The following is a 144,179-nucleotide window of genomic DNA, read 5'->3' on the forward strand; positions in this document are numbered from 1 at the left end:
TAGGGCTGCTCTGCATTTGCACAGGCTGGCTGCATCCACTCTGCAGGTTGCACTCACCTGGGCAGAGCCTCTGTGCTGGGTGAGCAGGTCACACACAATAGGTGGGGCCTCTATGCTGGGGATGGATCACTCTCATGTGGGCAGGGCTGCTGCACTCAGCAGGGGACCAGCTGAGCTGCTGCGCTAGGTGGGAGGGGTGCTTATGTGGAAGCTGAGCTGCCACTTGGTTGTCCTGTGGGCTGTTGTCCTCTGCTGGCAGGGTGACTTTTCGCCTCACTGCGCTTGGCAGGTGGGTACCTTTGTGGGGGCCATACCACCATCACTCAGTGTAGAGCATTCCCAGCGACAGGGCCACCAGCACACAGTGTGTGCTCTCACAGGCCAGGCTACAACTCCCAAAGTATTCGTATGAGTTGGCCTACCCCTGCCTCCTCTTACAGTCGTGTCAGCCACTGTGTGAGAATCCTTGACCTGGCTCACTGCTGATGGGGAGGGAGAAGAGTGTGCTCATCTAGTTCTACTGCCTCCTGGGGATCCAGTGCACCCACTTTCAGATGCACGGCTGTGTGGACCTCTCAGATGCTCTGTCATGCTGTGCATGGAATCCTCTGCTGGTTAATGAATGTCCATTTAGTTGTAACTTAGAGGGGAGGCACAAAGGGAAGTACTGACTCTGCCATGATGCTGACATCACTCTCTCATCTCAATTTATATTTCAATAAATTTAGTTATGAAATCTGACATGTGATTGACTGTTGAAGTATTTCTCACCTTATTACAAACTATATTCATTAAATTAAAACTTTTTTTAGCTTCAGCACTACATGGGCTGTTTGTCAATGATGTGATGAAACTGCGGGCCAATTTTCTTTAACTGTACTCAGTTAGTTGTCTGTTTGCAAAAGGAGTTAGATAACACATTACCAAAAACCACTTGACAAATCACATCTCTGACACTTGGGTCACCATGGTAACGAGTGCTTGAGTTTTTCAGGAACTACGGGTTGACTCCTTGCCCAGTTCAGGCGGTTAAGACCCTCAACTCATCAGCTGGGCTTGTGCCGATGACAAATAGGTGACCCTTTGACATTAAGGAGCTGAAAACTCCACCCTCAGATCACGGTAACACCACCATTTGTGTACATGTGTCCTGTGAAGAGCCAGGAAGCTTGACCACACTTGCCCAGATCATCAATTACCTCACTTCTCCTTACCTCCAAGCATCTATTCCCACACTTCCAACTGCCCTGCCCCTTTATCCAATAAACACCCCTAATCCCCATTTATCAGGGAGGCAGATTTGAGATTTATTTTCCCATCTCCTCATTTGGCTGCCTTGTGAGTAAACCCTTTCTCTGCTGCAAACTCGTCATCTCAGTGATTGGCATAATCATGAAGCAGGCAAAGCAAACCCTATTGGGCAGCAGTGAGAGAGCTCTTTGCTGAATCAGATAATTTCAAATACTGAAAGAACATTTCCTCAATTTTTTGTGCTATTCCCAACGTAATGGCTACTGACACTACACACTTTTAAGTTTATTCTGCATTACTAACATTTTCTCTACTACTTTCTTAAGCCTAATTAACTGACGAAACAATAAATGAGCCCTGATTTGTATATAGAGCTACCTGCTTTGTAGGAGAAATTCATTAAGTCTATCTTTACTTTCTAATTGATACGGAATATCTATGACCCTAGTGGCTTTGCAGCTTTCTTTGGATATGTAGCCCAGCCTTATCCACAGCATTATCAGCTGCTGAAATCCTTCTTTTGCATTATCACTCACTGTCTCTAAAGAAAATTTTTGAGTTAGTGCTACTTGAATAGCACTTCAAGGGAAGACAAGATATACACATTAAAACCTGGGGGGAAAAGTAAAACCCACTGAAAGTGAGAGTGTAGGAATAGATTGGGAATGCAGAGAAGAGAAAGCTCACTGCTGTCTGGCATAGTCACACTTGAACTGGAACCTAAAGGCAGCCTGGCCCTTGGCCTGATGGCAGGACGAGAATGGCGGTGTGGAGGGAAGGAAAGAAGCATCAACGTGGGAGGGACAGTGGAAAGTAAAGTTGGCTGAATAAGGTGAATGTTTAAAAAGACCAGATTGGGAAGTTTGAATTTGATCCAATAAACAAACAAAGCCATTTTAGATCTGCGTGCGAATGAGCAACAGAGGAATGATGCTGAAGCAGAAGTCTGGTAGCATCCTCAGGACAGGAATTTTGGAAGCTAATGCAGTGGCCCAGGTGTAAAAAGCAAGAAGCAACAAATCATCAGTTCCCCAGTGATCAGTGGTGAGTCACGTTGACGCCACATATCCCCAGATATGAATATGATGAGGACGCACCTCACCTCTGTGACATTCTCCCTAAAAATCCATAACCTCGGTCTAACAATGAGAAAACATCAGACAAACCCAACCTGAGGGACGGTATACAAAAACCAGTACTCTTCAAAAGTGTCAAGGTCATGAAAGACAAAAAAAAAAAAGACCGAGAAATTGCTACAGATTAGAGGAGGCTAAAGATACACGACAAGCAGATGCAGGGTGGTACCTGGATTGGATTCTGGAACAGAAAAAGCATATTGGTGGTATAACTGGTGAAATCCAAACAAAACCAGTAGTATAGTTAATAGTCCCAATTCAATGTAGATTTTTTAGCTTTGATGGTTACATACGCTGTTAACATTAGGGGAAGGTGGGTGAGGGGTACGCCGGAAGTCTCTGTACTACCTTTCAACTCTTCTGTAACTCTAAAATTACTTTAAGTTAAAAAAAGAAAACTACCAGTTTCTCTACCTGCTTCTAGCAGGGTGCTGAAAGGTGGGCAGGACAAAATCTGGCAGGGTAAGGATTAGAGGGTGTTCCAGAGGAACAGGTCTTGTATGACCCCAGGCTCTGCTGCTCCCAATCTGTACGGACTTTCCTGGACAAATGATTTACACTCTCTATGATGGTTAATTTTATGTGTCAATTTGACCAGCCCACAGGATGCCTAGATAACTGGTTGAGCAGCATTTCTCAGTGGATTTGTGAGGTTGTGAGGGCATTTCTGGAAGAGATTAGCATTTGAATTGGTGGACTGAGGAAAGCAGATGGCCCTTCCCAATGTGGGTGGCCATCATCCAATCCACTGAGGGCCTGAACAGAATAAAAAGGCAGAGGAAGGTTGAACTCGCTCTCTGCCTGACTGCTGAGCTGTAACATCGATCTTTTCCTGTCCTCAGTGTTCCTCGTTCTCAGGCCATCAGACGCAAACTGGAATCTGTGCCATTGGCTCTCTGACTCTTAGGACTTCCAACGACACTAGCAGATTTCCTGGATCTCCAGTTTGCAGATGGCAGATCGTGGGACTTCTTCGCGTCTATAGTCACAGGAGACTATACCTCATGGTAAATCTCTTACATGCGTATATCTGATATTGGTTCTATTTCTCTGGAGAATCCTGATTAGTACCCAATTTAAGCCTTAAAGCACACATCTTTAAAACAGGGCTAGCAAGGACAGTCTTTTCTACAATTAGTGCTGGGAAAACTGGATATCCACATGCAAAAGAATGACTTTGCACTTTTATTTTACACCATATACAAAAACTAACTCCAAATGGATCAAAGACCTAAACCTAAGAGCTAAAACTCAGAAAAAATATAAAAGAAAGGATACCTGATATTGGATTTGGCAGTGATTTCTCAGATACGACACTAAAAGCACAGGCAACAAAAGAAAAAATAGTTACATCAAATTTCATCAAAATATAAAACTTTGTGCATCAAAGGGCACTATCAACAGAATGAAAACGTAACCCGTGGAATGGGAGAAAATATTTGCAAATCATATTTCTATAAGGGATTAATATCTAGACTATATAAAGGCTCCTACAACTCAAAAACAACAAAATAATCCTACTAAAATATGGGCAAAGGACTTGAATGGACATTTCTCTAAGTAAGATATATAAATAGCCAATAAGCACATGAAAAGATGCTCAACATCACTAATCATGAGGGAAATGTAAATTAAACCACAATGAGAAACCACTTCAAACCTCTTAGGATGGTTTTTATCAAAAAAAGAGAAAATAAGTACTGGTTAGGATGTGGAGAAATTGAACCCTTTGTGCATTGCCAGTGGGAATGGAAAACGGCTCAGCCATTATAGAGGAAAGTATGGCAGTTCCTCAAAAAATTAAACATGGAACCACCATACGATCCTGCAATTCCACTTCTGAGTATAGACGCAAAACAACTGAAAGCAGGGACTTGAACAGATATTTGTACACCGTGTTCATAGCAGCATTATTCACAACAGCCAAAAGGTGGAAACAGCCCGTGTCCATCAACGGATGAATGGATAAACAAGATGTGGTATATACATACAATGGAATATTATTCAGCCTTAAAAAGGAAGGAAATTCTGACACATGCTACTACACAGATGAACCTTGAGGATGACAAATAAAAATGGCAAGTAATAGGCTATATTGGAGTATATGAGGAAGCCATTTGGTGTAAACCTAATTCGGCCTGACCTTGTCTTTCCAAAAGGGCCTGACCGAGGCCGTTGAGCATGCATTGTATATCTGCTTTAGAGATTCCCTATGGCATGAGCAAAGGTCCTTGAGATAAAGGTGCAACTTCTCTCCCCCTCCCAACGTTGGCATCTCCTTAAAGATTAAGTATCTTTCTTTAGGCTGGGAACCGATTGCAGCGCTCATCTGTGACCGCCCAGCCCGAGGCAACACACCTGCCACCCCACGGCGTTCACTGAGACAGCAGACCTATCTGCTGTTTCCATCAATCGCTGTGCTGACAGAGCAGCCTCGTGACTATTGTAAAAGGGACATTTCAATCATATGTGAAACATCCTCTTTGAGGGTATATAACCACCCTGTGTACCCCCGCTTCTTTGGAGTGCTCTGTTCCTTTGTGGAAAGACTCGCCCGGGTTATAATCCTCAGATTTAAGTTCAGAATAAACTCACCCAAACTTTCATTTATAGATTGGTTATGGATTATTTTTTGTCGACAAGGACATTATATAAGTGAAATAAATCAGTCACAAAAGGACAAATATTGTATGATTCCACTTTTATGAGCCGCCTTGTGTCATCAGGTTCATCGAGACAGAGAGCAGAACGGTGGTTGCTGAGGACTGAGGGCAGCTGCTGCTTTATGGTACAGAGTTTCAGTTTGGGAAGATGAGAAAGTTCTGGAGGCGGTTGGCGGTGATGAGAACATACTTAATGCACTAAACTGTCCACTTCAAAATGGTTAAGTGGTAAGTTTTGTTATGTATATTTCATCCCAAAAAGCTTAAAAAAATAAAAAGTAACCGGACTGACGATGCATTTTGGAGAAGTGTGAGGACTACGTGTGCTGTTCTGGAAAGCACAAATCATGGGACACCTGATAGGGACTCCAAACTAATCGCTTCTCCTTCCCTTCCCAAACCTGCTGGATGACCGACAGCACTCGGGAATCACTCCGTTACACAGAGGGAAAGCCTGCAGCAATTTCACATTCGATTATAACGATGATTCGTTTATTGTACTCCACATTTCTGTTATTGCCTTCCCTGCCACAAGCTTTGCCTCAAAACACACCCACCCCCCAAAACACACAAAGACCCCATCCTTCAAACGCTAAAACCTCAAAAATAGGACAGAGAGAAAAAATGCCTAGAAAAGCAACAGAAGGCATCATCACGTTCTCATAGCTGCTGATTTTACTCCGCAGGGTCCGTTTGAGTTTCCATGAGCAACAACAGCACCGCTGCTGTTTTATCGCTAAGGTTTTAATCGTGAGTAAATGCAGGACTGGCTTCGAACGATTTCTTAGCTTCTGAGGTTCTGCATCGAAACAACGTATACTTGGTGCGTTCTCAAACTGGAAAGACAGCAGTCGGCCACATCTCAAAGGCGTCTTCGGCTCCACAGCCCAAAGAGCAGAGTGCGCCTCTCTCTATTCCTGTCTCCCTCTCATCTCGCCCATCTTTCTTTCCACCTCCTCTCTTTTCCCTCTCTCTCTTTCAAGTGATGAGCTCGCGCAACCACAAGCCCAACAGAAATCACGCATTCTTCTTGGGAAAGATTAGTGCCTCCAAAGAGGCGAGAAGCAGCGAGGCCCCACCCACGGGGTGGACCCTTCGACTCCTCCCTCGCGCCAAGAAACAGCAGCCCCCGGCCGTGGGGTCGCGGGCGCCCAGGCTCCGCGCTCGGGCTGGAATCGTGGCCGGTGGCCGCTTCCCGCTGGGAACAACCTCCGCACTGTTCTTGCAGGGAGCGGGCGCCAGCCGTCTGCCGCCAGCCGCCAGCCGCGCCGCAGCGCCCGGGGTGCCAGGGTCAGATCGGGTGACCGCGCAGGCATGCGCCTGGCCGTGGAGCCGGCCTCCGGACAAAAGGAGGGCGCGTCCCGGTCCCGGCTCCGCCCCGCCCCGCCCGCCGGCCAGGGCGCGTATCTCGGGCGTCCGCCGCGCGAGCGTACCCGCCACCACTCGCCGCCACTCGCCCGGCCCGCCTGCAGTTGCGCCCGCTCCACGCGGCGCAGCCATGTGTCCCCGAGCCGCCCGAGCGCCAGCACTGCGGCTCCTGGCGCTGGGCGCGCTGCTGTGGCCGGCGGCCGGCGCCTGGGAGCTCACCATCCTGCACACCAACGACGTGCACAGCCGGCTGGAGCAGACCAGCGAGGACTCGAGCAAGTGTGTCAACGCCAGCCGCTGCGTGGGCGGCGTGGCGCGCCTCTTCACCAAGGTGCAGGAGATCCGCCGAGCCGAGCCCCACGTGCTGCTGCTCGACGCGGGCGACCAGTACCAGGGCACCCTCTGGTTCACCGTGTACAAGGGCGCCGAGGTGGTGCACTTCATGAACGCCCTGCGCTACGATGCCATGGTAAGAGGGCGGCTGCCGGGAGGCGCGGGAGCCCCGGTGGGAGGAGTCCCCGAACCGAGAGAGAACCGGGGTGAAGGAGCAGTCAATGGCATGGCACGGGGTGGCAAGCCTAGGACCCGGGCGCACAGTGATGTGGGGAGAAAGCCAGACTCTGGCCAGTGTGCCAGGTGGATGCAGACACAGAAGTCCCTTGGGTGATTTGTCCTAAACAGACTGATGTCGTGGGGCCCCTACTGTGAGATGGGGTATTTAGAAGAGCGGGACCCAGCCCTGCCTACTAGGGGGTTCAACTGGGATGCGTGGGAGCGTTGGCAATTATCCAGTGCCAGGGACCGAAGTAGACCTGTCGGGCATCTCTCTCGTTCACTGCTCTGTCTTTAGAAGAATGCTTTATCTCTATCTTATCGGAAAAGAAAGTCTGGGTCAAAGAGGATCAGTACATTATCCAGGTCATCAGCTCCCAAAGATAAGAATGGACGCCAGATCCCTTTGACCCCAGAGCTGGTGCATGCTTAATCAGCTCACAGCGTTGGGGTAGACTGGCGGGGTTCAACCACCTTCTGTGTGTGGGTTACTTCCTCTGTCTCTGCCTTACTTCCAGCCCCTATCAAATGGGAACAGTAATTATGTCTACCCTCAGAGGGTTGTCTGACACACAGTTTGGACTCTGTAAGTGTGAGTTCTTCTTATTACCAGACACTACTGTATAGGTTTAAAAAATGAAAGCAGGTTCCAGAGAGGACCAGAATGTAGAAAGAGTGGGGTTTGAAAGGATTTCAATAAAATCAGTTTGGCAGCAGAGATTTAGGAAGAGAGTCCAACTTAAGAGATGAGAGGCTCTTAAAACATGTGCAAGAGTTTAAGTTCAAGCTTCCAATTGCTCTGATAAAGGCGATGCCTTTTTGTTCAACTAAATTCTAGAAAAGGAGCAGAGAAGGGTTACAGAGTAATAAATAAGTGTGACCAAAACATATATATGGTTTGTTTGCTTTTTTAAATCAAACCACCACCCAAGTTTAATCCTGTGTAAAAGCCTAAAGTAAAGGGATTTTGTAGAGAAACCGGGGACAAAAAATCCTAGGAGCTTCGGAGGAGGAAGAACAGAGCAGGAGTCCAGGGAAATCTGAGAGATCCACGTGTGTGGAAGGAAGATGCGTGGTCCTGGCCAGGATACGAAGGGTTGACGAGGCCCTTGGTGTGGGAAGAGAGTAGAGGTCAGCAAAGCGCAATGCTGCATTTTTTCCGCTGGAAACTTGGAGGGAGGAGGACAGGAAATGGTAAAAGAGTAGAGCTGTTTGGTATTTTCCCCCGACAAGAAAGCTCATTTTAGAGAGATGAGAGAGGGGCAGAGAGCTCCTCTCCCTTCCGATTGTGGGTTTTAAGGGTATCAGGGCTGCTGAAAGCAGCAGCGATTCAAACAGATCCCTAAGCCCCAGAGTTCATCTGCAGGGCTCGCTGGTGGCCGGCCTCTGCTGGCGGAGTACCTATTAATTGAATTGTTACTAGCCTACCTACGTTTCCGTTTCTTCCCAGAAGAGTAGAATAAACCTTCCATGTTTGTTTCGACTTCAATACACCACAACTTTGTAAACTTTTCTTTTTGCGACATCCTTTTCTCCACGGTTATATAAACTCCTTTTGGTAGGAAAAAAAAAATGGAGAATTCTTAGTTTTTCCTAATAATGATATTTTCCTCTTGAAGTCCAATTGAGCTCATGGCGTTAATCATCGCATCAGGTGTTTCTGACAGTACTCCCGGGGAGGCTGATCAGCTACAAGTTACAGCCCATCACCCCCAGGAATGTTAACTATACTTTTTGTTGGATGGAATTACTTTCTTTTAAATTTTGCTCAAAATAATTGGCCTGAGACCCGAGGAAAAAATAGGCTAATTATATATAGCTGGCAGAAGGTAAAGAGAGGGCGGAGAGCCAGTGGTGAGGCTGATGGCCATGCTCCTGATAGCATCTCTGTAGTTCTGGGGTTTGACAAACATGACTTGACCTGCATGAAATCATCGTGCTTGTAATACTTTAGCGTGTGCTAGCGCTCTGCCCTCTTGTTGTACGGAGATTGTTCACTTTTTGCTTATGTTAGCCCCCTCTCCTGGAATTCACTGCTGTTCTGCTATAAAGCTTCCCCCACCACACCCATCCACCCGCCACGTCTTGAATCGCAGGAAGCTGGAGAGTCACATCACAGTGGAAAACAGCTGTGGAGGGGCATCTCCAGTTCTCCAGAAACTAGACATCGTTAGAGGAGCCACATCTAAGGACTCGAGGGTGTAGAGGGCAAAGAGGAAACTCCTAGAATCTAGCTTAACTCCAGGAGCACTAGCCTCTGAGGAGGTCCAGGCTTTCTAGCCCTGCATGTCCCAAGGATTGCTGTGGGGTCCTTCTGAGAGGCAAGCCTGGAGACCCCCAGACCCAGCTCCTGGAGGGAGGATGTCGAAAGTGCTAGTTGGGCAGCCAGCCCCGTGGCCAAGTGGTTAAGTTTGCACTCTCCACTTTGGTGGCCCAGGGTTTTGCTGGTGGGACCCTGACATGGCACTGCTCATCAGGCCATGCTGAGGCGGCGTCCCACATACCACAACCAGAGGCACTCACAACTAGAAGATACAACTATGTACCCGGGGGCTTTGGGGAGAAGAAGAAAAAACAAAAAAAAGATTGGCAACAGATGTTAGCTCAGGTGTCAATCTTTAAAGAAAAAAAAAGTACTGGTTGGTATAGCTGTCTAGATGGACTGGTGTCGTGTCCCCTGAGGCACCAGGAGGACAGCCTGGATGCCCTCACAGCATGAGCTTGGCCAGCTTGCTTTCTCTGAGCCTCGTGTTCCTGAACTGTACAATAGGGGGGATCACGCCCAGCCCACCGTGTAGGATTTTTGTGAGCCATACATGCGATGCGTGTAAAATTCCCAAGCACCCTGCCGGCTCGTAGTAAGTGGTCAGTGAAGCTTCGCCCTGAGCGCCCTGCCAAAAAAAAAGGTTGTGAGGAAGGGAAGGCCTGGTTTTGCGGCCGTCAGTTTATCTAACTCTTACTGGTCAGCCACGCTGCCTAAACTGTTCTTAGTGTTTACTCACTGAGTGGACGTATGAAATCCCCCAAAGCACAGAGTCCAAGGGGATTCATTCCCAGAGAGGGGATGCTTGCCATCGACGTGGGCTGTGAGGAAGACAGCTTCAGTACAGAAGGGCGGCCTGTTTCCGGCAGGCCCTGCATCTGAGGCCCTGCGCCTGAGGCCCTGGGCCCTGAACCCACTTTCTGTCCAAAAGCCTGCAGCCTTATTGACCTCAGCATATTGCTCCCAGCGGCCTGAGCCAGGGGCCAGCCCGGCGTAGACCATGGCCCTGCCTTGAACTCCCCCAGGGACCATTAGTCAGATCTCCTTTGTCACATTCCCCTCCTTCCACGCCGGCAACCACGCTAATGTGCGTGATGTTGATGTTTTGTTTCTGTGTGTACTGCAGAAACTTTATTATTGTTTTAGGTGCTTTTTTTTTCTTAGGAGGATTAGCCTTGAGCTAATATCTGCCGCCAATCCTCCTCTTTTTGCTGAGGAAGATTGGCCCTGAGCTAACATCCCTGCCTATCTTCCTCTGTTTTATGTGTGGGATGCCTGCCACATCATGGCTTGATAAGTGGTGCAGAGTTTGGCACCTGGAATCCAAACCGGCGAACCCAGGGCCGCCGAAGCAGAACGTGCGAACTTAACTGCTGCGCCACTGGGCCCACCCAGTGCTTGTATTTTTAAATTATGTAACACGTCGTGTTACTCAGCTCATTCTGTTTCTTACTTTTGTCCCAAACTGGTGTTTTTACAATTTCTCCATGCTGCTCTGTGTCTACCATGTGCGTGTACTGTGCATCGTGCCCCCTGTAGGTCCCACATGTGAGGATGTCTTTGGGACTCATCCCCAAGGGCAGAATTGCTGGTCACAGGGATGGGGCACGCACTTGGATGAAGGACTGCCCGATTGCTTTCCCAGAGCCTCTGCGCTCCCGCTCACACCCACACAGTGTGAACCCTCCATGTCCTCCCCCATACCTTCAGTATTATCCAGCTTTGCGGTAGGTGCAAAATAACATCTTCTTATTTGGTCTTGTATTTTTCTAATAACTAGTGAGTTTGAGATGTTTGTTAACTTTTTGGGTTTCCTCTTCCCAAATTGCATGTTCATATTCTTTGCTCTTTTTTTTTAAACTTCTTTTGCTCTGTTTTTCTTAATTTTCAGGAGTTCCAGGCATTGGTCTGTGATCAATTTTAGACAATGCAGATAGATTCTGATTATGTTATGTCTATTAACTTTGTCCATAGTGTCTTTCGTTGAACAGAAATCCTTCATTTGGTATAATCAAATTAATCTTTTTTATTTTTTGCCTTGTGGTTTGTGCTTTTGAAGGTGTACATAAGAGTTTATTACTTTGAAGCTTATCCTCCCCAGCACTCATCACCAGAAGTTCAGAAATTGGCATTGTTCTCTCTGCCTTCTGAGAGAGAATTAGTCTGTAATCTGAGGCCGTGACATTCACCTCTCTGGGTCACTGGTTCCTCGTCTATAAAACAGGAGATTTGAACCAGCTCATCTCTCAGCTTCCTCACGTCTCTAAACAAATGGCATCCTAAGAAGGGTTTTCATTCCATTTCAACTCAGTGAAACGTTTCAATTCAGGGAAGGGCCAAGAGGACGGAGCAAAGGTGCAGAGGCAGGAATCTGCAAGATGGCCCAACCTGGACCAGAGCCAGGTGGCAGGAATCATGGGAGATGAGGTTGTGTACTGCTTAAAGGCCGCCATGAAAAGTTTGGGCTCTCCCCTGTTGTCATGGGGAGCCACAGAGGTTTCTGAGTAGAGGGCAAGTGTGGTGTAATAAAAAATAAATATTTCATCTTTGTCCCCAGTTCCTGGCAAACAGCTCCCCAGACCCTTGGAATCTCCCCAGTGATAAGTGTCTTTTGTATACTAATGAGATAATTGACCTTAATAAAATCCCTTCCTGAGTTCTGTGAGTCGTTCTAGCGAATTATCAAACCTGTGGAGGGGATGGTGGGAACCCCCAAGTTATGGCTGATCGGTCAGAAGTGAAGGTCGCCCAGGACTTGCAACTGGTGTCTGAAGTAGGGGGCAGCCTTGTGGCACTGTCGATGAAAATAATCCATAACCAACCTATAAATGAAAATTTGGGAGAGTTTATTCTGAGCTAGAATGTGAGGACCATGGCCTGAGAGAGTCCTTCCACAAAGGAATGGAGCACTCCAAAGACGCGGGGGTATACAGGGTGGTTATATACCCTCAAAGAGGATGTTTCACATATGATTCAAATGTCCCTCCCACAATAGTCACAAGATTGCCCTGTCAGCACAGCGTTTGATGGACACAGCAGGTAGTGGATCTGTTATCTCGGCGGGCATAGCAGGAAGCAAGTCTGTCGTCTTGAGCTGGGTGGTCACAGGTGAGCGCAGCAGTCGGTTCCTAGCCTAAGGAAAGATGCTTAATCAAGGAATTGCCAACATTGGGAGGGGAAGGGAAGTTGCACCTTTATCTCAAGGGCCTTTGTTCTTGCCATAGGAAATGTCTAAAGCAGATATACAATGCATGCTCAACGGCCATGGTCAGGCCCTTTTGGAAAGACAAGGTCAGGCCGAATTAGGTTTACACCAAATGGCTTCTTCATATACTCACATATATCCTATTGCTTGCCATTTCTATTTGTCAGCACCGAGCCCTTCACTTGTGAGATCTGATGCTCACTCCGGATAGACAGTGTCAGAATTGAATTGAATTGTTGGACACCCAGTTGGTAACCACAGAGAACTGGAGAACTGGTTGACGTGAGGAAAATCCTCTCAGCATCATAGGAAAATCACGGTTTTGGAAGATGAGCAGAAATGGATGGGAAGGGGAAGAGGTTGGGAGAAGAGGCTGGGTAGTGGTGTGGGCGTGAGAGGCCAATGACTGAACTGTGATAAGGGGGATAGAAAGGCTGACTCCACAGGACCCAGTTTCAGTGGGCAGGCAGTATGGCGTAGGGCTAAGAGGGTGAACTCGGGCATGACTCTGTGTGGGGTCAAGTCCCCTCTGTGACAATTAGAATCTGTGGACTGTGTGAGCAGGTTGTTTAATCTCGTCAAGCCTCCATTCCCACATGTGAAGGTGGGTGTAATGGTAGTCTTCTTCCCATGGGGTTTAAAGGAGATGACAACACCTATAAAGTGCTTAGCACAGTGCCGGCCTGTCGTAAGGGGTCAGTCAGTGTGGGCTGTGCTCACCTTCTGCCGGCAGGGGTGGCTCGGGAGAGGGTGTGATCAAAGATGACTAAGGGTTCAATCTGGGGGCACGTGGAGAGTCAGCAGGATTTGACACCACTACACAGGAGAGCGAATTCTCCTGCTTAAGCTTACCTGCTGACAGCTGAAGCCTGCTATTGGAGCACAGAGATGCAATCAAAAGGCTTTTCCTGGGCTTACTGGACGTAGTTGGACCCTGGGGGGCCATGGCAGATGGGGCAGTGGAAAGAGATTCGTATGGGACGTCGGGACAGCCGGGTTTTGCTGCTTGCCTCTTTCAACTCATTAGCTACGTGAGTTTGGGCAGCACATTCCTGTCTAGAAGATGGGAGAGTTGGAGAGGGCCATCTGTGCGTGTCACTTCTCAGCATCTCAGTCCCCGCCCAGCCCTCTGTCTTGCCTCTAATCTGCCAATATAACTTGATTTGTCCCGGGACTTAATTTTACACGTAAGTCTGTTGGCCTGACAGCTCTGTTATTTCCTCCTCACAGTTCCTTTCATGCCAGCTATTTCTTTGTGAAGAGATGACTTGGGTCTTCTCCCAGGTCCCCTCTAGTCAGCCACTGTTTCCAAACCAAGAGGTGCCCAGGATTTTGGATGGAGAGCTCCTCTCTTAGTAACAGAATGATGGCCTAAGGAATGGGAGGGTGATGAGCCCGGTTTCAAGCCTGTTCAAGTCTTTGAGGCTCATTTATTCATTCAGTCCTCAAACATTCAGCAAGCCCTACCATGTGCCAGGTCTGGTCTAAGTGCTGCAGACAGTGAACCAGACCTGCCAGGGTGAAACTTACTGTGCAGTAGATAGAGGGGCGATGCTCATTTGAGCCCTTCCTAATCACATAGAGAGGCTGGGTAAGACCCATGAAGGAGGGAGCATAAGCAAAGCAAAAATGACTGAAATTCCAACACCTGTGCGTGAGGATTCTAGAGCTAAAGATCTGGGCTGCAGGAGACACAACTTCAGGTCCCCACATGTACTGTATATGCCCAAATTGACAGTGAGCGTGTTTCCTCTCCACTCCAAAAAGAATCCCTATACAAAGAGAAGTCACCTTGTATGCAAGTGCTTGCAAAGTCTCTCATATCAAGGAAACTCTCAGAATTACTTTTTCTTCGATAACAAAGCCATGTTCAAGGAAGACAGGTTAGCAGTGCTACTTTGGGAAGCTTGAGATAGCCTGATGGCAGTGATATTTTGTAAAAGACAAAGAATGTTGGTAGTTATTCCAGAGCTCAGGCCTCGGAAGCTGCGAGGGTCTGGGAAGTTGGATCCCCAAGCTTCAGGGATGTGGACAGCACCTACCCCATCCTGGCTGTGGCCACCACCCTCCTGCTTCCTGTTTTCCGGGCTGAGGTCCACACCAGAGCTGGGCTGGGTGAGACTGGCCTCAGGCACAGAGGCAGGAAACAAAGGCAGCTTCTTAGCTTGTCTTGTCCTTGTCCTAGCATCTGGTTTTCTTCACTGAAAATTGGAAAGAACCAAACAAATTGGCATCTTTCCCGACTTCATTTAAGGGTACGTCTGAATGTTCTGTAAATTCCCTCCGTGTCTATTTTCTTCAACCACATTACTAGAATTAAAAAATTCTCTTGACACCTCCTTTTCTCACTTGAATAATTGGTTCTCTATACAATCCAGACATTAGCTGGAGCCCTCTAGCCTCTCAGAGATGTAGTTAAACCCACCTGAACCCTAATTAGTTGAGCAGGTAATTCTAAATGTAACATGGATATGTGTATTTTGCATGTATGGAGAGTTTGTAGATGTTTTCATCTGCCATGGAAAATATGAAATGCTGTCTGTTCAGTACTCATTCATTCAATCATTCAACAGATATTGAAGTGCAAGTGAGCTGGGTTGGACACCCAGGATCTTTTCTGTCATTCAATCAGACACCACATTCACCTGCCAGGGCCAACATGCCTTGGCCCAGGACTGGGAAGGTGGAGCACAGCCCGTCACCAGAAATGGTCCACAACTCCAGAAATGTATCAGCCAAACCAAATGTAATTTATAATCCTCCCTGTTAAGGTTGTTGTTGAGTCTCCCTGAGTGATTGGCATTTGAGTCCCATTGTATAATAGACCAGGCTCTCCCCTAATCCGTAGATTATAGGGTGCACTGTGACTTCCCATCCTTAACAGAATGAGCTAGTGTGTAAATGACTAGCTAAATACATGTGTTGCAGATTTCTGACAAATGGTTTTTTGATGTTATTATAATTGATTTCTGTGGACTAAAAAGAAATTCTCTTCTTCTGTATCATGTGTACTACATTGCTCTTAAATCAATTCTTCTTTCCTTTGTTTTTCTTTTAATATCATGTTTAAGCCTCCTGTCTTCATTTGGGACATTTTCGACTGCCTCAGCCCTCATGTTTTCATCCCCTAATCTGTTTATACAATTGATGTTATTTCCCTCTGAGTTTCTCCTCACCAGCACCATGGTGGTGAAGCTTGCTCTCTGAGCCCCTTCAATCCTTAATGAGCAGGGTGTGCCTGCATCTTTGCCGGGCTGTCTCACACACATCCCTCTCTGTGGTTCCCACATGTTTTATGGATGGATGGAGGGATGGATGGACAGATGGATGGATGTGCTTAGGTCTTGCTCTCTCCCTGTATGCTCTGTCAGCTTCTTGAGGAGGACCAGGGCCTTGTTACTTGGTACTCTAGAACCCTGTGAGAAAACTAGTGAGTTGTTGAATGATACCCATCTCTACCAGGTGTTTACATCAGCAGCAGTTTGGCAGGGTGGTTAAGGCCCTGGATGCTGAAGCCTCACTACGATTGTTTAAACCCCAGCTCTGGTACTTGCTAGTGCCTCAGATTTCTTGTCTATGAAAAGAACAGATAAAGGCAACCAACCTCATAGCATTCTAAGGATTAAATGAGTTAATATGTGGACAGGGCCTGGCCATGTAGCATAAAGTCTTAACTATTAATATTTCTTTTTGTCATGTTTTTTGTTCTTTAAAAAAATCTTCCTTTTCTTGAAATTCCTTTATGTCAAATTCACTGGTAATTTTACAGTCCTCTGCAAACAAAGCTGAGGCTATGAAATCCCCCCTTTCTAATTCAGTTATAGCTATCGTTTGACAGACCAAAGAGTTAATCTCCTTAGCAGATTTGCAATAAAAAGAGACTTCAAAAAGTTCCACTGTCGACCAATGACATCAGTATCATGGCAGAGTGAGTTGTTCCCTTTTTCTCTCCCCTCTAAGTTACAACTAAATGGGATGCTCATTAACCAGCAGAAGATTCCCTGCACAGCACAACAGAACATCTGAGAGATCCATACAGCCGTGCCTCTGAAGGTGGGTAGACTGGATCCCTAGGATGCAGTAGAACCTAGGTGAGCACACTCCTCTCGCTTCCCGGTGGCAGTGAGCTAGGTCATGGATCTTCACACAGTGGCAGGCACTTCTGTAGGAGGAGTTTGGGGCAGCCTGGCCTGTGTGACTTCTCTGGCAGCTGTAGCCTGGCCTGTGTGACTTCTCTGGCATCTGTAGCCTGGCCTGTGAGAGCATCCACCATGCTGCAGTGGCCGCACCAATGGCAATGCTCTACACCGAGTGGTGGTGGCTCAGCCCTGGTGAAGGCGCCTGTCCACTGATCGCAGTGCAGGTGAGAAGGCACCCCACCTGCTCAGAAGGTGCCCTGCCCACGGAGCACAGCAGCTCGAAAAACTGACGGAGTGGTGGCTCAGCCCCAGCAAAGGCACCTGCCCACCAGTACAGCGCAGGTAGGAAGGTGCCTCGCCGGCTCGAAGGCACTCCACCTGTGGAGCACAGCAGATTGCAGGAGACAATGTGGCTCAGTCTCTGCACAAGTGCCCCACCCACCTAGTGCAGTAGCTCAGCCTGTCCCCTGCCAAGAGCAGGGGCCCCACTTGCACGAGAGTGACCCATCCACTGAGCACAGAGGCCCAGCCTATGGGGCACAACCTGCCTGCCCAGTGCAGAGGCCCTGCCCTTGTGAGCACAACCTGCAGAATGGCTGCAGCCAGCCTGTACAAACACAAAGCAGCCGTACCTACACAACTACCAGCATAGGGAATGGGATCAGAAAACACAGCTCCTGCTTCCCTCTAGTAGTGGCAGTTGGAATCTGAACATGATACTACCGCAAATGTGCCAGCAAAGGATTGATTCATCAAACACCATGAAGAACTACAGCAACACTTCAGAACAGAAGGATAATGACAAGTCTCCAGAAACCAATCCTGAAGTCTCAGAAATTTACAATCCAAATGACAGAGAATTCAAAATACTTGTCATAAAGAAACTCAGTGAGTTACAAGAAAACTCAGAAAGACAGTTCAGTGAGCTCAGGAATAAAGTTAGTGAGCAGAAGGAATAGTTCTCCAGAGAGATCGAAACCCCCTCAAAAAAAGCCAAACAGAAATTCTGGATATGAAGAACACAATTAATTAGATAAAAATCTAGAACCCACAAAAAATAGAGCTGATATTATGGAGGACAAAATTAGTGCATTGGAGGATAGAAATATAGAATTGCTTCAGGTGGAGGAGGAAATAAAACTAAAATGGTAAAAAATTAAGAAATGCTTTGAGAAATATCTGATTTAATTAGCAAAAGCAATATAAGGATTATAGGTATTCAACAGGGAGGTGGGAGGGAGAAAAGAGCAAAGAGCTTGTTCACAGAAATAATAGCTGAAAAATTCCCAAACCTGGGGAAGAAACTAGAGTTACAAGTACATGAAGTCAATAGAATTCCTAATTATTTCAATGCAAAAAAACCTTCTCCAAGGCATATAATATTAAAACTGGCAAAAGTCAGTGACGAAGAGAAAATATTAAGGGCTAGAAGGCAGAAGAAAATAACCTACAAAGGAACTCATATCAGGCTTTCAGCAGAGTTCTCAGCAGGAATCTTACCAGCTAGGAGAGAATGGAATGATAGATTCAAAATACTGAAAGACAAAAACTTTCAGCCAAGAATACTCTATCCAGTGAAACTATCCTTCGGATATGATGGAGAAATAAAGGCTTTCCCAGATAAACAAAAGGTGAGGGAGATCATCACCACTAGACCTCACTTACAAGAAACAATGAAGGAAGCCCTCCAACCTGTAACAAAAAGGCAAAGGTTTACAAAGCTTTGAGCAAGGAGATAAATAGACAGACAAAATCAGAAAACCGCAGCCCTGTATCAGAACAGGTTAGCAAACAATTATAAAAGGTAAAGGAAAGAAAGCATCAAAAACAACTATAAATGCTTTGATTTAGTTACAAACTCACAAGACAAAACAGAATAGTGACAACAGTAACTCAGAAGGGGAAGAGAAAAGGATGGAACCTGCTTAGGGTAATGGACATAAGAGACTATCAGAAAATGGACTGTCTCATCTTATAGTAACCACTAAACAAAAAATCAGAGCAGAGCCACGATTGATAAATAAAGAGAAAACTGAGAAAACCATCACAGAAAACCACCAAATTGAAATGGCAGTCTGAAAAAGAAGGGAAAAGAAACAATGGAAATATAGAACAGCCAGGAAAAAAAGATAAAATGGCAGTATTAAGCCCTCATATATCAATAATCACTCTAAATATAAATGGATTGAATTCTCCAATCAAAAGACAGAGAGTGGCAGGATGGATTAAGAAACAAGACCCAACAATATGCTGTCTCCAGGAAGTGCATCTCAGCTCTAAAGATAAGCACAAGTTCAGAGTGAACAGATGGAAGATGATACTCCAAGTAAATGCCAAACAAAAGAAAGTAGGGGTTGCCATACTTATATCAGACAAAGTAGACTTCAAGATAAAAAAAAAAGACAATGAGAGGGGCTGGCCCCATGGCCGAGTGGTTAAGTTCACGTGCTCCACTGCAGGCAGCCTAGTGTTTCGTTGGTTCGAATCCTGGGCACCGACATGGCACTGCTTATCAAACCACGCTGAGGCAGCGTCCCACATACCACAGCTAGAAGCACCAAAGTATATAAAGCAACTACTAACAGACCTAAAGGGAGAAATTGACAGTAACACAATAACAGTAGGGGACCTCAACACTCCACTTACATCAATGGAAAGATAATCCAGACAGAAGGTCAACAAGGAAATAGTGGCCTTAAATGAAACACTAGACCAGGTGGACTTAATAGCTATAGGTAGAACATTCTGTACAAAAACAGCAGAATATACATTCTTATTAAGTACGCATGGAACATTCTCAAAGATAAATCATATGTTGGGAAACAAGGCAAGCCTCAATAAATTTAAGAAGATTGAAATCATACCAAGCAACTTTTCTGAACACAATGCTATGAAATTAGAAATCATCTACAAGAAAAAGGCTGGGAAAGGCACAAATATGTGGAGATTAAACAACATGCTACTGAACAACCATTGGATCCATGAAGAAGTCAAAGGAGAAGTAAAAAAATACCTGGAGACAAATGAAAATGAAAAGACAACATACCAACTCTTATGGAATGCAGCAAAAGTGGTGCAAAGAGGGAAATTTATAGCAACACAGGCCTACCTCAATGAACAAGAAAAAATTTAAATTAATAATCATAAACTACACCTAACAGAAGTAGAAAAAGAAAAACAAACAAAGCCCAAAGTCAGCAGAAGGAGGGAAATAATAAGAAATAGACCAGAAATAAGTGAAATAGAGACTAAGACAATAGAAAGGATCAAGACAACTAAGAGCTCGTTCTTTGAGAAGACAAACAAAATTGACAAACCCTTAGCCAGACTCACTAAGAAAAGAAGAGAGAAGGTGCAAATAAATAAAATTAAAAATTAAAGAGGAGGGGCCCAGTCCAGTGGCCTTGTGGTTAAGTTTGGTGTGCTCCGCTTTGACAGCCCCAGTTCAGTTCGAGGATGTGAACCTACATGACTTGTCAGCAGCCATGCTGTGGTGGTGACCCACATACAAAATAGAGGAAGATTTGCAGAGATGTTAGTTCAGGGCGAATCTTCCTCAAGCAAAAAGAGGAAGATTGGCAATAGATGTTGGCTCAGGATGAATCTTCCTCAGCAAAAGAAAAAAGGAGAAATTACAGCAGGTACCACAAAAATACAAAGGATTATAAGAGAATACTCTGAAAAACTATATGCCAACAAATTGGATAACCTAGAAGAAATGGATACATTCTTAGACTATACAAGCTCCCAAAACTGAATCAAGAAGAAATAGAGAGTCTGAATGGATCAATCACAAGTAGAGAGAGAGAAACAGCAATCAAAAACTTACCCCCCTAAAAAAAAGTTCAGGACCAGATGGCTTCTCTGGAGAATTCTACCAAACATTCAAAGAAGATTTACTACCTATCCTTCTCAAACTATTCCGAAAAATTGAAGAAGATAGAATACTTCCTGACTCATTCTATGAGGCCAAAATTACCCCGATACCAAAACCAGACAAGGACAACACAAAGAAGGAAAATTACAGGCCAATTTTGCTGATGAACATAGATGAAAAAATCCTCAACAAAATATTGGCAAATCAAATACAGCAATACATTAAAAGGATCATACACCATGACCAAGTGGGATTTATACCAGGAATTCAGGGATGGTTCAACATCCGCAAATCAATCAATGTGATACACCACATTAACAAAATAAGGAATAAAAAGCACATGATCACCTCAATAGATGCAGAGAAATCATTTGACAAGATCCAACATCCATTTGTGATAAAAAAGAAAACCTAAAAAAAATGGGCATAGAAGAAAGCACCTCAACATAATAAGGGCCATATATGACAAACCCATAGCCAACATCATACCTAATGGGGAAAAACTGAAAGCCATCCCTCTGAGAACAGGAACAAGACAAGGGTGCCCACTCTCACCACTCCTATTCAACATAGTACTGGAAGTTTTGGCCAGAGCAATTAGGCAAGAGAAAGAAATAAAAGGTATCCAAATAGGACAGGAAGAAGTAAAACTCTTGGTGTTTGACGATGACATGATTCTGTATATAAAGAAAACCATATAGAATCCACTAGAAAACTATTAGAAATAATAATAAAAAAAAAAACAGCAAAGTTGCAGGGTACAAAATCAACTTACAAAAATCACTTATGATGAACTAGCAGAAAGAGAAGTCAAGAGTACAATCCCATTTACAGTTGCAACACAAAGAATAAAATACCTAGGAATAAACATAACCAAGGAGGTGAAAGACCTCTACACAGAAAACTATAAGACATTATTGAAAGAAATTGAAGAAGACATAAAGAAATGGGGAGATATTCCATGCTCATGGGTTGGAAGAAGAAACATAGTAGAAGTGTCCATTACTGAAAGCAATCTACAGATTCTATGCAATCCCAATGAGAATCCCGAAGACATTCTTCATGGAAATAGAACAGCGAATCCTAGAGTTTATATGGAACAACAAAAGACAGTGAATAGCCAAAGCAATCCTGAGAAAAAAGAACAAAGCTGGATACCTCACAATCCCTGAATTCAAAGTATACTACAAAGCTAGAGTAATCAAAACTGCATGGTAGTGGCAGGAAAACAGACACACAAATCAATGGAACAGAATTGAAAACCCAGAAATAAAACCACACATGTATGGACAGCTAATCTTTGATAAAGAGGCCAAAAACATGCAATCAAGAAAGGAAAGTCTCTTCAATAAATGGTGTTGGGAAAACTGGACAGCTACATGCAAAAGAATGAAAGTAGACCATTATCTTAAACCATACACAAGAATTAACTCAAAATGGATTAAAGACTTGAATGTAAGACCTGAAACCATTAAAGTCCTAGAAGAAAATACAGGCAGTACACTCTGACATTCTTCTTAGCAGCATCTTTTTGAATACCATGTCTAGTCAGGCAAGGGAAACAAAAGAAAAACTCAACAAATGGGACTACCTGAGACTAAAAAGCTTCTGCAAGGCAAAGGAAACCATGAATGAAATGAAAAGACAGCCCACCAACTGGCAGAAAATGTTTGCAAGCCATGTATCCGACAAGGGGGTTAATTTCCAAAATATATACATTTCAACAACAAAAACAAACAATCCAAGCAAAAAATGGGCAGAGGATATGGACAAACATTTTTCCAAAGAAGATCCACAGATGGGCAACAGGCACATGAAAAGATGGTCAACATCACTAATTATTAGGGAAATGCAAGTCAAAACTACAGTGAGATATCACCTCACACCCATCAGAATGGCTATAATTAGCAAGACAAAAATGACAAATGTTGGAGAGGACGTGGAGAAAAGGGAACACTCATACACTGCTGGTGGGAGTGCAAACTGGTACAGCCACTATGGAAAACAGTATGGAGATTTCTCAAAAAATTAAAAATAGAAATATCATAGAATCTAGCTATTCCACTGCTGGGTGTTTATCCAAGGAACGTGAAATCAAAATACAGAGACTTATGCACCCCTGTGTTCATTGCAGCATTAATTGCAATAGCCAAGATGTGGAAGCAACCCAAATGCCCCTCAAGTGATGATGGATAAAGAAGATGTGATGTATAGATACACAATGGATAAAGAAGATGTGGTATATAAATACACAATGAAATACTACTCAGCTGTAATAAAAGACAAACCCATCCAATTTGCAACAACTTGGATAAAACTTGAGGGTATGATCTTAAGCAAAATAAGCCAGACAGAGAAAGACAAATACTGCATGGTTTCACTCATATGTGGAAGATAAACAAACACATGGATAAAGAGAATAGATTAGTGGTTCCCAGAGGGGATGGGAGGTGGGAGGTGGGCAAAAGAGGTAAAGTGGCACATATATATGGTGACAGATAAAAACTAGACTATTGATGGTGAGCACGATGCAGTCTATACAGAAACTGATAACATAATAATGTACACCGGAAATTACACAATGTTATAAACCATTATGACTTCAATAAAATAGCTAAAAGAAAGAAAAAGTGGAAACAACCTGTCCTTAAGGGAGTGGATCAAAAAAACGTATGGTTTATTCTTACAATGGACTGCTACACGGCAGTTAAAATAAATGAGTTATATTTACCAATATAGTGAGTAAACATTGCAATTTTAAAAGTTCCATTTTCTCCCTAATTGCCATCATGAAATCTCATAATGTTCATGCACAAGACACACAGAACAGTTCAACAAAGTTTTAAAAGACAATCTGTTCCACTCACAAAGTGGCAATAAGATCTTAGTAGAAATATAAATAACACAGGAAATGAAAACCAGGGACCCAGGCAGATGGCCCTGAGAGGGGCTGCCACCGGTGTGCGGGGGATGGTTATGCGGTTGGCTAAGGTTTTCACCGGCTTCCAAGCCGCTGAGTTTTTCTCATTTTACAAGTAAGACATTATTTACCGTTTGTTTTTATTTCCTGCTTCTGAAAAGTTCTAATGACTCACATAACAAATCATAGAGTAAAATGGGGCAGGAGGACTGGGTGGTTTTATTATTCATTCAGTAAACGTCTCCGGAGCAGTGGTGCCAGGCGCTCGTCTGGCGTCACCGAAGGTACAGGGACAGGGGACGCCCTGTGAGAACAATGTGTGACCGACCCCTACAGCAGGACAGGCGCTGTCCGAGACGTGCGTGAGAGGCAGGACAGACGCACAAGCCGGGGGGCTGTCGCCACGTCTTCTCAAGGAAGCGACACTCGAGCTGCATGTCGGGCAGCTCGTTACGTGTGGGCGGCTTAGTGTTCCTGGAACAGAGGGCACTTGAAGTTTGGCAGGAAAAATGAGGCCCCTGAGGGGAGATGGAGGAGGGTCACCCGATTGCGGCGGGAGGCGGGAGCCCTGGAGAGGCGGAAAGCTGGAGCTCGCAGTGGGCAGGTGGGGTTCGCGCACGCGCCGTGGGACGGCTGCTGTGACTAGGTAGGAGGTGTGAGCCTGGCGGCCAGGACACCCCCTGGAAAACTCCGGCGAGGTTTGGCTCAGAAGAGAGGAGCAGAGCGGGCAGTGGGCTGCGGTGGAGGAGGAGGCCGCTGGAGGGGCTGGTGCAGGAGCAGAGCCGCGGGCCTCCCCGGCGAGGTGGCCGGGAGCAGAGGGCTGCCCGGTGGCGCCCTGCCACCTGTTTCTCCGTCGGGGTGGAGGCCCTTTCCCGACCCTGGGACCACACGCATCCTCACTAGTGTCTCGTTCACTAGTTACTGGGGGGTCACTGTCTTTCCCTGCTCGGCTGAGAACTTGGCAGGGGGACTCGCTGGCCAGCAGCTGGGGAGTCTGGGGGAGGAAGGGCGGTGACCCCCAGATGGCTCGCAGACGGCTCCATGTATTGTCTCCGGAAGCGAGAAACCGGACTGTGGCCTGGGCTTCTGCCCAGCAGCCGCATCCCTGCCGGTGCATTGTCACAGTGGCTATAACCCACTTTGCTGCTTTCCTGCCGGGCAGGCCTAAAAGGGAGAGAGGGAGGGGTCGTTTCAAAGCTTGGAAAAAATCTAAATTTTCTGGTAGCACTTGGAATAAAAATTCAGCTGCAAGTCGAGGCCAACGAACCGAGGACGCTGCATCAGGAGCTGGCAGAGCCGGGCCGCCCTGACCTCCCCCTGGCTTTGTTTATCTGGGGACACATTTCCTGGTGGCGAACGCAGCCTCTCTCCTCGGTGAGGACAGGTTCTTGGCCTTTGGGGCTTTCCAGCTTTCAGGACTTTGCAGCTTGCTTGCCTTTTGTGGGCCAGTGTCCTGCTAAAATTATCACTCTGTGGCTGCTGTGTCCATCATCTGAGGCCTCTGAAACAGAACTCTTCACCAGTTTGGTACCCGAGGCCAGAGAGACTGTGTCTTGTAACCCTTTTTCCCCTTACAGTGTACGTAGATGCGATGACCCTGATTCAGAATTCTAGGTTGCAACCAGCCCCAGGGCTCAGGCCCAGTAACTCCAGCCTTGGGAACTGATTCTCTGTCTCTTTTTTTTTCCTCCCCTGCACCAATTATTTATTTACTTGTTCACTTATTTAGTAAATATTTACCAAGTATTTCTCCTGTGTTAGGTACCTTGTAAATGGATTATGGGGGCTTGGGTGAGAAAAGCATGGAAGTTGGCACGTGGCCGCCGAGGACAGTGCAATCAGGCAGCTGACTGTCGGTGTGACTCCTGGGTTCAGTTGCAGACCCCATCCGCGCTGTTCATGGAACAAACATGGTGAAGAGAGAGCAGTCAGGAAGGATTCCTTATTTGAAAGTATTGCCTCTAGCATTTGTTACTGACGATGTACTTTACTGTTGTTAGAAGCTGATAAATAGATTCCACACTTATAGTTATTATGATAGTACAGGCATGAAAGACAAATTTCATCTCAAATATCAATCTATAGCTGATGGACGGTAACTCCCCGCAGAACCAGGATAAGAAGGATTCTCAGGTTCAGTCCAAACTCAGTGGGAGAGACTGACAATCAATTAATTGGCATCTGCCATGGGCGAGGAATGGGCAGGGGACAGTGGCACTATGACATCATGCTTTTGTTTGCATTTCAACTTGGGTGGATACTAGGGACCTTCTATTTAATTTGATATGCAAGAGATGATAATTGAACGTTAAACTCTTTTTAGCTTACAGTGCATTGGAAATAAGTGAATAAAGATGTGATCACCTTGTAATCTCCTGAAAATGTGTCTTAAGTAAAGAAATAGCTTCTCCCCAAAGGGGAAGTAGACTTTAGCCTGCAGTCAGAACTCATGAGAATTATAAACCCAAAGTTTAGACACGACTGTAGGGTTACGCCTAACTGCAGGATATTTTTAATAATCAAAACAAGAAACTTGGAGTCAGAAGTCTTAGAGTATCATCATTCTCTTGTTGATGATTCATATGACCTGAAACGCCTTATGAGCCTTCAACTTAGTCAACAGAGAGTTTCCCCAAAGCCACTGGATTTTCACTAACTATCCACATCTAATGTAAATATTAACAGATACCTGCAGAAGGTGTTAAAAAATATCAGACTGTGTTCCTCAGAGTTCATTTAACAACCACAAGAGGATTTTGAGTCACAGAAGAATCAAATCTCGTCCTGTCCTTACATTTTCATTTGTTTTTAGCTTTCAACAGCAGGCAACATTTCAGGCGTTTGCGTGGCCAAAAATGCTGAGCTGGGCTGGAAGGAGAGTGTGGAAAGTTTCTTTCATATGAGATCCTCGGAGTTTTGGGGTTTTTGTTTGTTGTTTTTTGTAGTGTTTAGGTTTTCTCGTGCATGAAGAAAGCCGTGTGCGTGAGGAGCTGGGAAAGATCAGAATGCTCACGTTATATTTCTGTGATTCTGGGGTTGGACATACTGCAGGTCGTTTGCTAGGCTCAGCTCTCTTAAGTTACAGAAAAGTGCATTCGGTGAAATTTAGTGTTCGTAGTAAAACTATACAAGGTTTTCATAGGGCTAGAGTTAGTGAATGAATAGTTTGTGAATGAATGAGCCCAATATTAGAAATGAAATGTTTGGAAAGCAAAAAAACAAAAGAGAGAGACGGCGAGAGTGTAAGAATGTGATTCAGGGTTGGGAAATCGCTTGCCTGGCGTGAGGCTCGTAGCACCAAGTGCGGGGATCAGTTCAGCTCAGATCAGGATTAGGTGTTAAGGGCATGAGGAAGGCTGTGGGCAGAGCAGCAAAAAATTGACCGGCACACAGAGGGAAAGGTGGATGGGGATTTCCAGAGGGGACCAAAAAAGCAGAGAAATACCGCAACCTAAATTTTTTAATTCCTTGGATTTGTGCTACAAATGCCGTCTAAGATGTGAAGGAATGTGGGAAGGTGATCACTCTGTTCCGTTGTGCCTTTTATTGCTCTAAGTTCTTCTCTTAGGCAGACTCTTCCTGAGGTATTAGGTTATTAATAAAACTAATAGAAGTGAGTAAATAATTTACTTAACACGTTTCTTGAGCGCCTGCTGTATGCCAGCAGTGCTGTGGGAGCACGGTGTGCCCCATGAGTCGCGTGCTCCTCCTTCTGAGAGCTCATGAGCAATGACGTTCTACTAAATGCAGTGGAAAAGAAACGGGTAGGAGAAAGGCAAGGTGGGGAAAAGAAATTGTGAGTTTCTAAAGAAAGTAAGTATTTACAAAGGAATTTTCCTTCATTAATTTTTGTAGGAAAAGTTAGCTGTGTATGGAAGAAAAAGATGTGGTTAGAGATTCTTCTGCTCATTCATGTCTTCATTCCGTGGTGCCTCCCTGCTCTGCTCCGGGGACTGTGCTGGGCCTTAGCGGGCTCGGTGGGCAGGTGTGGGGTCTGCTAGGTGCAGAGAGGTGGCCGTCGGAGCAGAGGGAAAACAGCTAACTCAGACGGGGAGCGCAATGAAGCGTTCTTAGGAAGTCTCTCTTCTAAAAGGATCGTCAGACTTCAGGAGCTAAAGCCATTAGATGAGTAAGATAGTAAAGGCATGGCATAAAAAAGTAGTAGTCTATTCTATCTACCTACCTATGTATTGATCTATCAATCATCATTTATCTGTTATATACAAAGAGGCAAAGATAAGTGAGAGCATGGAAAACTGCAAGTAGTTAGGATTTTATTTGAGTGCTCACTATGTACTCGGCTTCATACAAAGCCCTTTACATCCAAGCATAGAGGTTAAGAAGGCTCAGGTCACAAGAAAGTGGTTCTAGTCCCAGCTCCATCACATCCTAATTGAGTGGCCTTGAACAATTCATTCAGTGTCTCTAGACTTGAGTTTCTTTCATCTGTCCAGTGAGGATATTAATAATCCCAACCTCACAGCACGAAACCTCCCTGAGGAGGGGGCTTTGAGAGCAGTAAGCTTGGGGTGCCTGTGAGATGTTGGGGGAAATATCCACGTGGCAGTTGGATGGTGTCTAGTGGTTAAGATTCGATGCTCTCACTGCCATGGGGCCGATCCATTTCTCAGTCAGAGAACCACACCACCCGTCTGTCAGTTGTCACACTGTGGTGGCTGTGTGTTGCTGGGATGCTGGAAGCTCTGCCACCGGTATTTCAAATACCAGCAGGGTCACCCATGGTGGACAGGTTTCAGTGGAGCTTACAGACTAGGACAGACTAGGAAGAAGGACCTGGCCACCCACTTCTGAAAAAACTGGCCCTAGAAACCCTATGAATAGCAGCAGGGCACGGTCTGCTACAGCGCTGGAAGGTGAGAGGGTGGCACAAAACGACAGGGCAGGGCTCCGCTCTGCTGTGCACAGTGAGGAGTCGGCATTGACTCCACTGCACTAACAACAAGAAAATTAGGTAAGAGGAAGAATAAAAATGAGTAGATATTCAGAGATTGAGGGGAAAGGCAAATTCAGAAATGCTGAGTTTAACTGGTGAGGCAGATATGTGGGAATTTGAAGACGTTGTGTTGCTTTCTCTGTATAAACACACATGTTAGGACATAACATACACAAGCCTTTGAGCCGCAGATGCTCGGGAGTGCCTGCGTGGCAGGTGAGGGCCTACAGTGCCAGGAAGGGCGGAGGTGGCAGGACACAGTGGCTCAGGGAGCACTCACTCTGGCCAGGCCCCCACGAACATGCCGTTAGAGTGAGGAATCTGTCAGGAAGGAAGAGAGTGGGGGCTATGAGAGAAGAGGCCCTAATTAGACTGAGAGGTCACCAGCCAGCACTTCCAGGCCTGTTCCCAGATGACCCACAAAGTGAAGCAAAATCGGGGGTGGTGTTCAAAAGGTTTGAGACTCACTGGTTTAAGTACTAAGTTAGCAAGACCGCCTTTGCAGCCAGAGCGGGTGGGTAGGTGCGTCTTGGAGATGGGCTCATTCCAGGAGCCGGTGGAGAAAGGAGTGGAAAGTTTCTCAGAGGAGGTGGCTGGCATGTTGTGTTTTGTCAATGTTACTCCAGGGGAAGCTGCCAGATGTGAAAGTGGTTGCTGTGCACTCAGAACAGTGAGGAATGGAGAACGCAGGGCACGGGGGAGGGCAGCATTGCGTGAAAGCATGGCAGCGCCTGGAAGAGCCCTGTGCCCAGAGCGGTCCAGCATGCCCTGAGGGCCGTGTGATCCATCATTTCACCATCCTGTTCTTCCTCAGACATGAAACTGCTGGGAATGAAAGTCAGGGTGGCCCAGAGCTGCCAAGGAAGAAACCGGTGCCTGCTCTGCAATGCCGAGTGCTATCCCCTGCCTGCCTCTGGGAGAAGGATTAGACCACGGAGTCCTCTTGGGAAAAAACAGTTGTGGGAACATAAGGGAAGAATGCCCGAGGAGATGCGATGAGGAAGAGAGGCCTCTGGGGTCTCTCCCTACAATACCTTTCCAGTCACCTTTTGTTAAAGTCCTTTTGATTTTAACGGTTCCGCCTGGCAGAGGGTGGTTGGAATAATTGGGTTGGCAGATTGAAGTGTGGGCTTATGACAGAAAAGGGAACATGAAAGGCTGGGTGGAGCCTAATAAATGCAGACTCTCAGACCTTCCCAGACCTGGGGATGGCAGGACGATGGACATCTCGCCAGCCGTCCAGGCGAGTCTCATGCACATTGATGCCACCTTCAGTAGGGGATGCGGGACGTGGGGAGCAATTCTTAAACAGCCCGATTATGTGAGTGTCCCTGGGCCCAACCCCAGGGGCACCGAGTCAGATCTCGGGGGGTGAGGAGGACAGAGGACATTCAGTCGGTCCCCTAGAGCCCTGCCGGGCCTGGGAGCCGCTGGTCTAATGGAACATTCCTTAAAGTATGCTTTTATTAGAAGTTCCGGCGTGCCTAATTCTTTTTCTCTTTTCCCTTTCCACCAGGCACTGGGAAATCATGAATTTGATAACGGTGTAGAAGGACTGATTGATCCGCTCCTCAAAAAGGCCAACTTTCCAATTCTGAGTGCAAATATTAAAGCAAAGGGGCCGCTAGCGTCCCAAATATCCGGACTTTATTTGCCGTATAAAATTCTTTCTGTTGGTGCCGAACTTGTGGGGATTGTTGGATACACTTCAAAAGAAACCCCTTTTCTCTCAAATCCAGGTATTTTCTACTTTTATAGCATTCGATACTTGAAAATAGATGCTTTAAATCAGAACTTGGCATTATCTTTATGGACCGTGGGTAAAAGGAGGAACAACGTGTGGTGTTGGACAGATGGCAAACTTAGGATGACATTGATGAAACCCAACGGGTGGCTTCCATGTTGTTCTAAGCTGCTTCTTAAAGACATTCTCCGACATTCTCCTTCTGCTCAATGAACTGCTTTGTTGACATAAACAGTGCAGTAATTCAATGCATTCAAAATTGGACGAGAGGGTGATTTTTATCCAGTGCTAAACAGTGCAGAGTCATTCACTGGAACATGGAGCCACATAATTCACTGCCCTTCTGCCTGCGGAGCCCGGGGGCCTGGAGCTAAGGTTTTCCCTCAACTTACCTTGTCTTTCCCTTTCTAGTATGATTTTTATATGGCTAGTTAACTCTCCATTCTCCCTTTTCATTATTTATCTCTTGTAGTTTTAATGACTTTGTTGTATCTGGCTTTCTGGGAAACATGTATATTCTTGAATGGTCTTATGGTATATATCTTAATATATTTCTGCTATATCTGTATATAGATATGTACACACATAGATACATATATAATCTTGAGACCATTGAAGAAGCATTTTTGAACCACTTTTATGGAAACTCTTTCACTGAAACACTTTGACAATGAGAATAAAAATGACATTTTCTCTAAATTATCCAAATTAATTTTTTTCCATATTTGAAGAAAAGAGGGAAAGTAGGAGCTAGCATTATCTAGAAACAAAGGTTTTCGTGAAGAATTAACTAATAAAGGACATATAATTTTTGACAGTTAGAAAAATAATATATTTATTGTTGTTGTTATTCAAGTAGGTCCAGACCATTAGAAACAACAGCAGGAAGGTCTGTGGTTCTTGGCCCTGAGCAGCCCGGCTCTGCGCCTGAGCGGGGAGGGCCCTGCAGCCGCGTGAAGGCGAGGGGCATGAGGCTGTCTCCACTGGTGGGGGAGATGACATTGTCAGGCACTCCAGGTGGTACATAGACGTCTGTCCCACAGGGGACCAGACCTTTGCTCACCACATGACACTCGCTCAATGGCTATTGCTGAGGTCCTTGTGGAACCACAGGGCAGTTATGGACGTGACAAGTCACTGGCTTTTGAATTATTTTGGAGGTGCCTTCTGAGCAAGAGGGACATGGTTGTGCCAGAGGGAGCCCACTGACAGCCTCAGCTGTTCTCCACCCCACCAGCCTGCCCGCGGACCCCCCTCCCCCTGCAGACCGCACTGCACGGCTGACCAGACCTTCCCTGGGCCTCGGGGACGCTGCTGGTTTTGGGGCCTCCTAGGGCTTTGCTGCAAAGAGGAGAAGGTGGAGACCACAGAGTGAACCAGGCTGCCTAACTTCTAACAAACCAGTTGCCAGTGTGGATAGGGCTGGGGTGAGTGGCCCAGCCGCTTCCCCCATGACAGCCCATCCAGATGGGGTTGGACGCTCCTGCTCTGGGTCCCCAACACCTCAGAAAACACCTCCGCCTGAGCACCTCCCCTTGTTGCATTCGTCCCTTCCTGTTAGCTTCCTGCGCTAGCCTAAGCAGCCTGAGGACCGAGCCTGGGTGTCCTCTCAGTGAACATCTAGAACATAGTATAGAGGCCAGCTTAGGGTCTCTGGATAAAGATGTGGACTTGTTGAATAATTGAAGAATTGTGTGTCTCCATAGGTTGTATTCCATCCACTGGTTTTTGTGTTCATTTAGGATAGAATGTAATTAAATGCCATAAGAGAGTCAAAAACAAAGTCAGGGAAGGGGGAAGGGCTGGGCGAGGTGAGTGAAAGGAGTGGTGGCCAACTTGGGGTCAGACAGACCTGGGGAAGAAGCTCCCAGGCCCCCGGAGGGCCGTGTGAAGCACGTGGGGCAAAGGGCATTCCAGAAGTGAGGTCGGACACAAGCTCCGTGAGCACAGGGACCCTGTCTGCCTCAGCCACTGCTCCGTGTGCCGCATGGTGCCCGGTGGACGGGAAGTTCTCAGCACATGCTGCTGGAATGAACACAGGAGAGCAGGGAAGTGTAGGGCCACAGTTACAAAAGAGCAGATAGTTCAGTTTCCTGGAACAGGGGTTCTGAGGAGGGGAAGCTAGGAAGTTGGGTGAGGACTGGGTGAGTTGTAGGGCCTCCCGAACGCCAGCCTGAGGAGTTCTGGCGTGATTTGGAGGACAGCGTTATCCCTTGTTTCTTTCTTTTTTTTTTTTTAAAGATTTTATTTATTTATTTTTTCCTTTTTCCCACCAAAGCCCCCCAGGACGTAGTTGTATATTCTTCATTGTGGGTCCTTCTAGTTGTGGCATGTGGGACGCTGCCTCAGCGTGGCTTGATGAGCAGTGCCATGTCCGCACCCAGGATTCGAACCAGCGAAACACTGGGCTGCCTGCAGCGGAGCGCGCGAACTTAACCACTCGGCCACGAGGCCAGCCCTTCCCTTCTTTCATAGTCACCAATGAGACGGGGGGTGTTCATGGAGAGCCGTGGGGCTCCAGAAATCCGACCGGCCTTGCTGGGACTCTGACGGCACCCATTTTAGTCCTTTATCAGGCTGTACAAAGGAAGAGGATCTGCAGGGGCGGGGCTCTTCCCAGCAGCTCCAGGAGAGAAAGGCTGGCTTGTGTGGGGACTCGTGCAGGAGCTGGGGTATGGAGCAGTGTTTCTGGAGACGCTTGGTTCTTCCAAAACCACTGGCCCAGCAGCCAGTGTGGGCTCTTCCTACAGATCTCTGGCCCCTAATCCAGCCCCATTCCTCCAGTCCCGGTGGCCTGGGCACCCACAGGTACAATTTGTGTTTCTAGCACATTTAGTTTACTTTAGCTGGATAATGAAATTCCTATACCTCTATCCCAGGCTTTCTGCATGTGTGGTGACTGGACCCCACGAGCTTCCCGATGTGTTAGGAGAGCACATGCCTTTGTGCTCAGAGGCATTTCTCTGAACTTTTTGTTCCTTCCTGCCAGCCAAACTGAAGCACAAGGTGGTAGCATTCTCTGAAAGTCTCAATAGTCATTCGTTTGTTCATTCATTCCCTGGAGTGCCTGTCTATGTACCAGGGACACTGACCAAAACAACCCCTGCCCACTGGAGCTTACGTGTTTAGTGGGAGAATAAATGAGTAAAACGTTTGCTGGTTGGAAGGTGGTAAGTGCTGGGGAGAAAAACTGAGCAGGAGGCAGAAGGGTCAAGTGTGGCATGGGGGAGGGGGCAGTTTAAAGGGAGGCTCGGGGAGAGGCCCACGAAGGTGACATAGCACTCAGGGGTGACCAGGAGTCCTGGGTTTCTTGAGGTGACTGGCAAGGGGCAGACTATTTCTGACCTTCTCAAGGCAGACAGTGGTGGCAAAGCTCTTGCAACTCCTGATTTCTAAATGCTGCCTGTGAGTTCCTGGCAACACTGCTGGTCAAACCCGCATGCATCCGTATGCTGCTGAGTCTCAGGCACCTAGTCCGGGGCCTCCCTGGCTCTGCCTGCAGCCGTGCTGTTTATCTTCCCTGCTCATTTGCTCGTGTTGAGTTGACTAATGTTGAGATCCCCCCTGGAGCACAGAGACTCCTAAACATCTCAGCATCACAGGGATGTGTTCAGCAGTCTTGTCACTCTTTGGAGAGGTGAATCCTTCTCAGACTGGAGATGGAAGACTCCTGGGTTCTGAACGTTCCTTTTGAGATGTTATTCATGTTTTGACATTTTCATTTTAGTGATGGTTCTTAGAAATTTAGCCTAAAGGAGTCTGGATCATCTGGAGGGCTCCCTTGTCACAGAGTACTGGACGTGACTTCAGGGCAGCATCTGTGTTTGCTGTCTCCTCTCTGCCAGTGAAAGCCATGAGACATCAGGCTTGCTGAGGTTTGGCTGCAGAGACAGGGAGAGACCGAGGTCTTGCCGTGCTGGGTAGCACGTGCTTGCAGCTCACGGAGCGGCCACTGTGCAGTCGACCTGAGCCGGCAGGCGATCGGCTGGTACCGCTGTGGGGAGTGAGCAGCCAGGGCAGAATGTGCACGTGCCAGTGCCCACGATACTTGGGTGAGGCCCTGGCTAGTGCAGAGCTCGGGGGTGCCCCAATGCTGACCTCATCAAGTGAACAAGACGGGGTTGTCACCTGACATGTTAAGATTGGTGTCCAAGGACTACTGACTGACAGTTTTAAGTTTGAAGATTGATTATCCTGAACTTGCAAAAAAAGCCTTAGAGTTACTAAATTTTTTTGAGCTATAGCTGACATACAGCACTGTGTAAGTTTAAGGTGTATGGCGTGACGAGTGGACAAGCACGTAGCTCATCATTCTTATGTACTCAGGCATTTTCTGCGTTGACACCATGGAAGTATAAATATAAAAATAGATTTTAAAAAACAGATAGGCTTTCCAATCTAACACCTCCCCATAGTTTGAGATGGAATTTAAGCGACATGCTATCATCCACAACCTTAAATTAGTGCGGCCTTCAGTGAATGTAACTGAGGATCTTGATGTGAGTTTTTATTGGCTTTGTAGGGGTTTTATGTTTAATTTATAAATATGTTTTGGTCGTAGTGATTTAAGAGTTTTAGTAGATTAAGGTATTTTTACTTGACATGTATGTATAATGAGCAATATAATATAATAAAAATTACTATTACTAAATATCTATTTTACTTATTTTGTTCCCTAGGAACGAATTTAGTATTTGAAGATGAAATCACTGCGTTGCAGCCTGAAGTAGATAAGCTGAAAACTCTAAATGTGAGCAAAATTATTGCACTGGGACACTCTGGTTTTGAAATGGATAAACTCATCGCTCAGAAAGTGAAGGGCGTGGACGTCGTGGTGGGAGGACACTCCAACACGTTTCTCTATACAGGTGATTGTTTCCAAATATGGCCGGGGTGTCTGCATAACACTCTTTCCTCCATCAACCCCCCTTGGTGTGAATTAGTTTTAGATAGAAAACCCATTTTTTTCTATTTTGAACCTTTAATGTCCCCAAATTTTTGAGTCTGGCTCAATGAGTCTGTCCCCCCACGCCCACCACCTCTTCTGCATGGAACTGTGAGGTGTCTTCAGGGAAAGGAGGAAGAGGAGGGGCCTGGCTGGGGAGGCTTTGGCAGGAACAGCCCTTCCGCTGAAGCGGTTGCTGCTTCGCCTGTCTCTGTATGGGCTATCTAAGGCGAGGCTATTTTCATAAAAGCAAAAATAAACAATACCCCAAACAATAAGAAATACCCAAATACGTTAAAAGGGATTATCACTAAGAAGGGCGTATGGGTAATTTTTACTTTCTTCTTGGCACTTTAGAGTACTTTCAAATAAGGAATTCATGTTGTTTTTGCAATCAGAAAAAGAGACACAGATTATAAAAAGAAAAGAAAGAAATGCAATATTGGGTCAGAAGTCCTCCTTCCTGATTCACCTGAAAGACCTTGAGCGGGTCATTCCCCCTCTCTGAAGCTGTTAGCTTCGCTCCATGAGGGGGATGGTAATGCTCAACGTGCCACATTGTGAAAGTTAGGTCAGATGGTGTGTGTGGAAACACTTCATAACTGCCCATTGCTGTGCCGTGGTGTGGAGGTTGCCCACCAGTAGACACAGGCCGATCAAATGGTGACACTGGTGAACTCTCACAAAGCAGAGCTGGCCTTCACTTGAGAAAATGAGTGGTTCAATTCCTTACTAATTCATTTCCTTCACAAGTAGTTTTACCTCTTGGTAGACAGAGGCTAGAGAATTATTTCAAACTGGATTATACCCATTAGTGGTTGTGAAATCAATGCAGTGGGTTAAAAAACCAGTAGGGTTTTGTTTTTACAGACTAGACTAAAACAGATGAGGCACTTACTCATACGAAGGATGTGTGTTGTTTCATGGGAAAGGACATATGTGAAGCAATAAGAACAGCTTCAGGCCCACATCAGGCGATACGCAAGTGATGAGGGCGATGATGGGCATTGGCAGTGATGGGAGCTTTCTCTGTGTGGGAAATGTTGCAATCGAACATCTGAGAGCCACTGCAGTAACTCTGGGAGAGTTAGATGGACTGAGAGCGCCAAGCCCAGGACGGATCCCCTTGGAGCAGGTCATCAGGCAGCGCTGGGTAGAGATCAAGAGTCTGGCGTCCGATGGGCTGTTCCACTAACTAGTGGTGAGATCTTGCCTCTGCCTGATCGCCCTCATCTGTGGAATGAGGGCAGTGACAACAGCACCTGTTAGAAAGGGTCGTGTGACTCCCTGTAGGGAAGGAATGGAGGCGGGTGAAGCGCCTCAGAACAGGGCCCAGTATTGCACCATCTTGTTTCAGTTGTGTCCCGGCTTTGTGGGTAAGATTGTGCAAAACCCTTCCCTGGACCCTTTTCTGAGCTTCTGCCTGAGGCAAAGTCAGAACCCAGGACACACAGCGGGAACCGGACATCTGCGTCCACCCTCTCGTCCCTGAGAGTAACAGGTTCAAACTTTTTTGACTGTGATCCCTAATAAGAAAGGCGTTGCACAGGAGGACCCACACACACTGTCAAACACACACACACACAAACCAAAAGAAAACTTTCACAAAGCACCTGCTGTTTTCTGTTCTGCTGTTGATTTTAAGTGCCAGTTACTACCTGGTAAATAGTTTCCTTGTATTGTAGCTAGCCCATGTTTTGAAAACTCGGGCCTGACCAAAACAGTGCGTGAACAATCCAAGGTATCGAAACCCTCCGTTCAGGTGCTCGAGTCCCCGTGTTCCTCCTGACTCGCTTACACACCGTCCTGATCCACGCAGGCTTAGGGAGCCGGTCGGTCCTCCACAGCAGCCATCAAAATGTGCCCGTCAGTCATTGTGCCCTGATGGGCCTGAAAAGGTTTGGTGACTGTGCCTGGCTTCCCATTAATTCTGCAGCCAGAACTGTCCCTTTGCTCCTGTCACTTTGTTTCAGTCAACAATGACCTGCAAAACAGGATGTGTCTTTTGTAAGCAGATGAATTTTTAGTTAATGATGAATGACTAGATGAAAGAAAGATTTAGAGATAAAAATTATAATTTGCTTATCCATAAGTCTTGAGGTAGAGAATTATAGTCTCTGAAAAAACTGCTTCTAGAGTCTTAGTCATTGATTTCATGATTGCTTGCGAAGATTAAACTTGTTCTCGTGAAAATATTTAATTCTGATTCTTATCATTTTGAGTTTAAAAAAAGTCATTCCAGGACACAATAGAGGATAAGCCTCATTTCCTTGTTTAAATAAATGTTCCCAGCCTTAAAAAACAAGAAAAACTCCACTGAGGGGCCAGCCTGGTGGCATAGTGATTAAGTTTGCACATTCCGCTTTGGTGGCCCAGGGTTTGCAGGTTCAGACTTTGGGTGCAGACCTACACATCACTCCTCAAGCCATGCTGTGGCAAGCGTCCCACGTATAAAATTGAGGAAGATTGGCACAGATGTTAGTTCAGGGCCAATCTTCCTCAGGAAAAAGAGGAGGATTGGCAACAGATGTTAGCTCAGGGCTAATCTTCCTCACCAAAAAAAAAAAACCTCCACTGAATTGTTTGAATTGAATTAGCATAAAATTAATTTAAAGTTAAATATTATTAGTTAATAAAAATATAGTTAAAAATAATGCATCCCTTGGAATTTTAAATCTTGCTGAGAATCATTTCAGCACACACACAGGACCCACCATGTACACACATACACATATACACACCTGAAAGAAAATTTCAAAGGCATCTGGATTGGACCTGATATTTTCTCTCCTGTTATTTAATTTCTCTTAATACTGGTTACCACCTATTAATTTCATTGTATTGTAGCTGGCCCATATTTTTTAAAACGTGGCTTTTAATAAGGCATAACCAAAACAGTAACGCAACTGCTCCTCTCCAGATGTTGGACATCATTCCAGGTTCTTTTTGGTTATAGTGTGCATGTGCAGATGACCTCACAGGGTCTGACCACTCTCACATCGGACTGAAGAGTCTGAGAGCACTTCCCCCTGACCAGGCTTCCAGAATGACACAGCTGCTAGTTTGCAAATGACTTCTCTAGAGAAATTAAATCCTAGAGTCCTGAACTGGTCCATGCTGTTGCCTTTGGAGAAAAAAGTAAAACAGTGAGGGCAAGTGGAAAGCTGTAGCAGGTACGAGGGAACTCTATCCTCTGTGCGACCCTTGAAGGCAGGCAGACTCCTAAGATGCTGTCTCTCTGTTGGCCTCCCACTATTTTAACTGAATTTTGGATTGAGCAAGTCAGTCTGGCCAGCTGTGGCCTTGAGTGACTATAGACATGAGTTTCTATATCTGCAGAGGAATGGGGTTAGAAGTGTTGTCTCTGATCCCCTCTATTCTAACATCTTGCTCCCTAGAGCCATCCACACAAAGAGCCTGATTGCTTACTTCCCAAAATTTGGGCAAATAAACGTGGTCTTCACAGAATACCTTATAACTTCCTTAGGTTACTGCAGTGAATTTAATTATACTCTGACTTCTTTGAGGCTCATACCTGCTGGCTATCCCACTCTGTCCCCCTCTGTATCACTGTCATCTAATGGCCCCCAGGCCACTCCCCAACATTGCCGAGAATTTAGCACCCCACTTCCCGTCTTCCTCTCCTCTCCGGCTCCTGCCTTCATCCTGGCTAAGTGTCTACATGGATGGCTCATCCCTTACCCAAAGTTCAGAGTCCCTTGATCTTCTCAACTCATGACTGTCACCTCCACTCCATTTCAACAACTTCACTTCTGGGGCCACAGGCTGAGACCGGGTCATCATCCAGAATTAGTCCATCTCCAAAGCCCCACTGTCCCCCTCCCTTGTCACAGCCTCTCAGCCTTAAAGCCTTCTCACCCCTCACTCCTTTGAGATCTGGCCTTCAGCCTATTGAACCTGCAACCTCGGGAGCTCCTTCCCTCCCAGTCCTTCTCTCTCCCCTTAGCCTGGAAGCATCCACTAGGGACCCTTGACGGAGTCTATGGCCGACACATGGAAGGCAGGTGTCCAGAATTGTTGAATGAATGTTAACAGGTGCAGCTCCTTTAAGATTTATTTGATCAGTTTTTAAAATACCTAATTTTCATTGTCTCTGGATTTAGGCACGCATTTATTGGACTATGAAATTCAACCTCTTTCATTTATTAGAGAACATAAATGATTTTAATGGCCACAGAATTTCATTCTCAAAACAAATGGAGTTCACAGCGTCATTATAGACAAGACAGATGGTAAAAGCTAAGGCTAATTCTTCCCACTGCAGCCCATGGCGAGGTGCACATGTGAGGGGTAGACCCATGCCCACTTTACTACTGGGGGAGGGAGGCCGAAAGACTCTGTCATTGTTTGCAATCTTTCACCTCTCCATTAATTTCCACTCCTGTAGTTTAGATAATCTTGCCTTTTAGAACAAGAAAATTGTCTTACTATGCCACATCCACAGGACAGGGAGACAGTCTCCAACAAAGAGCCATCTCCTCTGGGCATCAATAAGAACAGCTCGTGTCTTTGGTTCATTAAGTGAGGAGAGAATCAGCCAAATGGCAAAGGTGTGGCCAGAAGCTTCAAAGATGCTGTGCTTGGTGGCACAGGCACTAACTTGTCCAGTGGTCGCTTGCTGGGGACCTCTCAGTCAACTTTTAGCCACACCCCAGCCTCAACACCAGCTTCCTTCATGTAGCAAAGCCAGAGCCTTCTGGTTCTCCATCTTTGCAGCCACTTAACACTGATCAGTTTTAGCCACATCTCATGAAAACTGCTTTCCAAGATGAAGTGGGGCTATCCAAACCCCAATTCTAAACAGGACAAGCATAAAGCATGGTCAAGGTCATCTGGCAGGTTGAGTTGATGATGGCCCACATTGTGAAGTCATGAACCCACTCCCATGACAAAGTGACATCTCTTCCTGGGGCTACAGTTCATGTTGCCTTAATTTTCCTTCTTGATGGTCTTCTGAGAAGGATCTCATCTCTCCCACTCTCACTGGGAGAGTGTGGGGTTGTGGAAAGTGCTTTGGACTCTGACAGATCCAGTTTCCTGCTGGAGTTGGTCACTATTGGCTGTCTGACCTGAGACAAGTTACATAACCTCTCAGGCTTCAGCTTTTTATTTTTATTTTTTTTATTTTTTGGTGTGTGAGGAAGATTGGCTCTGAGCTAACATCTGTTGCCAATCTTCTTTCTGCTTGAGGAAGATTGTCACTGAGTTAACATCTGTGCCAATCTTCCTCTGTTTTATATGGGACACTGCCACAGCTTGGCTTGATGAACAGTGCTGGGTCTGCGCCTGGGATCCAAACCTGTGAACCCCAGGCTGCTGAAGCAGAGCATGTGAACTTAGTGAGCTTAACCACTAAGCCACCGGGCTCGGCCTTTCAGCTTTTTCTTTTTAAAAATGTTTACAGGCATATACTACCTCAGAGACTGTCATAGGGATTTTAAAAATTAGGTAATATATAAGCAGACCTAGGCCTTAGAGCAAGTAGGTCCAGGACAAATATGTCAATTCTCTAATATTCTGCAACATGGGAAAATGTATGTAATATAGTATTAAATGAAAAAGAGGAGTATACAAAAGTATTTCTTTTACAGCTGTAAAAAACCCAGCTCTTAAAGGACCCATGCACAAATTCACCTGTCTCAGAAAGCAACCTAAAGTCACCAGAAAGAAAGCTGTACAGACCTTTGATGAAAAGAGACTCACCTGGTAGGCTCTGGGTGCATCTCAGTGAGAGGTGAGACATCACCAGAGAATGAGACATTGGTGGTGACCATTGTAACCTAGTACAGGTATGCTGACACAGATGCTGGCAGACACCATTGACATTCTTTCCCTAGCCTGTCATCCCAGGGGTCTGCCACACCCACTAGAGGGCAGATTTAATCCAGTTCAGCCAGGGCAGGCAGCCCACCCTGTGGACCAGCCCCACCCAACAGCAAGCCCTCAGCCTACTTGCTTGCCTGCATAGACTGGTTGCCTTGATTTCTACAGGCAGGCAAGGGTTTCTGCCTCTGCGGGGCAGAGTCTGTGTGAGGAGCAGGTGAACTGTTGGGGGCGTTGGTGGAGAGGTGAGGGCCTCTGCAGTGGGGTGACTGGGTACACTCCAGGGTGTTGGGAAGTGTGCATAGGCCAGGACTGTGTTGATGGTGTGTGTGGACCTATTTGGGATGGGGCTTATCAGTGGCAGAAGACCTGTGCTTCACAATCAGCCACAAAGAGGATCAGCCCCCCTTCCAAAGCCTGAAACAATTGTGTGCTCCTGTTCCTAGGGCCAGCCCCACTCAGCTGCAATCCTGAGAGAGATGACAAGAGGCTTGCAGGCCTGAGGCCTATAGCAATTGTAAGCCCCTGAGCCTAGAACCCAGCTACACTGGGTGCCTACCCATTTAACAGGAAAACTGCAACAGGAGTGTGCTATTAGCCCTTGTAGCCAATGATTCTGGGGCTCCCCAAACCAGATTTACAAATAGCCAGCCAGGGAGGGAAAGCCTAGATTCCCTGAGTACCTGCAGTAAGAGCAACCCTGCTGCAACAAGACACAAGTAGCCCACAACAGGGGTCACTCCTGGAACATTTGGACTGGTGATGAGAGGGAAGCTCACTGCTGGGCCTCATAAGGCATCTCTTACATAAGGCCACTTCTCCAAGATCAGGAGACATGGCTGACTCACCTAATACATAGATATAAGCACAGAGAAAGAAACATAGTGAGGGAGCAAAGGAATACATTCAAAGCAAGGGAACAAGACAAAACCCCAGAAAAAGAACTAAATGAAACAGAAATAAGTGATCTACCTGACAAAGAGTTCAAGCAAAAACTCATAAGGATGCTCACTGATATTGGGAGAGGACTGGGTGAACACAGTGAGAACGTCAACAAAGAATTGGGAAATATAAAAAAGAACCAATCAGAAGTGAAGAATACCATACTGGAAATGAAAAATTCATTAGAAGGCATCAAATAGCAGAGTAGAGGATACAGAAGAATGGATCAGTGAGCTAGATGAAACACTGGAGGAAATCACTCAAGCTAAACAGATGAAAGGAAAAAGAAGTAAACAGAATGAGAACAGTCTAAGGGAACTCTGGGACAATATCAAGTGTGCTAACATTCATATTATAGGTGTCCCAGAAGGAGAAGAGAGAGACAAAGGGGCAGAGAATCTATTTGAAGAAATAATAGCTGAAAACTTTCCTAACCTAAGGAAGGAAACAGACATCCAAGTACAGGAAGCACAGAGAGCACCTATAAGACAAACCCAAAGAGACTCACACCAAGGCCCATTATAATTAAAATGTCAAGAATTAAAGATAAAGAGAGAATCCTAAAAGCAGCAAGAGAAAGGCAACAAGTGCCAGATAAAGAAAAACCCATAGGCTATTATCGGACTTCTCAGATGAAATCCTACAGGCTGGAAGAGAGTGTCATGACTTATTTAAAGTAATGAAAGGGAAAAAACCTACAGCCAAGAATACTCTATCCAGCAAGGTTATCATTCAGAATGGAAGGGGAAATAAAGAGCTTCCCAGACAAGCAAAAATTAAAGGAGTTCATCACCAAGGAATCAGTTATACAGGAGATGCTCAAGGGACTTATTTAAGTGGGAAAGAGAGGGCCATCAATAGGGATGAGAAAATTATCAAAAAAAACCCAGGAAGTAAAATCACTGGTAAGGGCAAAAATACAGTAAAGGTAGCAGATCAACCACCTATGAGATAATATGAAGGTTAAAAGACAAAAGTACTAAAATTACCTATTTCAATGATAAGAGAGTAGTGGATAGACACACAAAATAAGAGATTAAATAAGATTTCAAAAACATAAAATGTGGGAGCAGAGGAGTAAAAGAGTAGAGCTTTTAGAAAGATCAAGCTAAAGAGATTATCAACTCAATATAGATTGCTATATGCATAGAATATTATATAGGAACCTCATGGTAATCACAAACCAGAAATCTATAATAAATAAACAATGAGTAAGTGGAAAGAAATCAAACATACTAAAGAAAGCCATCAAACCACAAGGGAAGAGAGTAAGAGAAGAAGAAAGAAACAGAGAACAACTACACTCAGAAAAAAATAAGGAATAAAATGGCAATAAATACATATTTACCAATAGCTACTTTAAATGTCAGTGGACTAAATGCTCCAATTAAATGCCATAGGGTGGCCAATTGGATAAAAAAAACAAGACCCATATATATGCTGCATACAAGAGACACACTTCAGACCTAAAGACACTCACAAACTGAAAGTGCAAGGATGGAAAAAGATATTCCATGCAAATGGCAAAGAAAAGAAAGCAGAGGTAGCAATATTTATATCAGACAAAATAGACTTTAAGACAAAAACTGTAACAAGAGACAAAGAAGGGCACTACATAATGATAAAGGGAACAATCCAACAAGAGGATATAACACTTGTAAAAATCTATGCACCAACATAGGAGCACCTAAATATATAAAGTAATTATTAACAGACATAGAAGGAGAAATAGACAGTAACACAATAATAGTAGGGGACTTTAACACGCCGCTTACACCAATGGATCATCCAAACAAAAGATCAATATGGAAACATTGGCCTTAAGTGACACATTAGACCAGATGGACTTAGCAGATATATATATATAGAACATTCCATCCCCAAACTGCATAATACACATTCTTTTCAAATGCTCATGGAACATGCTCCAGGACTGATCACATATTATGCCACAAAACAAGTTTCAATAAATTTAAGAAGTTCAAAATAATATCAAGCATCTTTTCTGACCACAAAATTATGAAACTAGAAATCAGCTACAGGAAGAAAATCAGAAAAGCCACAAAAATGTGGAGACTAAACAAAATGCTACTGAATAATTATTGGGTCAATGTAGAAATCAAAGGAGAAATCAAAAAATACCTGGAGACAAATGAAAATGAAAATACGACATGCCAAAATTTATGGGATACAGCAAAAGTGGCTCTAAGAGGGAAATTTATAGCAATACAGGCTACCTCAACAAACAAGGAAAATGCCAAATAAACAATCTAACAGTGCACCTAAAGGAACTGGAAAAAGAAGAACAAAGCCCCAAATCAGCAGAAGACAGGAAATAATAAAAATCAGAACAGAAATAAATGAAATAGAGACTAAAAAAAGATAGAAAAAATTAAGGAAACAAAGAACTGGTTCTTTGAAAAGATAAGCAAAATTGACAAACCCTTAGCTAGACTCACCAAGAAAAAAAGAGGATTCAAATAAATTAAATCAGAAATGAAAGAGGAGAAATTACAACAGACACCACAGAAATACAAAAGATTATAAGAGAATACTATGAAAAGCTACATGCCAACAAATTGGATAATCTAGAAGAAATGGATAAATTCTTAGAATGATACAACCTTCCAAAACTGAATCAAGAAGCAGAGAATTTGAATAGTAAGGAGATCAGCCATAAGTAAGGAGATAAAACAGTAATCAAAAACCTCCCAAAAAATAAAAGTCCAGGACCGGACAGCTTCCCTGGTGAATTCTACCAAACATTCAAAGAAGACTTAATACCTGTCCTTCTCAAACTCTTCCAAAATATTGAAGAGGAGGGGAGGCTTCTAAGTCATTCTACAAGCCAACATTATCCTGATACCAAAACCAGACAAGGACAACACAAAAAAAGAAAATTACGGGCCACTGTCACGGATGAACATCTATGCAAAAATCCTCAACACAATACTAGCAAATCGAATACAACAACACATTAAAAAGATCATAAATCATGCTCAAGTGAGTTTTATTCCAGAGATGCAGGGGTGATTCAACATCCACAAATCAATCAATGTGATAGACCACATTAACAAAATGAAGAATAAAAATCACATGATCATCTCAATAGATGCAGAGAAAGCATTTGGCAAGGTACAGCATCTATTTATGATAAAAATTCTAAATAAAATGGGTATAGAAGGAAAATACCTCAGCATAATAAAGGCCATATATGACAAAACCACAGCTAACATCTTCTCAATGGAGAAAACCTGAACGCTATCCCTCTAAGAACAGGAACCAGAGAAGGATGCCCACTTTCACCACTCTTATTTAACATAGTATTGGAAGTCTTGGCCAGAGCAATCAGGCAAGAAAGAGAAATAAAAGGGATTGAAATTGGAAACGTGAAACTGTCACTCTTTGCAGGCAACATGATTTTATATATAGAAAACCCTAAAGAATCCACTAAAAAACTTTTAGAAATGATAAATGAATACAGTCAAGTTGCAGGATACAAATCAACATACAAAAATGAGTTGCGTTTCTATACACTAACAAGGAAGTGGCAGAAAGAGAAATTAAGAATACAGTCCTGGGGCTGGCCCCGTGGCCGAGTGGTTAAGTTCGCGCGCTCCGCTGCAGGCGGCTCAGTGTTTCGTCGGTTCGAATCCTGGGCGCGGACATGGCACTGCTCGTCAGACCACGCTGAGGCGGCGTCCCACATACCACAACTGGAGGAACCCACAACGAAGAATACACAACTATGTACCGGGGGGCTTTGGGGAGAAAAAGGAAAAAATAAAATCTTTAAAAAAAAAAAAAAAGAATACAGTCCTATTTACAATTGCAACAAAAAGAATAAAATACCTAGGAATAAACTTAACCAAAGAAGTGAAAGATCTATACACTGAAAACTATAAAACATTGTTCAAAGAAATTGAAGAAGACACAAAGAAATGGAAAGATAATCTCTGCTCTTGGATTGGCAGAATTAGCATAGTTAAAATGTCCATATTCCTAAAGCAATCTATAGATTCAATGCAATCCCTATCAAAGTTCCAACAACATTTTTCACAGAACTAGAACAAGGAATCCTAAAATTTATATGGAACAATGAAAGACCTTGAATAGCCAAAGGAATCCTGAGGAAAAAGAACAAAGCTGGCAGTATCACACTCCCTGATTTTGAAATGTACTACAAAGGTATAGTAACCAAAACAGCATGGTACTGGCACAAAAACAGACACACAGATCAATGGAACAAAATCAAGAGCCCAGAAATAAACCCACACATTTATGGACAGCTAATATTCAACAAGGGAGCCAAGAGCATACAATGGAGAAGGGAGAGTCTCTTCAATAAGCTGTGTTGGGAAAACTGGACAGCCACATGCAAAAGAATGAAAGTAGACCATTATCTTGAACCATGCACAAAAATCAACTCAAAATGGATTAAAGACTTGAATGTAAGACCTGAAACCATGAAACTTCTAGAAGAAAACATAGGCAGTATGCTCTTTGACATCGGTCTTAGCAGCATTTTTTTCAAATACCATGTCTGACCGGGCAAGGGAAACAAAAGAAAAAATTAACAAATGGGACTACATCAAACTAAAAAGCTTCTGCACAGCAAAGGAAACCCACCAACAAAACGAAAAGACAACCTAACGCTTGGGAGAAGATATTTGCAAACCACATATCAGATAAGGGGTTAATATCCAAAATATACAAAGAACTCATATGTCTTCAACAACAAAAAAACCAACAACCCAGTTAAAAAATGAGCAAAAGATCTGAACAGAGATTTCTCCAGAGAAAATATATGGGTGGCCAATAGGCACATCCAAAGATGTTCAACATCATTAACCATCAGGGAAATGCAAATCAAAACTACAATGAGGTATCACCTCACTCTGGTCAGAATGGCTATAATTAACAAGACAGGAAACAAGTGTCGGAGAGAACGTGGAGAGAAAGGAACCCTCCACACTGCTGGTGGGAGTGCAAACTGGTACAGCCACTATGGAAAACAGTATGGAGTTTCCTCAGAAAGTTAAGAATAGATTTACCATATGATCCAGCTATCCCACTGTTGGGTATTTATCTAAAGAACTTGAAAACACAAATACATAAAGATACATGCACCCCTATGTTCATTGCAGTATCATTCACAATAGCCAAGACTTGGACGCAATGGAGGTGCCCATAAAGGGATGAATGGATAAAGAAGACATGGTATATATACACAATGGAATACTACCCAGCCATAAAAAACAATGAAATCCAGCCATTTGTGACAACATGGATGGACCTTGCGGGTATTGTGCTAAGTGAAATAAGTCAGAGGGAGAAAGTAAAATACCATATGATCTCACTCATAAGTAGAAGATAAAAACAATGACAAACAAACACATATCAATGGAGATTGGATTGGTGGTTACCAGAGGGGAAGGGAGGAGCGGGGGGAAGAAGGGGGTGATGAGGCACATGTATGTGGTGAGGGACCGTAATTAGTCTTTGGGTGGTGAACATGATGTAATCTACACAGAAAGCAAAATCTATTACAATGTTTACCTGAAAGTTATATAATGTTATAGTCCAATGTTACTGCAATAAATATAAATAAATTAAAAAATTTTTTTAAAAACCAGGAAATTGGCAGAAAAGGCAGTTAGCAATGCAAATACAAAGACGTGGCTGCTCTCTAAGATTCTCCTTCTCCCCCTAAGAAAATAAAGTGAACAGACATGACCCAAACAAACAAAAAATGTAGCAGCGACAAGGAAACTACAAACGTCTGGAGTCATTTCTGGTAGTTTGTTTTTTCTGGGTTAGGATTCTACACAGCCACGGTAGCCGGTATAGCACTTGCTTTATGACTGAGAATTGACTTTCCTGAATGATTATTACCAAGAGCCCCTGGGACCAGCCAGCTAACATGTATGCCTAATATAGCAGAAATAATGACGGGCCCGTTACAAACAGCCCCTGGAAAGTTTTCAAGTTTTCATTCACAGAGCAAATCAAGCTTCCTAATTAGCTACAACACACTAGAAAGCGCAGCTCCTGGCCTTCGAGCCCTTGCTCTCTGCTTCCTCGCGTGACCTTCGTCTCTGTTACAGGAACCCCTTAGCTGCTTTCTTTAGTTCACTTGTGTTCAAAGAACTTGTGGCAGGCAGTGGCAACCGTGGCAGCGAAGGCCACAAATTCCTAGAAGTCACGTTTGCCATCTCCATCATTGTCCAGTGTTTGAATGACTGTGTCATCAATCTCCTGCTCTTTGATTTCCTGAGAGAGAAGAGAAGTTGCCCAGCTTATTTTCAAAGGAAATTTCAGGCCATCAAAACAATTAAAAGTTGGATGGCTTTAATAATTTGTATCAGAAATAACCTAAGATGTAAAATGGAAAATGCTAGAAAAGATTTCTCTTGTGACGAGGGACTCTGGGCCCGGCAGAGCGCTCTGGGGGTCTGTGCCTTCTCTTCTACCTTACTTTACGTCCAGTGGACCTGGGCCTTTGAAAAGATTGTGTGGAACAACCAAGATCTGAAAAACTGCAGGTTGTTATCACTGTACTTAAGACACCTGGAAAAGAATACGGCCTAGATCAACATGAGCATATTATAAGCAAATGTCTTGAAAGAAAAAACAAACTTTTGGCTCCCCTAAGGTTTTCCTTGCTGCTGTGTGTGGAAGTCCCCGTAGTGAAGGCTTCTAGGGGATTTTCATGTTTTAAAATTGTTTTTTGGCTCTTGGGAACATGTACTAAATTTGTTAAGTCCTTGTGTTCTTTTTGCCACTTGAGTTACTTTCTAGTTCATGGAACTTTTCCTGACACTTCTCCCACCCAACACTAAAGCCAAGAGAATGGTGTTGCACAGTCTCAGCCGAGCACACCCGGTGCAGGACTACACATGTGGTGGGAGGAATGTGGCACTGAGCACTGAAGAACATCCTGCAGATGCAGATGGCTCAGCATAACCGGTCCCTAGGGCAGGAGTTCCTGGCCCAGAGAAGTCAAGTGAAATGTACAACGGCTGCCTTGAATATAAAACGTGAAAGATCGAGATTCGGGGGGGGTTGGGGTGCGCCCTATAAACCATCTGCTAAAAGATGGATGGGAGCAGTGCATTAATTTCAGTACATTCTGGATTGGCCTCCAAACTGAAATTACATTGATTAAACAAGGCCAACCAATGTTAAAAAAAAAAATTAAAAAATAACCAAATGTATCTTCTTGCCTGTAAAAGATAAGAAACCAGCAATGCAGTGCTTCCTCCCCAGCAGGCTGGCTGTGTCTCCCTCAGTTGTCTTGTCCTCAGTTTACAAATTTCCCCCAGGCCTAGAGAGACAGACGGCCGTGAATTTGTGACGGCTCGGGTGTGATTTGGAAGCAGAGCTCTCTCTTCTGTGCCAGGTGGTCTCCGGGGTCTCCTAGACAGGGAGCTTACTTGAATTGTGTACCGCATGTCCACTGCTCACCAGTGTGATTGAAACGAAGGATCTGTGGGAATCAGCTAAGACCCCTCCCTGAATACAACACGCGGCATTTCCCAGTGCACGTAACCACTCTGGGAATGCCTTCTCCACCTAAATGCTGATTTTCCTTAAAAATAAATCAGGTTTACATCTGTTTATGGTCATGTGTACCTCCTTTTTAATCTCAAGAAATACAGTTCTTCCTTCTGAAAGGAGCACTGTTAGTAAGTGGGACCACAGCACGTAAAGCTGAGAGTCGGTCCCCCTCTCTATCCTCTTCCTCTGGACTCTGTGTTGTAACAGGTCGTAGTGATAGAACCTGAGGACAGCTGTGTGGTCATGACGTTTTTCTCATTTGTTATATAAACCCTGTTCTGTAACATAAAAAGTGAATGAGAAGTCTGGTATCTGGAAGGGTACTAAGCCATGGGGATGGCCAGATCCTGTGTAAAGAGAAGAGAGTGACGGACAGCTGGGGGTATCACTCCTTCCCCTGTTCTGTCTCCGTTGAGCAGCCTGTCCCGGCCTCATAAGGATGAAGCAAGGACCTGAGGCCTGGCCCCACCGGGCAGTGGAGATCCAGAACACTAGGCACTTGTTGGAGCTCAAATGTTTGTTGAGTGACTGAATGAATGTGTGTGAGCCTTCCCACCCTGCAAGGCTCCCTTATTTGCCCAGCCTGTCAGGACTGGGTAGAGGCAGACAGCCTGGATTGGATCTCATGAGGGTTTTGTGCCCACTCTGGGAACTACCTGAAGATGCGTAATATCTTTTGGACCCCCGAGCCGTCACTAAATGTTTAAGAACAAGAATTTGAGCAGTAAATTGAAGCATATGCAAAACAGAGGGACACACTCTGGATATGGTGCGTATCCCTTTGAGTCCCCTGAAGCAGACATGACAGCTGGGTACAGAGGTGGCTGAGGAGACGGTGACTCACCCCTTGGGTCATGGGCCACCTCTTGACCGCGCTGTGAAGACAAGAGAGAGCTCTCCATGCGGGACGTCTGGAGCTGCTTCTGTACCAGCGGCAGGGCACACGGCGGCTGGCCTGGCCGCCTGGGCACGGAGGGCATCTCGGCCAGTGCTCTCCACTCGGCCCAGACAAGCCCTCGTGGCAGGGAGCCTAACTCTGGACTCGGCCGCCCCCCCCCCCCCAATCTCCACTTGCACTGCCCGAGCCGCCTGCTCTATGCTCACATCACCCCAAGCTGTCCTGCGAGCAAAAGAGGCTCATTGCTTAAAAAAAAGGTTAAACCTCTTCTAGTTTAAACCACTAATCGAATCTCTTGTTTTACAAATTTAGAAAACAAATTTAGGCGCCAGGAGCTAAAGGTCTCTCTCCCCAAGGTCAGGAAACCAGATTGAAACTGAGCTGGCCCCCACACCCCGTCTCCTGACCCTCAGCTCCGCTTCCGCTCTGTGAGCCCCACCCAGCTCCCGGGTTGGGGAAACTGAACTGAGGGGAGTTGGGGGCAGGTGGGCACGTGGGCACTGCTTCCCGCTGCATATGGATTCCACCGCAGGGAAAGCACAAAAACCTGGTCTGATCTAGGGGAGAGTGTTGGCTAAACTGCCTGAGCTGAGTCATTCAACAGACATTTGTCGAGTGCCTTCTGTGTGCTGGGCAGAGCCCGCAGACGCAGCAGCCCCTGGCCTCAGGAGACTTAGTGTCTTGAAAGGGATACTGATTTTTCTAAGTATGCAAGTCAGTCAGTCATATTATATATCATTACAAAGCCCACTGTGAAGGGAGGAGCAGAGATGCTGTGAGAGCACAGAGACGAGGACCTGGCCCAGCCTGGGGCATCGTCACCAGAGAGGCCTCAGGAGGAAGTGCCTTTGGGCTGAGATCAGACAGACGTCCAGCAGTGAACCTGGTGAACAATGATGGCTGATCTTCCTTGAGCATTTCCCTGGGTCAGCCTTCCTTATCTGCACTAACTTCTTTAACCCTCCCAAGAAGCCTGTAAGGCAGGTATTGTTATTGTCTGATTGTCTCCCTTTCACAGATGGATAAACTGAAGCAAAAAGATGTAACTGATTCACATTCACATGTAGGCCTCTGGCCCCAGGTCTTACTCCACGTTGCAGGGCTCTGGAGGTGGCCGAGGTCCAGGGAGGGGAGAGGCCATGGCTGCCGAGCTGCAGGGCAGATGGTCTAGATGAAGCTGCTGAGAGAAGAAAGCGCCACGTCGTGCAGGTCTGGTAGGTTGTGAGAGTCGTGTCAAAACTTGTCGTGTTTTTCCTAAGGCCAGTAGGAAATATTTTAAACTAGAGAGTGCACGATCATATCTATGTACTAGAAAGATCACTCGGGCTGCTGTGTGGAGACTGGGTTAGAAATCACTTTTATCCAGTCCTTTTGTAGGAAGTTGGGAACTTCTTAAACCGGTTCCCGTACACATTAGAATCATAGCATGGACTGCCTTAGAACGTTCTATAATTCATTCAGCCAATTGAAAACCGGGTCAAGGCCTGCTCCCTGGCACCTCTGTCACCACGTGATCCACCCTCTCGGCCCCTGCTGGCCACTGGAGGCGGTTGCCCCGTCCCATTCCTGCGGGGCTGCCCCTGAGGCTGCCTGGGCACCGGCGCTGTGGGGAGGCGCCCCGCTCCCCGCCTCTCCAGGTCAGCCCGCAGCTCCCCGCTCCCAGACTGTGTACTAGAAGGCTGGGATAGAGTTCGGGTGGATCATTTCTCTCCCAGTAAGATGCCATGTGGGTTTCTAAAGACAGACGCGCGGCTCCGCGTGGAGGCGATATTTGGGCACGAGCACCGGAAGCCGTGAAGCCCTGGATCGCTTTCTCTGCCCACGGTCCTGGGGTTGCCGAGCTGAGGGGAGCAGAGAGGGCTCGGCAGCGGAGAGGCAGAGATTGCTCAACCAGACCAGCTACTGCCTCAGCCCCGCGGGAAGCGTCTTCCTCGTTCCTCGTTAAGTCCGTTTAAGACGCAGATGACACGTCTTTTGTTCTAACAGAAGGAACAGCAAGGCTTTTCAGAACCGGTGTCCCTGTCACGGGAGCTGGTGGTTGGTGGCTGCTGTTTGTAGAGTGCGAGCTGATCTGATGAGGCATTTGACCGGATCGTCGGATTCCTAAGTTTTACATTCTGTTTAAGTTTGGACATGTCTATGGAAGGCAGAAAAATAAAGGCTAAAAAAAGTCAGCCTCGCCCTGCCCCTGGGTTTCCGGGACGCTGCCGCACTCCGCCTTTTCTGGAACGGAGTACGTGCCTTTTCCTCCTGGACGGGCGCGCTGCGCCACCTTGTGCACGTATTGGGAACTGCACGTCCCCAGCTTCTCCGGGCTCCGAGGAGGAACAAGCTTCCCAAAGTTTCCCCAGATGAGGAGGAGAGAGAGGCTGCCACACCCCCTCGTTCCCCGAAGTAAAGACCAGGCTCCAGACTGGCCCAAAGGAGGACCAGCACAGAAGGGAATGAGGATGTTAACCTTCCCTGCTACTCTGCAGTCCATAGGATCATGTGCAACTGTCACAGCCAACACCTGCCCGTGGCCCATGAGGCTGTGCGCTGCAAATGGAGACGGGACAAGGCCTGCGCTGGATCTCACGTCAGTGCTTTCGTGAAAATGAAGTTCCAAGACTTTGTCCCTTTTTTTCCCGGAGGGAGCAAGAAATGAGAGATTAAAGTGGCAATAGCTGTTTCCTGCTTGTGAAGCGCTGGAATTTGCACACTTTTGCTCTGTGGTCATGGAGCTGGTAGGGGCTGCTCTTGGCAGAGGAGCCAGGCAGGAGGGGGTTTTTCAGAACATCCACCCCAGCTTGTCTTAGGTGAAGAGAGAAGCCCAGAAACAGCGTGTGGCACAAAGGCGCAGCCCCTGGGCTTGCGTTTGATTTGGTAGGTGGCCTTTGGCAACCAGCTCTTGCAGCTTTAGAATAGCACATCGTGGGTGGTGGGGAGGTGGAGAGGACGTATGCTCCAGTGTCTCACATCCCTGCTTTTCACTCCGCTCTCCTGCACATTCAAGCTGTGTGACCTTGGGCACATAACCTGTGACAGTTTTCTCATCTGTAAAGTGGGGATGATAATAGGACCTGCCTCATGGGATGCTTGGCGGATTAATGAGATGTCGCCCAGGGCATGGCTCTTGGCCCACTCTCATAATGCTTCATGTGAGTAGCCAGCACGTGCCGAGTCCCTGGGCCCTCTGTAAACGTCTGATAGGAACGACTGGTCCTGGGTGTGGTGAGGGAGGTGACAGAAACAGTAGTGGGTCCAGGGTAGCTGCTCTAAAGTCCCTGATTCAGAACAGCCCACACTAGGTCACTGTCTCTGTGCAAGTAAGACAGGACCTGCAGTGCCCCTGAAGGAGGGGTGGAGGTGCAGAACTGAAACATGCCAGGTGGTGAGAGGCGGGGGCCCACACTGTGTGTGGCCAGGCCCCCCACTCTCCTGCAGGCAGGTGTCCAGGAGGCAGTGGTGGGGTGGACCTGTCAGCCTCTGGGTGACGAGTGGCTCCCAAGCTCTCCCCCGGGCTCTCCTCCGAGATGAAATCAGCAGGGACTTGGCGGGTGTGAGGTCTGGGTGGGGTGGGTGGTTTGTGTGCTGGTCGGTCACCAGGGTGCATGTGGCTCTTCGGAAAGGCACCTGAGGGGACGCAGAATTTAGCAGTAAAACCTGAGGACAGCCTTTGTCATTTCTGCTCATCTTCCATCAAAGATTCTAAGCTCTGGAGTGTGTGTAGAGTTTCTAGTGGTTACCATCACCTCATATGGGAAAGAAAAATCCATTTACTGAGTATCTACTATGCGCCAGGCACTGTGCTAGGGAGTTTAGACATTTAATCCTCTCAACAGCCCTGTCAGTTAGGAATTGTTATTTCGCCCATTTTACAGGTGAGGAAACTGACGTCTAGTGAAGCAGCTTGGCTGTCCCGCCCAGCTAGTGAGGGTGGAGCCAGGCTCAGGGTGGAGGCAGGAGAATCTTCGCAGTCCTGCATCTGTGTGTCCCCCAGCACCAGGCACAGTGCCCTGGATTTAGGAAGAGCTAGCAAATGCCACTGAGTTGAGAATGGAAGGAGTCATGTGCCAAAAGGGCACTCGGAAATGGGCACATGCCCAAGCGGGGCTCTGAAAGACCAGCTATGGAGACACCAGCTGGCCAGTCATCAATTCAAAACTCACTGTCATCTGGCCAGTGGCCTGCTGGACTGCAGCCAGCTGTATACAAGGGCTGACTTGATCAGCTTTGGCTCTTTTATTTTAGGCAAACCACCTTCCAAAGAGGTGCCGGCTGGGAATTACCCATTCATAGTCACCTCTGATGATGGACGGAAGGTTCCTGTGGTCCAGGCCTATGCTTTTGGCAAATACCTAGGCTATTTGAAGGTTGAGTTTGATGAAAAAGGATATGTCACTTCACATGGAAATCCCATTCTTCTCAACAGCAGCATTCCTGAAGGTACGTGAAATTCAGGGCAATGTTCCACCAGTCCAAAAGTTAGATGGCTAGATTTTTTTCTCCCCCTCAACCCCTCCCACCCCCTTTTTTTTGTTTTGGTTAATGTTTCAGGACAAGTCTCTAATACTTTTGAAGAATCGAGCTTCTCTGTTAAGTTTACTCTTTTCATTAATACGGACATTTAAAACACACCCAGGGCCGGCTCCGTGGCCGAGTGGTTAAGTTCACGTGCTCCCCTGTGGCGGCCCAGAGTTCGGATCCTGGGCACGGACATGGCACCACTCGTCAGGCCACGTTGATGCGGCGTCCCACATCCCACAACTAGAAGGACCTGCAACTAAGATATACAACTGTGTACAGGGGGATTTGGAGAGATAAAGCAGAAAAGAAAAAAAAAAGATTGGCAACAGTTGTTAGCCCAGGTGCCAATTCTTAAAAAAAAAAAAAAAAAAAGATTGGCAACAGTTGTTAGCCCAGGTGCCAATCTGTTAAAAAAAAAAAAAAAAAAACGAAAAAAATTTTTAAAAAAATAAGTAAATAAAACACACCCAAAAGCCATTTGCTTCTCCGCATCCCATCAGCGTCCCGCAGTGTGCCCCTGCTCCTTGTGCCCTTTCAAGCTTTACCCTGCCACGGGAAAGCCACTGTCAGCGAGGGTCCAGAGGAGAGCTGGTTATTGAAGCAGAGCGGCTCAAACTGGGCGGAGCGGGGCTCCAACCCTGGCCCTGCCACCAGGAGCATATGCCTGGGGCAAGTTGCCCAGTCTCAATGGGCCTAAGTTTCTTTATGTATTAAATGGGGGAGTGTGTTTCTTACATGGTTGTCTGGGACTCAGAGTAAAAATACATTTCTGTCATGGACTTTCATATAGTATGAACATGAACAGGCTCCCGTGCTTCTCTCTCACCTGCCCTTTACTGCTCACCATGATCAGATCAGGGAAGGACGGGCGGTGAGGTCCACAGTGCCCTGGAGAACCTGTGGTCGCAGCAGGCAGAGGGAGGGGCGGGGACCACACAGGCAGCACAACCTCAGCTGGCCGGTTATGCCCACCCTTGGGCCTTTCCTCTCCTCCCCACCACCACTAATGCTATCCCAGGTGGGCCAATAGGTATTCACACAGATGTGATGACGTTAGGATACTCAGCACGCCTTAAGATCCATTCGGAGTCTTATTACCAAGAAACAGAATGGAGGTTCCTAACGAAATTTCACAGTCAAAACCAAAATGTACAGAAATACGTTAAAGAAACATATACTCACAACAGGTAAGCTAAATGATGTTTGATTTCTTCTCCAAAATTTAGGCCAATGTGAGATCTGCCTTAAATGCAGGCTAATTTTTGTTATCATTGTTGTTTTCTAGATCCTGGCATAAAAGCAGAGATTAACGAATGGCGTAAAAAATTATATAATTATTCTACCCAGGAAGTGGGGAGAACACTTGTCTATCTGGATGGCACCACTCAATCATGCCGCTTTAAAGAATGCAACATGGGCAACCTGATTTGTGATGCTATGGTGAGTGGTCCTCAGGCATGCAGGCCTATGCCCAGGGAGGGAGGAAGGAGAGGTGGAGGATGCAAGGACGGACAACTCGATAGTTACAGAGTTGAGCATTTTAAAAGGTCAGTGCCCGGGGAAGAGCTTGGTGTGGATTCATACTGAGCGCCTTGGGCAGGAGCCTGAACCAGACCAGCTGATCATCACTTTATTGCTTAACAAGCACTGAAGCCTTTAGTTTAAGGTGTTCATCTTGGATGTCTGAATTTCGGGTGTTGCGTTCCTTTTGTAAGATGATCTGATTACACAAACTCTCCTACTCTGAAGACGTAGACATAGTCGATGAAACACGTCTGCTTGGGCCTAACCGGGCCAGACTGTTTCACCCGTCTGCCCTCTTGGCTCCAGAGACCTGGGCCTGTGTGACTGGAACCTCCTTCACAAGCAGAGAGTGACAACAGGCAGTTATCGTGATAATAGTAAGTCCTGTGGCTGAGCAGGCTCACCCATGGAAAGCACTCCTCTGACCACCTGTCTGTGGGCAGACTGGCAGTGGCCGCCCCTGGGGGCCGTGCTGAGTCAAGGTCTCTCAGGTCAGACTCACACTCCCACAAGATCACAGCCCACACCCAGGGGGGCTGTTTCTTTGTGCTCGGCACAGTGCCTCGTGCCCGGTGGCTCGGATATAGCCACGCTCAATAAATGTCTGCCAAGTAAATGACAACATGCACGCTTTCCAAGGTGAGACCAACGCTGGCTGCTCAGCATCATGCAGTCAGTGCGAGAGACATAGCTAGAGAAGCCAGTGTGTGAATGTCTAGAAAAAGGTCTGGAAGGAAACACCCCAGGCTGTTAGCAGTGCTTACCTCTGTTAAGAGGCTAGGGCAAGTGTAAGAAAACTCTTGTTTTTGCACTATTTTTTTTTTCAAGTAAGAATGTATTATTCATTTTATTTCTTCTAACTAAATAGATATCTTGTAAAAGAAAAGTAAGACTGAAACTGATCCTCCCCAGTTTCAGGAGGCTGTCTCTGTGCCTCCCGAATTGCCAACCTGGGAATTGGCTGGGGACCTAGAGTGGAGGCCAGGGCTCCTGTTGGCCGGAGGTCTGGAGTTGACAGGCCTTCGGGTCCCGCCCTGGAGGCAGCCAGTCTGCACGGGGGCCCTGTCCTGCCACCACAGCAGCCGGCTGTGCTAATGCCCAGCGGCCTGAGAGTGCAGCGGTCTCAGGAGAGGGGGCTCAGAGCCACTTGCTTCTGAGAGTCTGACATGGGACTGGTCACAATATCTTATTTCTGCTTCTCAGAGCATAAAACTAGTTCTGACTAGTTATACTTGGGAAATCTCAGGGAACACAGCAGAGGGGGAAGCAGCTTGATTTCCTCAGTAGAGCTAACCAAATTCCTGGAACTGACCCTCAGGAAGAAGGCCCAGAATAACTAATGTAAATTCCTGCTACTGTTGCAGATCAACAACAACCTTAGACACTCGGATGCAGTGTCCTGGAACCACGTGTCCATGTGCATTTTAAATGGAGGTGGCATTCGGTCGCCCATTGACGAGCAGAACAACGGTATGCTCCCCAGGCCGAGGGCCCTCGGCTCAGCGTGCTCTCTCTCTGACATGCCCCCGGGCAGCCTCAGCTCCCCTCTGCTGCCAGCCACGTAGCACCGTGTCAGCCCCTTCAGTTTGGGCTAACTGCCATTCAAGTCAGTGCCTCACCCGAAGGGCACACACACGCTTGTGTGTTCTCGTGTGTCTTCACACACACAGGCAACGGCAGGGTTAGTGGAACTCAAGCTGGATCTAAACTTCTGAGTCACAAAGCTAAACTGTTGCTGATTTATGCAAAATACTGACAGCCTCCACCTTGATAGCTAGAAAGAGAAAGACAAAACTGCCAGTCTCCTGTGCTGGAAAAAAACATACCGCTGGATTCAATTCTTTTAGCACGTTTAAAGATATCCAGGATTATATCATTTGGTAAAACAACCCAACTAGACTGATACTCAAGACATTATCATTCTCCCCTGATACACTGCCAAAACCAGTCAGTCTCAGGGTATGCTCCAAAGTCGTTTCATCGTCAAACAGGGACAGGTGGCAGGGACACACTGCCTGTCTGGAGGAACTGAGCAATGCCTAACACCCACTGAGATCCAGCCTCAAGCCAGGAAATCCAGGGCAGAGCACAGGTGACTCTTGAGCCACCGCCATTTAGAAGCTCCCGCCATCTCGCCCAGTGGTGGAGGGCACAGCCAGAGGGCTCTTGAACGCATTCCCTCCCTAAGTGTCAGGAGCCACTTCGACACTGCTGATGCTGTCCCAGTAGGGCCCCGAGGCCCTGTGTCTCTTCACCTCCTCCACCAGTCCTACGGGAACCTGGGCTTGGGGTAAGCATGTCCTCGAGCTGTTTTCCTCTGCCTCATCTGTGACTACCCTCAGGCACCATTACCTTGGAGAGCCTGACGGCTGTGTTGCCCTTTGGAGGCACCTTTGACCTGGTCCAACTAAAAGGCTCCACCCTGAAGAAGGCTTTTGAGCACAGTGTGCACCGGTACGGCCTGTCCACTGGAGAGTTCCTGCAGGTGGGCGGTAAGTCCCCCTCCAAGATGAAGTGGGATTTCCTGCTGGTTGGCTTAGCTCCCCTCACCAGGACCTCCATGACCAGGCTTGTTTGGGTTTTCCCCCACCCAACACCAATGCATAGTCTTTCGGTGGTCGTGGACTCCCAGACCACTTAGACTAGGTCAGGGTCAAAGCCCCAAGGCCCCGGCACTGAGCACTGTTTGCCAACTCTGATTTGGACATTAGATGGACTCTCTGCAGGAGCTGGCCCGGCAAACTCTAAGCAGGTCAACTGCCTTGAGGCCTAGTTTCTATTAAAATCTTAGTTGTTTAAACATTCAATATTCTTTGTAAAAAAAAAAATCCCTTCTCTGTTCTATTCACAATTGCCTGGAACCATGCCGAGGTGCAAAGGAGTGCAGTGACCAATTAGTATTAACAGAGATGACTTCTGGGAGGGGCAGTGTGCTGCGTAAACACATGGGAACACCTGGGTCTGGTTCCACTGTGAGCTGGGGCAAGTCTTCAACCTCTCTGAGCACGGTGAGAAAACTGCCATGCTCATCTCACAGATTACAGTGAAAATTGAATGAGAATAAATGCTTCACAAGTTGCCAAGGACTTCTGAAATGCTTTTGTTGATAATTCATTCCACAGTCCCATGAATTAATCTCTAAATTAACATTAATAATCTTATTTGACTCTGACACCATATTTTGGCCCCATTTTTTGACTGTAGCTATTGGCCACCCTTCCCCCCTTGATGGGTGTGATTGCTTTGTCTAGCCTTCCCTCCGTAGGATGCCACACTGTTGGCATTGAGGGGCTGCAGAAGGCGGTGGGCCGCTGGCCTGCTGCCTGTACGGTAACGCAAACATCCTCCATTTTTCCAGGAGAGACGGAGGGAACAGCAGTGAACTGATGCTCTAGCCCAGTGTTGGGTAGCTGTATGTTTTGTGAAAGTCACCCAAACTCAAATTATTACCATTTTGTAGTCTTCAAAATTCTAACCAATGTGCTGCACCTCTCATCTAGTTCTCATTTTCCAAGCCACTGAACAAAGTCGCTGGGCCAGCTGGTTCAGGATTTTAAGAAGATGTGGTTTCTCCCTGCAGTCACCCCTTGCCCAGCCTGGGCCAGAGCCAGTGCTCCTGCCCGTGGCTCAGACCTCCCAGAAGGATTCAAAGACGGACCTAACCAAGAAAGGGTAGCTTCAGTGTCACCTCAACTCTCTTGTTGAAATTTCACTCAAGCTCAAACTACATGAAAACCAAGCCCAGTGCCCTAATTCCAGATTTGGGGCAAAATCCCTTTCTTAGAACACAGAAATTTCCCTTTGGATCCAGTGAAAACAAAGACTCCTTTCTTTTCTAGGAATTCACGTGGTATATGATCTTTCCCGAAAACCTGGGGACAGAGTGGTCAAATTAGATGTTCTTTGCACCCAGTGTCGCGTGCCCCATTACGAGCCTCTCAGAATGGATAAAGTGTATAAGCTGATCCTCCCGAACTTCCTTGCCAATGGTGGAGATGGATTCCAGATGATAAAGGACGAGGTATTAAAACATGACTCCGGTAAGCACAAGCGTCTCTTCCTCTCCCTGTCCCAGTGGTATTTAAGAACAGCAGGACTGGTCTGAAGAGGGGAGCTACTCATGATGCCAGCAGGGCAAAGCCAAAACCAGATCCTACCCCTATGTTGCCAGCTCCCTCCTGCTTTGTTTGAAAACAGCCACACAGTACAGGGAGTATGTGCCCAGCCCCTCCCTAGCACACACACCCCTCCATCCAAGCCCAGGACAAAAACATTTGTCAATCAAAAATGTCTTAAAACTCTAGGTACACCTAAACAGCTATTTAAATTGTGAAATATAAATGAGTTTTGCACTTACAGAAAAACCACCTCTAGACCTTTAGGTTGGACATGGAAAAGCATCATATTAAATCATCTAATCTTTCTCAAAGAAGCTTTTAGCATGAAGAGGTCAGGCAGGAGTGGATGGGATATGCACCCCCCTTTCAGCACAGTGGGTTGGTGGAATCAGTGATGGGAACCATCACACTTGACCCCAGTCAACATTTTCTGCAGCATTGGAGGTCATTCTACCCTAGCCTCACTTTTAAAAATGCAATTGAGAACCATCTCATGTGCATAAAGTCCACTGACAGAATACACTACCCCTTCCTCTTCTCCAGAGCAGAAACCAGGGTGCTTACAAGACACATGCACAGCTTCTCCGCATCTCCAGGAAGGAGCTGAGCCAGGTTCCTCCTCAGCCTTACCAGAGTGGACCTGCCATTTTACTGCTTATTCCAAGGAGGGTGAAGGACAGAGCCAGGGCAAAGGAGGGCAGCCCTTCTGGGGAAGAAAGTGCTGGCTACTTCTGTCCATTCCATGACAGAAGATGGAAGAGCAGGCCTAAAAAGGTGTCCTCTTGAGCCCCACATGAGACAAAGAGGCTGATGGCTGTTGGACAGAAGGAGCTCACACAGAAGGCTGAGGAAGCCTTAGCCTTAGGCTCAGCCTGGCTACACAGTAGAGTCACTTGGGGAGCATTTTAAATTACGTACCAATACCTTGGCCCCAACTTTTAAGAGAGTCTAATTTAATTGGGTTGGGGCAAAAGCCTCTTCCAGTGATTCTAATGTACACCCAGGGGTGAGAACCACTGCAGAGAAGGGTTCTTTTTTAAGTATTAGAGTGATATATGTTTTTATTGAGGTATAATTGACATATAATATTATGTTAGTTTAAGGTATACAACAGAATGACTCAATATTTGTATATGTTGTGAAATAATCACCTCTAATTCTGGTTAACAGGTCACCATAGTTACAAAAAAATAGTTACAAAAAATAATTATATAAAAAATTTTTTCTTGTGATGAGAACTTTTAAGATCTACTCTCATAATTTCAAATATGCAATACAGTATTATTAACTATAGTCACCATGCTGTACATTATATCCCCAGGACTTACTTGTTTTATAACTAGAGGTTTGTACCTTTTGACCCCTTCACTCAATCTGCCCACCTCCCACCTACCACCTCTTGTGAACACCAATCTGTCCTCTGTATCTGTCAGCTTGGTTTTTGTTGTTGCTGTTTTTTAGATTCTCACAGAAGTGAGATCATACGGTATTTGTCTTTCTCTGTCTGACTTATTTCACTTAGCATAATGCCCTCAAGGTCCATCCATGTTATTGCAAATGCAAATGGCAAGATTTTATTTTTTTTAAGGCTGAATAGATTCCATTGCATATATATATGCCCTGTCTTTTTCTTAATTACTTTATTGAGGTCACTTTGGTTTATCACATTGTGTAAATTTCAGGTGGACATCATTATATTTCAGCTTCTGTACAGACTGCATCATGTTCACCACCAAAGGTCTAGTTTCCATCCATCACCATACGTATGTGCCCCTTTACCCTTTACCCTTCCCCTCTGGTAACCACTAATCTATTATCCTTATAGATATGTTTATCTTCCACATATTAGTGAAATCATATGGTATTTGTCTTTCTCTGTCTGACATTTTGCTTAGCATAATAACCTCAAGGTCCATCTATGTTGTTGCAAATGGCATGATTGCGTCTTTTTAAAGGCCGAGTAGTCTTCCACTGTGTGTATATATACCAGATCTTCTTTATCCATTCCTCCATCGATGGACACATTGTTTCCATATCTTGGCTATTGTAAATAATGCTGCAGTGAACATGGCCATGCATACATATTTTTGAATTAGTGTTTTTGTCTTCTTTGGATAAATATGCAGATGTGGAATTGCTGGATCATATGGTAGTTCTTTCAATTCTTTGAGGAACCTCCATACTGTTTTCCATAGTGGCTGCATCGGTTTACATTCCCACCAACAGTGCACAAAGGGTTCCCTTTTCTCCACACTCTCATCAACACTTGTTATTATCTTTTCAATAATAGTCATTCTAACAGGTGTGAGGCGATATCTCACTGTGACTTAATTTGCATTTCCCTGCTAACTAGTGACACTGAGCATCTTTTCATATGCCTGTTGGCCATCTGTCTGTCTGTCTTTGGAAAAAATGTTCAGATCCTCTGCCCATTTTTTTTTTTTTTTAAAGATTGGCACCTGAGCTAACAACTGTTGCCAATCTTACTGATTTGGGTTTTTTTTTTTGCCTTTTCTCCCCAAATCCCCCCAGTACACAGTTGTATATTTTAGTTGTGGGTCCTTCTAGTAGTGGCATATGGGACGCCACCTCATCATGGCCTGATGAGTGGTGCCATGCCCGTGCCCAGGATCCGAAACGTCGAAACCCTGGGCCACCAAAGCAGAGCATGCGAACTTAACCACTCAGCCACGGGACCAGCCCCATCTGCTCATTTTTTATTTGGATCGTTAGGGGTTTTTTGCTGTTGAGTTGTATGAGTTCTTTATATATTTTACATATCAACCCCTTATCATATATATGATTTGCAGAATGGTATTTTTAAAATAAAATTCTGTTGGGTCCCTATGATTTTGATGTAGTCATAGGCAATTAGTATTTCTCGATCAGCTCTCCTTGCTTTTGGAAATGAAGCCTCGATTGTCTCACCATCAATCATGTGAAAATGATTCTTGAGCAGGCAAGCAAAAGGAAGCCGCTTTTATGTCTCAACTAATTGCTCTTGACCCGGTCCCCTAACACCCTTGTTCTGGAGTGGGTCAAAGGCAATGATGTCAACAATCTCTCCTGAGACACCCCAGAGGGAGACAACTCTGTTCCCCCCAATTATCCAATATTGAACAATCTGGAACATGAAAAAGCAATCAAATTCTTTGCCCTTATGATCATCACTGTTCTTGTGTTCTATGACATTTTGTCCCTGCTTATGAAAGGAATATCTTCCCTGTTATAAATACATAGGACTTTACAGAAATACATTGGTTTTCTTCCTCTCTGTTAATTGATAATTACTTTTTCTGTAGTTAAAATTATGTTTGTATTTTTCTAGGTGACCAAGATATCGACGTGGTGTCTGGATACATCTCAAAAATGAAAGTAATCTATCCAGCAGTTGAAGGTCGGATCAAGTTTTCTGCAGGAAGTCACTGCCATGGAAGCTTTTCTCTAATATTTCTTTCATTTTGGGCAGTGATCATTGTGTTATACCAATAGCCAAAAACTCTCCTTGCCATTAAGGCGTGGAACTACATTTTTCCTCAAGTGAGATTCAGGTCTGCCTTTTAGGAACTGGCTTTGTGATGGCTCAGACCATCCTCACAGGCTCCTACAAGCTGAGCTTAGAGGGTCGTAAATGAAGACACTCCATCATCACTCAGGATCAGCAACTTAGTGAACACCCAGGAAAAGAAATGAAAATGGGCCCTAAGAGGCCCTAAACCATTAGTTTACATGTACAAATTTTAGTAACATTCTTTCACAATTTTAAACCATAGAAATCATTTTTCTCCTTTATATCCATTCTAATCCACCAAGCAACTTATGTGTACATAGAACTTCATCATTTACAAGGGAGTTTTAAGCACATTATCTTATTGGATGTCCACACCTCTCTTTGGTGGGCAAGACTGGTATTGTTTTTCCCATTTGACAGAAGAGGAAACTAAAGCCCAGAAAGAGTTGACTTGTTCCAGGCCACACAGCTAAAAGTGACAGATCCAAGACCTGCACCTAGGCCTTCTGATTTCAAGTCCAGCACTCTCTCAGCGATATCCAGTTGCTATTCAGAATGATACTCGGTGGTCTTCACTCTTCCCAACTGTCGACAGCCCCAAGTTCATGGACGACAAGTCTGCTTTATTTTTGGTCTCTAATTTTTTCCTTTGTAGCTCCGGTTGTTATAACGAGTTTGATGGACTCACAAACACAGGGGAGCATCCTCTCTTGTACCCATGTGCCTTTGATGAGTCAGGGAACAAACGGTGCAGCAGATAATGGGAAAGGCCAGAGGCTGCAAAAGGCAATCAAGGGGTAGGGAGGAAGGGAAGGGAAGAAAAGGACACCCACGACCGATTTACATTACAAAAGAGAACGAGCTGAAGGGCATTTAGATGTGTTAAACAGATTTTTGCTAAGGAGCAGCAACATAGAGCCTGACACATGGTATTAGCTGTTAATTTTATGAAATTCCATCAGTTCTGCCTCTATGCTCTTCCTCCGTTCTTCCTAGCGTGAAGGCGTCATGAGAAGAGAACCTTCTAAGACAAGGTAATTCTAAACCTGCACCTGTCCCTCCCCAGCAAGATGCCAGCATTGTACTTATTCTAGTCACATCACCCATACACACACACACACTCTCCCTTCCGTGCCACTCTCCCCTCCTCCCCTCCCCAGAGGGGAGACCAGGGTTGATCTATTAAAAGTGGCATACATAAGAAGTTTGAAATCAGCTCTGCCTCCAGATCTGAACAATCACTCAAAGTCCGTCTCAAGTATAGATATGAGAACTCCTGCCTGGGAGTGGGCCCCTTGGAGTGGGTGCTCAGGAAATACCCAGACTAATGAGATGATTTATGCCCAAAGATCGAATTCTTGCTTAAGGTGGCAGTGAGACCATGTGAGCCTGTCAGCACTGCATAAACAATTCGACAAGAAATGGGAGTCTTCACCTTAACAGTGAGCAAACAGCAGCTACAAGTTTGGAGAAGGAATATGTTTGTTTCTTAATGTTTACAAATATTAAGTACTCAATACAAAATATACTTTTAAATTTCATAGCCTCTTTATAAAGGTTGTTGCAGTATAATAATGCCCTTGGTTCTATGCCTATACAGATTAGCTATAAATAAACAAATGTCAGTAAGATTGTAAGAGGAAAATTAGAGAAAGATGCATTTGGGGTATACTTTTTATGCTTTGTCAGTAAAATAAATCCTATTGCAGCACAAATTTTTAAAAAACATTTTTCTAAGTTTTCTAAATCTGGGTGCATGTATTTTGCAGTGGTTTAAGAAATAACCTCAAAACACTTTGCAACTGTTGATTCCAAACAATTAAAGATATGCTCCTTAAATTTTGTGGTGATTTCTTCTCTCAAGCAAACACCTATAACCAAGACAGTGTGACTGAAGGGAAACTCGACAGTTTATCACTGGTATCATTTCCTTTGACCACGTGCCCCTTGCCATGTGATAACCCTCCCTATCTCCCTTCTCATCCAAAAAATGCATGCAATTTCTAGGTAGAACAGTAAATAAAGGGTATTTTAAGCAAGACAACTACATTTTCTGGCTTTCATGTACAAAATCTAATGCAGAAACTGTTTTGAGGCATATAGTGGTTTCCTAAAAATAACAATGTCCACACTCGATAGTGTCGGGGATTTTAACGGACTGTCTGAACTGGCTGTGCATCTGAGAATCTTCCTCAAGCATACTGATGACACAACAGGCCAGCTGTTAGATCTTCATCAACCTCACACCTTGAGTCCATTGGTGGCAGAGCTGCCTTCAGCAGTTTGCAACAAAGAGTAAGCTGGGTTTCTCAGAAGAAAGTTTAGGTGGCTAATAGTTGTCCATTAGAAAAAGCTGCTCCCTGAGGGAGAATGTGGTCCCCTGATTAGTTTCCTGGAGCTGCTGTAACAAAGTGCCACAAACTGGATGGCTTACACATCAGAAATTCACCTACCGTCTGTCTGTTCCGGAGCCTAGCAGTCCGAGATCAAGTTGGCAGGGTCGGTTCCTTCTGAGTGCTGTGAGGGAGAATCTGTTCCAGGCCTCTCCTACCTTCTGGTAGCCTCAGGCATTCCTTGCCTTATAAATGGTATTCTCTTCCTGTTTTACATCCTTTTCCCTCTCTACATGTCTGTTTCTGTGTACGAATTTCCCCTTTTTATAAGGATCCAGTTATATTGGATTAGGCCCACTCTAATGACTTCTCGTCATCTGCAAAAACCCTACTTCCAAGTAAGGCCCTGAGGGTTAGGACTGAAGTCCTGCCACAGGCCCTCAGCATCTTTTAGAGGGAAACAATTCAACCGATAACAGTCCCCTGGCATAATCTACATAATCAGCTGGGGCAGCCCTGAAGCAACTAGCAGCTTCTGCGTCCTTTATATTCTGTAAATGAAAGGTTATAATTACTATTATTTTTGTACTGGTAAAATCATACACATTTTAGAAGGTGATTTGGCTCAACTACAGCAAATCAAAAGGAATCAGTTTTCCTATCTAATGCAGTCAAAAAGAGGAGCTATAAACTTTTATAACAAATTGGGAGATCTCAAATCTCTAGTGAGTAGTACTGAGGCCTCTAAGAACCTGAATGAAATGCTTCATGAAAACATTCAGTTAACAGGGGCCAGCCTGGTGGCATAGACATTAAGTTCACATACTCCACTTTGAAGGCCTGGGGTTCACAGGTTTGGATCCCAGGCGCAGACCTACACTGCTCCTTAAGCCATACTGTGGCAGCATCCCACATACAAAATAGAGGAAGAATGACACAGATGTTAGCTCAGCAACAATCTTCCTCAAGCAAAAAGAGGAAGATTGGCAACAGATGTTAGCTCAGGGCCAATCTTCGACACCAAAAACCAAACCAAAACAAACAAAACATTCAGTTAACAAATAAGCTAGTTAGGGTAGGAAAACAGTTTAACTCTGATCCATGACAAGGATGGCTGGCATATTACAAGCAAGGATGGAAATTTATAGACTCATTATTCATGAGGATTCTTGGTTGCAAAAAAACAAGAAAATGTCTGTAACCAGAGACATATCAGAAGGATATTAGCTAGCTCCCAGAATCATCAAGAAGCATGGAGAGTGAGGCCTAGAAACTGGAGAGCAAGCAAGGAAAGTGAGGCACTGCCACAGGAGCAGTCTTCGTGGCCCACTGCACTGGTGCTACCGGGTTCACCTCCACCACAGCTCCACCCACAAGGGCCTTTCACTGTCCTTGTGCCTCCATTCAGATGGAGCATCTAACGAGCTGAGCCTGGTTCAGGACCAAAGTGACTTTCATGAAAATAGCAGGCTGACTGAGGATTTTACTCCACCTTTTGGCTTCCATAAGAAAAACCGATACCCTCTCCCCCAATTACCTCGGAATTCCCCCAAATAAAGATGTTCCAATTCTGGACAATCAAAAATGAGAAATGGCCCCAATGAATACTGAGGATTTTCAAGTACAACAAATATGGATAAAATGATATGTTAAAAACAAAAACACTAGCTTCTGAGTTTGTCTTGAAAACTACACTGAGTTCTTAACCTTCTCTCCAACAACGTACAGTCACATGTGTGATATCCAGATTTTTAAGAAAGCCAAAAACGCCATGAAAGTAAACAACACTGCAACCTTTTTTTTGTAAGACAATCACTAAATAATTTGTAAGCATATTAGTAATGAAATTAGCCCCTAAGATATGTTGATATTATTTTATAAGGAAAAATAAATATGGCTAGTCAAATTTCTAAATAACCTTGAAGTTTGTAATTAGATGGGTTTTTTTTTCAGACCTATACTCTACAGGTGAAGCAAAAGAAATCTATACATTTAAAGAATAAACGTAAGTTTTATTTTATTGGTAAAATCATAATGTATTGACTTTATATATCAACATTAACACAGTGTTCTGAAAACTGCACTAACTTCTCATGATGTGAAACTGATTTTGTGATAACTTTTGTGTCATAACTGAGAAATGCTTATAGCATGATTCCTGCTCATCCACAACACACATATATTATTACTCTGCTCAGGTTTTCCTCATGTAGCCTTGCCTTATTCCTTACTGAATATCTATCTTTGAGTAAAAGTGAAAAGAAAAGATGAGACTATAAAATCAGAGATCCTAGACACTACAGTAGAATAAGTCTTAATGAACAGACTAGTAACGTAACCTCTGTAATTACTTTCTCTAGAACTACACCCCAGATAGGTAGGCTTCTGGCTCCTTGAATATCTGATAGCTGCTTAACTCTACCCCTCCCCATCCCAGCCAGGAAAGCCCACCACAATGCAAGTGAATGAGAGCAGCATTACAGGGCTAACACGGACGCCAATATAATTCACACTTAAAATAGAAATAGAAAACAAATCACACGGGAACTTCAGTACTTAAATTTTATTCATTGTAATAAACTACTAGCCACCCACTTCAAAACTAATCAAGAGACACAGTGGGCTGAACACCAGGGCTGAGACGATGCTAATCTCCACTAGCCAGCAGCCATAAGCTGAATGCCAGAGGCACCTCACAGAGGGAGAAGAATGTGCAGCTATTAGAAATATTAATAAATTGTAAAAACACAAATCCACGTCATTTAAAGATCATTAATCTATTTATTACAAGACAAGAATATCTTAGAACTTTTCGTCAATGTAGAAAATTAAAACAGAATGACTGAGCGCGGGGTGCAGTTCAACAGGCTGCAGTGCTTTTGCAGGGCCGTTCTCCGTCCCCAGAGCTCAGCGCACTGCCATGCTCAACTTACTCGAATCCGTCAGTGCCCACACAGCTGTATCTCCTATACACTTAACTTCCTTGAATTATCCAATATTTTGGCCACATTCAGTATAACTTTTGTTTTTGTAGTTATTTGAAAAAAAAGAAGAATCAGCCTCAGTGTGCTCCCTCGTAACTTCTCAGCAGTTACACCCGTCCTACAGCCCCTTCCCTTCCTCTCCAACATCCCTCTCTGCTTCCTCCTTCTCTGGGAACACCTCTGTACTTACCTGATGCAGAAATCTGGGAGTCTGAGCCTGAGTCCAGTACCCTAAGGTGGGCCGACATGCTCACTGGACCTGCAGCACTGGTTCAGGATTATGTGTAGAGGCACGTGCCCTGGTCTCTTCGACACTCCTTTCACTAGGCAACAGTCACATAAAAAGGTGAGGGACCTAGATCACAGCCACACTCCTGCCTCTTAACCCCCTCCATGTACATTCCACCTCAACACCCCCCAAACCAGTCTTTTTGTATCGATCACCTTCCTGGTGCCAAGTGCTGCTGGGCTGGGACAGGTGATGGAGGGATGAGGAAGACACATCCCTGCAATTAGACTGTTCACAGCTGAGTGGGAGAGAGAGAACTAACATCTAAGAACAGAAATGCAGGCTTGTATTTGTCTATCCAGCCTCTCTTCCTACTCCTGGAAAGAGCCCCCACACACTGGGAGACACTGCATCTCTCCTATTCCAGGTGGTTCTGGTAAGACAGCTAACTACAGTCTCCTAGCCCAAGTGGAAGCAGGAAGCATATGACCCAGGCCTCACAATTATGGTGTCTGACTGTCTTGGTCTGAGTTATTGGCACAGGGATAGGCATGTGACGGAAGCCAAGACAATAAGAATCCTTCCACAAGCTTTTATATGTGTACGGATGGCGAGAGAGACAAGCTCCCTTTTTTGCCCCTCTGTATCATCATGTGATTCCATAGTTGCTTATAACTGTCCTCCCTGACACGAAGGCATGTGCAAGAACGACAGGGAACAAGACAGAAGCTGAGGCAAGCAATGGACGTGTCCACAGAGTCCTGATACTATTTAAGTGCTGGTTAAGTCCTACTGAGGACAATTTTATTATTGCCTGTCCACAGACGGTTTACATGAACCAACACATTATTTCTCTCTTCTTTTTTCAAAGCAAAGTTGAGTTGACTTCTGTCACAATCAAAAGCTTAAACTAGCCCAAACTAGGAGAAAATGTCAAAAAGCTTCCCTGAACACCTGTGTGTGTGCAAGTGAGAAGGGAAGGGAGTTAAATAGGAAAAACAGTGCAGACGTTAAGTAAACAGGGCTAAAATCCCTCAGGTAAAATTATGCAGTTTTCATTCTTGTACCACTAAAATGGATCTGAAAAACTTTAGAAAACTATCTAAAACACATTCCTTACGAATAAATTCAATGTCACCTATTTTTCCAAGACTTTTGAGCTACTTTTTAAAAATTAAATCTCCAAATAAAATAACTTGGCAGCCCGCTCCCTACTTATGGGAGTTCCTGGGAGTTGCTTACATGTCCCAGTTACTGCATACTGCTCTACGCTGCTCAAGGCTTCTGCAAAATTCCTTTAAGCCACCTCATTTTCACCTCCCCGTGCTGTACCAGTTTTCTCTACTCGCATTGTCCCAGAATATGGATATAGTACTACCGTCACTCCCAAGAGCAGACAGCATGAAGCTGTAGTGTAAAAACAAAGTTTCACTAAGTGGGCATAACTGGAGGGCCTTCCAATGATACAGAAAACTTATAACTCCATGTGCAATAGCCATTCTCCTAAAAAGCATCAGCTAAAGCCATCACATGAAGTCCCTTTTGGGGGCCCTCCTCAGCACCCTTCCTGGTAAGCACTAGAGAGCCCAGGGCACAGTCCTTGGACTGCCTCTCTTTTCTATTTACACCTAATCTCTTGATGGTCTCATCCAGTTTCATTACTTTGCATCTGGATGCTGGTGACTCCCAAATTCCTATCTCCAGGCTGGATCTCTCCCCTGAACTCCACACTCACAACTACAACTGCCTCTTGGGGATCCCTAGTTGGGATGGTTAATAGGCATCACAAACTTTAAATGTCCAAAAGTGAATTCCTGAACTTTCCCTCAAAACGTGTGCCATTCACAATCTCCCTCATCTCATTTAATGGACCCTTCATCCTTCCTATTGCTTAGGCCGAACCCTGAGATTATCCTGGGCTGCTCCCTTTTTCTCCAACTCACAACCTGTCCATTCGTAAATCCTGTTGCCTAACTCAAAAAAAAAAAAAAAAGACATCAACTTTTTGACAACTCCACAAGTATTACCCTGATTCAAATAACTGTCATTTCACCTGAATTACTTCAACAGCTTCCTAAACGAGCTCCTTGTCTCTACTTTTGCTCCACTTTAGTCCGTTCTCAACATTCCCAATATAGTAACCAATGTGATCCTGTTACATTAGAAGCAAGAGTGTGTTGCTCACCTGCTCAAAATCTTTCCAACACACTTCAAGCAAAAGTGACAGTTATCACAATAGCCCGCAATGATCTGGTTTCCCATGACTTCTCTGACATTATCTCCCCTCACTCCCCATGATGTAGCCACAATGACCTCCTTGCTGTTCTTCCCATAAAACAGGCACATTCCCACTCAAACCTTTGCGCTTGCTATTTCTCTGCTGGGACATGGGCCCCCAAATACATGCGCAGCCTGATTTTTCTCCTCCTTCAGGTCTTTTCTTCAACGTCCCAGACCACATTATTTAAAATCGCAACCCTGCACTCATAACACTCTATTTCCCCTCAGTTCATTTTTCTTCTGAGCACTTATCACTTTCTGACATACTGCATTATTTCCTTTTTATTTTGTTTATTGTCTATCTCCCTCAGCTTGAACGTAGGCTTATAAATGCACAAATATATCCCTAGCATCTAAAACTTCCCGGCACACGGTGAGTGTTCAATACACACTTGTCAAATAAACTGAATAAATCACCAGCATCCAGATGCAAACTGAAGGATCCAGATGCATCCTTCTCTTGTACCTCTCTGCCAATTAGACTTCTATTTATATTTCTGTTGTAAAATCTAATGGTTCTTAGTAAGTCAATAAATGATCATTTAAGTCCTTACTTTCAACCATTTCTCAGAATCTTCTGATATCTTTAACTAAATGATTATACTTATAACACAATCTTATAATGCCCTTGATAAATTTCAAAGTGTCTTCCCAACTATTTCATTTTATCCCCACAACTAAAAACAGTGATAGTTTTTTCTATAAACACATTTCAAAATGTGAAGCTCATGCATTGGAGGACATAAAGATGGACTGGAAGGAGTGTGCAAAGTAAAATATTTGAAATACACCAGGGGACGTCCTTCTGAAAGGGATCCAGACAGTGACCACTTTTGGAAATAAAAGCTCCTTCCGTGAGGAAACACTGACAAGAACATGAAGACTAGAGACAGATCTAAGTTTGAATTCTAACTTCACCACTCTCTCTGGCTTCTATATCTTCACCTACAAAATAGGAATAATACCATGTCACAGTTATTGTGATGGCTGATGAAATGTTAGAATGTATATAAAATGCCTGGTCAATAGAGAGCACATCTAGTTCCTTTCCTTTTTATAATGTAAATGATTACTTCTGTATGTGTAGCTTTTTATACATCACATTTTTTTTAAATAGAGCTCACCCATTGCTATGGATTGAATTATGTCCTCTTAAAATTCACATGTTGAAACCCTAAACCCCAACGTGACTATATTTGGAGATGGGGTCTTTAGGAGGTAACTAAAGTTAAATGAGGTCATAAGAGTGGCCTCTAATCCAAAGAGATTGGTGGCCTAACAAGAAGAAGGAGAGAGAGAGACAGAGAGACAGAAAGTGAGACAGACAGAGAGTGAGAGAGAGAGAGAGAGAGAGAGAAAGGCAGGGAGTGCTTTTTCTCTCTCTCTTCCCATACATTTGTGCAAAGAGGTCACGTGAGCACACAGTGAGAAGATAGCTGTCTGCAAGCCAAGGGAAGAGGCCTCAGAATGAAACCTGCCTTGTCAGCACCCTGATCTTGGACGTCCCAGCCTCCAGAACTGAGAGAAAGAACAAATTTCTGTTGTTTAAACCACCCGGTCCATGGTATTTTGTTATGGCAACCCAAGCAGACTGATACACTCAAAACAACCTTTTTCTCATCTAAATAAACAGAATATCACAATTCATAGAAGAATAGGTGAAGATGGCATAAAAAGGCCTGTAAAATATTTTATTTTTCAAGTTCACCCTGACACTTCAAATAAGGATGTTCAAAATGCTATGGATTTTAATGTGAAGAGTTAGCCTGGCTAATATTCCACCCGTCCCTGAGAAATTAGTAAATGTTTAAGGCTTAGTTTTAAAGCACCGATTCACAGAATCTCATACATATTCTAGAATTTTCAAGCAATTAAAAATATAACGGAACTACTAACAGAAGTTTTTTAAAAAATTGACAACATCTAATGACCATTTTTTAAGACCTTGGAAAAAAACAGTGAATATCATTAAATGAGTTAGTTTTCCAAATTATATTTTAGGATTCTCACATTACCCAGTTTATTGCCTAATACATGGTTGAAACTCAATAAATATATTCCAAATGAATGCTACAACCAATAACAAACACAAAATGCTCAATCTTTAAAGGCAAATTTGTTTTAAGGAGAAAAGAATGATAGAATGGGAAGAAATTATAAGTAGAATTCTAAACACTAAATCTTTAAAAATAATCATTTAAATTAACTTTCCTCAAGGAATAAAGTTAATTCCATATTTTTCTTTTGGAGAGGCAACAAACAACATAAACCAAAATCTACTTGACTAAATTGTTTACACAAGCTTTTGGAATATAGTTACACAGATTCAGTGAAATGTACTTGCACCCACACAATCACAAATATCTGTATGTACTCAGTTTTCACACCCAAAAGGGCTATAACCTTTCAATCATCCAGCAAGAGTAAGGAGAAGGCCCATGTTTGCTACGAAAAACTCATAAAAAATGTCTTCTTTCTAGACACACAGTTAACCATGTAGAAAATTTTTAAAAAGGGAGAATAAACCTACTAAAATGTACTAACTCTAAACGAGACAGCAAATCAGATCTTATTCCTGTTTCTACACACTAAACATAATTATTTTCAAAGTGATACAGTACAAAGGTTATTGGTCTTATCTGTTTGTTCTAAGGGGATTATGAATTATCTCTTTGAAAAACAGCAATAACAAGTGATGTATGTTCCAATAAAATTTGGATAACAGGTGTAAAATGAAAGACTATGAAACCCAATCACTTCTAATCATTATTAAGTTTGTGCTAGTCTTTATTAAAACAAAAAAGACTATGAAACCCAATCACTTCTAATCATTATTAAGTTTGTGCTAGTCTTTATTAAAACAAAAAAAAGCAATTTCAGACACTAAATTACATGATATATACAAGAATATACAAAAATAAACAGAAAAAAGTACTTCTCTACCAAACTAGCACAGCAGAAATTTCAACTGGTTATTCTGTCCCAAATCCAAATGTTTACATCCACGACGTCACAGAGGTAACCTCCTTTTGCACCTAAAGTAAAAATAAATCTATTTAATACAACACAATAAACTAAGATTCATTTGTGACTTGCCTAACAGTTCCAGTGTATTAAAATTCTAACCTAAGATATATATATAACCAAAAGAAATTAGCTGGCATATGCCACAGATATTTATGTTTTACAGAGGACAAAAATGGCAAGGTATAGAGACAGATGTGATCAAGTCCCCAACAGAGAGCCAAAGGTGTCCTGGTACTGATTCCCAAGACAATGGAACATAAAATGTCCATCACTGCCCCATTGTTTTAATATACATGTAATGTAACTATCACTTGAAAGCTCATAATTAATAGGTAAATAGTCCAAATCTGATTATCTCTACTCTACGAAACTAACATTTCATTGCTATACCACAACCTTATAGAGTAGTTATTTCATCTGACCAAAAGGATTAGTCAAAAAATAAAAAGAGCAAAACATGACTTAAATCTTTGCCCAAAACTCAAAATCCTCAAGATTCAATATAATAATAATATTACCATCCTCCAATTCCAATTCCTTTTGTGCTCTTGGGTTCACATAAGCTCAACTGCTTCCAAACGACTCCAGCCTGACTTACAGGGCACTCAGCGCTGCAGATGCCAGCCGGAAGAGCATGGCCCGTTCTAGAGCTGGGACTCAGACTCACACCTTTCTCTGCACAGGCTGCAGGGTATAACATCCCTGCCTGCTGGTAATTAGGAAAGGGTGAAGTCAAAGCAGAGGCTATTCAGTTCCTTTCTCTCAAAATCCACTCTATGTTTGAGCACGTTGAATAAAGAAAATATAAAGAGCCATTTGTTAAGGTTGTTCATTTTTAAAGGGGTCACAGTCAAAAGGGTTTCCTTAATTTTTGTGTCCCTAATTAAAACAAATGTCAGCATACAATTAAAAATATAAAGAATAATATTGCTGCTTTTCAGTTACCTTATTGAGCTCTGGAAACAGCTCTTGTATTACAATATCCAATAAAACATAAGTCAGCTAAAACACCAAAAAGAAATTTTTTTTAGGATATTAGACAAAAAACCCATAAAAATGATAAACACAAAATTCAGGACTGTATTTACCTCTAAATGGGAAGGCAGCAAATAGAACTGACAATATAAAATAAGCACAACAGTAGCTCCATTACTATTAATAATGTTCTATTCTTAAGATGAGGGTTAGATACATGTATTCACATGGAAACATTCTATTATACCTCATAATTCACTTTATATTAAACATTTTATTTGTAACAAAAAATTTAAACAAATAAGCAAGATACAAAATTGTAACTGTATAAGATCTCAACAGAATATGTAAAGACCATAAAAATAAAAATGTTAACTATGGTTATTCTACGTAATCTGAATGATGGAATTCTTGATTTTTAAATTTTTACTTTATTTCATGAGTTTTCTGTATACTCCAAATTTTCTACAATGAATATATGTTTATTTTAAATAAAAACAATTCATGTTATAAAGAAAAAAAGGCAATTGGCAAAAAAGTAGCAAATGAAACACACTTTTTTCTATCTGAATGCTTGAATTAGACTGATTGCCCTGCTTTAGTATCGTGTCACTTCACAGTTAATAATACACAGACACTCCACTGTGTCATTCCCCAGCCAACACTAGTCAACCTACTTTAATGAACTGTACCTGCTTGTTGAGAACGGGCTGCTGTAAGCCATCAAACAGAAGCCTGACGCTTTCATACTTGGCTTCTTCACCAATACACTTGACTATCAGATCTAAACAGGAAAGCCACAGGTGGAACAATTTTATATTATAAAGTGACTCATCATTAACTTGACCATAATGCAAAATCCCCATCCTGTTTTCCAGATATTATGCAAAAATGGTAAATCAGCATTTCCTAAACCAATGTTTTTATAAGAGGCTCGTGGAAAAAAGAGAAATGCAGTATCATGTACCCTCCTTTTGGAGATTCACGATGCACAAAGTATTCTGTAAGCTCCGAGGAATGCCGCAGTAAAGAAATCTGCTTATACTGTGAAGTGATAAAAGACAGCCGGGAAATAATATACACTGTATTATCCCATTTAGATAAAACAAATGAAACAAAACCCTAAAATTATGTATGTACATTTGTTCATACGTGTATAGAAATGCATAGAAATATGTCTGTGAGGATTAACACCACACCGGATCATGCGGCTATTTTCGCACAGTGGGGAGAGGCCGGCTTCTACTTCTTACTCTCTACATTTTCATAATGTCTGAGTATCTTAACATCGGGGAAAAAAAGGTTCATTAATTTTTTAATATAGACTTTCCTCGATGAATATGACTTTAATTTATTTCTGTACTTTCTGCATAATTACTATTAACCATCTGACAGAACAATACTTTTGGGAAATGTTTCAACGTTAGTTTAGAGTCCAAAAAGTTCCGATTCATGTTTGACTGCCCAGCTGTCACGTATCACTCTTGTTACCAAAAAGAATCAGTCCTTATTAAAATCTCTGCTGAATGTTTTCCCCCAAGCAGGGAAAAAAAAAATTACTCTTAAGTAAACAAGGTGTTCAAATATTTGTCCTTTCTCTGAATCATAATGAAACTCTTAGCTGTTCATGGAAAGTTCTCACTTTACATTTGCTTCTCTGAGGTATACCTAACCCTAAGAGGTAAACACCAAATTCAGTTTACAAAAAGTGTAGTAGATCCTTGATATTTTAAAGATTATGTGGCTCAATATGGATCTTTGTGAATCTTCTAATTCACCAATACTACATATGATTTCCCAATTAACGTGTGAAGCATAATGGACAAAAATAAGTGATCCTTTCAGATCCTTCAGAAGTCACTAAGTAAGAAATGAGGAGTAGAGGACAACAACAGAAAGGCATGCTAAGCTTACTCACTAGCTAAATTACTCCTCCCCAAATGGAAGTCCTGATGTAGATGGGATTCAAATTCATGCCTCAGCAAAATAAGAAATTATTACATTCACTGGCTTTCCATGTTGTTCTGAATATCAAAACTAAGACTGTTAAAAACATGAATGCTTAGGCCACTATATACAAAACAGGTAAGAAATCATTTCATCATTTTCGTACAGAACTCACTCAAAAATAGTTTCTGTTCACTTTCACATCATAGATTTAGCTTAATTGTCTTCACATAGAGGAGCAGAACTATTCTGAGACTAATTTTCCAACAATGAGAATTCCCTAAGGCACAGTCCTAAGCCCTTTTCCACTCTTACTCTGTATTTTCTCCCTGGGCATTATCATCCACTCACACAGGACTCCCATATCTCTGTTCTGCACCACTGTTCCTTCCACTTCCAAACCTGGGTATCTAACGGCAAACTAGACATCTCCTCCTGAATAATGTATAGGCATTTCACACTCAAAATGTCTTAAACTAAGTATCCTCTGCTTTGATCCCTTGACACTTTTTGCTTCTATTTCTCATCTCAATAAGAGGTCAGTAACATTCATTTATTTGGTGGCCCAAGGCTACCTCCTGTACAGGAGAGGTGGTCATCCTCCTCCTCCTCTGGGATATGTGTAACTTGAACATGTCCCTATGATCACATGTGTGTTTTGTCCGTATGTGTGTCTTCCTGCTAGACGGAGCTACTCAAGCACACTTTTTATATCCCTTGCACTTCACACAGTGCCTGGCACATGGAAGGTGCTCGATAAATTTGTAATGAATAAATGAGTTCTGGTCTTTTAGTCATACACACTAGTGAAGCTCTTCTCATAGTACAGTGAGCAGCTGCACTCTAGCTGTCCCACAAATACAGTCTGATTCTAAGTTATCACTGAAAGAATGGAGCTACTCTGTGAGTAGAAACAGCCTGTCTTGCAGTTCTTAGTGCTAACATAATAAAAAAAAAATTTTATTTAACTAATGAGCTAATTTTAATTGGTCCTTATAGCTATTTCTAAAATGAAAATTCACAGTAAAAGTTAGCCTGAATTATTATTATACATTATGACCTCAAAGGAGTGCTAATCTATATTAAACTACTTCTTAAATACTACACCTGGAATGTAATTCATCATTTCTTCAAAAGTCTGTTTTGCTCGTTTTTGCTTATCCTGGAGAGAGCGAGGTTCAGTGTTCTCACAGAATACAGCATCTAAAAAGAGATAAAAAGAAATATTTTCTGGAATTTTCACCTATTATACACAAAGTGTTTCCTCATAGTAGAAATACTAATAAACCAAAGAAAAACAAAAATTCTCACTCCTTTATATCTGATTAAAATCATTAAGAATACACAAAACATGAAACAAAAACACGAGAAAATACAAACCTCTGAGAAGTGTTATGAGTGAGACCAAACGGTGCTCCTGAAAGAGCTGTTCTAGCTTACAGTGAAGATAGTAGTCAGTGTACATTTCCAGGGTGTTTTTAAAGAGGATTCGAGTTCCCATTAACAGATGATGCAGCCAGTCAGGAACCTGGAAAACCACGCGTCCTGAGGAGGATCACATGGAATACTTCACTGTTCAGATAAACAGCCATTTGAACATTTTCCAATATAAAAAACACAAATGGTCAATATTTTATTTGTAAACACCAGTAGCTTTAATATATTCAAGACCAATTGTACTCAATTCTTATAAAAGAAGTATCCTCAATTTTAAAAAAAGTTACAATGCGGCAGTGTTCAAGAGTATTAATTTGCATCACAGAAGAAATATTATACATGAATGAAAAACAGGTTTTAACGGTGACCATGTCGATCTTACCTACGTACATCAGGTAATCATAGACTCCTTCTACAGTCATCATCTCCATAAAATAATTCTGATTTTGCTTTCTTTCTGTATTCTCAGCACGGTTTGCATTATTCTTAAACAGATCATTGAAAAGCTAAAGTAAAAGTTGAAATAATAAAGAGATACATAATTTATTCTACCTACTGATGATAATCACTAAGGCAAAAGTGACACAGAGCAAAAGCATTTAAACTTTTTCCAATCAAAACAGAATATCAAATAGTTTAAGACTGCCTCCAAAATTCCACATTTATACCCAAAATTGAATACAAAAAAATACATGTTCTCCCAAAATATTATATAACAGTCTGCGTCCATTTTACACCTAACAGATAATTCATTATCCATAAAGAACCCCTTTGTTTTTTTACAACAAAAAGAGTAAATGAACATATAAAGATGTATAAATATATTAACGATAGCTAACTTGAAAACTAACATGATTTAAAGGGTGTTTAGAGGGAACTTTAGCTTTAAGCAAAGTTTATTTGGACAATATCCAACAAAAAGCCTAATCAATGTGAAAAAAAACAAGATGTGAAGAACTACTTACAGTAAAAATGACGAAATGCAACTAAATCTAAGCCTTACCCCCAAAATATGCAAAAATAGTCAATTATCAATAATAATAATCGAATAGCAGAAATTAAGGAACTAAAAAAAGTCTGATACAAAAGATCAACTAAGCCAAAAGATAAAATGGACAAAACCTTTGGCAAGATAGATTAAAAAAGAAAAGAAAATGAAGCTACAATGTCAGGAATAAAAGGGGATATAACTACAGATGTCAGAGAAAATGAAAAGAAAAGAGGGTATTACTGACTTCAGATAAAAAATTTTCAAATTTAGACAAAATGGAAAATTTGCTGAAAATATAATCTATCAAAAAATGACTCATGAAATAATAAACTCGAAGAATATTATAATCATTAAATAAATTAAATTGGTTGGAAAAAAAAAAAACTTCCTACAAACCAAACTCGAGGCCTTGATGACTTTACGAACAAATTCCACTGATTATTTAAAGAATAATTCTAACTGTAACTTTACCAGCAAATAGAAAAAGGTTAATATAACCTTGATAACAAAACCTGATAAGGACAGAATGAGAAAGAAAAATTATAGGCAAAGTCCACCCATAAACATGGATGTAAACTTCCTTAACCTCATAAAGGCTATCTATGAAAAAAGCTACACTATACTATCAATGATGAAACACTGAAATCATTCCCTTTGCATAGGAGTCCCAGCCATGAATGAAACAAAATTGCCATCATTTGCAGATAAGCGTATAAATCTAAAAGAATTAATAGATACATTACTCAAATTAATACAAATCTAGTAAGATTATTTCTGTCTACCAACAAAGTTATAAAGTGAAAAAAATATTAAAAATACCTTTTAAAGTAATAACAAAAATGAAGGTTCTTTGGGGGGAGAAGGGGGCTGTCCGTTGAGCTCACACAGCTCCCCACGCTGGGCACTACACTGAGCTTGTCGCAGACAGGGAACGTATCTTTACATTCCCAGTGCCTAGCACTTAACGGTAAGCACACAGTAAGATACTTGTTTAATGAAGGGATGAAATACTTTATAAGCCATTAAAATTAGGTAATACCATCAAATAAACATAATATATTATAGCAATTAATTCCTTGATTATTGGAAGTTGGTGATTTACAGACTAAGAAAACCACTTTTAGAAATCCCCCAATTACAGTAATGGTAGAAGTTTACAAACCAATATCTAAAGAAACATTTACCCCAATAAAGCAAAGAACCTAGCAACTACATACAATATCCTCCTTACACTGCACTACTGCTTTCCATATAAAGGAAACAGAGAATCCCATCCATTTCATTAACACAGGATTCTCCCTATAATAGAAAAGTCATCTCGAGTAGGACAAGTTCAAATTTAAAGGCTCTTTAAGCAGATGCTCAGTACCTTCTTGTTGTTCTCTGAAGTAGGGCTGAGAATGGTCAGTTCCGGTTTACTTGGCTTAGGTTTTGGAGATTCACAAGAATTAATGAAATTCATGATGAAAGGTTCCAAATGTTGACCTTTCTGTGGTGACATATCATCAGATGAAAATTGGAAATCAAGATTACGATTTTTACTATCATATAACCCATTAAAATTCATTGATACTTAAATATACTCACAACTATCATATTATAGAATACACATAAGTCAGTTATTCACCTCTTTCATTAGTTTTCCAGGAACAGACTTTATAATTTTCCCTGCAATTAAAAGTACAATATTAATTTTATGAAGGTGTAACATACCTCATAATTGCTCATATGAATACTTTACTAGGTAATTTTAAATACTAAACAGTCAAGCAAAAAGTAGAATAAAAAATATTTATAATTGACCATTTCACACATAAGAGAAATTTATAATAAATATGGTATTCTTAATTATTTATAGACACAACATTTGGGATGTACTTTAAAACAGTCCAGCAGGGTGGGGGGGGGGGGGGCGGTGATGAAAGAAGCCAAGTGCTGGTAACTGCTAAAATAGAATGAGGAGTTCATTACTCAAACCTCTCTACTTTTGTGTATATTTGAAATTATCCATAAGAAATGTTTTCAAAAGATTTCAAACAATGGTGAAAATATAAAGATATCTAAAAGTATGCAAAATTTAGCCAAAAGAAAAAAGTTTTAAGAATTGCTACAAGATTTAAGTTGGCCACAACATTTTAGTTTACATTCTGAATTTTAGATTCAGAATATATATTCTATTTGCCAAAATTTCTTCTCGATCTTATCTCCAGATTCCTTTATTATAACATACCAAACATCTTGAGATTTTCTCAAGCATTTAGAAATGACTGTAAAAATTAGTCAAAATTGATAAATACAACTTAACTTTCTTTCAGTTCAACTTAGAAAAAAGTAGACATAGCAATAGTAAGAGACATAAAAATAAATAAAAATAGACATTGTTTTATTACATGCAAACCACCCAACCCTTCTGCCACGCTATTTCTCTTTTGGTACCCCCATAAACTATGCCTCCCTCCTTTGAATTTCCCAGGTTCCTTAGATTACAGAGTTCCATCCTGTGCTTTTGTCTCTTCTACATGCTCTTCCTGAGCCAAATCATTTGCTCAACCCAATTTCAAATAACACTCAGATCTCTACTTCTTGCCTGTCTCCTGGCCTCTCCCTCCTTGTAAAACTTCTTCAAGTGGATTCTATAAACTCAACAAGTTCAGAACTGCTCTAATTTATTCCCTTATCTCAGCAAATAAGAGCATTCATCCAGTTGTTTAAATAGAAACCTGGGTCATCTTTGATCACTTCTTCTTCTTCAGTCAATCCTATTCAGAAACCAAGTTTACCCAATTCTATCTCCTAAACACCATATAAACTGAATATAAAATGCCCTCACACTTTCCCCTGATAAGACCTCCCCACACACCCCAAATGTTTTGGCTCAACTAAATGTATTAATTTGGAGAGTTACAGATGAAAGCCAAATGCCCAACTGTAATATTTAATTAATTCATTCAGCTCTATACTTAGAATTACATTATAGAAAATATATTTAGAAATACTGCTTTTCTTCCATTATTATCTTTAACAATTTTTTCGAACTCTTCCAGCTTAGCTTAGCTTAGTCTGTATTAAACTTTTTATAAAAGGAATCATGCTATATATATTCTTTTGCCTTGCTTCTTTCATTTAACATCATGTTTTTAAGATTATCAACATTCTTGCAAGTAGCTATATGCTATAGGTATTAATTACTATTGGTATTCATTTTACGAACCTACACCAATTTATCTATCGATTCTACTGCTGATGACTATCTGTATTATTTCCAGTTTTGTCTATTATAAACAATGCTGCTATGAACATTCTTAAATATGAATACAGGATTCTCTAGAGCATATATCTCAGAGAGGAACTGTTGGGTCATTCAGTTTTATACCAAATTGTTTCTCCAAGTGGTGTTCCAATTTGTATTCCTACTAACAGTGTATAAGAAGTCCTTTTGAGTTTGACACATGGCTTCACTATATAAGTTATTCTTCTAAATTAATCTGAATATTCTGATTCTTTTCTTTTCAGTTTATCCTCTTATATGTGATTCTTTAAGTTAACTTACCAAGATTTACATCTGGTAGTATCTTATCAAGAAATTGTGTTTCCCCACCATTGGGAGAGAGAAAATCTGCCAGAAGTTGACTATTACTCAGTTCTGGATGCTGTAGAAGTTTCTTGAATGAACAAAAAAAGAAAAAAGGAAAAAAACAGTTTAAAACTCTAGAAGGGTGATAAAAACTGTATTAAAATGATTTTTTTTAATCCAACAAATAATTTTAAATCCTCAAAAGCTATTTCATATTCAGAATAATAACAAAACTACATTTACAGAAAGAACAGTATCGCACAGCAGATAAGGCAGCACCCTCTACATCAGACATAAATAGGTTTGAATTCTGGCTCTTCCATTTGCCAGCTAGGTGTCCTTAGAAAAGTTCCTAAACTGTCTAAGAGTCAGTTTCCTGAAATGTAAAATGAAGATAGCACTATCTACTTTATAGTGCTGTTATATAAAAGCATTTAGCAGAGTACCTGATAAACAGGAAGGAAAATTAAACATTAGCTAATATTATTTCTCAGTTTCTGAACTATAAAACAAGTATTATAATATACAATTTTCTTAATAATTATAAAAAGCTGGCATAAAGGGTTTTGCAGAAAACAATGTGGAAATGTGAAGTAACTTGGAAAATCTATTGTCTGTTCTTCTTGCAACACTATTTTCTTATGAGATAAACTGACTTTTTAAAGCCAAAATTAACTGGCTTACCTAATATTCAGTTTTGTAACTATGAATCAGTTACAAAACTTTATGAGCAGAAATCTGTATAAATGAAATACCAGTGCTGCAACCTCTAACTCCATATTACCAGAAACTATTTCTTCTAGAATGAGGTACTCTAGTTTTCAGAAAGAATTAGTCAATTCAAATCATGGGTTAACGGCATCCACAAAGACACAGGTTAACATTAGTATATGCTATGTTCAAATATCCTTGCAGTAGTTAATAGTTATTTCACATTTCAATTTTCACACCACCAAAAAATTATATAAAAAATACTGAGTTGAAGTATTCAACAGTTCAAATACAGGAGATAAAATGTAAATGCTCCTTTATGCTATTGAATATCTTTAATTTAAAAAGTACTTATTTTTGGTTAGGAGGCATCCAAATTTAGATGAATTAACACTTAAGAAAAACTACAAAATTCCATGCCCAAATAAGAGATTTTTCTTTTAAATAAAAGTATCCAATCTTTGGTCTTATGCACTTAAGAAAGATGATCATTAATTTTAGAGAAGTCTCAAATAAGTAACTTTTAAGCTCATTGTACCAACGATGGAAATATACCAATTACATTGTTTACAGTGCACACACACAGAAAAATGGAATTCAATTCCATGTGGTGAGTAGTAGAGAGTCAGGAGATCCCAAGAAACTGGAAAAACATCTAAAAATTGCAAAAGAAAAAGAACTGAGGAATAAAACAGGAGGGAACATTCCAAAACTCACAAAGTGCTAAACACAAAATCAAACAAAAAACAACACAAAAATAACAAAAACTACCTAGTATTCTTAGAATGCATTTAATCTTTTACATCAAAAGCTTTTCTTTCTTTCTTTAACTTCCCACACCAAAAGTCAGGCCTAGCTTAGCCCAACACAAGACTGTTTTTCCTCTAAGAAAATATCTGGTATTTCATTGGTTATCAATTTAGGGAAAAAACAAGTATACTCTTGACAATAATTAATTTCCACAAGAAAAAATTATTAAATAACATAATTTTAGAAATCCACATTGACAAGTATTTGTAAAGCAAAGCATATACACTGTATATGAGAAAAAGACAAATTAGAGAATGCTATGATCAGCATTGTTTTTAAATTAAGTTGGTGCTATACCTGTAGATATTCCTGAAACTCTTCTCTCTTCGACTTTAAGAATTCATAATTTTTGGGGCCAATGATCCTTTTAGAAGGAAGCTGGGCATCAGGAAATGTGCCTGAAATTAAAACATATGAGACTTATTACTACATTCTGCTACTATTTTAAAAACCTAATTTATAAATTTACTATGGCAAATTCAGATTCACAATGCTGCCCTATAGAGATGTGACATTATCCTTTAAATAATCTCGAGAAAATCAAAGAGCTTCAAGTCAGAAGTCCAGACCAAAGAACCTGAGTCTAGTAATATCCAAAATAACACCACTTTTCACTGACACAGATTGATTTAGCCCTCTGTACTGGTAAAAAAACAAAAAAAAAAAGCCTAAAAAATTTCTCATGAGATTATTTTGGAATAGATTCGATTCTTTTAGATAAACTCTTACTAAAGAAATACTACTCTCTCCTGGGAAAAAAGGCAGCACTTTGCCAGTACTATATAAGCTTAAAAACAAAATTTAAAAATCACAGACATGCTTTTTCAGAGAGGGTTGACTTTGGAAATTTTAGCACCAAAAAGGAAAAATGCTGGGAATCCAACCAACTTTGGTTGATCCAGGATTTTCAAGTACGGAGATAAATGATGTTCTTTCAACTCGAAACTGAAAGGAAAAGTTCTCAGAGAAAGAACAAGACAAGGACGGCACTGCACCACACTGGCAGAGACAAAGAGAAAACCATTTAAAGATAATTACAAACTCAGAATTTAGGCAAAAAGTATGGAGTGAGACCCTGTATTTTTTATCTTCCTATACTCTCCTTATCATGGTCTTTGCTCTTCTGGGCAGAGTAAAGAAGGCTCCCTGCCCTTTTCAATTCAGAAACCACCTGAATTTGGATTAGGGGACACTCCACACAGCTTTTCTAAAATAAAAAGATTCAGAATACACAAATCAAACTCACCAATCTACGTACAAAATGACTGGAAATACTTCATAACTATAGCCCTGATATTAACTAAAGTAAATGGACAGATAAGGGAGATTGAGAGAAAGAACTATAAGGAAAAGTGCTCTCCTTTTCTGATTCAGCTACCCTCAAAAGAAATACTCAACTACAAATTTTGTTTCCATATCTAAATCAAAGAGCTAAATCAAAACATTTGCCATGATACATCGCAAACATATTTACCAAGAAGATGATAGTAAAAGAACACAACAACTCTGAAATGCCTGGTTTAAATTTTCCGCCTCATCAAAATAAACAAAAATTAAACTGGAAAGAGAAGCTTTTCTAAAATATAGTTAAAGAAAAGCTAGCTTCTAAATTTTAATATTATTTAAAAAGCAATAAATGTGTACTGTAAAAACTTAAAAAATATAAATAAGCAGAACTAAGATAAAAACAATACATTCCTATTATCAATAGCAGGGTACACAAGTGTCACTGTTACATTTCCTTGGTACAATTACTTTAAATCAAAAAAGTAATCTAGTTCAACAGCTTTCAAGAAGGCTAATGCTACAGGGCTGGCCCAGTGGCACAGCGGTTAAGTTCATGCATTCTGCTTTGGTGGCCCAGGGTTCGCGGGTTTGAATCCCAGGCAGAAAGAGGAGGATTGGTGGCGGATGTTAGCTCAGGGCTAATCTTCCTCAAAAAAACACAAAGGCTAAGTCAGAGAAAGACGAACTCTATATGACTCCACTCATAGGTGGAAGTTAGTATATTGATAAGGAGATCTGATCGGTGGTTACCAGGGAAAAGGGGGGGTGGGGGGAGGGCACAAAGGGGGAAGTAGTGTACCCACAACATGACTAACAAAAATGTACAACTGAAATCTCACAAGGTTGTAATCTATCCTAACGTTAATAAAAAAAAAAAAAAAACACAAAGGCTAATGCTGAAATGTAATTTCTTATACAAAAAGGACAACATACCGTGAAATTCTGTTAGTTTTGATTCAAGTACATAGAATTCAAGATATCTTCTATAGACAGACCAATGTTCAGGCTCATGCCCAACTATAAATTAAATGAATACACAGTGAGTAACAAATAACTTTACAAACTTCTACTAAAAGGATGCAGTATTGAAAACATTAATATACAAAACTGGAAATTATTCTAGTCTTAATAATTTATTACTTCTTGGCATCATATTATTAACATATTTTATCCCATATTTTAATTTTAAAATACTTAGATTGATAAACTTCAGCTATTTATGAAGTTCTCTCAATAACATATACATTCTTCTACAACAGAATCATAGAGCTGACAGAAACTTCAAAAATTAGGTAATTATGGTTATTTCTTAAATGTCACAAAAATGATGTATATCATACAAATTTGTAATCAATTTTGGGTCTCTCAAATACTTACCAATTGTCCTGATCTAATACAGTATAGAATAGCGCTATTCAATAGAAATTTCTGCAATTCTGAAAATGTTCTATATTATCTGCACTAATATGGTAGCTATTAGCTACATATTGTTACTGATCACTTGAAACATGGCTAGTGTTTAGTAAAGAACTGAAATTTTAATATAACTTAATTTTAATTGCCACACGTGGCTAGTGGCTACCAAAATCGACAGCACAAAGTAATGGTCTAAAGAATGAGTCAGGTAGGACTACCTATTCCAGTCCCAGTTCCCACATTACTAACCATGTGAACTTGAACAAATAACTTAAGCGCATTGTGCCTTAGTTTGCTCAGAATTAAAATAATTGTACCTACTACACAAAATAATCCACCTAAAGCACTTTTGTACAATGCATAGCACAGAGTAAGCACCACAGAAATGTTAACTGCTATTATTAGCATCTCATTCTAGGACAGATTTAGAAATGCAATGGATTAAGTCAATTAAAACCAAAACAACTCCTGTATTCAGGAAAAAGAACCTGATATAGTCACAACCTATAAAGCAAATTCTATTTTTCTTCTTCAACATTGGTCTTAAAAGATCTATATTATATTTAGTTTTGGTTTTTAAAATCCTGAAATTGCTATTTTGCTACATATATAAAATCAATGTAGTATTTAAATGATACACTTTCTCCCCTCATAGACTACGGCTTTCTAAGAGCATACTACATTGACAGTAAAAGTCTGCAGCACTACGGACATTCTCTCCTTAGAACACAAGTTTTAAGGTTTTCTGGTTTTAATTTTATGGCTAAATTATTAGGCCAAACTTTTTAAAATAAAGCACAAAAATTAAAGATGGTCGTCCAAAAGGCAAAAACAAAAGTATATTCTCAAAATATTTTAAAAGTATATCATACATAAATCTTTCAAAAGAAGATAAAAGTTACTACATGCTGACATAAATTTATTTATCTTGATAAGGATTTATATCTGAATAGTCAAAAGTTTTAAATAATTTCCTGAGAGAGAAGTACGGTGAGGGAAGAGCCAGATTTTAGGTGCGAGGCACAGGAAGGAGCTGCAAGCAGAAGCTAACTAGGAGCTTTCTTTTCAATTCTTTCCAACACTTAAAATTCCAATCGGTAGAAACAGCAGACAAAAGATGCAAACAAAACTATGTTTGAAACTGAAATCACACTATATATCGATGACAGTAGTTTATCTGTACACCTATTAGAATGCTGAGACAGAACAGCAACTAGCAAGACTGATCAGCAAGCACAGCAAAAATCAACTGGCACTGACTCAGAACTGGATAGAGCAAGACCCTGCCCGGCACTTGGCTACAGCTGGAAAATCACAGCTGGCTACTGTGAGCATTCTTCCTTCCCCCTTCCTATGCTGTATGTTCTTGAAATAGGACCAGCTCTGAGAAAAATTGGAAAACCTAATGCTTTTTGAAAAATAAATACGGGGAATTATTAGCACTGCCCTTCACACCATCACTTAGCCATCCCTCTCTTGAAACCAGTTCCTAACACTGCCACTGTTTTTCCCTCTTTCCTCACAGATAGTTCCTTCTTCATGAGCTCAACTTTATTTTTCTGCTCATCATTTCCAAAATGTGCACAATTCTGATGTGCTTTTGCTTACACCAACTGCCCAACTCTTGGACAAACCCCAGGGTGGTGACTGTTTAGCTCACTATGGATACCATTTACCCCCGTCTTTATTACAGTCCTCACCTGAAACAACCAAGAGAAAAAAAATAGCAAAGCATGAAGAAAATTTGCAAAGTTGTGTTTGATCATATTTTTATCAATTCTAATTAGCCCACAACAATGGGAGAGGAGAAATGTCTTAATTAGTCTTAATCAAGTTGGTATAATACCTGATACAGTGCTATATGCATTAATAACAGTCAAGTATAACGGCTAATGATGATGGCAGCAAAACCACTACAAGAAGATTATATAAAGTGCCTTGCTGGTTTGTCAGGTGTCTGGCAGGCAACTACTCAATAAGTGCTGGTTGAACAAATTAATTAGTTAACTGGCAACAGAGATAACCTAGAAAATCCTAAGCTTTCATTCAATTTTCTATTCTGGACACATCTTTTGGATGCAGTCATATTCAACAGTTAGAAATGGCAAAATGTTTATCATTCCTGACAAATCCAGACTAACGGGCACCTGTTAAGAAAGGGATACATAAAGCTTCCTACCTGCTCTTCTATCATTTCTTTCAACATCAATACAAAACACAGGTATTCTCTCCTTTTTCTCCTTCCTTTCAGAGGAGGCATCTTCAAAAAAGTCTACATATGGAATGCTAATTTTCCATGCAGCAAGGTTCCGGGGAGTATTAGGTGTGCTCACTGCTTCCACTGGTGAATCATCCTCCATTACAACAATACCTTCTTCAATCTGAAAAAAAATCATCAGGGAAAATTTAATATTTCCAGGACCTTTAGACCTGTAGGATATGAGATACAATTATAAAGTAATATGTCCATATAAATTCTATAATTCGTTAATAATTTTCAAATTAGGTGATATCAAATTTTCTACCGAAAAAGTAAAGATAAAACATTAAAACTAACAAGCATGCTCCACTTTAGTGGCCCGGATTCTGTTCCCAGGCACAGACCTATACCACTCTGTTGGCAGCCATGCTGTGCTGGCAAGCCCATAGAGTAAAAAACAGAGGAAGATTGGCACACATGTTAGCCCTGGGAGAATCTCCCTAAGCAAAAAAAAAAGAAAAACTAACAAGCTACTAGCATCAACTCCAGGTCTTGTTATATCACCTATACATGAAAATTCAATAGAAACTAGCAAATAGACACTTCAGAGATTGCTAAAAAAGATATTAAAAATACACAAATATAGAAAAATATTTAACTTTGGTAATAAGTTAAAATTAATGTATTAGTTTTCATTTAGGAATGTAAAATTTTATAAATCATACAGCCATTGATGGAGACTGCACAGATAAACTGGAACTGTGCTATACCGCTGGTTACAAAATATATTGGCACAACTCTTCTGGAAGCGTTTTGGCAATATGTATTTATAAAGAGCCATAAAACAGCTTCAATCAAGTAATTCCATTTCTGGGAATTCATTCTAACGAAAGTATTTATTCCAAATAAGTTTTTTAAAACTGTGAAAAAGGCACAAGTATAAATATATTCACTGCAGCATTAAATCATACAAAACTGGAAAAAACAGACCAACCTCTATAGAATTAAGATTGTTTTTTCATCTCCTGACTTTTAAAATTTTAATAATATAAATGTTTAAAATAAAAAATATTTTTAAAAATATTACTTGAAGAACAATTATTTTTAAAAAGAAGTTTAAACATGCTCTAAAAATATACACAGAGAAAGAAGGAAAACACTGTCTCTACCTCATTAAATTGGAAGAGAACCTCTGAAGTGGCACATTAAAACACCTGGTCACCTAGACATCTCTGATTCATGTTAAAGGGGGTAAAGTATTACAGATAACACACATTCATCTTGTACATACATTTTTCAGGCAATGAGTCCAAGTCTGTAGGACATAAGAAGTTTCTGAAAAGCCTAGTCAGAGCAAACCAGGAGGGGAGAGCAATTTCCTTCCAGAATGCTGGCACCCAACCTGCACTCTCAGTTCTACTCTCTTCCCACAGCTGGTAGCCATCTTTCTTCTAAAGTGAATTCTTTTCCTTCCACACAAAGTCCCTTTGCAATGACCTCTTTTCCTGTTCTTGTCCTAAAATGGCTTTCCATAATCCCTAGTAAAACTGTTAGTGATCTTAGGAGGACTTCTTAATGTTCTACTGAAAATAAGAGAGTGGGGCCAGCCTGTTTGCAAAGCGGTTAAGTGTGCACGCTCTGCTTTGGCGGCCCGGGGTTCAGAGGCTCGGATCCTGGGCATGGACTTACGCACCACTTATCAGGCCATGCTGTGGCATCATCCCATATATAAAATGGAGGAAGATGGGCACAGATGTTAGCTTAGGGCCAATCTCCCTCAGCAACAAGACGAGGATGGGCAGCAGATATTAGCTCAGGGCTAATCTTCCTCAAAAAATAAATACATAAATAAATTTTTAAAAAATAATAAAAAAGTCCTCAAGGCCTAAAAACATGAAACTAAAAAACTATAAAATAATAGGCGTTGGTTTTTGCTTTTGGGGGACAAGGCTATCTCCTTATAAACCTGGAAGAAGAGCAGAGAGAAGCACGTATGAGGGAAACACACACTCCACTGTTTGGAATCTGAGGTACAGAGTAGCATTTTCCATGGTTATTACAACTGTATTTTTGTTAATGGATTTGGCTTCTGAAAAGAGAGGGCAAAATGGATCATTAAATGATAAGGGATTTTGTTTAACAAGCTGACTAAAAGTCAAAAAATGGGACATTCTTAAATAAAAAGAATCCACAAAATCAATCTAACAAAAGGGGGAGAACAAAATTCTTAGCAACATAAAAATATCAAGGAAAGACAAAGGACAAAGCTTTATAATTTATTACTGTTACCATTTAAATGATGTTTATATCAAAAGAATCTAACGAAAAATCTCTAAGGCAATATTTCTCTAAGAATTTTCAGGGCTTCTTTTAATGTTATTTGAAAGTAAGTAAATATTATAAACCAAAATTTAATAAAAAGGAAAACCAAGTACTTTTTCATTTTCAAACAGATGTTCCCTCTACAAAGAGGATGGGGAATAAGAGAGGCAGAGGATAAAAGGCAAGGAGACGTTCCCCTGTTTCCTGGAGAAATACTAACGTTCCTCATTATTATCTTTCCCTATATGGAGATAACTGCCAACATACTAATGGGCATATTATGCTTCAGAAGTTTATTTGTAAATCAGTTCTGAACTTGGACAGAAATGTATTTTCAGATAGACCCAATCTTACATAGTGGACTTTGGTTTCCAGGCCATCATACAAATGCCAATTTATCCATAATCCACATTCATATAGTTATGAGAATTGATGCTATTATAATACTGTATGGTGCATACTGGTGCTTACTTTGTGCTAGGCACTGATCTAAGTGCTTCATATATATTATCTTTTTTAATCCTCACAACACCCCTCTAAAAGCTAGATACTACTATCCCCATTTTACATGTGAGAAAATGAAATCACAATAAAATTAAGCAATTTACCCAAGGTCACATAGGAAGGAGGCACTGCCACCAAATGATCACATCAAAGTTTCTAAAAGAAGATGTCTTCCAGGTCCCACTTTTGGACCACAAACCACTTTAGCCCTGACAGTGACACTGGCAATTTCCCTTTCCCCTACTTCCCTTGCCCCTAAACTTTCCAAAGACGACAAAGAGGATTCCCCGAGGTCCCACAGCTTAGAACTAGCACAGTGCCTCTAAGTCCTGAGTGGCACCATCTCAGTTGGGGTCAAAGCCCTACCAGCCCCACCTTTTCTTTTCAGAGCATTAGAGATTAGTTTGCCCTCTTCTCCTGCTTTCGATTATTGTTATCTTTGCTTCCAAGCAAGAACTTCCTTCTTCCTTGGGCCACTACAAAACAGAACAAATTCTCTCAGCTTTTTAAAAATATCCTCTTATTCCTGAAGCAAAAATATACCTTGCATTTCAAGTAATTGGGAAGAACAAAAAATAAAAAGTACATCTTCCTCCACAAAAATTATGTTTTGAAAACTTCAAAATAACATGGGTAAATGCTTTTGTTATAATGCTAAGCGGGGAGAGAGTGGGATAGCAAACTATATATATAATATAGCCTATTCTATGGGGGTGGGAAGGGAAAGGTTTTTTGAAACAGAAAGTCACCAAAATGTTAGTAGAAGTGGTTATTAGGTGGTAGGAATATTGGTGGTATTTTAATTGCTTTTGCACTCTCCTATATTATTAAAAAATTGAGACTATAATATGCTTAAAATTAAAAAACATAAGTAAACACTATTTTGAAAAAAGACTCCCTCCTCTGGTCTACTGTTTTTCTTCTACTCGTGCTTTTCAGGACAAACAAAGGCATAAAGAAAAAAAAACGCTGTATTTGGATTATCTAAAAAGGAAAAAATAAATAAGATTTTCTTTCATTTAAATTGTTTTGAAGAAGCAGTGAATCTCCTTAACAATTCATCAATGCAGTGGAACAGAGGTCAAAAGAAGGGGTAAGGAGGAAAACTGGGTTTATTTATTCCTCTCTCCTAACTTTCCTCCTCCTTGGTCACTGCCAAGCTAACCACTACCATTCATCCCTTTTATACCCAGGTTAGCAAATTTCTTAAGGGCAAAGTCTATGTCTTAAATCACCTTTTAATCCCCAGTGTTCAGAGTCATTAAAAAGCAAAATAAGAATCCAGGGTCTCTGTTCAATAAAAATGTGTTAAATCAAAAGTACAAATGAGACAATATCTGTCTTTATGGAACTCACTAATTGGTAGGGAAGGCAATCATAAGCATATAATTTCAAATACAATATGGTAGGTGCTTGAACATATGATCTAACGGGCACAAAGGAGGGAATGTTCAATTCTATTTGGGGACTCAGGTAAGGGTTTATGAGGAACAGCTGGATTTTGAAAGACAAGTATGAATTTTCCAGGTAAATAAAGGAAAGGCATTTCAAGCAGGACAGCATGTACAAAGATACAGAGAAATAAAATAGTTTGGTGGGTGTAATGTGCATATAAATCAAGTGGGGAACTTATTAACATGCATATTAGGATTCAATGGGTCTAGGATGAAGCCTGAGTGTGTATTTATAAAAAGCTCCCAGGTGGTATTGATGCTGTTGATCTGCAGACGACAGTGAGCAGCAAAAGGTCAGAACATCTATTAACAATTCCATAGGCCTGGACTATACGATTGGAAAGAGATAATATCAGAATATGAAGTAAAAACCTAACCAAAAGACGGTAAATTTTTTGACTATTAGTAGTATCTCAGCTTAACAGAAACCATTCTGGCCTTAGTAAGCAGTAACTTAGTGCTCAGGAACTTTAAAAATTAGATTAGCACCATGAAACTATAATAACTAATGAAAGAATGGAGAATATAAAGGAAGTCCGAAGTACGAAGATAAAGGAGAGGGAAAATAAGAAGTCGGCACAGAAAATTTTTTATGCCTTTGTAAGTCTAAGCTATATATACATCAAATTGAAGAATTTTTACTTACAAAGTCATCTTCACCTTCAGCTACACCATAATTAGGCAACATAGCTCCCTCCATTGTGGTGCTCTTGAACACTCCTTTAATTTTGCTACCTATTCTGCTGATTCCAAATGATTCTCCTCTTTTCTGTGTGCTTCTAAATATTAAACAAAAATGTATCAAGTACATAGCAAATTATCACGATAGTCTACTGTAAACGATAATAAGGAAGAATAGTTGTGAAAAGGGTAAACTGAATGTATAATATAACTTTTTGGAGTTCTCAGTCACAGATTAAGTCTCAACATTTCAGAGACCAAAAGAGACAGAATATTTAAAGTTTAAATTTAGAGGGATGAATAAATAGGATAATATTTATTAACATTTGAAATTTACCTATTTAACTTTAAAATATTAACTGAACTAAAATGTTTAAAAGACGAGAGCCCCCTAGTGGTACACAGTTCTTATTGCCATACCTATTTTGAAATAGGTAAAAAAATGTGGTAAAATCAACGTTCAAAACAAAATATCCATTTAGAATTGCCCTGCTAAAATAACACAGTGTAACAGAAAAACATATAAAACTATGACCTTCTCAGTACTTCATTTTTAGATGCAATTTTTAAAAATTCTGTCCTTTACGACATTTTTAACAAAATTCAACTTTATAATCATATAAATACTCAAAAGAGGAATGAAGTATAAAACACATCTTACTTAACTGCAAAGTAATAAAAAGAAAATATAAAATGCCAAAGGGAAGGGCTAGCAATGAGCATAGGGATAAAAGCAAATGCAGCCTAAGGAGCAGCCTGCTCTGCCATATACAGGAAATGCTGGTTTTGTAATTTTTTTCAAAAGTAAATTTCTAAAAGCAGAAATAGCTGGAAAGCAAGAAAAACAACAACAAAAGCCAAGAAGCAGCAAAAATTTCTTCCATTATAGCTACTGCCCCATGTTTCAAATAAAAACATAACTTTTATCCAATTTAAAACTCATGCTCACTATGTAATACTGCCTTTACAACAGATATTCAAATAAAAATGACTATTTTAAAATCCAAGACAGTCTGTTCTGAATGCTTAACTTAATGCATAGCTATTATTCCTACAAGCAAATTCATTTACTGAAATAATGCAACAATTAGAGAAATAAAAGTAAACTGACCAAGTTTCAAATACACCAAGTATATTAGTGACGTGCATTTTATACATGTCGAAGGAGCAAATCAAAGTTATTTTAAAACTGGAAAAATCCTAATAATAAGTAGTAAGTAGTAAAAAGGGTACTTAAACTAGAAGATTATTTTATTTAAATAAGCATGCAATGAGCGTTTTTAAAAATCCATGGGGCTGGCCCAGTGGCATAGAGGTTAAGTTTGCACGCTCCACTTCTGCAGCCCGGGGTTCACAGGTTCAGATTCCAGGCGCAGACCTACACACCGCTCATCAAGCCATGTTGTGGCAGTGTCCCACCCACAAAATAGAGGAAGACTGGCACAGGCATTAGCTCAGGGACAATCTTCCTCAAGCAAAAAGAGGAACATTGGGAACAGACGTCAACTCAGGACACATCTTTCTCACCAAAAAAAAAATCCAGAATTGTAAACACAATTCTCTCTGACAGAAGAAATGTTTCCAAAAACAAATATGAAAGTGTTGACAAAATATTATTATAATTTCTAGAATCTAGACAGATTATAAAACAATTGAACTTTTTGAAATACGACATTTTAAAACAATATTTCACTTGGGATTATACTCAGAAATACAGAAACATTGTACTTCTTGCTTTAAAGAAAGTTCTTTATACACAAATAATTCCAAAAGTAATTTAGCAAAATCAGTAACAACAAAAGAATGAATCAATAGTCCTTGAAAAGCTAGATACTGGCTTTTTATTTTTATACTGAAATTTTTTTTATGACAACATACACCATGCTATTTCAAAAGAAGATACCTAGAAGAGGTTAATTTTAAAGGGATATCCCAAATAGGTGATATAAAGGCAGTAATAGCACAGTGTTTTACTTTTTCCCTTTTTAGTTGTAGTTAGGTTGTTTTGGGTGTACTTTTTTGACATAAACAGATAATTTATACAGAAAAGAATCACATGCTGTCTCAAGACTTACCGAAAATCATCCAAACTTAGGCTACCTCTGCAATAACAGATATGTGAAATTATATAAGAAAAGGAGAGAGAGAAAGCCCAGATATTAAACAAATTTCACTTTAGAACACAAAGAAAAATTTAAAAGTTTTAAAGTTACACAGGCAGATAGCATTCATCTTTTTAAAGGGAAGGAATTCTTACGAATAACACAACAGAGGAAAGAGAAACAAAGCACAACGGATAACCATTTTTTGGGGTTTTAGAGTATGAATTCCAGATCACTGAAAAAAGTTCTTAAAAACTCAGTATGTCAGGAAATAATTCTGTATTTTTTGCCCTCGTTTAGGCATCCCATTTTTTTGATTCAGTGGAAAGTATGCAGAGACTAAGCCACCAAAAACTTGGCACAGGGAACAAACTCGTATTTTCCAACATGGAATTCATGTCCATATTAGACATAATTATGCATGCTTCACACATTTTTAGCTTGAGTATTTCAAAAAGTAACTTTTAAGCTAAGAAAGTCAGGTCAATATAAAGAAAAACACACTTTAAAAGACCATAATCAGTACCCAGAATAAAAAGAACCCATATTTTTTAGTTTAAAGCCAGCAAAATTAGTGCCTTAATATGTTGAAGACAACTAGGCATTCTCAAAGTGGCAAAGAAAGCTTTGCATCTCTGAAGCAATGACTCTGACTTCGATTTAGCTATGCAGCAGGCTTATAAAATCAAAGAACTGCTTACCCTTAAATGGTCCTATACAGGAGTTTCATGAAGCTTAATTTCCTAGTATAAGACTCCAAACATCCTAAGTCTATAAACAGGGATAAATTCCACCTGTTTCTCAAGTGATGCTGGGAAATTCCATAAAAGTCTTGAAAAAGTATCCAAATGAAACAAGAGGTGCATGGATTGGGTAAAGAATGCTATTTTAAATAACATGGATGGGATTTTTGTTAAATAAAGTCAATGTTTCATGGTTGTGAAATATAAATTTTTAGGAAAAAGGAATATCTTTACAAAGAATCATATTTTCCATCTTTCAGAAAAGTTATTACATGTATACCACTTATACCGAGGCATTTTGTGGAAGTAATACTTAACATTCAAAGAAATTCAAATCTGTTGCTACAACCCTCGGTTACATCAAAAACTGCAATATATTCTCCCCATGGCTAAGGCTTTCAGATTTTTCCTTGTACTATCCACCCAAACAACAATTTCATTTTCTGACCTATCTTCTTCTCTCTCTGTACATCTCCATTTTACTTATATATTTATTAGAACCTTGCTCAGACAAACAGGAAGGTGTGGAGAGCAACGTGAACATCTATTCTACAGAAGTAAAAATTTGCCATCTGTGTCAATTTTGTACTTATAACAATGTAAGAACAAATCAAGATATTACTTATCCAGTTTATAAATGAATAAAGCTTCTCTTTTCTGTTACTTTTCTTTTGGTCATTCAGAGAGCCAGAAGGGAAAGGGAGAAAAACATCTCCACTTTTGTAACCAGTAAGTACTCTAATAAAAAGTACTTTCTGGGAAAAAAAAATTACTGTCTAAAATTGAGTTATCTGTGGATATCATTTATGCATGCAGTTCATAGTCTCCAATAAAGCACTAATATGTATTAATTATGAGATTAACAAGACAATGCTATATATCTTATTAAATTTTTCTAAATGAATTTCAGGCATGTTCAGGTTACTATAGGTAGTACAGTTCTACAATTCCTGAGTAAAACGTCTTGTCTACTTATGTAGCAATGGAGCGATATATTCACAGAAAAATAGCCTAATAAAGACAGTGGTGCTATCACAGAACGATTAGCATCAACAAGTACAAAAACAAAACATACATGTGATTGAATATATTTACCTGTTGAATTTTGAATTGCGTGTTGGTGACTCTGCACCTCTTAAAAGTTGTCTGAAATACTTCAAAAATAATTATGATTTTTTTAAATTAATATTTGATACTGAAACATTCCACTTTACCTTACTATTTTCCAATTTAAAGAAAATGTTATTTAAGTCAAGTGAATACAACCACAGTCAAACAGAGTAAGGATTAAAATATTGCAAATGGAGATATTCAGGCCAATTGATTTCCACAGGTCGGTAAATAACGTATATACAAGAAAAATGGGGTTTCTGCATTACCACAGTACTACAAAGCCACGCAGGCATATGGAAAATCAGGTAGACCAATTTGGTCACAATCTACCTAGTCACATATACACAAACATAGTTGGGGTATTGAGAATTGTTTTTATAATCAACTTCTAATCTCCATTAAGATATGTAGTAGAAAGGAATATTCATTTTCTTAATTATGTTTTATTTTTCTGTTTATTTCGTTATTTGACTCACTCATCTATCAAAACTACCACTAAATTTTGAAGAAAAATCGTCAAACAAGATTAATATTTTGACTTACCTCATCACTGTGGCAGAACATAGGAGTAAACACATTCTCCAAGAGAGAAAGTACATGCTCGTATGCTTCAAAGAGACATCTCATAGTTTGAAGTTTCACAACATCCATGTATGGGCCTTCAGCAACTATTAAAAAAATTATATTATAGAAATTATTTATGAATATCATACATTATATATTACTTTAAAATTCATGACCATGAAAGAGCATACAAACAGTCCTTAAACTATGTTTTACATAAAAATCCACTATAAGGTGTAGAAATCACACTAGAAATAGGAAATTAAAAACACCAAGGTCCAGTTCTGGCAAGTATTAGTGATGTGAATTGTGAATAAGTTTCTTCATCAAACCTTTCATCTTGTTAGGAAAACAGGATAATGACTGCCTGTGTATCTCACACAGCTGTTGCAATGATAAATAGAAAATACATGAGAAAATTCTGAAAACTGTAAAAAGGCTACAGAATTCATTCTCCTCATCATCTTTGACTTACTTTTTTGAATCTCCTCTACAATAAAAGGATCAAATCGAATTTTGTCAATACTTTCATCCAAACAATATGTTTTATAAATCTTCTGTAACTCCTCATGAAGAGATAACATTTCATCATTTGATAACTCTGGTCGCAAAATTCTATCATTGAATTCCTCTAGCAAATAAAGAAAGAGTAAGAAAAAAATGAATTATTTTAATATAAAACTATTCATGAAAACTTCATGCTCCCAGTTTAATTAGCAGTCAATATTAAAAGTAGCAATTATAAACAATCTATTCCTCATTGTAAGCTTTTTAAAAAGATTTAATTGGGAGTAAAATAACTACTCAGATGAAAGAGAAATTCAGTAAATCAAACATTTTATATACCAATATTAAATATGTAAACACTTGCATAAAAATACAAATTTTCTAAAATTGAGAATAGTAAACACACTTCTAAAATTTTTTTTAAAGAACATATTGGGTTAATTTCTTATACCAAGGGGCTTTAATATTTTAACATCTGATTCACTAAATAACAGTGAAAACTAAGGCTTTTTGAGTTCTAGTCAATGTTTTTAAACAATATTTCCTTCCATCATGGAGCTACAGACCAGTGATGGAGCTGAGAGTCTGAATAAATAAATCTTTTCTTCTAAAATGACAGATGACAGCATTAGGACAGACAAAATATTGACTGCTTTTTTTTTATTACGAGAGGTGTTAATACAGAGTTTACCCCTTAATTCTTAATTATCCAGATGTTTCAGAGAGGAAAGGAAGGATTTTAAAAAAAAGAAAACTTGAACAGAACACATAAGATCTTTGGGATGATACCAAATTTATATATTGTCATCTCAAAAGGAAAGGAGAGAGAAAATGAGACAGAATACTTGAAGAGTTAACAGCCAAGAATTTTCAAAAATGATAAAGACAACAACCCACATATCCAAGACTCTTAGTAAAATCCAAGCAGAATAAATAAAAAGAAAATTACACATCATAGTCAAATTGCTGAACACTAAAAGTGAAGAGAAAATTGTACAACTAGTCAGGGAGAAAAGGAACATGTTATATACAGGCGAAGAAATATAACAATGGAAGCCAATTTTTCATTAGCAACAACAGCATTGTCCAAAAGACAATGGAAGAATGACTTTGAAATGCTGAAAGAAAAAACTATCAAACTAAAATTCTCCATTCAGTGAAAATATTCTTCAAAAATGAAGACAAAATAAACATCTTTTCAAAGACAAAAGCTAAGAGAATTTACCTCCAGCAGCTTGGTACTACAAGAAATGTGAAGATAATTTCTTTCAGCAGAAAGGAAATGACAACAGAAACTTGGTTCTGCAGAAAGGAATAAAGAGCACCAGAAAGGTAAATATGCCAGTAACCATAAGGACCAAAATTTGTGTGTGTGTGTGTGTGTGTGCGCGCGTGCATATGTGTAAGGCTGTTGACTATTTAAAGAAGAAATAACAATGTACTGTGAGGTTTATAGCCTACAAAGAATTAAAATATATGATAAGTACAACAGGCAGGAAGGGAGCAATCTGAGGTAAATACTGTTCCTGAAGCAGTAAAATATTTTTAAATGAAGATTGTGATAAATGAAAGACGTTTGGTACAATCTCTGAGCAACCACCTTAAAAAAAGGAAGAAAACAGAAAACACATAAATAAAGAGTCAATAGAGGAGATAAAATGGAATACTAAAAACCATTCAAGCAGCCCAAACAAAGGCAAGAAAGGAGGAAAAGAACAACAAAGAATACATGGAACAAACACAAACACACACCAAAACCTAACAATAAACACACAATAATTACATTAAGTGTAAATATACTACACCCCCCAATTAGAAAACAAAGATCATCAAACTAGGTTTTTCTTAAAAAGCAAGATTCAACCATATGCTGTGTACAAGAAATACATTAATCATACAGAAAAAGATATATAATGCAAACCCACGTGTAAAGAAAGATGGTGTAGCTATATTAATATCAAACAAAGTAGACTTCAAGACAGAGAATTATCAGAGATAAAGAAGAGCATTTACAATCACAAAAGGATAAATTCATTAAGAAAGCATAGCAACCTTAAATGGGCCTGTACCTGATAATAAAGTTCAAAATACCTGGAAACACCAAAAACAAAGACAATCTTGTCACTTTCACCACAAACTCACAACACAAGTTGGAACGAGATATGAGAAAAACAAGTTAGGAGGGGAAGAGGAAACGGACTGAATCAGTTTAGACTAAGGAATTAACAGGCCATCAGAAAATGGACTATCTTATACACGAGTTTCTGAATACAAACTTCAGGGTAGCCACTAAACTAAAAAGCAGAACAGAGACACAAAAAATAAATTAGGGAAAAACAAAGAGACACATCAAAAAAAGCTACATAATTCAATGGGTAGACCAAAACACACAGGACGAGAAACAAAGGAAACGCAGGAAAACTGGAAAATAAGTCATATAATGACATCATTTAGCCCTCAGGTATCAGGATTCACCCTAAACGTAAATGGATTGAATTCCCCAATAAAAAGACACAGAGTGGCAAGATGGATTAAAGAACAGGATCCAACAATTTTCTGCCTCCAGGAAACACACCTCAGCTCCAATGACAAACACAGACTCAGAGTGAAGGGCTGGAATACGATATTCCAAGCTAATGGCAAACAAAAGAAAGCAGGTGTTGCAATACTTCTATCAGACAAAGTAGACTTGAAGATAAGACAGGTGAAGAGACAAAGAGGGGCAGCATATGATGATCAAAGGGACACTCCACCAAGAAGAAATAATGCTCATAAATATGTACGCACCTAACACAGGAGCACCAAAGTTCATAAAGCAACTATTAAAAAACCTAAAAGAAGATATTAAAAATAACACAATAATAGTAGGGGACCTCAACACCCCAGTCACATCAATGGATAGATCATCCAGACAGAAAATCAACAAGGAAACAGTGGAATTAAAGGAAAAGCTAAATCAGTTGGACTTAATAGACATATATAGAACATTCCATCCAAAAACTGCAGGATACACATTCTTCTCAAGTGGGCACAGAACATTCTCAAGGATAGACCACATGTTGGGAAACAAGGCAAGTCTATAAATTTAAAAAAACTAAAATAATAACCAAGCATCTTTTCCAATCATAATGGTATAAAACTAGAAATTAATTACAAGAAAATAGCTGAGAAAAGGACAAGGATGTGGAGACTAAACAATATGCTACTGAACAAGCAATGGGTCATTGAAGAAATTAAAGGAGAAATCAAAAAATACCTGGATATAAATGAAAATGATAACATATCATACCAACTCATATTCAATGCAGCAAAAGCTGTATTAAGAGAGAAATTCATCGCAATATAGGCACATTTTAACAAACACGAAAAATCCCAAATAAGCAATCTTAAATTACACCTAACTGAATTAGAAAAGAACTAACAAAGCCCAAAGTCGGCAGAAGGAGAGAAATAATGAAAATCAGAGCCGAAATAAATGCTATTGAAACAAAAAAAGGCAGTAGAAAGGATCAATGAAACAAAGAGCTGGTTCTTTGAGAAGACAAATAAAACTGACAAACCCCTAGCCAGACTTACAAAGAAAAAAAGAGAGAAAGTTCAAATAAACAAAATCAGAAATGAAAGAGGAGAAATAACAACAGATTCCACAGAAATACAACGGATTATAAGAGAATACTATGAAAAACTATATGGCAACAAAATGGATAACCTAGAGGAAATGGATACATTCTTAGACTCTTACAACCTCCCAAAGCTGAGTCAAGAAGAAAGAGACAATCTGAATAGACCAATCACATGGAAAGAGATTGAAACAGTAATCAAAAGCATCCCAAAGAATAAAACCTCAGGACCAGATGGCTTTCCTGGGGAATTCTACCAAACTTTCAGAAAGGATTTAATACCTATCCTTCTCAAGCTATTCCAAAAAATTAGGGAAGATGGAACACTTCCTAACACATTCTGTGTGGCCAATATCACTCTGATACCAAAGCCTGACAAGGACAGCACAATAAAGGAGAATAACAGGCCAATATTGCTGATGAACATAGGTGCAAAAATCCTCAACAAAATATTGGCAACTCGAATTCAGCAATATATCAAACATCATGATCAAGTGCAATTTACACCAGGGACACAGGGATGGTCCAACATCCAAAAATCAATCAACGTGATACACCACATCAACAAATTGAGGAATATAAACCACATGATCCTCTCAATAGATGCAGAGAAAGCATTTGACAAGATACAACAGCCATTTATGATAAAAACTCTGAACAAAATGGGGATAAAAAGAAATTACCTCAACATAATAAAGGCCATATATGACAAACCCACAGCCAGCATCATACTCAGTGTGCAAAAACTGAGCACCATCCCCCTGAGAACAGGAACAAGACAAGGATGCCCACTATCACCACTCTTATTCAACATAGTACTGGAGGTTTGGGACAGAGCAATTAGGCAAGAGAAAGGAATAAAAGGAATACAAAGAGGGAGTGAAGAAGTGAAACTCTCGCTGTTTGCTGATGACATGATCTTATACATAGAAAATCCAAAAAAAATCCATCAGAAAACTAGTAGAAATAATTAACAATTACAGTAAAGTTGCAAGGTACAGAATCAACTTACAAAAATTAGTTGCTTTACTATACTCCAATAACGAACTTACAGAAAGAGAACTCAAGAATATAATTCCATTTGCAGTCACAACCAAAAGAATAAAGTACCTAGGAATTAATTGAACCAAGGAGGTGAAGGACTTATACAATGAAAACTATAAGATATTTCTGAGAGAAACTGATAATGACATAAAGAGATGGAAAGAGATTCCTTGCTCACGGATTGGAAGAATAAACATAGTTAAAATGTCCATACTACCCAAAGCAATCTACAGATTCAATACAATCCCAATCGGAATCCCAAAGACATTCTTCATGGAAATAGAACAAAGAATCCTAAAATTCCTATGGGGCAATCAAAGACCCCGAACTGCTATGGCAATCCTAAGAAAAAAAGAACAAAGCTGGAGGTATCACAATCCCTGACTTCAAAATGTACTACAAAGACATAGTGATCAAAACGACATGGTACTGGTACAAAAACAGGCACAGAGATCAATGGAACAGAACTGAAAGCCCAGAAATAAAACTGCACACTATGGACAGGTAATTTTTGACAAAGGTGCCAAGAACATACAATGGAGAAAAGATAGTCTCTTCAATAAATGGTGTTGGGAAAACTCGACAGCCAAAGGCAAAAGAATGAAGGTAGACCGCTCTCTCATATCATACACAAAAATAAAGTCAAAATGGATCCAAGACTTGAAGACACATCCTGAAACTATAAAACTCCTGGAAGATAATATCGGTAGTACAGTCTTTGACACTGAACTAAAAAGGATCTTTTCAAATACCATGTCCTCTCAGACAAGGGAAACAAAAGAAAAAATAAACAAGTGGGAATTCATTAGACTAAAGAGCGTCTGCAAGGCAAAAGAAACTAGAATCAAAACAAAGAGACAACTCACCAACTGGGAGAAAATATTTGCAAATCATATATCTGACAAGGGGTTAATTTCCATAATATTTAAGGAACTCACACAACTGAACAACAAATAAACAAATAACTTGATCAAAAAATGGGCAGAGGAGAGGAACATTTTTCCAAAGAAGATATACAGATGGCCAATAAACACATGCACAGATGTTCAACATCACTAATCATTAGGGAAATGCAAATCAAAACTACACTAAGACATCACCTTATGCCTGTTAAAATGGCTATAATCAGTAAGACGAAAAATAAACGTTGGAGAGGGTGTGGAGAGAGGGGAACCCTCATACACTGCTGATGGGAATGCAAACTGGTGCAGCCACCATGGAAAACAGTATGGAGACTCCTCAAAAAACTAAAAATAGAAATACCATATGACCCAGCTATCCCACTACTGGGTATCTACCCAAACAACTTGAAATCAACAATCCAAAGTAACATATGCACCCCTAGGTTCATTGCAGCGCTATTCACAATAGCCAAGACATGGAAGCAACCCAAGTGCCCATCGACTGATGACTGTATAAACAAGATGTGCTATATATATATACAATGGAATACTACTCAGCCAGAAAAAAAGACAAATTCATCCATTTGCAATAACATGGAAGGATCTACAGGGAATTATGCTAAGTGAAATAAGCCAGTCTGAGAAAGACAAACACCAGATGACTTCACTCATATGTGGAATATAAACAAGTACATGGACAAAGAAAACAGTTCAGTGGTTACCAGGGGAAGGGGGGTGGGGGCTGGGCACAGGGGGTGAAGGGGAGCACTTATGTGGTGACAGTCAAGAAATAATGTACATCTGAAATCTTGCACTGATGTAAACTATTATGAACTCAATAAAAAATAATTGATATTAAAAAAGTTATATTTAAGAAAGAAACTAGGTGCATTAAAAAATTAATCTTTTCACAGAGCCCATCAAGTGTCTCATAAAGCCAATAATGCAAGATGTTATAGAGCTTACAATCAAAATAAAACATTTTTGTATTTGATTATCAAAATAATCCTTAAAAACTGTGACATAGTGTTATTAATATGGGCTAATGATTAGGTCTTTAATATACTTTCATTAAACTGAATTTTCAGTAGTTTTATCCTGTTAATAGGACTTGGCTGAAATCAGCTATCAATTATGTCCCAATCTGGAAAGGAGTGGACAGTAGAGACAAGCAATAGGTGCTCTTAGAATATCTACTAAACGAAAGTCCAATGATAGATATAACTACAACATCGAATCTGATCTCAATAGTCAAATAGATTAAAAAGTTTAAAAATGATTTTGATAAAGTAGACAGATAAGCCTCACCCACAGTCAGACAAATTTGCAACACGTGCACCGCTCCTTCTTGTTTCAGAAAGTTCATAAAGCGAAATAAGAGATCTTGTTGCTCCCTGATTTGCTTCAATTCTAACTTCAGCACCTTAATATAATATGGGAGGAAGAGTAAGTTAAGACTATATAAATACGTGATAAAATTGTTTATATCAAAAGTAATACAAGTTATTGCTTAAAATACTTACAGATGGCTTTTTATTTCTAGGTTCTGCAAATTTCTGCAAGAATGGAACCAAAGGGGAAGGTGGTTCGGTTGCTTTTTCAGGCTTTGAAGAAAGAGAATTAATTAATTCAATAAAACTCTCATTTGATTTGACAGATATGAATCAAAATTCAATGCAATCTGAAGTGCTTTCTAACATGTTCAATACTCACTGGACTGTCATCTATGAAGATGATAAGCAAATGATTCACAGTATCCTAATGGAAAATAATAAATATAGGTCAAAATAATTCAATTACTGTATTCTGCCCAGAATTCTCAAAGCTTTTATCATATTATGAAAATTTCTAGAAAAATGAAGAAATAAATGGAGTGGTGGCAAAGCATCTGCACTTACGTAATACAGAGGGATTTTTAAAAATCTACAATGCAGGGTCTCACCTTTTGTGAAAATAGGCAAAGAAAAGTTATTCTGACTTTGGCATTTAAAATGTTTATAAATTATTCTTTTCTTCAAAATCTTATGGATTAAAAGTAAAAGCAACTCAAGTGTCTATTGATGGATGAAAGAATAAGCAAAATGTAGTATATACCTACAATGGAGTATTACTCAGCCTTGAAAAGGAAGGGAATTCTGATAAACCTTGGATAAACCTTGGATAAACCTTGGATAAACATGGATAAACCTTGAGGACATTATGCTAAGCAAAATAAGCCAGTCACAAAAAAGACATATATTCCATGATTCCACTTATATGATGTACCTAGAATAGTCAAAATTCATAGAGACAGGAAGTTGAGTGGTAGCTGCCAGGAGTGAGGGAGGAAGGAGGAATGGAGAATTATTATTTAATGGGTATAGAGCTTCAGTTGTTTTGTTTTGTTTTTTTAAAGATCGGCACCTGAGCTAACAACCATTACCAATCTTTTTTCCCTCTGCTTTTTCTCCCCAAATCCCCCTAGTATATAGTTGTATATTTTTTTAGCTGTGAGTCCTTCTAGTTGTGGCATGTGGGACGCCACCTCAGCATGGCCTAAAGAATGGTGCCATGTCCGCACCCAGCATCCAAACCGGCAAAACCCTGGGCCACTGAAGCAGAGCGTGCAGACTTATCCACTCCGCCATGGGGCCGGCCCAGAGTTTCAGTTTTGTGAGATGAAAGTTCTGGAGACTGGGTAGTGGTGAGAGTTGTTCAACAATATGAATGTATCTAATAGTACTGAACTGCACATATAAAATTTAAAATGGTAAATTTTACGTTGTATGCATTTTACCACAATTAAAGAAAAAAAATTTTTTAAGTCTTACTGGATCAGCTAGGAAATCCAAAGAAGGAAGGAACACGGAACCAGAGAGGATCTCTCTTAAAAGTAAGGTCAGGGATCTGGAAAGAGAAATAACATTGTATATATTTAGTAATTTACATCAGCTCTTACCTGGGGATCTTGTTAAAATGCAAACTAAGATATAGTAGGTCTGGGATGTGCCCCAACATTCCACATTTGTAACAAGCTCCCGAGCAGTGCTCATACTACTGGTTCACAGACCACACCTGGAGTCCTCTGGCTAAAAGAGAATACTATTGAAGAGAAAAAAAAGCATTTCCTTAGCAGGAGGGACTTCGGTAAACATTAGAAAACACTTCCCACTTCAGAATATTTAAAATGTTTGATGTATTTTTAAATTAATGTTTAAAGCTAACATGTTTAATAGTATAATAAATTACTTTGTAATTATATCTACATTAATATTATGAATTTGTTTAAAATAAAAATATTTTAATTAAAATATTAAAAATTTTAAATAAAATAAAGCAATATTTAAAGTCCATCACTAAAGATAAGCCATGGTTTCTCCTCAAGGATTATGAGGGTGAGAGTAATGAGGTAACTTAGGGAACTATCCACACACGCTGCTGCCAGCACGAGTGAGGATGGACTAGAGGACCTCCAATTACTCTTCCCAGGTAGACATTTAAAACTCAAACTTGTCTGTAGAGTTTATTCAGTGTTTCTGCCAATGAGTCACAATGTGCATGTCTTTAAAAAGGAACATCAGGGAAGTAACAAAGTATAATGATCCCAAACACGAAAATTAATTTTATTCATATTTATCTTTGATTTCCCAAGATCAATTTCCAAGAAAAAATTCTAAGCAACACAACACATCATGAAAACTTAGTACCAAAAATGGCATTTTAACACCTGACAAATTATATTTCTTAAGTGAAAAATTATTCACATCACAGGCTAACCTCAAGTTTTAGTGTACTCCTATTACGATCAAGAATAGCAACATACATATGGCACAGTATGCAAATACTGCTATGACATTTTCCAGTCTATTTTTACCTGCAGTCTGTTGCTTTAGGAGGCAAAATATAAGGAAAAAGTAGTTCAGTAAGTTTCCTTAAATAGTGTAATTCATCTCTTCGACTCCTCAAAGCCACATGAAGCTCTGGACCATATTCTTCTAAAGCAGCTTGCTGTAAAAACTCTGTATTTTCTACTACAAATAGAGATAAAATTAAATATTTAAAGAAGTTAAGCAACATTAAATAACTTCAGGCATTTACACTAATAGAAAATCATTTGTTAGTAGCAGTCATTCCTTTCTCAGCCTTCCTTTCTTTCCAGTATCTACTCTACTGGGAAACTTTTCAAAGCAGGATATAAAGAGAGCAATTTTCCTCTTTGTTGGAAGTTTTAAAATTTTGCAATAAACTGATAAAAAGATCTTTTCCCCCTTGGCAAACAAAAATTTAAACTCCTGTCACTACTTTACAAATTATATCAAACAAAATCAAATGTTTAAAAAAAAAGAGTGAAAACAACCAGACAAAACACCTAAGTACACACAAAGCTTTTGTTATCAAATGTTACATCTTGTTCATCCTCTGCAAATACAAAAAAAAGCCCTCCTTAAAATTCTTTATTGTCTCTACTTTCACATCAAAATCATTTGGGTAACCTTTTAAAGCAATGATAACATAGAAACTTGGCTTCCTTGGTTAAGTTCTATATCTTCTGCCCAGAGCATAGGACACAAGAGGGACAGAACTGTATAAGGTGGAAGTCCACTTAAATAAATGTTAACTGACGATAATAGTTATATTACATAAAGTTTTCCTAAAATTCCAAGCACTAAACTAATATTTTACAACTTAAAAGTAATAGTATTGTCACTCCTTTTTATAGACCTCCAAAGACTAGGAGAAAAACAAGTCATGTTTTCCCCTATCTGCATTCTGTGCCAAGTTTTAAAATCATGAAGTCTGTGAAGGGAATCTTAACCCTAATTCAATGACATTTATTTTTGACTATTTATTTCTATTTTCATTGAAAGAGAATGCAAGCACATTTACCAAAAAAAGCCAATATACAGATTCTACTGGTGTGAGTACTAAGAAGCTAAATGAAGGCTATCTGCCCCTAAGGTACAAACGCAGGATTGGCAAAGAACGACATAGTTTTTATAAGAAATGCATTTTATTTTATAATCATGCGTCATTTGCCAAGCATTTTTTTCCCCAAGAATTTGGGGCAGAATTCTTTTAAAAATTTAGATCATGAGCAGGGAATTAAAATAAGAAGCCTAAGCTATGCTAAATCTCAGCTCTACTTCTTTATTAATTTGATCTTGAACAAATGACATAATCCCTTTGCGCCTCAGTTTCCACTTCAGTAAACAATTATTAAATAGTTATTAACACTGAAAAGTCATCATTAAAAATGAACAAGTAATTATAATATTTGTTGTGATTGAGCATCCAAACATAATATATAAATTAAATCACTAGACTGGAATCTACTTAACATCTGTCAGATGTGAGAGATTTCTGTAGTCATTGGTAATGAGAAAATAAAGGAATCAGGCAAAAGATAAAAAGAACATGGGGGGAAAAACCTTAATTGGGAATATAACCAAAATACAGATGCTGGAAAACAGGGCATGGATTAATCCCCACTAATCACCAGCATATCTACTGTCTAAGCAGTCAGCAGTTTTCAAACCACAAAAGGAAAGGTCCCCAGAATGCAAGACAAAAAGACATCTTCAGGATGAAAGACTGGAGTAAGGTCCTTCTGCACAATTATTATTGAATTTCAATCAAACCAGTGCTTCTAATATATACAGTCAACATTTCTAAGGGCTATGGAAGTAATTACACAGCCAGAAAACATCTACACAATTCTTTTATCAAGAGGCAGATTAAGGAGAGAACACTGAGAGGGTAAGGATGAACACAGATGAAGATATGAACCTTTAATTACTTCCTGAGTTATGCACAACTGTGGGGCCAAAAATTTAGAAAACAAATTCATGGGTTAAAGAAATGAAAAATCAAAAATCTGAAAACTTTTTAAGTAAGTCTATCTAATTCACTGTAATAATATTCTGAACACCAGGACTTTGGGATAAAATAAGAGTCCTCCTAATTCTCTGGCCTTTTAATTCTATAGATTTCATTAATTACAATGTTATTAACAAATCCAACCTAGCATTTTATGATAATTTATAATTGAGGACCATTTTTATATGAATACTAGCAAATTAGCAACTCCTTTCCTGCAAAGACTCAAAATAAGTTTCAGTCAAACTGGTCTGTCTATACACCTCTCATAGAGACAAAATAATTTGGGGATTTTATTAAACCAATCAATGCATCTAAAAATAAAAGATGACTCCATTTACTCACAGTCGGAGTTTAAAGTGTTTGTTTTTAGGAAAAAATAAAGACGATATTAAAAAATACTTTTCACACACAAAAACATGCACACAAATGTTTACAGCAGCTTTACTCATGATTGCCAAAACTGGGAAGTGAACAAGATGTCCTTCTATAGGTGAATGGATAAATAAACTGTGGTATGTCCATACAATGATATATAACTGAGCAATAAAAAGAAATGAGCTATCAAGCCATGAAAAGACATGAAAGAGCCCTAAACGTATATTTCTAAATGAAAGAAGCCAGTCTGAAAAGGCCACAGTATAATTCCAACTATATGACATTTTGGAAAAGGCAAAACTGTAGAGACAGTAAAAAGATCACTGGTTGCCAGGGGTTCACGAAGGAAGGAAGGAGAGATCAACAAGTGAAACACAAGAGATTTTTAGGGCAGTGAAACTGTTCAGTATGATATTGTAATGGCGGATATATGGCATTATGCATTTGTTAAAATCGATAGAATGCACAATACAAAGAGTAAAACCCTAATGAAAAGTATGGACTTTAGTTAATAATAATGTATCAATATTGGTATATCAATTGTAACAAAGTTACCAAATAATTCAAGATGTTAATAACAGGGGAAGGGGAGGATATATGTGAACTCTCTATACTTTCTGCTCAATTTTTCTGTAAACTTAAAACTGCTCTAAAAACCAAAATTTACTAATAAAAAAACTCTTTTCCAGTATTTTTTTCTGACAGTAAAGTAGCGTTAACAAAATGGCTAAAACAAAGTTATTATCTTCTAGTGTGCTCTTGCCAGTGACAGAATAATAATTTCAATTTTTTTATTTAACAATTAAATTACACATATTCAAACTCTTTCACTTTTTAACTACGTTGAAGGTAAAACTATTTTACTTGTCATAATATTATAAGATGAACAGAGAAAATTTTTTATATATATAATTTGAAATGCTTCTCATACTTGAGGAATTAATCATACCAAAAGACAAACTAATAATCTGATTCAATTTAACTTCAACACTACCTAGCATATAATTTCCCCAAATGTACTCTGATTATATTAATTGATATTACAAGGGAGGGAAAATTGGTTCCGTGCTCACATGAGTTTAAGATGTACTGGTTTAAGCAAAGTTAAAACTGTTTGCTGCAGGACTACTCAGAGATTTTGGTATGCTGGCACTTAACTTGGAATTTTAAAGAAGGGGAAGACAATATCTAGCAATTACCAGAACAGATGACCATGAAATCTCTTCAACATGCTCATCTACATAGAGCAATATGCTAAAGAACATAACTGGAAAAGCAATGACAAAGAAGAATACCAAATGCAAACACAGGAAAATCTCAGTTTCGAAAAGAACCAAGTATAGAGCACAGAAGTAATTTTGTTAAAAGGGAACATTCCCGTTTGATCTAAGAGCAAGAGAAGTCCCAATGAAAATTTCATTCATTCAGTCAGAAAACATTTGCTGAACATATGTGCAAATCACGACATTATAAAGGCCAAGACAAACATGAGAAACTACAAATAGTTCGTCCTGGCTAAAGGAAAATACAGAGTCAAAGACAACAGTAGATCAAAATATTTGACTAGATAGGAAAGTGTTTAAATATACAGTTTAGACTCTAGAGCAGAGTCACTACATTTTTTTTGTAGGGAGGTAACATGAGAATTGTGGTATCGTGAAACTAACATGGTAGCAGTATAGAAGATAGGCTACAATAGGTCACAGCAATTGAAATCATTAAGGAAAAAGGGGGAAGAGATGTGAGAGATACCTCAGAGGAAGCGATGAAGGCAAGAGACTATCATTCAAAAAAAGATGAGAGTCATCAATATTCCATCACCTATATTTAACTAAGTAATTGTATTTTAATTTCATAGATTCTTGAGTTTCACAATCACTTATATGGTTAATAAACTACTGAAAAGAATACTCTCACAGCATTTGTGACTATATCAGCTAACGTACCAGTACTACTTAGACATTTAAGGTGAAAGTTGGTATACAAAACCAGAGTCACTCAAATTTTGTAGCAGAAAACTGTATTACCTTTCTGACTCGCTTTAACTATCACTTCTATATGCTTCATTGCTGCTTTTAATAGTTTCTTGGTTATAATAGATGGAATATCCACCTAGAAAAATTCAACATTAAAATAAAATTTTTAACATATAAGTTACAATGGCAAGAACACTATATTTGAAGTACTGGAACATACGATTTTAAAAATCAAAGGTGTTATTTAGAATCTTTCAAAAACATAATTTAAAAGCACTTTAAATTCTTGGATCATACTAATTGTAACTTTAACAGTTTTTCTACCACAGTAATGAAAATATATCTTAATATGCAGACCCTAATATGCATACCAAATTTTTCTCACAAATATCTTTACTCTTGACTTATTTCTTTGTTTTAAATGTGTTCAAAGAAAATCTCAAGTAACTTATCCCTTTGAGGCTGTAAATCTCTGTTTACTAAGGTTACTTGAAAATGAACATTTTCATTCAGCTTACAAGATAAATCCTGTTTAAAGATATACAGAAGCACTCTAGTTTGGAATAATATTAAGTTCATCATTCCCCGCAGATATTTTTCAACTTAAAAGGTTGGAAACTGTAGTGACTATGGTAAGTTAATGAGAGAGGGTTGAGAGCTTATTTGTACACTCACAAAAGAGAGAAAAAATAAAATAATTGAAAATAAATTGCAAATAAATAAATCACCAAAAAGCATGTTCACTGGACTTCAAAAGGATTATCTTCCACCACAAAACTCAACATTATTTCCCTTATCAAAGGCATGAGAAAACTGCATCATAATAGTGTCAAGTTCTGTGTTAACTTTCCTATTCTTTTTAAATTCCATATTAAGGCAGAGAAAAAGATCACAGGCTGATAAATATAGTAAGTGTGATGGATCCTAAGACCCCAATTTTTAATGATTTACTAGTAAAACCCAGAGCAGTTTATAGATAACTTTTGGCTGTATAAGAGCAAACATGTTCAATAAGAAGGGATATTTTTGCTAGTAGTATGCCTTGTTACAAAATAACATTACTCTTCCTTTATCCCTGGCCTCTTGGTACCCGATAATTATAAATTATTCTCATACTTATCAAGTAAACAACATGTTTTAGTTTTCAGACATTTTATTCAATCTTAGAATACTCATGAAAATTTTCATTTCTAAGTTCCATTTTACAGACTTCAGGTCAGAATCAAAATGTTAAAATAATGAGTTTGTCACTAAACCTTGACTTAAAAAAACACTGTTGAATTCACTATAATGCGTCAGCTATTTGATCAATTATTTTAATTTACTTACTCTAAGTTTGAATTTAAATAGTTTATCATCAATCAATTGATATTTCTTACTAAATCTTTTTTTTTTTTTAAGGAAGATTATCCCTGAGCTAACATCTGCTGCCAATCCTCCACTTTTTGCAGAGGAAGACTGGCCCTGAGCTAACATCCATGCCCATCTTCCTCTACTTTATACGTGGGACACCTGCCACAGCATGGCTTTCCGAGTGGTGCCATGTCCGCACCCAGGACCTGAACCCGGGCCGCTGAAGCAAAACATGTGCACTTAACCACTGCACCACTGGGCTGGCTCTCTTACTAAATCTTTTATTCCCACTTAAAAGTCTACTACGAGATGACTGCCGCAGAACCTTTTTTTAAATAATATGATTAATGTTTGTCAACTTTTTTCTATTTGCAAAAATGATAAGTGCTCAATGCAAAGAAACACATGGTCAACAGAAAGCAATGCATGGAAAGAACCAAAAATCAGCATCAAGCCCCACCATAATAAGAGTTAACAGTGATAAAAATATATACATGTCCTTAATATACATATTAACAAACTTTAATATGTGAGCTTTGTTTTCAAAGTGGAAAAATACCACATATATTATTTTCCAGCCTCTTCCACTTGACTATGTAAGATCAATAATTTCCCATGTAAATAAGTACTATTCTACAAAATGATTTTTCCTGGCTGCATAGGATTCTATAGTGGACATGTATTATATTTAACCAACCAACAATCCTATCAGTGGACATCAGCTTTTCTTTTCAGCTTTCCTTATTATAAAGTACACTGCAATGAATTTTTGAACATACATTTTTACATACATTTCTGATTATTTCTTTAAACTATATCACAAAAAAGTGGAATTAAATTTCGGAGTATAGACATTTTTAAGTCTTTCAATAAAGATTACCAAACTGCCTTCCAGCGTAAAGTTATACCAATTTGGATTTGTACTTCGTTTGCCTCACAATGAGTGTTAACAGATATTATCATTCTTTTTTGCATCTTTCCCAATCTGATAGGCAAAAGAATACCTGAGATGCTATTCTTTTTTTATATCAAAAAACTGTATATATTTGATGTGAAAGAACATAATTTTCAAGTATTCATTGGCCATTTTATATTTTTCTTTTGTGAATTGCTTATTCACGTTTTTTGCATATCTTTTCTACAGTGGTTGATTGTATTGTTCATTTCTCAAATAGGTATAGAAACATTTAATAAGATTTTTTTTATTTTATTTACTAATGGCAGAGAGATTATATACCAATTTATTGTCAATATATTCGATTCTATTGAATTGAGAAGGCATAGACAAGTATGCGTGTCTACAACCAACACACTATAAATACAGATAGGCAAAGACCCAAACATATACAAAAGATGGCTTACAAGTTATTTTTAAAAAGATCATAATCATTACCATTTACTCAGTAAATTCATCTATCTAGAATAAGACACTTTTTTCTATAGTTGTCTTTTTATTTCTAATTGTCACAAACTAAGATATCCAAGCATTAAAGAAAGTAAAACTGATCAATGAATCAAAAGTGATCCATTCATATTTTAATCTAAAAAATGGAAAGTGAAGGAAAAAACACATATAGTATAGAACAAGGTAAAAATAAAATTTTAAACAATCTCTTTAGTAATGATAAAGCCTCAAATTTCCAAGTTTCTCTTATAAATACATACCTTGTGAATCCTTCGAATTAAGACAGATGCAAAAAACCGTAATGTAATTCTCAGTTCATCAACAAAGGACTCATCATCTGTTACATCCCTTCAAGTGAAGAGAAAAGCAAACATTTAGAAGTTCAGAGAAATACACAGCTTCACTTTCTAGAAAGCAAGTGAAGTCTAGAAAGTCCTCTTTTTTCCATTTATTTATATTATTTTTCTTTTCACTTTTAACAAATAATGCATTACATTACAGAATAATACACAGAAATGTATAAAGAAGAAAATAAACATCTCTCATAATTCTAGTACCAAGACATAATCACTATTACCTAAACTGTAGTATATATTTCCCTGCAGACATCCACATGTACGTAGTCATATTTTTACAATACTAAGATCATTTTCTAAGCATTGTCAAAGAAATTTCTAAGAAACAGCAGAAAGAATAATTTTGGAGAAGCAACAGAATTAAATTAATACAAAATTTTCAATCAGTTTAATATATTTACAGATTAATAATATAAATTAATTCCAAAAGTAAAAAAGAGATGTGCATTCTGCTTGAAAAAGAAAATAAACAAACTCAAACATTTTTAAACAGAAATTTTGACAACCTTCTTCTAAGGAGCTACTTTTCATTTTCCTGAAGTCTTGAAGTCCCTAGAAGAATTAGGGCACTTCCCTAATCAAAGCAAGGAAGAAATCTATGTATATGGTGAGATCCTGAACTTGAAGATGGTGCTGTTAAGTCCCTTGGCAGAATAAGGAAGATAATTGTATCCACCATTGCTTCCCACTATTAACCCAGGGAAGGAGAGATTACAGCAGCAACAGCTATACTCAGGAGAAAATACATACTTTAACATTTAGAAACACAGCCAAATTTTATGTCTGAAGGTCATAATGTGAGGTGGGGGTGGGAGAGTCTTTACAACAGGATTCACTTTACAAAAGGCCTCACCATCAGCTTTGCTTAAATGGCAAATGCCCCATATTTAGGACAGAATCCAACATAAAAAATTAACTTATATAGCTTTTGAGGAAAATATGACATACTATAAACTGGATATTATATGTGTTTTAATACAATATAGATCAACTTAAATATTAGTATTTTTTTAATTAGGAAACTCAAAATATACCGAATCAATATAAAATTAGGGTAAATGTCAGTAAATATTACATCTATAAGTCAGATAGGTACAAGTGTTCAAAATTATAACTAAATACACAATGCTATGTAAGAACACGTGTATTTATTAAGTGATATAACTTGGATTTCTGATTCCTAAATTAAATCTTTTTTTCAGATCTAGAGTACTTTCTGTATCCTTCAAGGCATAGGGCACTTAACATATCCATAGCAGATAGCAAAAACAAAGTTACTTTGGAAAAAAACATATTAAAATTCCAGAAAAATTCTATTGAAATTACCTTTCAATTAATGAAACATCTGAGTATAAATTTTTCCTCTAAATGTACAATTCTTTCAAACATAAAAAGCACATACAAAACATTAAATCACTACATTTAGGAGCAATGAGAAATTCTGTAAGCTACTTTTCTTTCAAAAAGCAGCCTAGGTTTTTTTCCTCTTTGCTATCACCAAACTTTTAATTGATTACCTAGATCAATGGTTCTCAACTGGGGCCAGTTATGCCTCCCAGGTAACATGTGGCAAACTCTGAGGACACAGAGCTTTGGTTCACAACTAGGGGGAGGAGAGGGTGCTACTAGTATCTAGTGAGAAAAGACCAGGGGTGCTGCTAAATATCCTATAATGCACAATACAGCCCCCCCACAACAAAGACTTACTTGTCCTAAAATAAATGTCAATAATGCCAAAGCTGAGAAATCCTGGCCTACACTGAAAACACATCATTAGCACATTTAACTTAATGGTATTGACTATCCTACAGAAAAAAGGTCTTATAGAAAGAACATACCTGTACCACGGATAAACAAAGTTTTCCAACACTAATTCAAGAACCTGCATAAAAATTATTTTTTTTAAAGAAAAATCAAATTAATTAATTCTGGGAAAACAAACTGTACTACTAAGTAATGTACAATATTACCAAGAACCAATTTTATTATCCCAAACATTGACATCTAATATCATAGCTTCACATGACAAAAATGTATATGTCAACTTTAAATGGTGGTTGTGATGATCAAAGAGAATATATGAGAAATCACTGTGAAAAGTAACAAACTCCATAAAAAAGAAAAATTACTATTAGAAAGACACACACACATTTCTAAATATTCCCATAAGCCAAAAACAAAACAAAACAAAAACTTAACTTGTTCCTGACTCTGAAGCTTCACTGAGTCAAAAAGTTCCATGGGAAGAAGGAAAATAATAGGATAGTCCTTCGCATTAGCACCTCTCTCTCTGTACGTCAGTATTCCCAGAATAAGATGAAAAAAACACGGGGTTAAAACTAGGTGTCAGTGATTACCTTTGAAAGGAGGGTAGGGACCAGAAGGGAGCATGCGGGGGACTTCTAGGAAGTTAAGTTTTGTTTCTTGATCTGGGTGCTAGTTATATGGAGATTCACTTTGTGAAAATTTTAGCTGTATTTTTAAAATCAGTATAAAGTTATATGTGAAAAAGTAACAAAACAAAAGAAACTCCGTTAAACCTTCCATTTTTAGAGTCTGGGTACAGCAGACTCTAATTTTTTGTTTTAATTTTTTAAAGGAATTGCAGCAGTGGGCAGTAACTTTAAAAAGCAGTAGGAAGGCAATGAAACAATGTATCTAATCTGACTACCTATATACCTTTTCTTGCAGTAGCAACAAAGGTTGTGGATTCTCTAAATAGTAAGGCAACAAGATTTGGATTTTTTACTACAAAAACTAAGCATTAGTGATATGAGCTAGAGAAATAAGATACTTATAAACAGGGATAGGACACAGAGGAGATTAGAAAATTTACCATTAAACACTTGGTCTTACTTTATTCCCCACACCCAATCACCGAATCCTACTGATTTCATACCCTAAGTACCTCTTTTCCACAGCCCCAGTGTTCAGGTCCTCATCTTTTCACTCCTATATGGTAGCAATAGCCTCTAAACTAGCCCTCCGTCCAAGCTAGCTCTCTCTATCCTCCACAGAGCTGCCAAAGTGATCTAAAACATCTGTTTGACCAAATCAATCCCTTGCATGAAACCTTCAATGTATCAAACCACAATACATCAAAGTAAGAAAAGTGGAGCTGCGCTGATTTTGAAGGGGCAGGAGAAAGCTGCATGCCAGCAGCTGTGACCATTTACTTCCTTTTCCCCTCCCACTGTGTCCTGTGAGTCACATCTGAAAACTCTAATTATGGACCCAGTTTGAAAATCACTGACTTCCATGACTGATTAAACTTCTTCAGCATGGCCATTTAAGTCTTTTGATGATCTGATATCTACAAAGCCATATAAAAACTGGTTAAGAACTAACTAAGCCAGACCTGGGTTTTAGACTGAGTTCTGCCACCAACCAGCTAGAAACTTGAGAAAACTATCAAAACTCTCTAAACCCCAGCTTTAGCAAAATCATCAATAATAGCGCCTACTTCACAGGTTGTGTGATTACATTAAATAATGCAAGTATAATGATTAGCATAGTGCCTAATATAAAGTAAGTGATCGATAAATATTAGCTACTAGAATACGGTCTGTTCATTGCCCACATCCTCCCTCAGATTCTACCCTTCAGCTTAGTGAACACTGCACCTTGTTTCAAAGCCTCTCTTTCCTTTCAAAAGCTCTTCCCAAACCCTGAAATATCTTTTCTCACACTATCAGTCTGGCAAACTTCTAGTCGTACTTCCTGAATGTCCCTCTCAACTTAAGCACTTCTTCCTCTGCACGAATAATGCACCTTGTACGTTTCTTCCATTATTGCCTGCATTACATTATACTGTAATTACCTGTTTATATGTCTACCTCCTCTCCTAGATTGAAGTTCCAAGAAGAAAGGAACCAAGTCTATTTCTCTTTTTATTCCTAGGGTCCAGTCCAGTTCCTGCCTATAGCATGATTTCAAAAAATGTTTCTAAATGTTGGAGCTAATATTTATTGAACACCAACATGTGCCAGGCACTAGAGCAAGAGCTTTACACTAAGTTCCTTTGTTTTTTTTTTAAAGAAATGAATGAAGTGTTCAAGACAAATAATATACTCATGCTAAAGGTCTTGTCTTCAACAAATCTCAAATCAGCACTCTCCAATATAATGTGAGAAATATAATGTGAGCCACATGTGTAATTTTAAATTTTCTAGTGGCTACATTTTTTAGAAAATAAAAAGAAACAGGTGAAATTAATTTTTATGATATATTTATTTATCCAATATATCCAAAATATTACCATTTCAACATGTAATCAATATAAAACATATAATAGGATATTTTACATTTCTTTTTCCTTACTAAGTGCTCAAAATGCAGTATATATTCTACATTTAACACACATCTCAATTTGGACTAACATATTTCAAGTGTTTATTAATAGCCACATGTGGCTAGTGGCTACCATATTGGACAGTACAGTCTTAAATCAGGGAATCTTGAGGATGAAAAAGGCCTTACACAACAAATGAAAAAGAAAAATGCCAAGAGTTTGGCATTTATGCAGCATACTTTTAACCAAAGAAGGATACCAACTAGGAAAAAAGACAATCAGGCAGGATTCAGATGCTTAATGCTATTCTTCAACTAATTAGCATTCAACTTAATTCAGTACAGATCTATCAACTACCAACAACGTATCTGGCCCTACACTTCCTGCTGGGAACAAATGAGACCCAATTCTCTGCCTTCAAGGACTTGACTGCTTTCTCAGATCAGTGGAGAAGACAAGTCTCTAAAAAAAATAACTAAAACATATGATATGTACCAGAAAGGTACATAAAAATGTGACTGGAGGAAAGATAAGAGAACACGTTTTCCGTTCCGACAACCTGCAGAAACAGTGAAAAGTATCCCATTCTCTGCTCTACCCTTCAGTCAGTGTCAAAACTGCGGTAAGATATACATTTGCTCTTTGACGCTCAGTCTCCTTCTAGAATTACAAAATGATTATTTCTACAGCCTTATCATAAAATGACAATTTTTATAAGAGTTCAGCAATAACTGGGTAAAACAGTGCTTTCTTTGGCTAAAATGTCCATTTAAATCAGACATGGGATCCAAAACATTTCTAACCTACCATTTAAGTTGCATATTTCATAATAATCAACTACCTAGTCAAGAACTGATTAGGTGGCATATATTAAGATGCTCCATGATTAAATTTTACATAGGTATTTAATATTTTCTGCTTGGATATATTAGGCAATATTAATTAAATCAGTTACCTCTGAGAGAGATGCATCAACCTTCGAGGAAATTTTAAGGTCTATCCATGGCTGGTAGTTTTCAAGTAGCAAGGCAGGCCTGAAGAATATCATACAATTAAATTGCTTGAAATCCAAAATGTAATTAGAAGGATGAACAAATAAAAAATGTTTAACTTACCTATGTCGTTTACATTTCACTTTACCACAAACAGCACAGCTACGACCTTGAGGAAATAATTCTTGAAGTCCTAATTGCTAAAAAAAAAAAAAAAAAAAAAAGGAAATGGGGAGGGGGAGGGATTTGTCTTTAAATATCTTTACTAAAGAGAACCAACTTTTCAAAAGCTTGTTAATCAATGTATTAATTCAGAGGACTTTTTTTTGTATTATTGTCTGCTTTAACACTGAAACCATTCTTAGTAATAAATACCACTTACTAAACTGCCAATCAACAGAGAAAAAATACCTGATGAAATGCCTGACAATACCTAAGTCAAATTTCCAAAATTAAAATTAAAGTCAATTGCTATGCTCACTTATAAAAAAAATTTCAATCTATATTTGAAAATGATACTCTACTGCAAAAGGATCAGAAAAACACCTATTTTCTATTTCTCCATAACCTTGAATTCAGTGAGGGAGGAGATATGTGATAAACAGTAAGCTTCCTGACCAAATAGGAGGCACCACTTTCAGCTGTTTTCCCTCTAAGTAGAAATACCAACAAACCAACAAACGATGGACTATATCAACTTGAAGAATTATCAAGTAAGACTTCAAGATATCCCACTAAATCCTGATCTACACACTACAGACTTTGCCTATCAGAGACAGATTCAATATACTACCACCTTTATCAAATTTCAGAAATACAAATTTTCTTGGTTAAGCAAACTACCTAGTTATTTCTCTGTTTCTATGGAACAAATAAACACTTAGTTAATTAAAAGGGTTAGATAATTTAACCCAGATTTCCCTAATTGTGTCTGTGCCTCAGAATCACTTGGAAAGCTTTCAACGAGTACTGATTACAAAGCCCTAATCCAGAACTATTCAATCAAAATCTCTATTTTTAAGGATTTCCCAGGTGATTCTACTGTACAGTCAACTTTGGGAACCTCTGTTTTAATTTATTGTCCTCATAGTTAATATAAAGTTAGAGGAAACACTAAAATTGTGGATCCCATCTTTCTGAGAATTTTGTATTTTCTTTTTATAGCCCCTCCTAGGAGAACTATATACCTTAAAAATATACATGTGTAAATTTCTTTGAAAACATTCTGTCTTCCAACACTAAATAATAGCAGATGGATTTTTTAAACCTGACTGCTTCAACGTGCTTTCAATAATGAGATCAAACCACATAGGATCATACATACTGACTCTTAAATAAGAACACATAAATTTTACCTTGGGTTTGTATTTTATTGTGAAGAATATATTTGGTAAGAGAGAATCAGGTCCTAATGAGCAGTAGAATGTTACAGCTCCAGCAACAAATGACCAGAAAATCATTAAAACATGGAGATACCTTAGAAATAAATAAAAATAATCATTAGAACCACAAAAAGTGTAACACTAAGTTGTCCCTTCATTGATTTAACAAATATTTATTACGCAACTACTATATCAGACTGAAGCAATTTCTCCAGTCATGATTTTCTATAATGTATTTAAGTAAAGGAATCACAGAATGTATGCTATCAAATGTGTATTTCACTGAAAGTATAAGGAAGCATAAATTCTCAATATTTTATAATTTGGAACCTAAGTTGCTATGTTAACTACCCTACACTACATTCTTCCAGAATATCTTCTAATGATATTGTAGTATTCATACCTTACCAAAATTCTGATCATTTTTTATTAAACCAAAAAAAAATTTACTGAGTGCCTATTTTGTGCTACACAGTACAAGGCTAGGGGGATACAATAAGGAACAGCACTGCCATGGTCTCTATTTGCATGGAAAACACTGTCTGGTAGGTGTACCAAGTAAGTAAACGAGGGCAATACAGTGTGATCATGTGTTCTATATTACAACAGAGAAAGTACACATGATATGGGAATACCTCAAGCAGAATACAGAACCCAAATTTCAAAGGACAGAAACGCTTTTTTCACAAAAAGCAACATCTATGGGAAAACTCAAAGAGTGTGTAGGAGAAAACCAACAGAAGAGGACAGAGGAATGAGGAACTGGGGAGGAGGTAGGGGGATTCAAACTTTAGAGAACTACATGGGCTAAGATCTGAGCATAGTTCCAAGGAAGAAGTGGCCTTGAGATGAATCTAAAAACAAACAAAGGCTGTCAAGGTAAAAAGAAGGAAACATTTCAACAGGGATGAAGCAGATAACATGATCAAATATTTGTGAAATAAAGAAAGATACAGACTGAAAAGTGTCCATTTGTTTTAGCAAGAAAAGAGGCACTGATAAACTAGGCAAAACCAATTTCAGTAGAATGATAAAGGACTGTAATGGACTGATGAAGAGTGAGATGGGAGTTAGGAAGTGGGATTGGTAAATGTGGATAATTCTCTCTTTAAGGAAAAAGAGCTGGAGATGAACAAGGAGGGAAGGTGTTTAGTAAAACCTGATCACATCTAAATGTTGAAAGGAGAGAAAGAGATGAGAGAGAAAGGTAGGAGAGAAGAGATAAATGAGTGAATAACGTCCTAGAGAAGCTAGTAGTTGAGATTCAGAGCCTAAACAGAAGAAATAGTTATAAAAAGAAGAGATAACTCCTGCCCAATACCGGTGAGGAAGAATAGACGGATGAGAATGCAGTTACACCTGTAGCTTCGGTAGCAAAAATCTAAAGCCATATGATGGCTTTTAAGTGAAACAGGAGATTCTGAGAGTAAAGGTCAAAGTTGGAATGATCAGAAGTTCTAGAAGATTGGGGAAGTTCTGAAACAGCAGCTGGGGAGAAGTAAAGAGAAGGGTATCCTGGGGAACTGCTGGGCCGTACTGAGGCTGGAGAGTTAAATTTACAGGTGTGGGATTTTCTCTAGCAGCATTCAGTAACGAGGATATAAACATTAAACAAGCAAGCAGCATCAGTGATCCAAGATTTGGATTTTGTCAGGTGAGCAGAAGAAAAGGGAAAGGAGTTAAGTATACTGACAACAGAGTGGTTGAAGCAATGGACTATGGAATCTAAGCTAGACTGACTCTAAACTGCATAGGAAAGTAAGAGACAACAGAAGAGGGACAACGGATAGGAAGAAAGCAGAGGATTCAGGAGGCTGAGAAGTCAAGAAGCAGGTGCAGTGTGACTGACTGCCTGAGAGAAGCAGACACTGGCCAGCAAGTGGGACACTTGATTTTTAAGATTTCAGAGGTAGACCACTGTCTGGTGACAACAAGAGCCACCATATGATGATACAACTGGGAGACTGGGGAGGAGTCACCCCGACAAAGACTACAATATTTGATAGTACTTGTACAAGCACTGAAGTGACCTAGTATGATGGGAGAATTTAAAAGGACATAAAGCCTATAAGCCAGAGCCAAAGTCTTCTATAAATGAGTACAAATGACCTGGAGATCATTATCAATGAGAAAACAGATAGATGGCACATGTTTCAAAGGAATAAGAGACTCTGCTTTCTTGACAGAATAACTGGTACCAGACTTTCCTTTCCACCATAAACAACTATAAAACTGCACAAAACACAGCCAACAACTGTTTCCAGGCATGGACAACAGGCAGTACAGGACTGTAATCTTTAAGAGAAGGAAAGCACACAAGAGAGTTCCCAACCCAATTCTCTGACTAGGGACAATTTCCCACAAGCAGCATGGAATAGAAACGGTTACATAAGGTACTATGAAGACCTGGGAGTTCAGAATTGGGGAATATAGCACCAAACAGTAAGAAGAGGTGAAGATGGTTGATTAGAGGTGCTTACACATTACAGACAGTGACCAAGTACGTACAAAAGCTGTGAGACAAAGGCTGAGCCACCCAACCAGATGAAACTGCCTGGTCTCCAGGCTCTCAAGGCAAATCTATACTTAAAAGAGACATCCACTGCATACCTATTATTAAACGCTCTCACTCAGCACTTAAAACACAAATATGGTTACCACCCACTCAAAAAACTATAGCTTAATGTTGCCTGCAGAATGAAATACAAACCCCTTAAATCTTTATGGTCCCTTTCAAACTGGCCCCAATTCACCTTTCTACCCTTATTTCTTCCCATTCCTTTATACAAAGCTTCATTCTAACCCAAACAGCATACTTGACATCAAGCTTTAAAAAAAACCTTATGTCAGGTTATAGAGGTACTCACAGAGGAAATTATGAAACTTTTGTCCACAGCCACTTACCAAAAATCATTCTGAGCCAGACAGCTATGACCCAGAACTCAGAATTCTTAGGATTCTAGACTATTTACATAGTACATATTTCATATATAACTTAATTCCCCCAATGAGGTCTGATGCAGTACTCAATCAGATATTAATATATCTGCAGAAAAACATATAAACAATAAGAAATAAATGTCAGAAATAAATACTGTAATAGTCTCATGTCTGTTCAGGTCAGGTTCCATCATCAAACACAACTAGTGCTAAACTTAGGGAAAAAGTTACTTCTTCAAAGCTTTTTGATTTCAGAATTACAGATTAGGAATTGTAGACCTGTACTTAGACTTAATGACAATAAACACTAGATGCAATATGTGTGAGCTACAATTAAGGCAAGCAATAACTAAGGCATTATTTAAGAAGGAAATCTATAGCTTTAAATGCATTAACCCTGTGGTCCTCAACCAAGGGTGCTTTGGGCCCCCAGGGGACATCTGGCAGTATATGGAGACATTTTTGATTGTCACAACTGTGGGGAGGGGGAAGTGGGGAGTACACTACTGACATCAAGTAGCTAGAGGCCAAGGCTGCTGCTAAATACCCTACAATGTGCAGGACAGCCCCCAACAACAAAGAATTATCTGACCCAAATTACCAATGGTGCTGAGGTTGAGAAACCGTGTGCTAACCAGAGACAGAGAAATGTTGAAAACCAACAAACTAAGCATTCAGAAAGTTGGGGGAAAAACAGCAAATCCAAACACATAAAAAGGAAATCTGAAGACTGAATAGATAACTTAATGATGTTAAGAAATTAGTTTTGTGGGGTTTTTTTAACATGAAACGGTATTGTGGTTATGTAAGGAAAAAAAGAGGACTGCTGGGAAGATGGTGGGAAGACTCACCTCCTCCCACAGACACAACAAATTTACAACTACCCTTGGAAAAATTAGCCGTGAAAGAGAATCAGAAACTGGATAAAAATAACCCCCACAACAAGGGACAGTGCTAACTAAGGCAGAAGAGGCAGACGTTCCTTTCTGGAGAGGAAAAAGCCACATTCTATCCAAGCACTTCACAGTTGGGAGCAATCTTAAGGTATGAAGCTTTCCCTGGAGGATCGGGGATCAGAGTGGGAGAGCTTTGCCATAATAAGCAGATTTTGAACTCAGTACAACTGAGACAAGTGTCATAATATCTGGCTCTGCTGGCTATTAAATACAGCAGGGAATACCCCCAGAAAAACTACTAAACATAAAAGAAAGAAAACCCTGCTCTTAAAGGGCCTAGACACAAATTGACCCATTTTAGAAAGGAAGACAAAATCACCAGAAAGAAAGGTGCACAATCCTTTGGTGAAAAGAAACTCACTTGATAGCCTCCAGGAGCACCTTAGGAAGGCAGGAAGCCACTGGGACCACCTCCCCAGGGGATGAGACAGTGGCAGCACCCAATATTATGACCTAGTAGAGGTGTGCTGACACAGACAGTGGCAGATGCCATTGGAGTTCTTCCCCTGGCCTGTTGGCACAGGAATTTGCCCCACCCACTAAAGCACTGATTTAATCCAGATAAGCTAGGGCAGGCAGCCACACTAGGGACTGGCCCCACCCAATCTCAAGTCCTCAGGCAACTTGGGTGGGGTGTGTGGGACCTCTGCAGTGGAAGGAGTGGATCCACTTCTGTGGGGCAGAGCATGTGCAAGGGGCAGGCCTGCACTGGTGGAGTGTGTGCAGCCTCTGCAGTGGACCAAGCGGGTCCACATCAGTGGGCAGGGCATGTATATGGGACAGGACTGTGTTGACGGGTTGTGTGGGTCCGCATCAGTGGGCAGGGCATGTGCACAGGGCAGGACTGTGTTGACGGGTTGTTTGGGCATGTGGGCAGAGGGGCTTGTCAGCTGCAGCAGACTTATGCTTCTCAAACAGACACAGAGGGGATCAGCCCCACCTTCCAACCCCTGAAACAATTGAGTGCTGCCACACCTGTGGCCAGCCCCACCCATCTGCACTACTTAGAGAGCTGACATAGCCTTGCAGGCCAGAGGCCTACAGCAACTGTAAGCTCCTAAGTCTAGCAACCAGCCATGCTGGGGACCTAGTCACTTAACAGAAAAACTGCAGCAGTAATGTACTATCAGACCCTGCAGCCAACTGTCCTGGGGCTCCTGCTGCTGATAAAGTGACTGAAGGGACCATAGTAGTTGCACACACCTGAGCATTACAACAAGCCAGCCAGGGGGACAGCCTAGCCACCCCATGCACCTGCAGCAAGAGCAGCCATACCATAACAAAAGGACACACATATCCCACACAGGGGATCCTCCTGGAATATGTGGATCTGGTGATGAGAGGGAAGCACACTGGTTGGCCTCATAAGGCATCTCTTACATAAGGCCACTTCCCCAAGATTGGGAGACGCAGCCTCCCAATATATATCCTTCTGAATACATAGATATAAGCACCAAGAAAGAGGCAAAATGAGGAGACAAAGAAATATGTGCCAAATAAGGAAACAGGTCAAATCCTTACAAAAAGAACTAAACAAAACAGAGACAATCTACCTGGTAAAGAATACAAAGTAACAGTCAAAGTGATGCTCACTGATATTGGGAGAAGAACGTATAGACTCAGTGAGAACTTCAACAAAGAGTAGGAAAATATTAAAAAAAAAAAATCAGAATTGAAGAATATAATAATGAATTGAAAAATTCATTAGAGGAAATCAATAGTAGAGCAGATGATACAGAAGAACAGATCAGAAAGCTGGAGAAAAGACTAGGGGAAATCACCCAAACTGAACAGAAAAAAAGACAAAAGAATTAAAAAGAACAAGGACAACCTGAGAAACCAATGGGACATCAAGCACACTAACATCCATATTATAGGAGTCCCAGAAGAAGAGAGAGACAAAGGGGCAGAGAATTTATTTGAAGAAATAACAGCTTAAAATTTTCCTAACCTAAGGAAGGAAACAGACATCCAGGTACAGGAAGCAGAGAGTACCAAACAAGATGAACCCAAAGAGACCCACAAGACACATTATAATTAAAATGTCAAGGACTAAACATAAACAGAGAATCCAAAAAGCTCCAAGGGAAAAGCAACAGGCTACATATGAAAGAAACCTCACAAGGCTACCAGCTGACTTCTCAGCAGAAACCTTAGAGGTTAAAAGGGAGCAGCACAATATACTTAAAGTGCTGAAAGGACAAAACCTACAGCCAAGAACACTCTACCCAGTAAGCTTATCATTCAGAATGGAAAGAGAGAGAAAGAGTTTCCCAGACAAGCAAAAACCAAAGGAGTTTATCACCAAGAAACCAGCCTTACAAGAAACACTAAAGGGACTTATTTAAGTGGAAAAAGAGAGACTACAAACAGGAATAAGAAAATTATTACCAAAATAAAAAACAATAAAATGATTGGTAAAGGCAAATACATAGTAAAGTTGGCAGATCAGCCACCTATGAAAGTAATATGGTCAAAAGACAAAAGTATTAAAATCACCTATTTCCATGATAAGAGGATAACAGATACGCACACACAAAAAAGAGGTTAAATGTAATACCAAAAACATAAGATGTGGGAGCAGGGGAGTAAATGAGTAGAGCTTTTAGCAAGAGGTCAAACTAAAGAGATCATCAACTTAATTTGATTGCTACATACATAGTTTATTGTATTTGAACCTGATGGTAATAAGAAACCAGAAACATATAATAAGTACACAAAAAAAGTAAGAGAAAGGAACCCAAACATAACACTAAAAAAGGCCATCAAGCCACAACAGAAGAGAGTAAGAGAAGAAGACAGGAACAGAAAAGAACTACTAAAAGATCCAGAAAAAATGTAACAAAATGGGAATAAGTACATTATTATCAAGAGCTACTTTAAATGTCAATGGACTAAATGCTCCAGTCAAAAGACATAGGGTGGCTGATGGCTAAAAGAGCAAGACCCATCATATGCTGCATCCAAGAGACAAACTTCAGACCTAAAAATGCTCACAAACTGAAAGTGAAGGGACAGAAAAAGATACTCCATGCAAATGGCAATAAAAAGAAAGCTGGGGTAGCAACACTTATATCAGACAAAACAGACTTTAAAACAAAAACTCTATGGGGCCATCCCCGTGGCCGAGTGGTTAAGTTCACATGCTCTGCTTCAGCGGCCCAGGGTTTCACCAGTTCGAATCCTGGGCACAGACATGGCAGCACTCATCAAGCCATGCTGAGGTGGCATCCCACATGCCACAACTAGAAGGACCCACAACTAAAAATACACAACTATGTACCAGGGGGCTTTGGGAGAAAAAGGAAAAATAAAAAATAAACTAAATTAAAAACTCTAAGAGACAAAGAAGGGCACTACATAATGAAAAGGGAACAATCCAACAAGAGGATATAACTCTTGTAAATATCTATACATCCAACATAGGAACACCTAAATATGTAAAGCAATTACTAACAGAAATAAAAGGAGAAATAGACGATAACACAACGACACTGGGGAAATTTAACAGTCCACTTACCTCGAGGGCTAGATCATCCAAACATAAGATCAAAAAGGAAATACTGGCCTTAAATGACAGACTAGACTAGATGGATTTCTGTATATATTTACAGACCATTTGATCCAAAAACCACAGAATACACATTCTTTTCAAATGTACATGGAACATTCTCCAGGATTGATCACATATTAGGCCATAACACATGTCAATAAATTAAGAAGACTGAAATAATACCAAGCATCTTTTCTGACCACAACAGTATGAAACTAGAAATCAACTACAGAAAGAAAATCAGAAAAGCAACAAATATGTGGAGATTAAACAAAATGCTACTGAACAAGTGGGTCAATGAAAAAATCAAATGAGAAATCAAAAAATGCCTGGAGACAAATGAAAACGAAAATACCACATGCTGAAATTGATGGGAAACAGCAAAAGTGGTTCTAAGAGGAAAGTCTATAGCATTAACGGCCTACCTGAACAAACAAGAAAATTCTCAAATAATCTAACAGTGTACCTAAAGGAACTAGAAAAAGAAGAACAAAGCCCAAAATCAGTAGAAGGAAGGAAATAATAAAAATTAGAGCAAAAATAAATGAAATAGAGACTAAGAAAACAAAAGGAAAAAACCAATGAAACAGAGCTGGTTATTTGAATAAACAAAATTGACAAACCTTTAGCTAGACTCACCAAGAAAAAAAGAGAGAAGGCTCAAATAAATTAAGTCAGAAATGAAAGAGGGTAAATTACAACAGTTACCTCAGGATTACAAAAGATTACAGGAGGATACTACAAAAAGCCATATGCCAACAAACTGGATAATCTACAAGTCATGGATCAATTCCTAGAATCATACAACCTTCCAAAACTGAATCAAGAAGAAATAGAGAATTTGAATAGACCAATCACCAGGAAGGAGATCAAAACAGGGATCAAAACCTCCAAAAATAAAAGTGCAGCACCAGATGGCTTCTCAGTATTCTATCAAACATTCAAAGACATAATCTTATCCTTCTCAAACTCATCCAAAAAAATGAAGATGAAAGGAAGCTTCTGACCTCATTTTATGAGGCCAACATTACTCTGATACGAAAAGCAGATAAGGACAACACAAAAAAAGAAAATTACAAGCCAGAATCACTGATCAACATCAATGCAAAAACTCTCACCAAAATACTAACAAATCAAATACAGTGATACACTGAAAAGATCATACACCATGATCAAGCGCAATTTATTCCAGGAATGCAGGGATGGTTCAACATCCGCAAATCAATCAACATGATACACCACATTAATAAAATAAAGAATAAAAATTACAAGATCATCTCAATAGATGCAGAGAAAGCATCTGACAAGATATCTAATCCATTTATGATAAAAACTCTGAATAAAATGGATATGGAGGAAAATATCTCAACATAATACAGGCCATATATGACAAATCCACAACAAATATCACACTCAATGGGGAAAAATTGAAAGCTATCCCTCTAAGAACAGGAATCAGACAAGGATGCCCACTTTCACCACTCTTATTTGACATAGTACTGGACGTCCTACCCAGAGCAAACAGGCAAGCAAAACAGATAAAAGGGATCCAAACTGGAAAGGAAGAAGTGAAACTGTCACCATTTGCAGATGACATCATTTTACATAGAGAAAACCATAAGGAACCCACCAAAAAACTTGTGGAAACAGTAAACGAATCTGGTAAAGTTGAAGGATATAAAATCAACATAGAAAAATCAGTGGCATTTCTATACACTAACAAAGTAGAAGAAAGAGATATTAAGAACACAATCTCATTTACAATTCCAACAAAAAGAATAATTTATCTAGAAATATATTTAACCAAAGAGATAAAAGACTTGTACTTGAAAACTATAAAACACTGTTGAAAGAAACTGAAGATCACACAAAGAAATAGAAAGATATTCCACACTCTTGTATTGGAAGAATTAACATAGTAAAAATGTCCACATTTCCTAAGGAAATCTACAGATTCAATGTAATCCCTATCAAACTTTCAACGATATTTTTCAAAGAAATAGAACAAAGAACCCTAAAATTTATATGGAACAAAAAAAGATGCCAAATAGCCAAAGGAATACTGAGAGAAAAGAACAAAGCTGGAGGCATCACAATCCCTGATTTCAAAATGTACTACAAAGCTACAGTAATCAAAACAGCATAGTATTGGCAGAAAAACAGACACACAGATCAATGCAAAGGATCAAGAGCCAATAAGTAAACTCATACATCTATGAACAGCTAATTTTCGACATGACAGCCAAGACCTACAATGGAGAAAGTCTCTTCAATAAACGGTGCTGGGAAAACTGGAAAGCCACATGCAAAATAATGAAAGGTCATTATCTTACACCTTACACAAAAATTAACTCAAAATGGTTTTAAAGACTTGAATGTAAGACCTGAAACCATGAAACTTCTAGAAGAAAACATAAGCAGTATGCTCTTACACGTTGGTCTTAGCAGCATATTTTCAAATATTCATATATTTTGATTTGTTTACAATTTATGTGAATCAATGTTATTCAGAAAGTTATCAGTAATCAGTATTATTCTGAATAAAGTCTTTTTAATGTCATTGTTCAAAGCTTGGCCTTCTGAATCAGAACAACCTGCATTAGAATCCCATTCTGCTACTTACTATCTATGAGCCTGAGAGCAAGTTATTTAACAACTCTTAGATTCAGTTTGCTGATTTGTAAAACGGAGTTAATAACCATCAAGGAATTGTAAATTAAAACTACAATGAGCTACTGGTATCCATTCACTAAAATGGCAAAATTAAACCAACAGACAAGATCAGACAGAACTGTCAAAGATTTTTGGCAGGAGTATAAATTGGTATAACCACTTAGGAAAACTGTCTGGCAGTATCTTCTCAAGCTAAACAAATGCATATGTTATGACTGAGCATTTCCATTCATGGGCATATACCAAAAGAAGTAAGTACATATGTCTATCAAAAGAAATATATATAAGGACATTCACAGCAGTATTATGCATAACAGCCAAAAACTAAAAACAGCTCAAATGCTCTTCTATAGTAGAATGAATGGACAGTGTGGTATATTCCCAATGGAATACTACACATTAACAAAACAGAATGAACTACTGATATATGCAACAATATGGATAAATCTCAAAAGCAGAGTTAAAAGAAACCAGATACAAGAGGATCACATGACTCCATTTCCATACATGAAATTCAAAAACAAGCAAAAGTGATATATGGTGACTGAGAAGGTTATTGACAAGAAGGCTTCTTGGGGTGCTAGAAATGTTTTATATCTTGATGTAGGTGGTGGTTACATGGGAAGCCATATTCAAAAATTCAGAAATACACAATGATGTGTTATGCACTTTTCAATAAGTTATTTCTCAAAAAACACCACAACAGGCTAATAACGGTTAACTATCTTAGTGTTGTAAGGATAAATGAGACAAAACAACTGGTAACATTTAATAAGAGCACATTGTGTGATGAGCACCATTCTAAATACTCTCCACATATTAAGCCACTTAAGTATGAAAATAATCATACAGGGGCCGGCCCCATGGCCGAGTGGTTAAGTTCGTGCGCTCCACTGCGGCAGCCCATGGTTTCACCAGTTCAGATCTTGGGCGGGGAGATGGCACCGCTTGTCAGACCACGTTGAGCTGGCGCCCCACATGCCACAACTAGAAGGACCCACAACTAAAATATACAACTATGTACCAGGGGGATGTGGGGAGAAAAAGGCAAAATGAAATCTTTAAAAAAACAAGAAAGAGAATAACCATACAAAGTATGTACTAGTATTAGCTCTATTTTACAGGTGATGGAGAGAACTGTAACAGATAAAAATTAGGAGCCAACCTAGTGGTAGTGCTTAAGTTTGTGCACTCTACTATGGCAGCCCAGGGTTCGCAAGTTCAGATCCTGGGCACAGACCTACACACCACTCATCAAGCCATGCTGTGGTGGTGTCCCACATATAAACTAGAGGAAGACTGGCACAGATGTTAGCTCACTGACAATCTTCCTCAAGCAAAAAGAGGAAGAGAAGACCAGCAACAGACATTAGCTCAGGGCCAATCTTCCTTATCAAAAAAGAAAAAAAACTTAGATCACTTATCCAAAATCACATAACCGGTTTAGAGGAGTCAGAATCAAACTCTTGCAGTCAAGCTTCAGGTTCAAAACCTTCAACCACAACACTAAAGTATGTCAATAATAAACAGAAATTCTTAACACAATACCTAGGCCAAACAAAGCACTCACAAAGTGTTAGCTATTACTACTACTACCATTATTATTATTAGGATCAACTTAAAATAGTCCTTATTGTGGAGTGACGTCAGCATCATGGTGGAATGAGCCCTTCCCACAGTCTCTCCCTGCTAAGATACAATGAGAAGGACATTCATAAACCAAGAAAGGACATTCACACAACACAACAGACATCTCAGACAGGTTAATGATCTCAGGAATAAAATTAATGAACAGAGGGATTCTTCACAAAAGAAAGTGAAACTCTAAAAAACCAATGAGAAATACTGGAGATGAAAAACACAATGAATAAGACAAAGAAAATATGGAGTCCTTAAAAAATAGGTCTGATATTATGGAGGGTAGAATCAGTAATTGAGAGAAGAGAAATAGAGACATGTTGTAGATGGTGAAGGAGAGAGAACTAAGACTAAAAAGAAATGAAGAAATTCTCCAAGAAATATCTGACTTGATTAGGAAATGCAACATAAGGATTATAGGTATTCCAGAGAAAGAAGAGAGGGAGAAAGGAGCAGACAACTTCTTCAAAGAAATAATAGCTGAGAACTTCCCAAACCTGGGGAAGGAGCTGGAATTACATGTAAATGAAGCTAATAGAACTCCTAACTATATCAATGTAAAAAGACTGTCTCCAAGGCATATATTAGCAAAACTGGCAAAAGTCAATGACAGAGAAAAAATATTAAGGGAAGGAAGGCAAAAGAAAATAACCTACAAAGGAACCCCTATCAGGCTTTCAGTGGATTTCTCAGCAAAAACTTTACAGGCTAGGAGACAGTGGAATGATATATTCAAAATTCAAAAAGACAAAAACTTTCAGCCAAGAATACTCTATCCAGTGAAATGATCACTCAGATACCCTGGAGAAATAAAAATTTTCCCAGATAAACAAAAGCTGAGGGAGTTCATGGCCATGAGACTCCCCTGCTACAAGAAATGATCAAGAAGGCCCTCATACCTGAAAAGAAAAAGAAAGGGTTTACAAAGCCTTGAGCAAGGAGATAAATAGACAAAATCAGAAAACTGCAGCTCTCTATCAGAACAGGTTAGCAAACAATTATAACATTACACATAAAGAGAAGGAAAGCATCATAAGCTACTATAATCACTTCACTTTAATCACAAACTCACAACACAAAATGCAATACGTTGTGACAACAATAACTTAGGGAAGAGGAAAGGGATGGAACTTGCTTAGACTAAAGAAATAAAAGGCTATCAGAAGATGGACTATGTCATCAATGAGATATTTTATACAAACCTCACAGTAACCATTAAACAAAAAATCAGAACAGACACAAATGATAAATAAACAGAAAACTGAGAAAAACATCATAGAGAAACACCAAACTGAACTTGCAGTCAGAAATACACAGGATCAGAAACAAGGAAAACACAGAACAACTGGAAAACAAGTGATGAAGTAGCAGTTTTAAGCCCTCACATATCAGTAATCACTCTAAATGTAAATGGATTGAATTATCCAATCAAAAGACACTGAGTGGTTAGAGGGATTAAAAAACAAGAGCCAACAATCTGCCTCCAGGAAACACATCTCAGTTCTAAAGACAAACTGAGGCTGAGAAAAGGGATGGAAGAGGATACTCCAAGCAAATAGCAAACAAAAGAAAGCAGGTTCTGCCATACTGACAAAGTACACTTCAAGATAAAAAAGGCAATGAGAGACAAAGAGTAGTAGTATATAACGATAAAAGGGACACTGCACCAAGAAGACATAACATTTATAAATATATATGTACCTAACACAGGAGCACCAAAGTACATAAAGAAAATTATTTACAGACCTAAAAGGACAAATTAACAGCAACACAATTATAGTAGGGGACCTCAACACCCCACGTACATCAATGGATAGATTATTCAGACAGAAAGTCAACAACGAAATAGTGGCATTAAATGGAAAAATATCCCAGATAGATTTAATAGATATATAAAGAACACTCCATCCCAAATCAGCAGAATACACATTCATGTCAAGTACACGTGGAACAGTTTCAAAGACAGACCATATGTTGGGAAAAAAGACAAGCCTCAGTAAGTTTAAGATTGAAACTATATCAAGCATCTTTTCCAACCATAACGCTAAAACTAGAAATCAACTATGAAAAAAGCTGGGAAAATGACAAATATTTGGAGACTAAACAACATCCTACCAAACAACCAATGGATCAATGAAGAAATTAAAAGAGAAATCAAAAAATATCTGGAGACAAAAGAAAATACACCATACCAACTCATATGGGTTGCAGCAAAAGTGTTCCTAAGAGGGAAATTCAAAGCAATACTGACACACTTTAACAAGAAAAATCTCAACTAACTAATCTTAAACTACACCTAAGAGAACTAGAAAAATAAGAACAAAGCAAGCCCAAAGTCAGCAGAAGGCGGGAAATAATAAGAATTAGAGCAGAAATAAATGAAATAGAAACCAAAAAAACAGTAGAAAGGATGAACGAAACAAAGAGGTAGTTCTTTAGAAAGATAAAATTGACAAACCCTTAGCCAGACTCACTAAGAAAAAAGAGAGAAGGCTCAAATAAATAAAATTAGAAACAAAAGAGGAGAAATTACAACAGATACCACAGAAATACAAAGGATTATAAGAGAATACTATAAAAAAACTATATGCCAACAAATTGGATAATCTAGAAGAAAGAGATAAATTCTTAGACTCACATAACCTCTCAAAATTGAATCAAGAAGAAATAGGGAATCTGAATAGACCAATTACAAATAAAGAGATTGAAACAGTAATTAAAAATGTTCCAAAAAATAAAAGTTCAAGACCAGATGGCTTCTCAGGAGAATTCTACCAACATTCAAAGAAGACTTAATACCTATCCTTCTGAAACTATTCCAAAAAGCTGAAGAAGAGAGAGCACTTCCTAACTCACTCTATGAGGCCAACATCCCCCTGATCCCAAAGCCAGAAAAGGATAACAAAAAGAAGGAAAATTACAGGCCAATATCGCTGATGAACATAGATGCAAAAATCCTCAACAAGATATTGGCAAACTGAATACAGCAATACATTAAAAGGATTATATATCACGATTGACTGGGATATATTCCAGGGACACAGAGTAGGTTCAACATCCGCAAATCAATCCATGTGATATACCACATTAACAAAATGAGGAATAAAAACCACATCTCAATACATGGAAAGCATTTGACAAGATGCACAGCCATTTATGATAAAAACTCTCAATAAAATGGGTATAGAAGGAAAGAACCTTAACATAACAAAGGCCATATACGACAACCCCAGAGCCAACATCATTCTGAACAGGGAAAACTGAAAGCTATCCCTTTGAGAACAGGAAGAAGACAAGGGTGCCCACTCTCACTACTCCTATTCAGCATAGTACTGGAGGTTTGGGCCAGAGCAATCAGGTAAGAAAAACATTAAAAGGTATCCAAACTGGCCAGAAAGGAAGGAAACTCTTGCTACTTGCAGACAACAAGAGTCTATATATAGAAAACCCTAAAGAATCCATCAGAAAACTATTAATCAACAACCACAGCAAAGTTGCAGGATACAAAATCAACTTACAAAAATAAGATGCATCTCTATACACTAATAACAAACTAGCAGAAAGAGAAGTCAAGAATACAATCCCAGGGCCGGCCCCGTGGCTGAGTGGTTAAGTTCGCACACTCCACTTCGGCAACCCAGGGTTTCACTAGTTTGGAACCTGGGCGCAGACATGGCACTGCTCATCAAGCCATGCTGAGCTGGCATCCCCACATGCCAAAGCCAGAAGGACCCACAACTAAAAATACACAACTATGTACTGGGGGGGCTTTGGGGAGAAAAAGGAAAAATAAAATCTTTAAAAAAAAAAAAACAATACAATCCCATTTACAATTACAACAGAAAGAATAAAATATCTAGTAATAAATTTAACCAAGGAGGTGAAAGAGCTATACAACGAAAATGAGACATTATTGAAAGGAATCAATGATGACATAAATGGAAAGATATTCCATGCACATGGATTGGAAGAATAAACATAGTTAAAATGTCCATACTACCTAAAGCAATCTACAAATTCAATGCAATCCCAATCAGAATCCCAGTGATATTCTTCATGGAAATAGAACAAAGAATCCCAAAATTCATATGGGGCAACAAAAGACCACAAATAGCTAAAGAAATCCTGAGAAAAAAGAACAAAGCTGGAGGCATCACAATCCCTGACTTCAAAATATACTACAAAGCTATAGTAATCGAAACAGCATGGTACTGGTACAAAAATAGACACAGAGAACAATGGAACAGAAGTGAAAGTCCAGAAATATAACCACATATCTACAGACAGCTAATCTTCAACAAAGGAGCCAACAACATACAATGGAGAAAGGAAAGTCTCTTCAATAAATGGTCTTGGGAAAACTGCACAGCCACAAGCAAAAGAATGAAAATATACCATTATCTTTCACCATACACAGAAATTAAGTTAAAATGGATTAAAGATTTGAGGTAAGAGATGAAACCATAAAACTCCTAGAAGAAAATATAGGCAGTACACTCTTTGATATCAGCCTTAGAAACATCTTTTCGAATACTGTGTCTACTCAGGCAAGAGAAACAAAAGCAAAAATAAACACATGGGACTTCATCAGACTAAAGAGCTTCTGCAAGGCAAAGGAAGTCAGGAACAAACAAAAAGACAACCCACCAACTGGGAGAAAATATTTGCAAATCACATATCCAACAAGGGGTTAATCTCCAAACATATAATGAACTCACACAACTCAACAACAAAATGACCTGATCAAAAAATGGCCAGAGAATATAAACAGACATTTCTCCAAAGAAAAAATACAGATGGCCAACAGGCACACGAAATGATGTTCAACATCACTAAACATTAGGGAAATGCAAATCAAAACTACAATGAGATATCACCTTAAACCTGTTGAATGGCTATAACTACCAAGACAAAAAATAACAAATATTCGAGAGGTTGTGGAGAAAAAGGAAGCCTCATACACTGCTGGTGGGAATGCAAACTGGTGCAGCCGGTATGGAAAACAACATGGACATTTTTCAAAAAATTAAAAATAGAAATCCCATACGACTCAGCTATCCGTCTACTGGGCATTTATCCAAAAAACTTGCAATCAAGAATTCAAAGAGACTTAGGCACCCCTGTGTTCCTTGCAGCATTATTCACAACAGCCAAGAAGTGGAAGCAAATGGATAAAGAATTTGTCTTGTATATATATATATATATATATATATATATATATATATATACACACAATGGATTATTACTCAGCCATAAAAAAAGACAAAATCGTCCCATTTGCAACAACATGGATGGACCTTGAGGGTATTACGTTAAGCAAAATAAGCCAGATAGAGAACAAAAGACACTGCATACGTGGTAGATTAACAAACACATGAACAAAGAGAACAGATTGGTGGTTACCAGAGGGGAAGGGAGGTTGAGGGTGGGCATAAGGGGTTAAGGAGCACATATATATGGTGACTGACAAATAGTAACGTACAGCTGAAATCTGACGTTATAAATTATTATGACCTCAATAAAATAATTTTTTTTTAATTCTTTACTGTAGCACTCAAATACTCAGCACTATGATTGGCAAATAAATCTGTATATCTATGCTCCTAGTTTAGCCTAACAATACTGTAAAGGTGAAATCATAAATAATTTGAAATATATAAAGCATGTTACTCTACTCTTCCACAAATCACCTACATTGGTCCAAAGGTCATATCCATTTATCTTTCCACAGATAAAATTCATAACCTTAACTCATACTGAAAGAAAAATTTATATGCTAAGTAACACCTTGAAAGATCTTTAGGAGTTGAAGTTCCAAGACTATAAGACAAAAATTAATTTCCAAAAAGGGTATTATTCTAAGTTTAACCATACTCAGGGAAAGTTTCAAATCTTCATAATAACCAGAGGAGACTTTAAACTGAAAATTTCTTTTAAAGTTACTTCTAAAAATTAACTGGTGAATTGCCTGTGTAGAAATCATTTATTGAAAGCATATACTGAGCATATCTTCTCTTCTAATTCCGTCGTTATGCCCCAAATGTTTTCTATATTTTATATATATAATTTTTTTTTAATTTCTGAATAGATGTACCTAGTACTGCCCCCTCCCAGAAAGGACCACTTTTTCTTGTATAACAATCTTCCAGAGACAGTCTAAGCATACATAAGCATGCATACATTTGTATGGGCAGGTGAATATATGTGCAAAATTTTTTAAAAATCACGCAATACACTGAAAAGCACACTATATATACTGTTCTGCACCTTGCAAAAGCTTTTTCCTGGAGAAAGGGTACCTAACCACGCTTTTAGTCAAGACAGTTCTATGATGTTTAAAATCACTTTCGCTGATTACAACACTAACAAATGGAAAATGCCAAAAAATGTATACAAAAACAACTTCACTCATAAACCCAACCAATCAGAGAAAACATTTATGTGTTATTTCCTTCTTTCTTTGCATGACACAGACAGAGATACAGGGTACAGATCAGATGGTATCCTATGCCTTCTTAACAACACAGAGCACTAGATGCTATGATTAAGTAGGAGACCTCAGAAATGTAGTTCAACCTGCTCCTACATGGTTGTCCTACCTTGGAGACCTAAACTGACCTGGCTCCCAAAGGAGATGACTAAGAATTTCTGGACAAAACTTAATAATCGTATAAAGTTTACATGTCTTTCATACTAAACCTATTAGTCTAGCTTGGAATACGATCCAGATGACAGAAAGCAAGTAAGTACTTAGTAATTAGTTTCCACTCTGTTGAGGATTCCGTTCTTCCACACTCCTACAATCGAATATCTTACTATCACAATCAAAGCACGTTTTCCAGTAAAATATCACTCGCTATTTAAACCTACTATTATATAAACCCAGAATCAAATAACAGGCAAGCAAAGTGGCTAGGGAAGAAACGCAACTTCAACACAGTCACAGGAAATGGTCACCTTAGAGCAAAATTAAGTTAGGCAATTTCTTGCGAATGCTTCCCCCTTCCTATCCTTGGGGGTCAACTACCTCAAGATAAAGAGTAAGGATGGCTGCATGTTCAAAACATCAAGAGAAAACATCATGCACATGCTGTCGCTGACAAGCGTCTCAGACATCTTTCTACCAAAAGCAAATCTGGAAATAATCTTGAAGTTGTTCTCCTCTACTTCCCATTTCTAGAATTACCATTCCTAGAAACAGCAAAATGAAGGAAATCTACAAGCCTATTCCAGGGGCAGAACCTTCCGATTTCAAAACGTCAAGTGAATTTACCCATTTTAATTTTCGGTTTTTCCCTTTAGGAATATTCTAGAGACGCTGAGACAGGTACTATTTTGCTTCTGACTTCGTTTCAACAAATCCTTACCACTGTCCGTTTCAACCAACAACACTACGAGGAAAGCTTCAGCTGTAAGGGATGTGGGTGTCTGTGGGTGTGGGTGTCTGTGTGTGTGTGTGTGTGCTGTGTGTGTGTTGAGAGCGAGGAAAGCTTCGGCTGTAAGGGGGGTGGGCGTGTGCAGAGAGCGAGGAGAGCCCACCTAAAACCGCGGCTGCGACAGGCCCGTGACCCCTCCTGCGTCAGCTGGCCGGACCTCCCCTGTACAGTTTCAGATCAGGCCGGACGTACGATTTCACTCTCGTGAACAACATCGATGATGGAGGACCAGTCTTAAGAAGTGGGTGAAAAGAAGCTAAGAATCGGGTCCAGAGGCTTAGGAGACGAGGCCTTAGCTTAGGAACGGGGGCACTTGGACCCTGCCCTCGCCCGCACTTCCGGGCGCGGCGCTCGGCCCGGCCCTCAGGCCGCCCTTCCCGGAGGCCTCGCCGCTGGCCCCAAGCTCCTCAAAGGCGCAGCCCCGGCGGCCTGCACACAGGGACAAGACTGCCCGTGTCCGCAGCTCCGCGGGGAAGCGGCCGGCCGCCCGGCCGCCCCGCGCCGCGGCGTTACCTGTTGAGGAGCAGGGAGGCGGCGCTGAGGCAGAGCAGCAGGAAACAGAACAGCGGGTACTGACGGCAGATCTCGCGTCCCACGTCCAGCCGCAGCCACTGCTTCAGCTTCTCCCGAATCGTCCGCACCGAGGGCACCATCTCCGCCGCCGTGGCTGAAGCTGCGCTACAGACTGAGGCCGAGGTCGAGGCGACCCCCATCGACCTCCCGCGCCTCCGCCTCGCCGGCCCGGCGGCTGCTCAGCACAGCCGCCGATCGGCCGACTGTCCGGCGGGTGAAGTCGCCTAAGGCCCCGCCCAAGGCCCCGCCGCGCGTGCGTGGCCACCGCCCCCCGCCGGCCAGGAGAACGGCCGCACGACGTGCTCTAGGTCATCACCCCGCGCGAGGCCGCTGGCGTCCAACTGTGTCGTTCTGCCGGCTAGATCCTTGCGCCGGCCTCTCAGCGGGGGCTAAATTCTACTGGCAACGGACATTTTTCGGAAATCGGGGGGAAGCTGCAAACCGAGTGACCACCTGTATTGCAGAAGGGAGAGAGAAGGTTGTGCCCGAGCACAGGAGAAGCTGTAGTGCCCTGCAGCCGCCCCACCCTGCTTGCGCGACACGCCGACCTCGCGGGGCCCGCTGGGGAGTGTAGTCTTTGGGACGCGAGCCCGCGGGGGAATCGAGCGTGGTCGCGCCCCCTCGCCGTACTCCACGCCTCCTCGGCGTAGGTTCAGCTCCTAGTCGGGACAGGTCCCAGCTTTGCAGGACGGTCAACGGGGAGGAGGGGGGACGCCTTATTTTGCGGGCGAGGGGAGGGAA

At 40.2% G+C, this 144,179-nt stretch overlaps 2 protein-coding genes across 13 annotated transcripts; one reads left to right on the forward strand and one right to left on the reverse strand.

Annotated features, from left to right (window-relative positions):
* The first annotated feature begins 5,082 nt into the window (after positions 1 to 5,082).
* Positions 5,083 to 65,762, forward strand: NT5E (5'-nucleotidase ecto). Its single transcript, XM_070633558.1, has 9 exons — positions 5,083 to 6,887; positions 29,845 to 30,067; positions 34,752 to 34,940; positions 54,495 to 54,689; positions 56,056 to 56,210; positions 57,659 to 57,764; positions 58,637 to 58,786; positions 60,134 to 60,334; positions 63,741 to 65,762. The coding sequence occupies exons 1-9, from the start codon at positions 6,036 to 6,038 to the stop codon at positions 63,902 to 63,904; spliced, it is 2,235 nt and encodes a 744-aa protein (XP_070489659.1). The 5' UTR covers positions 5,083 to 6,035; the 3' UTR covers positions 63,905 to 65,762.
* Positions 65,763 to 73,722: 7,960 nt separating this feature from the next.
* On the reverse strand, positions 73,723 to 144,128 carry SNX14 (sorting nexin 14). 12 transcript variants are annotated; one of them, XM_070633549.1, is made up of 30 exons: positions 143,379 to 143,989; positions 123,643 to 123,763; positions 122,411 to 122,487; positions 122,251 to 122,329; positions 118,843 to 118,886; positions 116,909 to 116,996; positions 113,942 to 114,026; positions 109,534 to 109,690; positions 108,491 to 108,566; positions 107,394 to 107,438; positions 107,204 to 107,284; positions 106,989 to 107,103; positions 100,083 to 100,238; positions 99,587 to 99,711; positions 99,026 to 99,084; positions 97,161 to 97,187; positions 95,051 to 95,183; positions 90,104 to 90,305; positions 87,442 to 87,525; positions 85,519 to 85,619; positions 83,677 to 83,788; positions 81,754 to 81,794; positions 81,496 to 81,615; positions 79,518 to 79,641; positions 79,079 to 79,243; positions 78,806 to 78,901; positions 76,444 to 76,535; positions 75,722 to 75,778; positions 75,295 to 75,482; positions 73,723 to 74,784 (listed from the first exon to the last, which is right to left on the reverse strand). In XM_070633549.1, exons 1-30 carry the CDS (start codon positions 143,576 to 143,578, stop codon positions 74,760 to 74,762), a joined length of 3,075 nt encoding a protein of 1,024 aa, XP_070489650.1. In that variant the 5' UTR covers positions 143,579 to 143,989; the 3' UTR covers positions 73,723 to 74,759. The 12 variants fall into 12 exon arrangements, with proteins under 12 accessions (XP_070489650.1, XP_070489652.1, XP_070489651.1 ...); XM_070633551.1 differs by having other exon boundaries at positions 109,534 to 109,687; positions 143,379 to 143,714; XM_070633550.1 differs by having other exon boundaries at positions 75,295 to 75,485; positions 109,534 to 109,687; positions 143,379 to 143,714.
* Positions 144,129 to 144,179: the final 51 nt, after the last annotated feature.

Source organism: Equus przewalskii, chromosome 9 (genome assembly GCF_037783145.1).
Source record: "Equus przewalskii isolate Varuska chromosome 9, EquPr2, whole genome shotgun sequence".
NCBI lineage: Eukaryota > Metazoa > Chordata > Mammalia > Perissodactyla > Equidae > Equus > Equus przewalskii.

Coding starts and splice junctions, on each gene's coding strand:
- SNX14 (XM_070633549.1), bottom strand. CDS start 143,578: ATGGGGGTCGCCTCGACCTCGGCCTCAGTCTGTAGCGCAGCTTCAGCC. Junction 107,104..107,203: donor CTAGAAATAAAAAGCCATCT/GTAAGTATTTTA, acceptor TATTATATTAAG/GTGCTGAAGTTAGAATTGAA. Junction 100,239..106,988: donor GCAAATTTGTCTGACTGTGG/GTGAGGCTTATC, acceptor TTTATTTGCTAG/AGGAATTCAATGATAGAATT.
- NT5E (XM_070633558.1), top strand. CDS start 6,036: ATGAGCTCGCGCAACCACAAGCCCAACAGAAATCACGCATTCTTCTTG. Junction 34,941..54,494: donor CAACACGTTTCTCTATACAG/GTGATTGTTTCC, acceptor CTTTTATTTTAG/GCAAACCACCTTCCAAAGAG. Junction 58,787..60,133: donor AGAGTTCCTGCAGGTGGGCG/GTAAGTCCCCCT, acceptor TTTCTTTTCTAG/GAATTCACGTGGTATATGAT.